Below are 144,179 nucleotides of genomic sequence, written 5' to 3' on the forward strand. Positions count from 1 at the left end.
TACTTGCCCAGAGAGTTTAGACACGTGATTGTTGTTATTGTTTACATCCCCCCTCAAGCGAACGCGGAGATAGCGAGTGACATCATCCATTCCGCGGTTGCTAAGTTACAAACACAGCACCCTGAGGCGCTTGTTCTAATCGCTGGAGACTTTAACCATGTCACGCTGGACAAAACATTACCTGCCTTCTCCCAGTATGTGGATTGTAACACCCGGGGAAATAGGACTATCGACCTACTGTATGCAAACGTTAAAGACGCATACAGCGCCACCTCGCTGCCTGCGCTTGCGAAAGCAGATCATAACCTGGTTCTGCTTCAGGCTCACTACAAACCAAGAGTGAGGGCGCTACCTACAACTACACGCTCATTCAGGAAGTGGTCCCCTGAGGCAGAGCAGGCTCTGAGAGACTGCTTGGGAACTACGGACTGGGATATCCTGCAGAGATCAAATAGTGAGAACCTGAGGAGGTTGTTGACTGCACTACTGATTACATCAACTTCTGTATGGACATTGTAGTTCCAGTAAGAACAGTACACTGCTATGCTAATAACAAGCCATGGATTACAAGTGACATCAAGGGCCTTTTAAACCAGAAGAAAAGGGCTTTTAAAGGCGGTGATCAGCATGAGCTCAAGTGCGTGCAGAAGGAACTCTGAATCTAGCTCAGAGCGGCGAAGAACAGTACAGGAGAAAGCTGGAGCAGAAGTTGCAGAATAACAACATGAAGGAAGTGTGGAATGGGATGAAGATCATCACTGGCTGCAGCTCTAAGCGGGTTGCCACCATCGAGAGAGACGTGGAGAGAGCAAACCAAATGAACAACTTCTTTAACAGGTTTGATCACCCTAACCCACTCTCACCTCGGAGTACTGCATCCACATCTATTACATCCTCCAACCATCTTTCTGCTGATACCAGCATAGGAGAGACATCCCCAACCACAATTACAGCAGTGCAGGTGAGCAGAGAGCTGAAGAGACTTTGTGCCACCAAAGCAGCGGGTCCAGATGGAGTATTGCCACGACTGCTGAAGGCCTGTGTGCTGGAACTGGGGAGTCCTCTACAGCGCATCTTCAACCTGAGCCTGGGACAGGGGAGAGTCCCGAGGCTTTGGAAAACATCTTGTATCACACCAGTCCCAAAGGTATCACGTCCTAGTGAGCTGAATGACTTCCGGCCTGTTGCTCTGACGTCACATGTGATGAAGACCATGGAGCCACTACTGCTTCACCACATGAGGCCACAGGTCCGCCGTGCCCTTGACCCTCTGCAGTTCGCATACCAGGAGAAGGTGGGAGCGGAGGATACCATCATCTATATGCTACACTGATCCCTCTCCCACTTGGACAGAGGCAGTGGTGCTGTAAGAATTATGTTTTTAACTTCTCTAGCGCCTTCAACACCATCCAACATCTGCTCCTTAGGGACAAGCTGACAGAGATGGGAGTAGATTCACACCTGGTGGCATGGATCGTGGACTATCTTACAGACAGACCTCAGTATGTGCATATCTCGGGAACTGCAGGTCTGACATTGTGATCAGCAACATAGGAGCGCCGCAGGGGACTACTTTCTCCGGTCCTGTTCAGCCTATATAAATCAGACTTCCAATACAACTCGGAGTCCTGCCACGTGCAAAAGTTTGCTGATGACACTGCTATTGTGGGCTGCATCAGGAATGGGCAGGAGGAGGAGTACAGGAAGCTAATCAAGGACTTTGTTAAATGGTGCGACTCAAACCACTTACACCTGAACACCAGCAAGACCAAGGAACTGGTGGTGGATTTTAGGAGGCCCAGGCCCCTCATGGACCCCGTGATCATCAGAGGAGACTGTGTGCAGAGGGTACAAACCTATAAATACCTGGGAGTGCAGCTGGATGATAAATTGGACTGGACTGCCAATACTGATGCTCTGTGTAAGAAAGGTCAGAGTCGACTATACTTCCTTAGAAGGTTGGCATCCTTCAACATCTGCAATAAGATGCTGCAGATGTTCTACCAGATGGTTGTGGCAAGTGCCCTCTTCTACAAGGTGGTGTGCTGGGGAGGCAGCATAAAGAAGAGGGACGCCTCACGCCTGGACAAACTGGTGAGGAAGACAGGCACTATTGTAGGCACGGAGCTGGACAGTCTGACATCCATGGTAGAGCGACGGGCGCTGAGCAGGCTCCTGTCAATCATGGAGAATCCACTGCATCCATTGAACAGGATCATCTCCAGACAGAGGAGTAGCTTCAGCGACAGACTGCTATCACTGTCCTGCTCCACTGACAGAATGAGGAGATCGTTCTTCCTTCACACTATGCGACTCTTCAGTTCCACCCGGGGGGGGCAATAACGTTAACAATATACAAGATTATTGTCTCCTTTTACCTGCATTTTTATTACTCTTTAATTTAATATTGTTTTTTGTATCAGTATGTTGCTGCTGGATTATGTGAATTTTCCCTTGGGATTAATAAAGTATCTATCTATCTATCTATCTATCTATCTATCTATCTATCTATCTATCTATCTATCTATCTATCTATCTATCTATCTATCTATCTATCTATCTATCTATCTATCTATCTATCTATCTATCTATCTATCTATCTATCTATCTATCTATCTATCTATCTATCTATCTATCTATCTATCTATCTATCTATCTATCTATCTATCCAGAAACAATGGACTCAAGGAATGAAAAGCCCTGGACAGGTTAGCAGTCCATTACTGACCAGATTTACACCCAGGAGTCAATTCACATATGGATGTAGGAGAACATGGAAACTCCACATACAGTAGACAACAATCAGTCATAGAAGTCAAACACCAGAACAAAGATACAGCACTGCTACTCAGTGCACCACCATGTAGCCTAAAAGTCACTATAAAAATAAATCTAAATACCCTTTCTAGGGTAGTGACCTTTTGAGCTCTGGTGATCCTTAGAGATATTGTTCCAAGTAGGATTACACCTAGTTAATTAGTTGTAGGGCAGAAGCCAGACAACACTGACCAAAAACACTGGACAGTGAAGAGTTTGTTTCCAGAACACTTTTGGTTGCATCTTATGGAATTAGGCCTATTGATATCTTTCACAAAATTTTCCATCAGTCTAATTTTTATCTGAACAAATACACATTAAACATATTAAATTATTGAGACATGTTTACCACTTATTTGGTTTTTTTTTTCAAAACAACCCCATCTGCTGCAACAGAGTGATTAAAGGTTTAAACATCACCTTTAAAATTTCCGATCATATACTATTTTATTGTAACCACTTATTTTTTTGATTTGATAGAAAGATCCAAAGGATTTAAAGAGAGGTGTGGATCTCACAAGGATCCTGAGTACTGTTGTCATATCTCTCACTTGCACTCACTACCTCTCTTTCTCACACACACAGAGGTCAGTGTGACATCATGTTAAGCCCTACTGAGCTATATGGGCCACCCACCTACAGGAGTTCAAAGGTGAACACCACAACCATCACACCTAACAGAAAACTAGCTCCCAGCATACCTCTTGTAGACCTTGTTGAATCAAATTTACAGACAACAACAAGCGCCAGTTTCACTAGACATCTAATTTTTTCAAATGCTTTGTGTCCTGAAAATTATTTGATGATTAAGATAGACAGTTTCAAGCTGATCACTAACTTCATTTCAGATTGACTGTATAAAGTAGGATTTTGGAGAAACAATTCTTATTGGATAGATAGATAGATAGATAGATAGATAGATAGATAGATAGATAGATAGATAGATAGATAGATAGATAGATAGATAGATAGATAGATAGATAGATAGATAGATAGATAGATAGATAGATAGATAGATAGATAGATAGATAGATAGATAGACATATCTGAATGTTTTCCATGTGATTTCCTCTGCCCACTAGCAGATCTTTGCATCACTTGTCATTGTAGACCAAAAAAAAAATACTTTCCGTAATCTTGATGTCAATTGTTTGCGGAGACATTTGTCTCAAATATCAAAATCCTTCATCTTCTTAGTTCATATCTTTCACAAAATTTTCCTTCAGTCTAATTTTTACCTGAACAAATACACATTAAACATATTAATTTATTGAGAGAAGTTTACCACTTATTTGTTTTTTTCAAAACAATTCCATCTGCTGCAACAGAGTGATTTTGAAACTTCACTGACAGTAAAGGAGCCAGAATTCAGGCAGAACTGTCTGATTCACTTCTGTGCAACCAAATATCTTAGTAGGGTTAATCAGTCTCTCTTTGTCTCTCTTTAGCGTTCAGCAGTGATGTGCAAAATTGAATTGAATTCACAGTGGAACTCAATGTTTCATTTCACTTTACAGCCAACTTCAAGCTATTCACACAAGAAGAATGGTGCTTAGCTCCTTTCTGGAAGTGCTATTGTGCATTAATTACCCATACATCTCCTTGTCATTTAATATTTAAATAAAGATCTCTAGGAAAAGAAATTTACTGAAAGTATGCATGTTTTCATCTAGGATGAGGTGTTTGCTAGATAGCAGTAAGGGAGGTTGTCAGTGGTTACTTTCTGTGTAGTGAGGTTTCCTTCAAAGAAAGTGCAATAATGTGCACAGTAGTGTGTTTAAGTTTGTCTTTGTGTGGGAAATATCCAGTATTTCATATTTTTTTAAAACGTACAGCACTGTTCTGCGGTGATGTGAACAAAAAGCATACATAGAACTGATTTCACCAATGAGGTATGGATTACATGCTTTACGTAGCCACAGAAACAAATACAGGCAAACTTGGAAGTGCAAACACTTTAGGGGCCATATTCCTTGTTTGCCATTAAAAAAAGTTTAAAACCCATTTCACACATTTCACAATTGCCAAGCTGCCTATGAAAACAATTTTAGTGTCAGTTTTGTGAAACTGCATGGAGATCAAAACCTGCCCATTTCGCTCATCACTACTCTAGAGTTTGCAACAGACTGGATATAGAGACACTCAGTATCATCTAGCTGGAGGACATACAGTTGGAAGTTGTATCATTGGGCAAGAGGACCACCTCAATGTGACATGGCAGAGAAGAAAACAGTTTTGTATGTTTTTGAAAGATTGAATGAAAAAATGTATTTTACAATGATACAATAGTCTACCAAGAAATGCCTTAATACAGAAAGATGGATCTGAATGTGAATGATGACTTATTATTGCTATTGCAATAACTGTGGTAATCCTCTATTGTCTCTGTTATTAAAAAATAGTTTTCGATTACAATGTTGCTGGGTAGTTGTCCTTATTACAAGATCACTTAGGACCAAAGATTAGCAATGTAAAGATGGGTTCTAAACATTAAAGGATCTCAAACTTGGGTGTGGCCTGAATTGGACAGATGGAGCATTTTCTGGACAGACATGGAACACCCAAATGAGAAGTGAGAGTCCCCTCAGTAAAACAAGCACATGTCTCTGTTTAACATGATCTCAGTGCTCACAGCAGAAGACCACTCTGAATGAAGGCTGTCATCAGTTTATATCATGGCAGGAAAAACTGCAGAGAGCCATGAAGATAAAGAGAGAAACCTTCAGTGCAAGATATACAGAAGCATCTCTGGATTTGTTTGAAAACTCTTGAATTGAGGTAGTTGGAGTGGGGCTTTTGTGTTTGAAGAGATTGGTGAGGCCATGGAGAATCATCTTTAGGCAGTCTAGGAGTTTCTGGTAAACCATATGACACCTCAGGAACGGTAGAGGGCAAAGTGCCCATAAAAGAATCCTTAGGAGTTGCTGCGCTCAGAGAAAGCTTACCATCTTGACAATCATCATAATAACTAGGTTAAAAGGGGTAAAAACTTAAAACATGAATAAAACAGCTGAACAGTATCCATCCATTCATTTTTGAAACAATCTCACCCATCCATTCATTTTCTGATGCTTTTTTTGGAAGGTATTGCTTTTTGCTAACAAATCTGTAATCATGAAAATAATGAAAAAGAAATACAACACTGTACTGTGCAGCAAAGGTAGGGGCTGGTAAAGAGAGAGATTAGTGGGATGTCACCACAAAGAGCTCCAGTTACAGTGTTCAGTGTTCTCTGCCCGACTGACTAATGAAGTTCTCCTATTTGTTCACATCAGCAAGGAGATGGCTTTAAAGCCAGATGTTTCAGGGTCACGAGTGATCACCAGTATTTCGCTACAGTGCAAATCTTCAAACTGAGATGCTTCATGGTGCGAGTCCACACTAATGCACTTGTCGATGAGGATGGGATTTATATGATGCTGATGCTACGAAGAAAAAGAGGAGGTTCAGAGACAGAGATAGAGAGAGAGACAGAAAGAGATCAACTGATGTCAACAAGAAGCGATCCACTCGCAGTTTTCAGTAATGGTTTCTGCATGAACGAATATTGGGGTTCTCCTATTAGCTCATGCTACAAGGAGGTCACTTCTGACCCAGAAGTTGTAGGTTTGTGGCTGACCACCAGCGGTTTACCACAGTTCAGATCTTCAAGCTGAGATGATTCATGGTGCGAGTACATGACAATTCAAACACCATGCAAAATCTATGTATATATTGTCACACACGTGCACATGGGAGGCAGCTAAATGGACCAAAAGAAGGTAATTCCACACCGGAGTGGCAAGGTGCATTAAACCTTCCTCTTTTATTTCTGCAGACACAGGAAATTCTGCCTAATTCAGGCCTGATGATGTCACTTCCGGTTCCGGGCCCAACAACATCACTTTCCGGTTTTGGCACCGAGGATGCCACTTCTGGTTCTGGCCCCAAGAATATAACTTCTGGATCCAGGCCTCAATGACATTACTTCCACCTGCCTGCCTTAAATACAACTTCCTCTGTAACTTCTATTCTGTTTTGGACTCAACTCTATACACATCTGTGCAACTTAGTTTGCCTTTTTGCTGCCAGGCTTTAAGTATACAGCTGGCTGCCTCAAACCTTTTTTCTGTGTGTTGAGGCTATTTATTTCACAATATACACAAATTTATTTAAAAAGACAATAATAAATTAATAAATTTTAACACTGATTATATGCTTTGTCTTTAACGTTCCAACCAGATAACTAAGGAATCAAATATTCAGCCAACAAAGTACTACAAGATTAGGAAACAGAGGAAAAGAAAACAAATCTCCCCTTAAAAGTGTGCTTTGAGAAGGTAAACCTCTAAAATTTCAAGATTCTTTACAATAACAAAGACAGAGTCCTCGGTCAAAATTCTATCGGCTTCTCTCTAAATTTAATACAATACACTATACTGCTGTACATACATGCAATCCACTATTGTCTGAGAATTACATATTGTAAACATCTGGCACTATGTCTGTTAGCACCAGGGATGTGCGGTCAGGGGAGGCAAGTGAGGCAGAGCCTCACCTGTCATCATGAAAAGTAAAAAACTAACAGAAAATAAATTTGTCCACGGGTCTGTGCTATAAATTTGTTTTCTATATGAGTCGCATAATTTTGATCAGTTTTATAGCCACATTCACTGCATTTGCACATTGCCTGTTCCAATACAGGGGAGAAACACATGGTGAGGCAGCGAAGAGCCAGGCCTCACCTCAAACAGTGCTTTCCTTCATACACGGGGTTAATACTTGCAATTGGAGCATGCCTGTTGCTGTCTCTCTCTGTATGTCGCCAATATAATGTTTGCATATACGTTTATTATACACCCTGACTTTCCACAGTCTGGCTAATATCTTTAAAGAATGTGTGTGACATATTTAGTGCTGCTGATTGGACATAAAACTGCAGTGAAAAGATACAAGGAGAAGCAGACAGTACTGTGGTGCCCTGAAGGGAGCACATGTGAGCCTAACAGGAGCTCATTATTGCTGCTCTTCTACACAGAGGCTCTCGGTTCCAATAAGTTAGCGATATCATCCATTTATTTTTATTTTCTGTTCCAACTGACTGCCAAAATGGAAGATTGACTTTTAAAACTAAAGGAAAATAAGGTGGACTTTTACAAGAAAGTGACTGAGATTTTCGTGAAGAAGGATAGGTACATAGACTTCATTTACTGCTGTTCTGTCTCCAGATTTCTGTGGTGGCAATCTGTGCCACCACCTGATTAAAGCACCATGCAGTCCCAACATTGATGGATTGAACGTCAGAGGTCCACATGACCATCATCGTCTAATTCTTCCACATGAAGCCTGAAAACCATGAGGACTGATTGAAATCATTTATGTCAGGTAGAATGCTCAGTAGGGTCTGGGTGGTCTTGTGGCCTTGGAACCCCTGCAGATTTTTTTTTTCTCCAGCCCTGTGGAGTTTTTTTTTGTTTGCTTTTCTGCCCTCCCTGGCCATTGGACCTTTCTTTATTCTTTGTTAATTAGTATTGCCTAGTTTTATTTTTAGATTTTTTCTTGTTTCTTTCTTCATCTTGCAAAGCACTTTGAGCTACATCTTTTGTATGAAAATGTGCTATATAAATAAATATTGTTGTTGTTGAGCTGTAGAAACATCTCAACGATGATGAATAGAATGGGTTGCACCTGAGCCAGATTTCAAGGGTCATAGGAAAGGATCTAAATGTTGTGTCAATGGGATATTTCAGTTTTTTATTTTGAATACATTTGCAAAAACTTCTAAAATACTATTTTTGCTTTGTCATTATGGGGCACTGAGTAATGCTTGATGAGGGAAAAAATGAATTTAAATGATTTTGGCATAAGGATGCAACAAAGAAAATGTGAAAAAGTGAAGGGGCCTGAATGTTTTATGAAAGTACTGTATGAAGGGTAAAATGTAGCATAAGCCTTTCCTAGTAACACACAGAAGGAAACAAATCTGGACAAAATAATGCCATATTAGATTTTGCAATACATGTAACTTGCTAGTTCTTTGTCTTCAAAATGAAGAGGCCATAGCCCTGACCCCTCTGCCACTGTGTCAGTCACCAGTACAATGTCTGCCATATTTAGCAGTGGCCATTATTTGTGAAATTGTACATTTGATCTCATTCACCCAGAAACATAATGCAATGTTATAAATATTTTACTGATTTTTTTGTCTATCTATATTATAATTCAGTCAGAAAATATTCAATGTTTTCGAGACGTTCAATTCCTTTGAAAAACCTCCTCATGTCCATTTGAAACTGCAAGCATGAAAATGAATGGGAACGAATGCATACAAAAGTCAGTGGGGAATGTCTAGCCTTACAGCAAATTATGAGCCACAGCTGGAGCGTTTTCATTGAAGCTAATTTTTAAGCATATTGAGGAGAAAATTTATTAAATGTAGTACGGGGTTACAGACAACAGGGTGGTAAAGAAAATCTTGTGAGAATCTGTCCCTTCATTTCAATCCTGCTAGGATCCCCCAGGATTTTAAAACGTTTTCCACTATTATAGTAAAGCTCAGTCGTGGAAAAGCACAGGGGCTAAATGGAGGGCCAGAGGTTGGAAACAATGTGTGTGCTGCAGGGGTGTGAGCTACTAACCCCCCAATCCTACTCCCCCCATTCACCCCAGTGAAAGCATACACTTTTTTTTTTCCTTTTTTAGCAAGTGGTCTACAGTGTTTGTTCAGCAGCCAACACACAATGGAGTAATCCTCCTTCAGGCTTGGGCACAGGCTTATCCACCCCTGTAGCTCATCTCAGATTTCTCCCAGGGGCCACTTCAGTCTGCCCACTCAGTCACCTCCTGCAGGCTTGGGAGTTAATAGGGCTGAAAGTATGTTTTAATTAGATGTCAGGGTTTAATCTCAGGATCACTGCTCAGCTGAAGTTATATAGAAAGTAGAAGGGCCCCATTCGTTTCCTACATGGGTGGGGTCAGCCAGCAGTAGGATTCAAAGAAATGGCAATTTAGATTTTTAATTAAAGAAATTCTCCAGGCATGACACTTTATGAATGGACAGACATGTACTAATCTGAAACATTTGCTCAATATAATTTGTTCAAAATTGAAAAACCAAAAATATCATTTCAGGGCAGTCACTAGTCATCACCATTTCTGTGAAGTGATGTTCTTTTACAGCTCACAACACACTGAAGCAAAATTAACTGCTGAGCCTAATAATGAAATTTAATGCTTTGAATTTTCTAATCTCACATGGGAAATAGTCACTTCATAATCAGGGCAGTGATGAACTCTGGTGAGGACTGACAGCTATTACATATTTTGACTTAGTAAAGTACCAGCGACAGTCTTATTGGATTGTGCTGTAAATTCCACAAAACCCTGTTATAAAGAAAAATGTTATAATTATTGGCTTTTATAGCATAATCAAAGCCCTTTTTATGGATAGTAGGGAGGCGCTTCAATCACCATCGATGTGCGGCACCCACCTGGATGATACAACAGCAGCCATTCTTGTGTCAGTAGGCTCACCACACATTAGCTAATGGGTAGTTAGGGGCTGAGAGAGAAAGTGAGACCATAAGATACAGGGGATTATTAGGGGGCCAGAATGACCAAGCCATGCTAGGCAAAAGATGCTCTGGGGCTTTTATGACCACAGAGAGACAGGACTTCAGTTTTGCATTTTATCTAAAGGATGGCGTCACATTTTACAGCACTGTGTCCCTGTCACTGCACTGGGGCATTGGAATCCACACCCTGACCACTGGGTAAGCACACCTGATGGCCTCCCCAACACCTCTTCCAGAAGCAACCCAAATTTTTCCAAGGTGGTCTTCCTGGCTGGAACCAATCCTGCTTAGCTAAGGTGGGTTACCTCTTCTGAACTGCAGGTAGTATGGACCCTAAAGCCCAATACATTTACTTAAAATACAGAATTTGACAGTACATACAACAACTTATATTCAGTTGTTGTTACTCTGTGTTATTCTTATTTACTTATATTTACTTAGATGATGCTTTTTTCCAAAGTGATTTACAAGCTACATCTTCACAGAGCAACAGCTCATTTAGCTCCTGTAATTAGAGATGTCAAGTCAAGTCCATTTATTTTAGTGCAGGCTCAGAGTGTTGTAACAAGTTCACAGGCAAAATAGATAGCAAATGTTGGCAATTACAAAATTCAAATATATAGAAGTACTTATTGTTTAAAAAAAAACAGCAATCTATTAATACAAAAAGGATCTTAACAACATGTCTATTGATGTTTTTGCTGCGACATGGCCAGTTGACAACGAAGAAGAGGGATTAGAAAACCTCTGATCAGAAGCATCCTTGGAGAAAATAAACCTCTGGAGGGTCCGTGGTGAGTAATAACACAAACAAGAGACAGATGAAGGTATTTGCTCAAAATTTCATAGCATGCCAGTGGCAGGGAATGAATTAGCAGGCTAGTCCTTAAGCACTAAGCCACACTGAGCATTGCACTCTCCCTCCCACGTTCTGCAACTGCCCATCTGGAGGGATTATGACTCTGTTTTACTTTTCAGCGTGTTTATTTTTGTTTCTCCAGTGAAAAAGATGAGATAACAGCAGAAAACTGCAACATCTTATATCGTGGGTCTCCTATCCATCTTATATAATGCCTTTTATATCCATTAAAGGAGCAGAACAGGCATCCCGGCTGGGAAGGAGGATAGTTTCTTACCCGGAAAGGAGGTCAGAGTGGAAGGACAGATGGATTAGCTGTCAGGATGGAAAAACAACTTTGTGCCTGGCCAGTATAATATAGTGGATAGACCAGAAGAAGGTGAAGGTCGGGAGCTGTTCCACCCCTCATATGCCAGGTGGCAGTGGTCCTTGTATGTCGGGACACCTACAAGGGTACTTAGAAACTGGAGTCCAGACGTGTAGCCCTTGTCGGGGTCCCTGGGTACCGATAGAGGGCACTGTCGGGGGAGGACCTCCTGACTTTCTTTATGACCCAGAAAGTGCTTCCAGGGAGACTTGGTATGGTGCCGTAAGCATTCCTGGGTCTGGCCTAAAAGGTAGCCTGCTGGCTCTCTTCAAGGAGTCGGAGTCGGAAGGTAGCAGGCAACACTTAACAAGTGGGCGAGAGAAGGAAGAATTTGTGAATTTATTGTGTATTTTGTCTCATTTTTGAATGGTGCTGCATTTAAATAAATATCTTTTATTTGAACCCAAACGTGTGCTGTGCATTGCTGTGTATAAAGTTTGAGGCTTAGTGGCTCCCCCTGCTGACTGAGGAGGTACGCTCAAGTAAGCAAAACATACATTCTCTGAAAAGATTCTGCAACCCAACAGTTTAGAATAAATCAAAGAAACTGCTTTCACAGCTTGGTAAAAACATATATATATATGAATACTTTTTAAAAAAACACGCTTAAATTAAGTTAAAAAGTGTACTAAAAAGTAAAAAATGTCTCTTATACATCACAGGGGCGCTTTTTGAATGTTTATTGATGAAAAGCACCCACAATTTATTTTACGAGTGATGTATAAGAGACTTACTTTTTACTTTTTAGTACACTTTTTAACTTAATATAAGCGTGGTTTTTAAAAAGTATCTTTCTTTATATATATAATATTTTCAACTTTTTAGTCTTGAGTTTGTTTTAGTATAGTTTTGTAATCAATATTTTAACATTTCCTTTAATATTTCTATCCGTTACTAACGCCATCTATTGGTGAAATCTTGAACTATTCTTCATATGAAAATTTCATTTCTTAATTAACATGGATTAATTGATCAATTAGTGAAACTGGTTATTGATTCATGTATTGTCATCGGAAGTGAGTAAGTGTGCAAAATTCCAAGTCATTTGGACAATAGGAAGTGGGTTAAATATCGATTACAAGATTTGTAGTTAATATAACCGTGGTAATAAAAATGTATTTGTTTTGAAAATTTTCAGGGACATCTACATTTGTATTTACATATATTCACTTAATAGACACTTTTATCCAAAAAGACTTACAAGACAGGTCAACATCATGTATCTGGAGATTGCTTAGGAACAAGTTGCTTTAGACAAAGGTACAAAATTGATTTCTACAAGTGAAAAGCTCAAAACAAAATATAAGCTAATTACAATTGCCAGATATACAGTATATAAAACCTAACAATTATCACTTAGAAATTCACCAAACAAGAGAGTCTTCAAACAATTCTTGAACACATTGATGGAGTCAGCAGTTTGGATGGCAGTGGGCACCACATTCCACCATACATATAAAAGAGTCTGGATTGTGATTTGATACCACGCAGAGGTGGTATCATCAGACGTTGTTCATCAGCAGATCTGTGGGGTTGCGGAGGAGCACAGGACCTCACAAGTGTCTCCATATATACGGGACGGTTTTCTTTGTTTTTTCAGTTCCACATTTTTGGGATTCATGTTAAACATCAAACCTTTGTCCATACACCTGTTGCATGATTACCACAAAATTCAAAATTGACAATTATTGCCAATGATATTATAATTGTGAATATTAACATTACAATGGAATACATGTACTGTATTTTGTACACACATTAGTACAGTAAAACTTCTATTAGGCAGAATACCACTTATAAAATTTGTCAATGTGAAATTGTTAAATGTTGAAAAATGTAAAACGGTTGATCATAACATTAGAAATGTTATAATGAGAATGGGGCATTCCGCTTAACCATCCTATTCATTTCAATTGTCAAAAATAATATCAAGATGAATTCTAAAGGTCACTAAAATCCTACTCTCCACCATTCTGCTTGGTAATTTATTCCATGTGTTGGTAATTTATTACTAACATTTGTGTGAAATCTGGACTAAATAAATGTCCAACCAGGTCCCATGTTATTGTTGAATTTAGCATTTAAAAAAATATTTTGTTTTTTAGTTTTTACAGTAAAGCTAGAGGACTTTTGTTAAATTACAATTATTAAATTACAAAATTATGAAAGAGAATTTAAGTATAACATGTCATGCATGTGTGTCAGAGGAACTCCTTGCAGGGTAATCTAAGGTATGCAATACCCTGCCAGGGCGAGAGGGGGTGCTATTGCTAATGGTATTGCCTCTTTCCTCCCCACAGCACTGAGAAGATGCCCCTTGAGGGAAAGTGACCCTTGCCCATTCCAGCTAGAGAACTCTTAAAACCTGACACATGCAAATGACGTTGTCTCATTTGAACCTGGAGATAACAGAGGGTGGAACTCTGCCAGCCAGACCTGCTCTTAATAGTTAACCTTTTTGAGAAACCAAGAACCCAGGAAGGCTATTTGTGTTTTGTTATATTTTCCACACTTGTGTGCCTGCTTTATTTAAAAGCTGCCAATACGATTAAAAGGGGTGACCCTAGCTGGCACCCTAATAGTTCTCTGGCCTCACCCAGCTCTTAGGGGGCCACCTACAAAACACATGGAAAGTAATACAGGCTCAGATATACCGTACATAAAACATAAAAAATACTGCAAATTATAAGCAATCAAAATGGAAACAAGTACAAACAAAAGAAATATTGTCTAACAAAGACACCTACAAGCATTTGAAACTCAGCAAGAGCAGATAGGACAGGAGCTTACCTATTTAACAGAGCCTTTGAAAATAAATCTTTTACTTTATAAAGATTCTGTGTGGCTCTTTTTGCATCTAGATGGGGTTTTTCATGGTATTTCCCCCTCTAGTGGACATTTTTGGAAGTATTAAGGATTTATGATATTTTTGAGACTCCAAGTTCATAACAAGAGCTACCAAGTGCATCCCAATACACTGACAGGCTAAAGGATCTAAACCTCTTTACTTTTGAGCAAAGAAGGGAGTATTGAAGTTATGATTCTGTTTTCTCTTTAACTTTTCTCTAAGTTCCTTGTGTGGGATATTGAGAATACATATATAAGATGTATTCTATGCTGAAAACAACTGTTAACATATTAAACATTTAATCAAAACACAATTGTTTTTTCGTGGGTGCTGCATTTTGAACTTAGTTATTGTTGCTAGCCATGTTGCTAAGTAGAACAACCAGAGGTCATGACCTGTGACGTTACCATATTAAGGGTTTAAAGGTCAAAGTCACTCACCTCCTGGATATCTGAAATTGTAGACAGAAACTCACAACTCATCACTGGTGTTATGTTTCAGACAGGTTGTGTTCTCTGGCTCCTCTTTTTGTTTCTCTTTTATGTCTACTTAGTTTATTTTAAATTATTTTTCATATTTTTATGAAAAATGTATTATGTATTTTCTGTTAATATTATTATTTTTACTTTCTGTGTTTTAGATGATGTTCTCTTATGATTCTGATGTTCTGTGGGTGTTAACTCAAGAGGTGGGCCCACCATGACATTGCCACCATTAGCCATTGCTGGCTTATATTGCGCTAGGGAAGAGATCTCAGGAGTGGTTCATTGAAGTTTCCTGAAGTCACTTGGAGTATTGTTTTTTTCTTTTGGATTTCTTGGGTTTCTGATTATTTCCTGCTCTTGTTTCTGGATTCTGATTATGGATTGTGTTTTTGGATTTGTTCTCTGTGGCTTGTTTTTTTTAGCAAATCCTCTTTCACTCTTTTGAGCATTTTGCTATACTCTTTTCTCATTTACAAAAATTCTTTGATTTGGATTGTCTGTTCTGCACTCTTAAAAATATTGGTGTCATAGCAGTTCTTCAGAGTTATGCCCCAGTCGAGCTATTTTTGGTTCCCAAAAGAACCATTCACATAAAGATTCCAGAAAGAACCATTATTTATTTATATCTGTAATAGGTTACATAAATAGTCACAAATAGCCAACAACAGATCTATCCATCCATCCATCCATTATCCAACCCCCTATATCCTACTATAGGGTCACGGGGGTCTGCTGGAGCCAATCCCAGGTCACACAGGGTGTTATGCAGGAAATAAACCCTGGGCAGGGCGCCAGCCCACCGCAGACAACAGATTTATAAAATGCCAAATCATTCTTGATTTTAAGAGGACTGTTGCTACCGATAACAAAGACTAAGTTCAAGTTTTCCCGATCTGTTAGTTTCATGCTAGGTCACTTACTATGCTTTAAACATTTCTTTTTTGTGCATATACTAGGTCAGGTCAGGTTGTATGCACTGGTACAGCGTGTTGCCACACCCACCACATGACGAAAGAGTTTGGGATACTGGTTGGCAAGCTCCCAGGCAGACACGCGGTCCAGTCCCAACCCCCAGAAATGAACATCTATCTGCTGCAGCCAGGTGTTACGTGGGCATCTCCTTGACCTGGTACAGCTGCTCTGCTCCTCAACAATGAGGATCCTGTGAACTGGATAACCCTCGTGGAATCGCACCACATGGTTGTAGTGCCGTAACTGACATGCCTTCATAATGCAGGTAATGTGACTCATTTGGGACTCTATAAGCAACTCCTGGGTCTACACAAAGTCAAACCAGTGGTACCCAAGGATTCTCTGAAGAGGCACAGTACTGAAGGAGTCCATTCTCCCTCTCAGGTCACTGGATAGCGTCCATGTCTTACAACTATATAGCAAAACAGGAAGCACCAGAACTCTAAAGACTTGGACCTTCGTTCTTTTCTAGATGACCCCAGATGCACTCCCAATCCGTCTACTGACTTCATAGAAAAAGTCACCAGAGACATGAATGTCACTGCCGAGGTAAGTAAACCTCTCAACAAGGTCAACACCCTCTCCTCAGACAAACACACTGCTGATGGCTGTGCCTAAAAGGTCATTAAAGGCCTGGATCTTGTTTTTTATCCAGGACACTCGCAAGCCCAGAAACTCAGACCTCGCTCAGTCTCTTGAGCACCCCGATCAGAGCCTCCATTGACTCCATAAAGATCACAGCATCACAAGGTTATGATCAGTGAATCTTTCTTCACAAACAGATGCCCCATATATTTGGAACGTCTACAAAGTCCAAAGAACCAACTTCATGTGCAAAGAACCCTTCCCAGGATGAAATGGTTCTTTGTCAAGCAATGGTTTTGTGAGGAGCCACACAACCCAGTAAAATGCCATTAAAGAACAGTTATTTTTATGAGTGTAGCCAAAGATGGTTAATGTTTTCCTTTACTTTGCCAAGCATTTGAGATATTTTGGAACTTTAAAGGCATTTTGAGCATTAAAAGCCAGCTTCCACCTTTTGAGAGCCAGGTTAGAGGTGAGGCTGTTTTGGACAGGCCAGTTGAGATACCGGCTTACACTGGTGGCCTACTTGAAGGCTTGAGAACCTTTTCACTATGAGCCTAATTCTTAACCATTGCAGACAGTACTGATTATTCAGTCTTCTTGGTTTCAGAAAACATGTGTAACATTATTTCAACTATGTTTTTACATCTTTACACTTGTGTAGTGGTTTCGCTGCAAGGAGAGACAGGACTGACTTACAATTTTCAACTTAGCTTTGTTTATCACTTATATTTCATATCTTGATCTCCATTCAAAAATTACAGCTTACTTTTCCTCAGAAAGCATTACAGTGAGGAACTAATCTAGGTCTGCATAATTCCAAAAGATGTCGATAAAGCTGATCTAAACGAAAGTTGGATCACATACTTGAAGGGAGTAATGGCAATTAAGCAGAAGGGCATTTAGGACTGAAGCCTGGAATTCCTTTTTTACATATAAAGTTGTGAGAATCTGATCTCATTTTCTTGGGGGCCTTGCTAAAATCAGCTTATATGTAGTTACATAGTGGAAACCCCCTCAAAATTGAAATTCATGCCCCAGCTAGAGCTGCGGTATGAAAATCTAAGCAGCAGCTCCAACCAGGGTATATTACACAAATGGTTTTCAAATTTGGTGCTATGAAATTATAATTTTTAAACCTTGCCTTGGAATTGTCTCATATAGTTTAAATAAAAATAACACAAAATGCTCTTCAATTGTTACATAAAACCAGTCCCATATCAATGCAGTTACTAACTACTGCTGCAGACCTCTACCTGAGCGGTAAGCAATTAGATGTCAGGTGATATGTGAGGGAACACAAACAATCAATCAATCAATCAATAAATAAGGGAAAAGTGGTTCTTTAAAGGATCATTGGCTACACAATGGCCGAACCAGAGGTTCCATGCTCAGCTATATTTCATTTCCACATCTCCATCTCACATTGCTCCTGCTGTGAGATTGCCCTCATGCCTATGTCTGTTCAATGTTTCACACTGCTCCCATGGGGTCTGAAGTGCCAACTCCCTCTCATTCTCCTTGTCTTTAAGCCAGTTCATGCCAGGGTCAAGACTGACTGGGAACCAAGTGCCAAGACTGATGGATTTGTTGTTGAAGAGAGCATAGCTGAATGTGGTCCTGCTTAACAAACCTGAGATATACTTTCTTTTCCTCCTCCTCTACCAGATGACCACAGATTAATATACTTATATGTTACCAGTGTATGTACAGTATAAAACAGTATATTATAATTTAATTAATTTATTAAGCAGGTTTGATTTAGATGAGAACAGGCCATTCAGCCCAACAAACCCTGACAGTCCTATTCATTTAATTCTTCCAAAATAAAGTCTAGTTTTGAAAATTCCTTAAATTCCTATTGTCCCTCACACTATATGGTAATCCATTCCATGTGACGATGGTTCTCTGTGTAAAGAAAAGCTGCCTAATGTTTGTGTGAAATTTACCTTTAAAAAGTTTCTAACAGTGTCCCATATTGTTGATGAAATCATTTTAAAATAACAGTCTTGATCCACTGGACTAATTCCCTTCATAATTTTAAAAACTTTAACCACGACTCCTCTTAATATCCTGTTTGTTTGAACTGAAAATGCTCAGCTCTTTTAATCTTTCCTCATAATTCATCCCCTGTAGCCCTGGAATCAGCCTAGTTGCTCTTCTCTGGACCTTTTCTAGTGCTGCTATGTCCTTTTTGTAGCCTGGAGACCAAAACTACACCCAGTACTCCAGATGAGGCCTCACCAGTGTGTTATAAAGGTTGAGCAGAACCTCCTGTGACTTGCACTCCACACATCAGGGAGCTGTAAAACCTGACATTCTGTTAGCCTTCTTAATGGCTTCTGAACACTGTCTGGAAGTCGATAGCTTGGAGTCCACTATGACTCCTAAATCCTTCTCATAAGGTGTACTCTCGATTTTCCCTATTGTGTATTCAAACCTAACATTTTTACTTCATATGTGTAATACTTTACATTTACTTACAATATGTATGCAACATTATTACTATTATGAGATTTAAAAATAAATGTGTCCAAAGATATTTGTATGATTACATTTTCAAACCTGTTTAATCAAATTTAGGGTCATGATAAACATGGCACAGTCGCGTCAGCTCAAGGTACAAAGCAGGCAGTAGCCCTGGACTGTGCATCATTCCATCAAAGGGCTTTTGTATAAATATACACTATACATTATATAGTATTTTCCACTTAATATTTTGTTTTCCATAAAACTATATTTTAAAAATCAGATTTGAGAATGTTATGCTTATTTATTAATGTGTACAGAGAAAAGTGCACCATGCAAAAATGAATTGGTTTAAATTGGTATTGGAGTCTAGAACCTACAGTAGATGATAGCAATACTACTTGTGATAATTTACCTGTGGGGAAAATAAAATTGTACAAAATAAGTTTAAGTTTAGACATTTTGACAGCTGATACTATCCATTTTATTATTTATGTATTTATTATTTTATTATTTTAACCCTAAATACAAAGAGGACTGTTTCATTTATGTTAGGTAGAATGCCCAGAGGGGACTGGGCGGTCTAATGGTCTGGAATCCCTACAGATTTAATTTTTTTTCTCCAGCCGTCTGGAGTTTTTTTTTTTGTCCACCCTGGCCATTGGACCTTACTCTTATTCTATGTTAATTAAAGTTGACTTATTTTATTTTCTTACTGTGTCTTTTATTTTTCTATTCTTCATTATGTAAAGCACTTTGAGCTATTTTTTGTATGAAAATGTGCTATATAAATAAATGTTGTTGTTGTTGTTATATGCTAGAATTGTGTTTGCAACTTTTATTTTGCTTTTGAAGGGCTGTAAATGGACTCCGCGAAAGCAATATGCTGCGTGTACCGTACCGGTGCATTATTTATAGAAGCCCTAGTTCTGCACAGGCGGACACATTCGTCCTGGTGACATTAAAGAAAGGGCAATGCAACAGCTCGCCAGTAGAGGCGCTCTTCCATAATGAGTTGCGCGCTTGATGTCACCAAGCAGGCCAGCACTGCGCCAGTCTGTCACTCGCCTTATGCCAATTATCAAGGACGACCGTATTGTGTTGTTTTGTGTTTTTGTTTATTGTACTAATTTTATTTAAGGATTTTATAGAAATGGAGTTTTATTTTAGAAATTGTTATGGTTATGCATCGTCAATGGTCACTCTGCGTCGAAGCTGACATCAGAGCATGTATAAATGAATGGTACGTAATTTTAAACATTTACATTAGTAAGTAGCATTCGAGTTAAAATGTGAAATGAAATGACTCCGGGCCAGGAGGTACGATATGTCAGTATTAAGTCCTGGAAGGTAAATGATTCATTTTAGTTGGCACCTGCAGTTCACGTTCATCGCGGCACAAGGACACCGAGGTTTCCTTGCATCCTGTCTCGACCTTTAGTCCGTCTGTCTGATGCTCAGCACACGAGTCGGAGCGCATCATAGACACAGCATTCGTTTAGAAGCATGACGATGGTGTGAGTTTTGTAAATAGAAATAAATACATAAATAAATCCGTTCACGGCGTGACTCCAGCACTTTGTATAGCGCCCAGTCTTCAGTCGTCGTGATTGAGCATGTATGAGAGAAATCAGAATTAAAGAAAACGAAGCTTTCGAGTTGTGTTTAGCGCACAGTCTTCAAGGCAGAGCGAACACCACCAGGGCTGAGAGTTACCATTACATCAATCATCAATCGATCACTGAACGCAGAAAATCAAAATGAAATGTTGCCTTTAGGTAAACTGTGAAGATTTTTCTTGAAATTAAAGCCGGTCTGCGCAGCGTGCTTACGCTTAAAAATATGTCCATTTAATTTGCTCCTAGTTGAGGCTGCATTTTGGAAAGATGATTACCTAGCGGGAATCAGAGTTTGATACCAGTGCCACCTAGTGTAGTAATGGGCTCACTTGGCTAATCTAGGTATACTTACTGTTAGGCATCTGCTTGGAAATCTCTCCCCTTAATTCGTTTTCTCCAATAATCATTTACACACGCGTTTATTGTTTTTCAAGTTTAGTTTATTCCCACTGAGTCCAGTGGGAAATCAAAGCCATACTGAGAGCACTGAGCTCATAGAAGGAAACAAGTGGCAGGCAGCTGGGTAGGGTGTCACCTGTTTGTTTTGGTGAATCTGCCAAATCTGATTTTTTAGAATCTCCAGCAGCGCATCACTTGCTGTCCTCATTTGGGTTTTATGGAAGTGGTGGTGCCTATGTGGCCAAACAATTAGCACCTGGCAGGAAACCCACCATGTACATCCTATCCCAGAGCACTGCACCCAATTAAAAAATAATATTAGTACAAAACTATTCTATTATTGTGATGCAAATCGTATTATCATTTTTAAGATAAGGCAGCCAAAGGGGACATTAATATTAGGGACGTATTGGTAACTATGCTCCACTCCCACTAACTTTAAGGTTAGTATTTGTGTTTGGGATAGGCCAGTCTAACAATTTAGAATCCAAAAATGAAGTTATTGGGGCAGCAGCCCCACCGATTTGTGTCACGATAATAGAAAAGTACCCAAAACTCTATTTGGAAGAAAGCACAACAACAAAATGCTTAGTATAAAAACACCATGCAGTTTTTACATAAATATATACAAATCAATGCTTTTTTTAATTAACCTCTGAATTTTTAAGAAGATTGCATTTTGGTTTGAGTGTATGATGGGGTAGGTGTTAATTAGTTCTGTATGGTGAATTTAACAACTTTACCGTATATATTATTGAGGCACATGAAAAGCTGGAAGCAGATAATGTGCATTTTGGCGGTTTATATCAATTGCAAGTTTTAAGTTTCCTTTTTAATAAATTGTAATGCTTTTCATTGTGATTGGTTTTTTCCTACCTTATAAACTGTTATGACTATTAGTCACATTATACATTAAAATATACTTTATTACATTTATTTTCAGACCAGTCTGTATCACCCTTGTGTAGAAATGAGTGACCTACCCCAACAATATCTCCAAAACCAGCAACCATACAGCCATGGTGCCTTTTCACCTCCTTTGCAGCCGATGAACTATGCAATTGGACTTAAAGAAGCTGTCCCCTGGGTGCAGAGTTGGCAAGGTGGGCTGACCACACTTTCACCTTCTGGCTACTCAGGTCTGGATATGCACACAGACCTCACTTATGCCACCAGGCCACTCACTGCAAATGGTAAGTTACGGGGTTTTTTTAAAAATCTTTCTCTCTATTATGTAAAACAATCTTGGGACGAGACAAGACTTTTTCAGAGAGATGAGACGTGACATTCTCAGAGAGACACTTTCACGTCCCGCGAGACAAGACTTTTTTGCCTAGAGATTTAACCACGCCTGGGGCTGGAAATAAAAGACAAAGAGTAGATGACAAAGTAGAACATCGTAAAGAATTCAAAAACGTTGGCGTGATACACATGCAGAGCAGGTTAGCGATAATCCATCCATTATCCAACCCACTACATCCTAACTACAGGGTCATGGGGGTCTGCTGGAGCCAATCCCAGCCAACACAGGGTGCAAGGCAGGAAACAAACCCCTGGCAGGGCGCCAGCAGACCCGCACCTACGGGCAGGACAACCGCGACACTTGTCAGGGGCCCGAGCTAGATAGGGGCCTGCCCTTTTTTGAGTTTTTTTTTCTCGAAAGGTCCATTATTAACGCACATATTTGAAACACGAAAGGGGCCCGAACTCTGTCAGCTGCCTGGGGCCCAGAATTTCCTAGGTGCGGGCCTGGCGCCAGCCAGGTTAGAGATAAAGAAAGTACTAAAATTCGAAAGTCTTAAAAAATGATAGTAAAGATCGCATTAGCACAAAGAAACAGAAATTATTACTCGGTGAAATAACGGAACAGCAGAAAGAGATCAAATATATTGTTCATATTTAAACTCCGCTCCTCATGTTCTTCCATATTTCTCTTATCACAGTGTTGTACTGGGGAAAAGATGTGTTGTTACACATGTCAGGTTCAGGATGAGAACTGTACTAATGCATCCCTTCTCGGCCTCAGCCTCACAATGTGTTAGCCATTTAACAATACCATTACTCTAAGACCCTGCGGTGGGTTGGCACCCTGCCCAGGATTGGTTCCTGCCTTGTGCCTTGTGTTGGCTGGGATTGGCTCCAGCAGACCCCCATGACCCTGTATTCGGATTCGGCGGGTTAGAAAATGGATGGCTGGATTACTAAGACCACATTGTCAATGGTTACCAAATGCAACAAAATATAATCTTATCATGTAAAGCAAATATAACAAATAACAAAGTCCTATTTTACTCCACTAATTCACCCATAATCCACAACTTAGTTTTTGCAGTTTTGAAGTCATCAATGACATCCACAAAACTCATTTGACGTGTGAGCTCCCTTTCAGTGGAAAAGATCTCAAAACTGCTTGGCCTTTCTTAGTGTTTTGATGCGTGTAAATAAGTATAAGGGTAAATCAAAAAGTAAAGGCAATTTGAAAATTAGCCAGTAACTGCAATAGATAGAAGCTGATGCAATGCAAAACATTCACAATGACCTATGGGTACTTCTAACATGAACAGTGCAGCCCTCTGCCATTAGTCTAGTCGAAGCCAAGGTCAAATGAACATGGACATCCGCTGTGGGATCACACCACTATTGAATAACATGCCATGGCGAGATGTCTTTGGGCAGAGGGAGTGTAACCTGCTGAAATTCATTGAAGAATGTTGGCTTGTGCAGATCAGTAAGCTGTTTGGGTACCCATCCTGTGCAAACTTTATGCTACTCCAAGTCATCATGCACTACCGTATGTGCAGATCCATAGCTGATATCTAAATGTACAGCAACAGCAGATAATGTAATCCATCGGACGTCTGTGATGTTGTGTGCATTGTGTGCGCGACGTTGATGGTTGAGCAGATCAAGCTTTGTTGTTTACATTCGATCTTCCCAATTTAAACCTTTCTACCCATTCATAAACTTTTTGTTCAGTCATGCTGTTTTCACTTCTGTACTGAGCCAACATCATTTGGTGAATTTCAGCAGGTTTCATTCCCACTGGCCAATGAAATCTCACTGCAACACTCTACTCAAAAATGGTGAGCTCCAGGAGCGGAGCGTCCATTTTCATATGACCTTGACTTCAGCTAGACCAATGGCAGAGTGTTCAAACTGTCCATTAGTGATCACTAACATGTCGTGTTGCTTCAGCTTCTATCCATTACTGTTAACACATAATTTTTAAATCATCTTTACTTTTTTGATTTACCCTCATAATTTCTCATAGATTTCAGACTGCTATCCTTATAAAGACCATTTCCTTAGCCACAGTTGAATAACTGTAACTGTAGCTGCATTTCACAAAGGTTTCCAAATGGTTCAAAATAATTCAAATGCAACTATCAGATAGACATTCTGACACTAGTATGGCTCGTCATACAAAAAATACTCCACAGTCCGAGTGTCTTCATTTTAAAAGATTTTAATTCAAGACCAAGTTTATTGTCATGTGCAGAGTAAGGAAACACGTTTCCCTGCTGTCCACACCAAATGATAAAACCAACATATAAAGATAAACATAAACAATAAGTAGCAGGTAGATAATAAGTAACAGAAGCAGCATAAAGTAAAAAAAAACAGAAGTATAAAGTGTAATGTGCAGGTAGGTGTGTGATGGAGAAGTCAAATACAGTTACAGTTGTGTGAGGTAGATAGAATGAGGTGAACCACGGTTATAAACTCCAGTCAGTTATTTAGGAGTCTAATGGCCTTGGGAAAGAAAGAGTTCTTTAGCCTGGAAGTCCTGCATTTCATACTTCTACGTCTCCTGCCTGAGGGTAGAAGTGTGAACAGTTGGTGCTGGGGTGGGTGGGTTCCCTGAGGATCGAGGCAGTTCTCCTGTGGACTCTGCAGTTGTAGATGCTCTGCAGAGAGGGCAGTGGGTTCCTGGTGATCTTCTCAGCAGTCTTTACCACTTTCTGCAGGCGTTTGTGGTCCATAGCAGTAGTGTTGCCATACCACACGGTGATGCAGCTGGTCAAGATGCTCTCAACAATGCAGCTATAAAAGTTGCTGAGGATCTTAGATGACATACCAAACTTCCTCAGCCTCCTCAGAAAGTACAGCCGCTGTTGAGCCATCTTGACGAGCTGTGTGGTGTTAAGTGTCCAAGTTAAGTCCTCACTGATGTATTTGCCCAGGTATTTAATGCTGCTCACCCTCTCTACTTCAAGCCCTCTCCTTTCTCATGTCCACTATCATGTCCTTTGTCTTGTCTGTTTTGAGGATGAGGATGTTGTCCTCACACCATGATGCCAGACTGTCCACCTCCTTCCTGTAGGCCGCCTCATCCCCATCAGTGATGCGTCCTATCACTGTGGGGTCATCTGCAAAGTTTAGGATGATGTTATCTTTGTGGGAGGCGACACAATCGTGGGTGAGCAGGGTGTAGAGGATGGGGTTGAGGACGCATCTCTGTGGCGTGCCTGTGTTTGTGATAATGGTGGCTGAAATCTTATTACCAATCCTGACAGACTGGGGCCTGCCAGTCAGAACGTCTAGGAGACAGTCACAGAGGGTGGGGTGCAGGCAGACAGTTTATGGGTGAGTTTATGGGGGATAACCGCATTAAAGGCAGAGCTGTAGTCAACAAAGAGCAACCTGATGTAGGAGTCTTTGTTCTCCAGATGGGAGAGGGACTAATGTAGTGCGGCCGTGATGGCATCTGAGGTGGACCTGTTGGGCCAGTAGGCATACTGCAGGGGGTCCAGGGTGTCCAGTATGCTGCCCTGAATGTGGCCCAGCACCACTCTCACCACTTAGTGCATTTCAAAGCAAACAGTTCACACTGAATATAGAGAAAAAAGCTGATAGTACACGCAAAAAAAGAAGAAAAAATAGTATCTTATGATATTCTGCTTTAATATCTAGGTTACATTTCTGAAGGTTTCTATGCACTATTCTATGCAGCAGATGGTCAGAAAATCCATGCCTTTAATGTCTATCTGGCCCTTCATGTTTCTTTCTAGCCATCCAACTTCAATCTATAGGCTATTCTACAGTCACACAGAGTTAAGATTATGAACATTCCATTTTCTATACTGTATAGAGGGTAAAACTGAACCTTCCACTGTCTATTTTAAGCTATATCACAGTTTGAGTCAAAATTATGCTAATAGCACTGCTATGTTTATACTTGTATACAAATTTTGTGGACTATTTATGTGCCACATATGGTACATGTGTTGAATATGATGGCGAACAGGTTGAGACAAACCTGTAAATCATCTTGAATTATGTTTTGTGAATAAATTGTTTTTAGCCATTCAAGTGTTAATATAATTTTAACTCACCCTGTATATTCAAGTTCAACCTAAGTAGACAATGGAAAATTTAGCATTAACATTAGCTTAATGGATTTGGCTCTTACAGTAACTGTGGCAGGCAGTGGGACCCTAGTAGCCGGGAGCTAATTTGTATAATGACCCACTCAGGTCAAGTCATCATGCATTACCATCTTGTGTAGCCATACTCAGTTGTTGCTGTCATTCTTGTCCATATTGTTACAATGAATGTCTGTACAGACTGTACTGGGCCTCTGACAAGCCCAGGGCCCCAGACAAGTGCTCCTTTTTATCCCTCCATTGGTGCCACTGCCAACTGACCAGATTGACTGTCTTCCCCAGTAGGTTTTGGCACACATTGCTTTCTAGAGTTTAGAGGAATTATTATATTACTAACAACATTATCATGTATTCTTGAGCCTTGTCTGAGTCAAGTCAGCAGTTACCAATATAGATGCTGCTACCCTTTGAGAAAATGCTATAAAAACAGGAGACTTCATACCATTACATCACACATTACACATGTTTTTGTGGCCACGTTGGTTTTGTCGTGCTCATGCATTGTTTTTTGAGAGGTTTGAATGGAGGTATATCTGGGTGTGATTGTAATCAAGAGCAAAATCCATCAAGACCCCAAAGCATTCCAGGAGTAATGAGATTATGTAACCAAAAACACAAGGGAAGGGATGACAAAGGGAGAACACACAGACAAAAATACTGAGGAAGACAAACTTGGGTGCACCACTGAACTTTAGTACATCCTAACTATCCATCCATTATCCAACCCCCTATATCCTAACTACAGGGTCACAGGGGTCTGCTGGAGCCAATCCCAGCCAACAGAGGGTAGGAAACAAACCCCAGGCAGGGCGCCAGCCCACTGCAGGGCAAACACACACACCAAGCACACACTAGGGACAATTTAGTATTGCCAATGCACCTAACCTGCATGTCTTTGGACTGTGGGAGGAAACCGGAGTAAACCCACACAGACATGGGGAGAACATGCAAACTCCATGCAGGGAAGACCCGGGAAGTGAACCTGGGTCTCCTAACTGTAAGGCAGCAGCACTACCCACTGTGCCACCGTGCCGCCCCACATCCTAACTAGCAAAATCAAAATAAGTGCCATATTGTTTAACCTTCCAACTCTTTTCGTTTTTCACTTTGATTTCTTTAGTCACTCATCTACCCTGCCAGCTGTTTTTTTTTTTTGCCCAATTCCCACCTGACTACAGGCTTACAAGCAGTGAGCACCTTTTATAGGCCCTTTAACATGTTTTGGAGTTAGGGATGGCTCTAAAATGACCCAGGGTCACTAGACCTTTTCTGGCAGTTATAGAGTAATTGTTTTGAATCCCTTCAAAACTACAGGGCCTATCCCACCCTTCTCTGAAGAAGCTCCTCTGATAAATTAAGAGGAAGCCTAGTCTTACTTCTTACCAGTTATCCTTGTTTTAATTTTCTTGTATTCTATTGCCTGTACAATTACAGGAGTTGCTGCTTATGGTGGTCTCTATTTACAACAACAACAACAACAACATTTATTTATATAGCACATTTTCATACAAACAGTAGCTCAAAGTGCTTTACATATTAAAGAATAGAAAAATGAAAGACACAATTATAAAACAAAATAAATCAACATTAATTAACATCGAATAAGAGTAAGGTTCAATGGCCAGGGGGGACAGAAAAAACAAAAAGACTCCAGACGGCTAGAGAAAAAATAAAAATAATAAATAAAATTTACCCACACTGGCACCTGGTTAAGCAACCCATTTGCTATTATGGTTTGTTTCAAAATTGCCATGGCCTTAACCTGTTCCAACCCAATTTAAAGGGATACTCCAACAAAAAAATGATATATTTTATGTGTTATTTACCTAATGTAGTTTGTAGTGACGACAGAGAAAAATGTTTATTCTCATGTTTTCATGCATAAAGGAAATAACAAGCTTTCTGATATAATAGGCATTGATGGAGGCCAGCGCAGGACAACAGAAAACATTATCAAAAAGTTCATGAAAATATTTCATGATATTCATGTCACATAATCCACATCTCAAGTTCTTCGCTCTTATTCTCACTATGTCCAAAACGTGTATTTTTTACTAAAATAAAATAAAACCTCCTGAAACTGAATGCATTCCGATATGGATGAGCATTTCAATTGTAGACCTGCCTAATGTCATTTCATTTATATTTTAATAAAGTGAGCCGCAACTGGAGTGGCAACTGTACATTTAAACTGCCCTTCTGCTTGTTGAAGCGTCTCAGATGTGCACAAGCCTGAGGCGTATCCTCTTCCACATAATGTTGTCACTCACTTTTCTTTAACTTTTGATCTTTAGTTTTACATGTCTCTCAGTTCCTGTTTTGTGTTAGTTAATATCACATGAAACACAGTGTTAGGAAATGAATAAGCTGTTACAATTCAAATGCTCGGATGCGTTTGAACGCATTCTATTTTCTTTTATGAGCGTTTTATAGAAGTGGTTTATTGAACAATATTTTGGGGTGTTGTGAGCATGTGACTGGATGACTTGACATGTGGGTTACAGGACACCAGTAACATATTTATTTCTTGGAAGTTTTGTTATTGCTCTGTTTGCTGTTGTCTAACGTTGGACCCCTATTATATTAGAAACTTGGCTATCTCCATTCTACATGAAACCCTTAGAATAGAATTTTTTTTGGACATCAATGCAAAGTGTATGGGGAAAGTTACATATAAAAAATACTGTACTATGTTTGGGTGAAGTGTTTTTTAAAAGCTGCTTCAGCCAGACAGAGAAATCCATTACATAAGCTACACATGCAGGGTGTAACACACGTCTGTTTTATTTTTTTATTTTCCACTCAACCACAGATGTTTTTGTTAACAGACAGCCTCTTCAGATTATAATAGATATATTATACATTGTTTATCCTTAATATACTGTATTATTGAATTAATGTTTCTCAATGTGCACATTACAGATGCCACATGTTGACACTGCTGTGTACTGCACTGTCACTTCATTTTAGTTCCAGTTCTGAAGCCTTTCCACCTTACTTTTATCCTCACTTTGGATTTTCACCCTCTCCATCCTAGGACAAGCTGCCTCTCCAATATGGTGTGAGGCAGGCCCTTTGATAGTTGTGATCGCAGTGCTACCAGCTGAGTATAACAATATTTCATATATTCTCAAAGCCTCCTACATTCTCATATGTGACATCTCTCAAGTTCACATCTTGCCCATAAGATAGTTGAGATGATCCCATGTTTGGGTCTTCGATGATAGCTGTCAGAAGTACGGCAAAAAGTCACACAAAAAAAAAAGATTTGGACCAGCCACCCGTATATTGTTCCTGGTTGCAGTTGGATAGATTCAAGGTACAGATTTATACAGGTTGGAGTCCACAACTGAACGACTTTGCTGGCACAAAGATGGCGGCTTTAAGGGAGATTGGAGGAAGTGATGTCAATAGTGGGGCCGGAACCAGAAGTGGTGTCATTGAGGCCAGAACCAGAAGTGACATCGTCAGGGCCAGGCAGAATTTCCCATAACTGGTCTGCAGAGAAGTGAGAGAAAGAGTTAGTGCACACCGCCACCCCTTGGTCTGGCCTGGAATTACTTTCATTCAGGCCTTTTAACAGCCTCCCATGCGCCTGTGTGTGACACCGCATATCTTCAATATCTTCAATTTAAAAATTCATTTGAAAATTCAGAGTAACAAGCCAGGTGCCAAATCTTAACATTAATAATATTAATAATTAAAAAAAAAGAAAAAGTAAAGAAAGCTAAGTGAGAGAGCTTCTGTAAAAGGCTACTGCCTGGCAGTATGTGGAGATGCTCCCGAAGCTATGTGACAAAAGTGACGCCTCATCAGCTGTGCTGTGTGCCATGTTCATTTTCAAATAATAAGAGAAAGTCTGCAGATGGGTAACTAGAATGAGATCAGCACCTTTCCTGGTGAGGATCGCAGCAACAGCATATTGAGCTGGACGGACTTCTTCCTACACCTTCTGGGTAATTCTGAGATGTTCCCAGGTCATTTGAATGATACACATTTTAAAATAAATTTAAAAATGATAAGACATTTTCAATAAATAAATCATAGAATATGAATTTACCAGTAACGGCATACTGAACGATAATGTGCAGTGAATGCACTTGATTTGAGCAATCATAGTTTTCATACTCTTTCTCTGTACATTTTGCATTTGTTTGGTCAGAGGTTGATGTGCTTGCTTCTACCTGAGGAGCTCTTCTTTTCTCCACCCTAGCAGTCCGCTGCTTCTCTTCTTTCGTCGGCACTTTCCACGTTAAAACTGATTAAGTTTGTTTTTGTGGTGCAATTACTTTCTTTAATTTTTCACTCAAGCTGGCACTTAAGTGTTCAATCTGCCTCAAGAATGATTAGCGAAGGTGGTAGGGAATAAGAACGGTGCCCATACGCATGCACCACACGGCCGCCCTGCTGCGCACTGCCGAGAGTTGATTCTACAATAAAATAAAATAAAAATAAAAGAGTAATAAAAATCATCACCCTGAAAGCAGATAGTAAACGTCACATAGTATATGTGTACCACATTTCAAGTCAATAGGTGAAACCGTTGGCGAGCTACAGGTGATTTGAAATCCTGGACAGACAAACGAACAGCCATGGTAGCGTATTATATAGGAAGATAATCCAAGAAGGCAACAAAGTATAAAATGAAGACCACAACAATAGGTTGATGGCCAAATCAGATCAAAACTTGGCTTTTACCAGAAAGCATTAGAAATTAGACCCGGTGCTGGTTTGAGGACTGCTGGTGCTTATTTTCTTTTTTAGGTAATTATGAGCCGTTGCAGGGAACATCTCCAGAGATCCATGACCATAATTATGGAGTAAAGGAAAATATTCTAAATGGAACCAGTTCAGAACAAGGGGTCATCTGCTCCCAGCAGGTAGGAGAATGGGAATGTATTGTGACAAATCCTACAAATATGATGTTTTCCAAGTGAAGTCAGCAGACATAGAAAACTTTAATTGGACTTCTCAAGGTCTGCTTTTCAAACTTGTTAATGCTAATGAATTACGAAAGTTTTGAGCGAAGCTGCTAGACCCTTATAGAGATGAAGAGTCAGTGTGAGGCAATAAATGAGCTGAGCTCTATATAGCCTTAGAAAATAAAGTCTAGTATATAGAACTGTGTTTTTAATGAAAATAAAAAATAAACATTCCAACAGCCTATTTTTAATTATGTGATTCAAAAAGAGCGGCTTTCCAAGTTTAAGAGCATCTTCGGAAGGGGCACAATTCTCATTTTGACCTGAATCAGCTGTGAAGTAAATGTGACTGTCATTGCATTTTTTGTGGTAAACACATATGGCCGCTAATTCATTTCTGTCCTAGGCTTCCCCACACCAGAGCATTAGCTGTGGTCCCACCTCCAAATATGGTCTGGATCCAGACACAATTCCTGATGTGGTAAGTTGAAGTACCTTAATAATAAAGTGGTTCTTGTAGGTGGTATGTTGGTTAAATTAAAAACGGGATAAGGTCTGTCTGATTTGAGAATTGAGTCTTAGATACACTGCAACTTCATTGACTACGACAAAAGTGTAAATATTTGAGGAATGTACTGATGAATGGCAGCAGAAAGTGGAAGAGTTTAAGGTTTATGCGAACACCCAACACGCATAAGATGGATCAATTTAAGAAACTACTAATAAAGTGAAGTTAGTAAGAGAAAGCCAGGTGGTGGTTCTGCAAAATGTAGGTATTTCAAACCCTAAAGTTGTTGGTTCAAATCCTGCTACTGACACTGTGTGACCACAAGCAAGTCGCTTGACCTACCTGTGCTCCAATTGGAAAACCAAAAGAAAAAAAAAAACAATTTTATCATAAATGTTGTAAGTCACCTTGGATAAAGGCATGAGCAAAATAAGTAAATGTAATGTAATGTAATTTTGGCACTGTGAATAGAATGCCAAGAAGAATTATTTCAGGATTGAATCTGGAAATTATATCTGAATGGCTGAAGAATTCATTTAAGCCAGTTTCCCAGCCAGACAGGCGGTAGCAGCCATAGGCAGCTGGATTAGTTAGAGTCCTTGTGGTGTCTGTCAGGGTTTGTAGCTCCTATTGACCGCTCAAGTGGTAGTTTTATCAGGGGAGACAAGAGGGTGCTTCATAGAGGTGGCCCTGCTACTTTCATAGGGCTATGGATGACCAGGAGGTACTTCCTCATTAAATAGGTGTGCCACCAGAAATAATGCTGGCTCAGGCCTTAACACAGGGGAGCTTGAAGTTAGGAGCAAAAGGAGACCAGGGCTCCACAGTGGACAAGGAGAAGGATGAGGAGGAGGAAGGGGACCAGACATTTGGAAACAGGTTTAGAGAAAAGGTTTTAGGCATGTGCAGGTGGCATAAAAGGCATTGCAGATAATGCCAGAAAGGGCACTATATCTGTACAATCAGGCCCAAAGGGACACAGAGTTTATTGTTTTGAATTGTGTTTCCCCATTTGTATTATGTGATCCTCTTTCTTCTTCTTGCAGAACCTGTTTTCCCAATAAATTGTTAGTTTTTGGACCATGTCCAATGCTCAGAAGTACTCTGTGGAAAAGTCATTCCACTCTCAGAGTAGACGCAAAGCCACAACAATGACACAATTACCACAACAGCAACCAATCACAACATTGCACACTGGGAAAATTCTAAAGGACAAGAAATTTTTTTTTGCCATTATATAAAAAGGGTGATTGGGCAGATCCAAGCAACTATAGGCCAGTAGCTTAACATGCATCACAGGTAAACTAATGGGAGGAATTATTAAGAAAACATTTTGTCCTTTTTTGAAGTCACATCTTTTGAATATATTACTGTGAAGCTGGTTTCCTCCCCTCCTGTGCTACTGTTGTTAGTTTATCACCTTCCCAAATCTGTAGTGAATTATCTGTCTGAATTTAATTAACTTCTCACTGTAACCTCATCTCTTCGCCCTCCTGTAATTGTACTTGGTGACATTAATATCCATGTTGATATCAACTGCTCTCTCACAGCTGAGTTCATCTCAACTTTGAAATGTTTTAACTTGACACAGCATGTTGATTCCCCAACTCATACTCGTGGTCATATTCTTGATCTGCTTTTTTCAAATGGCTTGAATAATGTGTCTGTCTCATGTTCACTCTCTCATATTTCTGATCATAAGCTCATCGAATGTAACTTTAGCATCATTACCACTACTTCTGTTGAGAAAAAGTCTGTCTCATATTGCTACATTAGGTCTGTTAATTCTGATTTGTTTGCTGCTTCCCTTCTGTCTTCGTCTCTTTCTGGTCTGCATAGTCTTTCCTCTCCTGACAGTAAAGTTTCTCTTGATCAAATCTATCACAGTTTCCCCTCTACAACTCAATCACTCACTCATTCTGATCTGCGATCTCCATCATCAAGACTCACTTGTTTCTCGCCTGTTGACTCTCTTGCCATCTTTGAACTTATTAATAAGTCTAATTCCTCCTCCTGTCTTCTTGATCCTGCTTCCACTACTCTGCTTAAAACATGCTTATCCATAATTAGTACTCCTGTTGCCTCATTGCATGTTTCATTTCAGATTCTGTCCCTACTGCCCTCAAAACTGCTGCAGTTACCCCAATCCTTCAAACACCCGACTTGGATCTTACTTCTCTCTCCAGTTACAGGCCTATATCTAATCTCCCTTTTTGGCTAAGGTGATGGAACACATGGTTGCTACACTACTCCACGCCTTTCTTCTAGACAATACACTGTATGAGCCTTTTCAGTCTGGTTTTTGTACACAACATAGCACTGAGACAGCTCTTTTCCGTGTAGTTAATGATCTTCGCCGGTCTGCAGATTGCCGCCTCCTGCAGCACCACTGTCCCTGAAAATCAGCCGCTGCACTAGACTAGCCTGCAAGCATCACTGTTGGCCTCTGTGTGCTTGCGTGCAGCCAGTTCAAGAGCAGTTGGCTCTGTGATTTATGGAATTTCATCAATGGTGTCAGTTGTACCTTGTACAGTACATATAATAATATGTAGTTTTTTTTTATAGTTTTTACAGTTCATTGGCAGTGTGAAAAATTATCAGCGTTGCAGTATTTGTGATGCTCTTTGTATGAAGAAAATATGCGTTCCATTAAAATTGAACTTTTTCTTGGTGAATTGTGACAGTTCCTTAACAAGCGCAGCAAAAAAGTATTTGGCATCCACAGATGCATTAACCCCCTAGTATGTGGCAGTTTAAGGGTTAATATTCTCCTCCTTCTTGACTTAAGGTACAGCATTTGACACTGTTAATCATGAAGTCCTCCTCTCACGTCTCTCCACTGTAGGGATCCCTGGCTTAGCCCTTCAAAAGTTCACATCATCTCTTCCTAATAGGAAACAGTCTGTCACACTCAGCAGATACAAGTCCTTCACCTCACCTGTGTCGCATGGTGTCCCTCAGGGTTCAGTCCTTGGGCTATTACTCTTTCTACTTTATATCCTTCCTTTGGGTCAGATTATTTGCAGACATGGCCTTAACTTCCACTGCTATGCAAATGATATACAGTTATATCTTAGTACACACTCCTCTACTAGGGCTGGGCGATAAGGCAAAAAAAAAAAATCTAGGTTTTTTCATAAAGTTTCACCGATTCTCGATTTCGATTTTTTTTATTGTGTAACTAGTCAACTTAAAACATTACAACAACATGACTTAAGTAACATTCTCTTTATAAGTAACTTAAAAAACCATCTGGTTAAGGAACATTGTATTTTTAATGGCCATGCCATACATAAATTGGTCAACAAGGTGTAAATAAATGTAAAACAAATTCACAAGTTAAATATCTTTGCAGAAGATTTGAATGAAATATGAAAGTAAATATTGTGCAATTTGAATTAAACATTAAATACTTCTGAATATATAGTAAGAAAATAACCATTTTCACCAATGTAAACATTACATCAGTCAACTCAAAAAGTTATGCAAATTTTCAACAGTAAACAAAAACAAACAAAAAAAAAATTTTGAAATAGCAGTTCATTGTACTTTGACAGAAATATTGTAAAGAGCTTTCTCCTTCATAACTGCAGAATATGAATCTATAACCAACAAACTCATGTTAAGTGATTGGCACTGTTATTACAAAAGCAAAACAATAATAATCATCATCATTTCAGCTATTAATGAAATAACATCTGAATAACTGCGATTTTAATGCTTGCATTATTAATCATACTTACCAATGGCATTGTAAAGACGATGTCCAAAGCACTGAAGATGGGTCCAGTCGTTCATCTTCACTGCTTTGATCATGTTCGTTCCACTGTCAGTGGTCACGCACACCTGTCGATCCTCCACAAGCTTCCAAGACGCCAGCGCATCTTTAAGCCCATGACCAATTATTTCCCCAGTATGATCGTCAGGAAAATAACATATCTGAAGGCAAAAACTTCGCAGTTTCCATTCTGCGTCAACATAATGGGCTGTAAGGCTCATGTAAGGCTGAAGAGTACGACTATTCCACAGGTCAGTCGTCGTAGAAAAAAAAGATGCCCTTTCAAGCTGCTCCGCTACTTTTTCACGTGTTTCAGTGTACATTCGGGGAATAGCTACGTCTTTGAAATATTTGCGGCTCGGCAACTTGTATCTTGGATCAGCAGTGTGTAGCATTTTTATGAACCCTGGCTTTTCGATGGTGTATATGGGAACCATGTCCTTAGCGATATGAAACGCCACAGCATCTGTCATTTCTTTCCATCGGGGCGCCTTTTTGTCGTATGGAACGGAATTGGAAAATGATACCGCTAATGACATCTGGCGTTTTGCAATTTTAGGTGGACTTTTTGCACTTGGATTTGGCTTGTTTTCATCTCTTAACTTTGAGCGTTCTTCCCATTCAGCTTGGTGCCTTTGTCGCAAATGTTGGAATAAATTAGTGGTGCTGCCACTGCCGGTTGAAACTGACTTTCTGCATATTTTGCATTTGACAAAAGTTTGTTCGACGTCTGAACTCTCGAATCCGAACCATTTCCAAACCACAGAGGAAACGTTACTACCTTTCTTTGGCACAAGGTCATCCTGACGTGAAGAGCCGTCCATCTCTATGATATTATTTCTGTAGCCTATTACGTTCCTTCATAGAGCACTGTACTCACAGGTGAGAGGTTAATTAGGCGCGCCATCATGTGTTCGGAGTCGGACAAGCCTCTTAATTATTCTGCCATAGGTGCAATTACAATGTATCTAATTTTTATTAAAAAAATAATTAAAAATAAATAAATAAAAAAATCGCTATACCTCGATTTAATAAAAAAAAATAAATCGTCTTAAAACGTAAATTCGAATTAATCGAAAAAATCGAAAAAATCGCCCAGCCCTATCCTCTACACACTCACCTCCCAGCACACTCACTGACTGTATCACTGATCTTAAGCTATGGATGGAAAATAACTTTCTCAAACTTAATGCCAATAAAACTGAAGTGTTACTGGTAGGCCCAAACTCCCTACTTTCTAAGGCATCCAACTTCTCTGTTTCTATTGATGGTACACTTGTCAAACCTGCTCCTGTTGTCAGAGATCTTGGTGTTTTATTTGATCCATCACTTAACTTTGAGCTACACATTTGGTCTCTTTCCAAAATTTCTTTCTATCATCTCCATAACATTGCCTGCCGCCGTCCATTTTTGTCCTTTAATAATGCTCAAACTTTGGTTCATTGTTTCATAATGTCTTGTATTGATTATTGTAATTCCCTCTTCATCAGCCTCCCAGCAAAATCTATGCTATGGACTGGGTTATCATCTTTATGCAGATGATACTCAACGCTACTTCAATGTTAAAAGTAGAACTTCATCAGAGCTTTCTCAACTCACAACTTCCTTAGTGAAATTAAAGCCTGGATGGAGCAGAACTCTTTAAAATTAAATTGCAACAAAACTGAACTCCTGCAAATTGGGACTAAAATGCAACTCAATAAAATGAGCTCCTTCCCAGTCCATCTTGGCAATGATCTCATGAGACCTGCCTCTACTGCAAAGAATCTTGGTGTCATTTTGATTCCTGTTTCTCTTATTCTGCCCACATAAATCACATTAAGAAACTTTCTTACTTTCACTTCCATAACATATCCCGTGTTCGCTCCTTCCTCTCCTTTTCTAATGCTGAGAAACTTGTCCATGCTTTTATCGCATCCCGCATCGATTATTGTAATTCCCTACTGGCAGGTGCCCCTTCTAATCTTATATCGCAGCTCCAGCTTATTCAAAACTCAGCTGCAAGATTCCTCAGTTGAACCAGCAGCAGTGAGCACATCACACCCATCCTGCTCCGTCTTCACTGGCTCCCTGTGTCTTACAGAATCGAAAATAAAATCCTACAAATAACCTACAAAGCCTTAAATAACCTCCGACCAAACTCCATCACTATGTGCTTGCCCGCCCACTAAGGTCCTCTGATTCTGGCAATCTTGTTGTGCCCCACACTAATCTACACTCCATGGGTGACAGGGCCTTCAGCTATATAGCGCTCAGACTCTGGAATGACCTACCGAAATTAATCAGATGAGCTGACTCCATGACTTCCTTTAAAAAAACATTTCAAAACTCATCTGTTCAGGAAGGCTTTTAGCTCTACTTGACTTCATTCCCATTCTCTCAGTTTACCTCCATGTCAAGATGCTCATGTAACCTGTATGTGTGTGCTAGACCATCAATTATGTTGTCTGTTAGGCTTTCTCTGAATTTACTGTCTTAATCTTCTTTATTTATTTATTTATTTGGTTTGTACAATGCTATATACTGTATACCCTGCCGTTCTTTCTTATATTCTGTAAGTGTCTTGCGCATGGGAAAGGCGCTATATAAATAAAATATATTATTATTATTATTATTATTATTATTATTATTATTATTATTATTATTATTATTATGCAGAAGCTACAGTACATTCAGAACTCTACAGCCAGAGTCCTCACCCACACAAAGCGTTCTGCTCACATCTCCCCTGTTCTCTCCCAACTTCACTGATTACCGGTTCCATCAAGGATTAAATTCAAGGTTCTACTTCTCACCTTCAAAGCCCTACATATTCTTGCCCCTCTCTGCCTCACTCGGCTTCTAGCTCCATACACTCCTTATCACTCTCTCAGGTTCTCAAGCAGTAATCTCTTTACTGTCCCACACACCAGACTCTCCACCCTGGGAGGCAGGTCCTTCAGTGTTACGGCCCCTCAACTCTGAAACTCTGTTCCTCAGTCTCTCTGAGATTACTCCTCTTTCTCCACCTTCCGGTTGAGCGACCGGAGCGACTGGCGTGACTGATCGCCGCTGCTCTCCGGCAACGTTTTAACGTTTTTTCTTTTTTAACTTTTTTGTGATTAACTTACAATCTAATGGACTAGGCAGCTGTTTTCATTTTCATTTCGGGCAGATTTATTCGTTGAGTTTTATTTTTCAGTCATTTAAAGCTAGACTGATTTCTAGCTTGACTGCTGATTTGGCTGTGTATGGACTATTTTTTGGCCTATCCCTGCTTTGAGACTTACAGTACCTGGCTTTGTTCTCCAGACATCCGAGTTGTCTGTGTCTTTGCTTAACCTGTGGACCGGTAGGATATTTATTTGGTTTATTTGTTTGATCCCTCCTGTCGCTCGCTGTCCAACCTGCGATGGGCCTGCTTCAGTACTCAGCTGCCGAGCTACTCCGACTCCATTTTCACCTGTCCGAGCCTCCGCTGACTGGCCTATATCTCTACCCAGACATCATATTCCTCCCCCGTTGAAGATACATCCACCGCGGGTCCTGCCGGAGTATTCAAGCTGACAGTTCGGAAATAATAAAGTCCATCTGGTCCAGTTCTCGATGTCGTCCACGTAATTTAGGCAGAGTCGCTGACCACAGTGTGTGAGTCAGCCTAGCCCGGTCAGCTAACATCGTTGCTAAACGCGATAACGCCGTTGTAAACTTCGGTCTCCTGAACGAGCAAGGGGCCTTTCAACCACGATCTCCTCACTGATCGTAGGTTTGACTTTTTCTGTCTAACTGAGACATGGCAACAACCCCATGGCTTTTCCCAACTTAACAAATCCACTCCCCTGGGGTTTGTTTACATCTGTCAACCCTGTGGCTCTGGCCGAGGTTGAGGTCTTGCATTAAGGTTTTATGTGAAATGGAAAGTCCTGCCGTTGTCTGTTCCTGCCTTCAGTTCTTTTGAATCTCTTGTATGTCAATTAATGGACCTATTTCTGCTATTATTGCAACTGTTTACCTCCCCGCTAAACCAAATAATGACTTTCTGAACGACTTTGCTGTTTTCCTTACACACTTATCTACTGTTTCATCAAACATAATACTTCTGGGGGATTTCAATATACATATGAATAATATCAATGTCCCTATTACTAGTGACTTTACATCCTGCCTTGAGAGTTTTGGGTTCCAGCAGCATACTGATGTTGCCACTCATTCCAAAGGACATACAGTGTTTTGGACTTGATTTGCTGTTCTGGAGTTACCCCTTTTGATTGTACTGTGGATGAACTCCCCATAACTGATCACTTTCTTATTTCATTCAGCGTTAAACTTGCACTTTCCAACACTAAGCTTTCCTGTCTCATATCTTTCTGTAATATTAAGAATATTAACTTAGACTCTCTTTCCTCTAGTATTGATTCCCTTATGGACATTGATAATTTATCGACTCCTGAAGAACTGGTCTCACACTATAACACTGGACTTAATGGTATTCTTAACTCTGTTGCTCCATTAAAAACTAGATCTGTTTCTTTCTCCTTTTCTGCTCTCTGGTTCACGCCTGAACTTCAGCTTTTGAAAGCCAAAGGCTGGCAACTTCAACGGTTATATAAAAAAACGGGACTCTTTGTTCACAAAGAGATGTACAAAAACTATATACTTTATTACAAGGACTGTATTACCCAAACTAAATCTAACTATTATACTCTCAGTATTACTTCCAATGAAGAAAACACCAAGTCATTGTTTTCACTACTTAACAATATCACACAACCCCCGGATTCTTTACCTTTACTCAACTGAATTTTGGAATTCCCTTATGTCCTTTTTTAATGAAAAAATCCAGAAGATTCATCAGTCTCTCGGTACGGATTCCTCCAGTACTTCATTTGAATTTCACCCACTAACTCCCTCATTTTCCTCTTTTCAGCTTCCTACTTTCTCAGAAATCTCATATCTTGTCTGTAAGTCTAAGCCATCCACCTGTCAACTGGACCCTCCCTACAGTTCTGGTCAAAGCCTGCCTCCCTCTCTGTCCCCTTATCTCTGCTATAATCCACTCTTCTCTCGCTACTGGTACTGTTCCTTCATCGTTTAAAACTGCTGCAATAACCCCAATACTGAAAAAATCAGGTGCCAACCTGACTAATTTCAGTAATTTTCATCCTATTTCTAATCTACCCTTCATTTCCAAAATTCTTGATAGAATAGCGGCTATTCAACTTCATTCTCATTTATCTCAAAATAATCTGTATGAACAGTTCTAGTCTGGTTTTCATCCCCTCCACAGTACAGAAACGGCACTTATAAAATTACTAATGACCTCCTTATGATAGCTGATTCTGGTTTAATTACTATTTTCATCCTTCTTGATCTGAGTGCAGCCTTTGACACTATTTGTCATACTACTCTTCTCAATAGATTATCTTCGATTGGCATTACCAACACTCCACTAGACTGGTTCAGATCCTACCTCTCAGGCCGCACTCAGCTTAAAACTTCCACATCCCAACCCACCGCTGTTACTTCAGGCGTGCCACAAGGCTCTGTCCTGGGCCCCTCCTTTTCATTATTTACCTCCTACCCCTTGGCAATATCTTTTGTAAATATAACATTAGCTTCCACTGTTATGCTGATGACACCCAGCTCTATCTCACTAGCAAACCTACTGCTTCCTTTCCACCCTCCTCACTTACTGATTGCATAGCAGAAATCAAATCCTGGTTTTTTTTCAAATTTTCTTAAATTAAATAGTGACAAAACTGAGGTTCTCTTCATTGGTACAAAATCAACATTATCCAAAACTGATCATTTTTCATTGATAATTCCTCTGTTTCCCCTTCCCCACAGGTTAAGACTCTGGGTGTCATCCTTGACAGTACTTTATCCTTTCAGTCCCACATCAATAACATCTCCCGGTCTGCATATTTTCACTTATGTAACATTAATTGTATTCACATCTCCCTCACTCCCCACACCACTGATATCCTTGTTCATAGCCTTGTCACTTCTCGTCTGGATTATTGCAATTCCCCTTTCTTTGGTCTTTCTCACAAATCTCTTTATAAGATTCAACTGGTCCAGAATTCAGCTGCCCACATCATTACTAGAACCCCCTCTATTCACCATATCACTCCCGTTTTGCACCAGCTTCATTGGCTTTCAGTTAAGTTCCTCATTCAATTCAAAATTCTCCTACTAACTTTTAAGGCTATCCATAACCTTGCCCCTCCATATCTGTCTGACCTCCTCCATGTTGCCATTCTGTCCACTTGACTGTCCCCTTCGTCTGTCTTACAGCTATGGGGAGCACAGCATTCAGCTTCTCTGCTCCCCAGCTCTGGAACTCACTACCACCTGAGCTTAGAATAATTGAATCATTTTCACTTTTCAAATCTAAACTTTAAACTCATTTGTTTAAAACTGCTTTTTCTCTTTGATTACAATTGCTCTGTCTGATTTTAACTTTTGTATTTTACTTTTGTGTATAATCTGTGTTTTGTCTATTGTTTGGTGTCCTTGAGTGTTTAGAAAGGTGTCTATAAATAAATAAAATGTATTATTATTTATTATTATTAAATCTCCTCCTTTTTCTGTGTGATCTCTCTCTTTTTTCCCTCCCCCTCTGTATGTAAAGTGACCTTGAATTTGCTTACGGCGCTCTATAAAGGAAACTTATTATTATTAGTATTATTAAAAAGACTGAGCAGCAAATGGCAAGAACAGGAGTGTTAGTGAAACATCAACATAGGTTCAAAAGGGGAATAGGTCCTGTTTTACTTACATGTCAGAATTCTATGAGGAGGCAACAAAAAGATGAGATCAGAGTGGTGCATATGATATTATTTAGCTTGAATTTTAGAAAGCATTTTGTAAGATAGCGCATGAGAGGTTCTGAATGAACCTAAAAGAAGTGGGAGTTCATGGTGCTGTTTGTAGATGGATGCAGAATTGGCTAAAACATAAGATGCAGAGGATGATGCTGTAAGGAACCTTATCAGAATCGGGTGATGTTAAGAGTGGTGTCCCTCAGGGGTCAGTGCTAGGGCCTCTGCTCTTTTCTCTTGTATAGAATGGATCACTTGATCCTAATCAGGCTGGCTCCAACAGGAACCACTCTACTGAGGCAGCTCCATTGACTGTTATCGACGAGCCACAGATATCATGAGTTATCAAAATGTCATCAGTGCCGATCCTTTAAGACTTCCCTTTAACCTTGTCATCACCAGGACTGCTTTCAGATGGTTTGAGTCATACATCTTGGGCAGTTCCCACCTTGTGTCCTGATGAGAAGTGATGTCAAGGGTGCATCAGACATGCATAGAGGCAGCCCAAGGATCAATGCCGGTTCCCCTACTCTTGTCTTTCTGCACCACCTCACTGGGCTTATCATCCATTGGTTTCTCATATCAGTGCTTTGCTGATGATGCACAGCTATACCTTTTGTTCTTTCCTGAGGACAACTTGGTATTGGCTTGAGTATTTTCATGTCTTACTAATATTTCAATCTGAATGAAGGACCACCAACTACAGCGCAACCTGGCAAAGACAAAGCTTCTTGTTATCCTGGCCAGACTGTTTGTTTACATCCCCATCTCTGTACAGTGTGGCTCATTGTCACCAACACCTGCCAACTTAGTACAAAACCTTTTTGGAGGAGATTGATGAGCACCCACCTTTCTCTTAGCACATTTCAACTGTCTCTCATTCATGCACATTCATTCAGTATAACATTTGCTGACTCAGACTTTATCTGACTGAGTGTACAGCACAACGTCTGGTCAAGGCTATTGTCTTGTCATGTATGGATTACTGCAAATCACTACTAGCAAGAGGACCTGCATGTCTTATGAAGCCACTGGGTATGGTCCAAAATTCAGCAGCCCATTTTGCATTCAACCAGCCAAGATGGATGCCTGTCACTCCTCACTTCAGATTGCTAAACTGATTCCCTATAGCAGCACATATTAAGTTCAGATCCTTGATGCTTGCCCACAGAGTAGTCAATAGGTCAGGACCCATGTGTATGGAAACACTGGTGAGGTGCTGTGCATCTTCTTGCCCACTCTGGTCTGCCAGTGAACAGCATCTGGCAATGCACTTCATGTGTGGTATCAAATCTCAATCCATACTCTTCATTTGTAGCTCCTAGTTTGTAGAACAGGCTGCCCACCTACATCTGAACTGCTGACTCCCTAAATGTGTTAAGAAGTGATTGAAAACCTTACTGTTCCGTGAAATTTCTTTCAAATCTCTCTCTATATAAAATTCAATGTCTGTCTGTCTGTATGTCTGTCTGCTTTTCACGAGAGAACTACTTAACTGATTTAGATCTGGATTTTTTCAGTTATAATTTGCTTGAACATTTCGGTTGATTTTGCAATTTCTCTCATTGCGCTAAGTATTATAGTTCGGTTGTGGCACCAGTTTATTCAGACGAATCTGAGAGACAGGCTGCGGGCCGAGAAGAGGTGGAGGCAGGACCTCAGGAGAAGGAAGCTGGGAGATGCCATCCTCACTCACACTCTAGCCTTCATTCGAGTTGCTGTACCTCTCGCCACATGTTGGAACGTACCCTGCCTCCACTTAGTTAGCGATACAATACAATACAATTATTTTTTGTACAGCAAAAATCACACAAGAAGTACTGCAATGGGCTTTAACAGGCCCTACCACTTGACAGCCCCCCAGCCTTGACTCTTTAAGAAGATGAGAAAAAACTCCCAAAAAAGACACTTGTAGGGAAAAAATGGAAGAAACCTTGGGAAAGGCAATTCAAAGAGAGACCTATTTCTAGGTAGGTTGGGCGTGCAGTGGGTGTCAAAAACAAGGGGGTCAATACAATGCACAGAACAGAACAAATCCTCAATACAGTTTAAAAATAAAAATTTTAGAAGTACAGAGTAGAATTTAACAGTAGATGATATCACATGATATGATTTGGATTTGTTTAGAGTCCAGGAGACCTCATTCATCAAGCTGCCTCCCCCATTTGTCTATTCCAAGGCTGAAATAGTGCTGATCCAATAAAAGGACCCCTCTTTTCCACGATTCCTGCAATCCTCCATCAGGGATGACTTTACCTTAGGCAGGCAAAACAACTTGGGAGGTGGGCCGTGGCACCAAGTGCCGCATTTGAGTACCGAGAAGAGAAACAGAATAGGTGAGGGTTAGTATCAAATTATAACTATCATGTTACTTATGTTTTAGTGCTAATGACTGACAACAGAGATGCAGTCTGTACAGTTAATCAGCAGCTCTAGTCAGGATATGCTAAACTGAAGTAGTGAGTCTTCAGCCGGGATTTAAAAGCTGAGACCGAAGGGGCATCTCTTATTGTAGCAGGCAGACCATTCCACAGTTTAGGGGCCCTGTAGCTAAAACCTCAACCTCCCACTGTTATTTTATTAATTTATATTGAGATCTTAATGTGTGCTCTGGTTTGTAAGTCATGATAAGTTCAGACAAGTAAGCCGGGCCTTGGCCATTTAATGCTTTATATGTTAACTGGAGGATTTTGAAATCTCCCCCTAAACTTAACCGGGAGCCAGTGTAAGGATTTAAGAACTGGAGTTATGTGTTCGTATTTTCTTGTTCTTGTAATAATTCTTGCAGCAGCATTTTGGATTAACTGGAGGCTGTATAAAGAACAGTTTGAACATCAAGTGAACACCGCATTGCAGTAGTCAATCCTACAGATACCTGTTTGTTCAGCAGACATTATCATCTACAGCAGGTATGTCAAACACGCGGCCTGCAACAGAAATCTGTGCAGCCCGCATGACAGATCCTAGTTAGCACTGAACTTGTACAAAATGATTACTATCGTTTGTGATCGAATCATTTCTGCCTTCTGACAAAAGCGCGTTTTCCCATGGCATTACAGTACCGGAAACGTCATCTGCTAGTATAGCCACAAGCCTTGACCAAAGTTAATGAGCCGCAACATCACAACTGAAGTGCTTGGCTGAAGCAGCAGGGGCGGCTTTAGGCATGTGCAAACTGTGCACCTGCACAGGGCCGCCACGCCAATATATATTGAATATAAAACAGAAAGAGAAAATAACAACATAGCTGACGGCAATGTGGCCGAAAAACATTGCGTTTCTTGTTAATTAGTATGCTGTATTTACTAATGTCGCTAGAGGCGGAGCAGTAAGCTATATAGTATTATAACGTTCTGCCATAATGAGAATATCATGGGCCGCCACTTGGTTTTCAAGTTACGGACACGCGCATATAGCAGCGTGTCATGAGCACGAGACGGCTATGCAGTGTCCGCAACGGACATGGCCATCCGCTGTGCATAAGATACCATATTGACATTGGTGGGCGAAGGGTCCACCGATTCTTTTTCTGCCCACGGCCGCCACGAGCCTAGAGCTGCCCCTGCTAGGTTACACTACTGGCTGGGCTACTGAGACTGGCCACTGAGCAGAACTGACCATCGTGACTAGTAATAGCTCTCATATTTTCACTTTTTTTGCTCTAGTTTTATGTAATTTTGTGCTAGTATCGTAATGAACAGTTAGTGCAGACTACAGCTGAAGATCTGAAGTGGACGCGAGAAATTGGTGAGTTGTTTATTAAAATATTTTTGTGATTTTGAGTTTGTAAAATTAGTGTAGGTCAGGTGGCTTTTTGTATATCGGCTTATTTTACAATATAAACTTTGAAGTAAACTTAGTAAAGTAAAATTTGATTTTTGGAGGATTTGTTTTCCAACTTGAATTACTGAGCAATGAATTCAGTGAGCGTTTTCGTGATTTCAGTTCACATGAACAGGACTTTGTGCTGTTCTCTTCCAACGTTGAGAATCCGCCTGAGAACATCCAAATGGAATTAACTGAACTGCAGTCAGATTCTATTCTGAAGGCAAAATACAACGAAGTTCGTGTGTCAGGCTTGTATGCTTACCTGCCACCCTTGTATGTGCAGATCCATAAGCTGGCATTGAGAGTACTGTCTATGTTTGGAAGCACTTACAGTACCTTTGTAAGCAATTGGTTTCGTTAATGAAAGCTACCAAAACCCCACATCGCACAAGACTTACTGTCGAGCACCTTTCATCCCTCATAAAAGTTGTAGCTGCACAAGATTTCAAATCTGATATTGACAAACTGGTTACTAACAAGAGATGCCAAGAGTTGGGACAAAAGAAATAAATCTCACACTGGAAGACACTACAGTATATAAGCAATGAATATAATATAATAATATAAGGATCTAGCTAAGAGGCTAAGACTCTAATTGTACGCTGTTGTACGGAGAGTCTATGGAAATAAATTGCTTTTCTTTAAACTTTAAACTTTAAGTGTTACATTTTTTAAAGTTTTCAGTATTGGAAAGAAAGCTACAGTAACTTTGTATAATAGTATTTGTTACAGTGCGGCCCACTGACGCACATATGGCAGTCGAAGCGGCCCACCAATGGTAGTGAGTTTGACATGCCTGATCTACAGATTGATACGCCGGGTAGACACACGCTCAGTCTCATCCGGGTTCCTATTTAAAGGGCTGCCTCCCTTCAGTCGAGAGCAGAAGTCGGGTGGAAGAGAGACGGAGCTGGAGAGAGAAGACTGGAGGCGGCCAGGAAGGCACAAAGGACTGTGAGGCCTGGATTGAGGGGGATCAGTGCTGGAGGAACTGGGGTTTGTGTGGACGTAAATAACTTGTAAATATTGTAAATAAACGTGTGTTGGGTGCAAAAGCGATGTCCATCTGTCTGTGTCCGGGCCAGCGTTCACAATGGTCATAAAAGATCCCTGGAAATCTTTTGAAAAAGTTGTGTTTTTCCCAATTTCCTGGCTAAATTGCTCGTCATGGCCTCATTCACTCCAGTCCCCTAATCATACTGTCTTTAATTGACCGTCTCTCTCTCTCTCTCACCACCTAATAACTAATGTGTGATGAGCGTACTGGTGCAATAATGGCTGCTGTCACATCATTCAGGTGGGTTCTACACACTAGTGCTGGTTAAAGTGGTTCCCCTTTAACTATGTAGTAAGAAAAGCACTGTATAAATATAACTAATTTTTATTATTACTATTAGGTGATGAAAAGTTATCATATGCATCAATCATTGATCAGGTCCTAATCTTAGTTTAATTTTTATGTGTAATATATGTGATACATTGTTATAACATAAATATTGTGGTAACTGCTATATTTTTATTTATTTGTACAAAATTTACATTTGACAGCTATGTTCTTTGTTGATGTGTTTTTAATGTTACATTGTCTTTCTTTAAAAAACTTGCTGACAAGCTGATTTCCCTCTGAGGACTACCAACTTAAATTCATTTGAATTGCATTGAGTGCTTTAAAAACTAATTGTATTACATATAGGGACAATTTAGCCAACATAACAAACAGGAGGAACTGAACACTCTCCTTTTATGGGGAAAATTTACATTTATTTATTTATTCAAAGCTACTTGCAACATTTGAGGTGTAATTGGTTACATTTCTTTTCATTTTTTATAATTGGAGTACAGGTAGGTCAAGTGACTTGCTCAGGGTCACACAGTGCCAGGATTTGAAACCACATCCTCAAAGTCTGAAGTCCAAAGCCTTAACCACTGGGCCACACTGCCTGCCTCTTGGCAGAGAATGTTTCATTGTAATGTTTATATGAGCTTCCCTGTTGCTGTGCTCTTTATAATTTCTTGATCTCTTTTCCTCCTGTAGGTTCAGGTGTTGGAAAATGACCAAGCAAATTGGACAACACAGGTGTTCCTGACCAAAGACAGGGGTGCGCTGCCTCCTCTCTCTAGTACAGACTGCACCATTGAGGACGGAGGTACTTAAAAAAAAAAAACGGATCGCCTGAAAATCTCTGAAAGTGCCAGTTGGTGGTGCTAACCGTCTGTTTAAGGGGGTTGTCACAGCTGACAGTAGGAAAAGCATTGTTGTGCACATCTAATAAGCTCTACCCACTCTTCATCTTAAATTCCATTTCCTCCTCCTGTTTTCCAGGCTTTTCCAAACATATATATGATTACATTTTGCCTGAAGAAGGGGCCTGAGTTGCCTCGAAAGCTTTCATATTGTAATCTTTTTAGTTAGCCAATAAAATCTGTCCTTTTGCTTGATATCTCACTACATTGACTTGCTATTAAAGTCTCAGATCTCTTAATTATTTCTTTTTTCCTTAATTAGCAACCAAACAATAATTGGATACAAAACGAGCCAACACGTGACTAGATAATCTACATCCATAATATAATATCAGAAAATTAAGAAAAATTAAGATGTCCGTAATGTTGATCTGACCAAAATATTTTGACTGTGCTTTTAGAAAAAAGAAAATCAACAGTTTTTGTAAAAGCCTGGTGTGGCAGAATGAGAACAGCAACAAGCTATGCAATTAAATCCCGGATTGAATTAACTTCTGATTAAGAAACTGGTTGCACTGAAATTCATTGGATTTGAGGCCATGACATAGCTGGTCAAATGTTGGCTTCACATCTCATTTTTGTTTGGCTGCCACTTAAGGATAAAAAGAAGCAATTCAGTCTTAAACAATTATGCAATTAAAACAAAAATAAAGTGAAAATAAGTCAATTAACAGCAGAAATATGGTCACTGATTAAGAATGTAAGAACACAGCAGGAAGGAAAACCTGTAGTTACTGCAGCCCTCCAGTACTGGAACTGGACAGCCCAGTTTAGATAAATCTTAAAATGTTTGTTCTTCTCTGATTGAAATAGTACAAGTAACATAGAATACAGCCCTGTGGTGGGCTGGCGCCCTGTCCGGGGTTTGTTTCCTGCCTTGTGCCCTGTGTTGGCAGGGTTTGGCTCCAGCAGACCCTGTAGTTAGGATATAGCGGGTTGGATAATGGATGAATGGATGGAACATAGAATACATCTATGGATGGTATTTCTTTTTACTAGGCTAGGGATCTGCACTGGCATTCAGAAGGTTGCCAGTTTGAATCCCGTAAATGCCAATAGGGACTCTGCCCTGTTGGGCCCTTGAGCAAGGCCCTTAACCTGCAATTGCTGAGCGCTTTGAGTAATGAGAAAAGCGCTATATAAATGCAAAGAATTATTATTATTACTTTTCCTTTGCATGTTTCTCTCTTTGATTCTTTTACCTATTGGAGGCATAATTACCCACATCAATGTACTGTTCCTTTCATTTATTTCCCAGGTAATGCCAGTCCCCGCTTCATGCGCGTCTCAACATACACCTTTCCCAGCACCCCTGAAGCAGCCAGAATGGCTCATCTGCCGTTGGCTGCCATAATAAAGCCCTTTTCAAGAGTGCCCTTTGGTGAGGTAAGCAGAGACAAAGTTTGCAGTTCAGTTTCACATTCTGTCATTTTATAAATGAAGGACCTGAGCACCTGTTTGTATTTTTACTACATCACTGCTAGTTATGAATACTCTCAGGTGGTCTGCGGAATTTTCTAGCAAAGGCTGGCACATTGTGTTTCATTTTAGATTTATACCCAAATATTACATGTAAAGCATTCTGAAATTGTAAGGGTGTTTTAATGTACCACTTATTTTAAAAAAGCAAAATAATGTGATTTATATACAAATACAAGCATAACAAATTAAATTGTATTTTAAAAGGAACACTGAAAAGGGTGCCATTGCAGAGCATAATAGTCAAATACCCATATCCGCCTTAATAAAAGGATAAGTGCCTGTGTGTCCATCCATCACAAACTTTAATAGTAGAACTCATTGCAGTTGTCATTACAACAGATGGTGCATCAGAAACATTTATACTGCTTTTATGAACCCCATACCAAATGGCATATAACAGAGACATGCACTACAAACATTAATGCTGAGCTGTACGTTGATTAAGTAGATTTCAACCTGTCTTGAATGAGTAACACAACTAGCTTACTCATATTAGCCTAATTTAAAGTCACCAAATAACTTAACATGCAGATGTTTGTAGGCTGGGAGGAAACTGAGATTCCCAGGGAAAATCCACTCAGGTACAGGGAACGCATACAAACACCGCAGAGACAATGACCTGACCAAAATTCAGACCATTCACCCTGTGGAGTGTGGCAACAGCTCTGAACATTGCATCATCACGCTATCCCAGACGTTATTTTGTTGTCTATCTATTTAAAAAAGAAAGAACCTTTCATGCCTCTTATTTCCCTTTAATCCTAGATCAAAGGTTAACCTCTCATTTGTCTTTACAAAGATCTGGCGACTATATAATAGTATTAGTTTGTGACCCTAAAGAGAGGGCAGTCATTTATTTATTTTATAAGATTTTGGGTGAGCTAACAGCTTAGATTGCTCTTTCTATCTCTGTCGTTCAGAAATTCCCTCTTTCCTTAACAGGAGTTTCTGTGACTTCACCTGCTATCTGAGGGATTAGCAGTACAACACGCTCTATAATAAAATATTAAAAGTAGAGTGGATGGCTGGGTGGTTGTGTTTTTTTTTTTTTGCCAAGACTACTGGACTACAAAGTCGCTGGGTGGACTGAATGTTTGCTTATTTGGGTACCTGATGTCCCTTATGTCCTTGGATATTGTTCTGTTAAAATACTGAGATGAAAACAGTGCTATATCATATACATAGTAGTGCCCTACTGGGAATTGACTGCTTAATCATTTCCAAAGTGTTGCACAAGGTACAACTCAACATCTCACATTCAGTTTTTTTCAACATTGAAATGCAATGTGCTACATTAAAGTAGTAGTAATAATAATAATAATAATAATAATAATACATTTTATATATATAGCACCTAGAGCTTCTTGACCAGACATAAGGCTTGTTTACATCTCTCTGACTGACCCTGGCAGCTTGACTACAAATCCAGATTGTATGGAAAACTCATCAAAATCTTCAAAAGACTTTGTTGGACAGTTATCTTATCAAAAGATCTTAACTATACATTGTTCTCCTCTCCTTCTAAAATTCTGCAGCTAAATGAATCTTAGGCTGGAGAGATCTGTTAATTTTTTTACATCTAATATGTCTCACTTAAAGGTTTTCCAGTGTTGTTCTTTGTCCTGGTGTGTATATAAACACAGGGAACTCCAGTCTCTGTATTACATTTTGCCTGAAGAAGGCGCCTGAGTTGCCTTAAAAGCTTGCATATTGTAATCTTTTCAGTTAGCCAATAAAAGGTGTCATTTTTGATTGACTTCTCACTTACTTGATCTTAAAAAATCTTTATTTTTCCCATATTAAATTCCATTTAGAGTAAGTAATTTATACCTATATTACACTCTGCAAATTACTGAAACATAGATCATTGCCAGCTGTAGATTAGTGCAATATTTTTAACTAGCCAACCCGCGGCATACCATACGGCGCATAATCAGGCCGGTTTTTTAATGATTTTTAAGCACGGGGAGAAAAGTAACATTTGAAAAATTGGTAATGTAATAAATCGGCAAGAAAAGCAACATTGTAACAATGCACGGAACGAACCAACACACAATCGTCCGTGACTGAAAACTGGAGGACCGCCATCGCTCATGTGCCCACCTCCAACTCGTCACTTGAGTCGTTGTCGTCTTTACACAGTCCAGATGCACCTGTGACTCACGTAGACTTTTCGTTGCTCTGTGCGGTTTTGGCTGCTTTTCTATATATAATCCACCAAGACACCCGACCACGGTAGTAGCGAGGTGGGAGGGGGGTGTGCACAAAGGGTAGGGACGCAACCAGTGGGAGCGTATGAGGCACACTTAGTGGGAATTCCACGGTTTGCAGCCTGAATGGGGTTCAACGGCTTACCCACGCCTCTCTACGCCGGGTAGACACACGCTCAGTCTCATGCATAATTACTTATTGAACGCTAAACACTTCTGGAAAGACACGGTTGACTAAAACGGGTTGGTGTGAGAATACAACAGTAAGCGAATGAAAAGATGGAACTCTGGAGAGAGCATAATACAACACAATAGTGAACCCGCGGCATAACAATCACCGTATAATTATTTATTGATGGTTGAACACTTCTGGAAAGACACAGTTATCTAAAAAGGGAGGGTTTGAGGATACAACAGAAAGTGAATGAAAAGACGGAGCTCTGGAGAGAGCAACATATAATTGTCCGTGAGAGAAGAAGGCGCATGTTTGTTGCGGATGCAAATTTCTGTATGTAGCGTTTAAAACAGTTTGCTATGGTGCACGCGGTCGTGCGTCGGAACTGAAAACTCGTTTTTTAAAGACTGCTTACTTCATTGTGTTTTAACCTCAGTTGTAAAGGAATGTTTTAAGGATCCTATGGGATACCCCTCGCAAACCGTTTTACACGCTGCATATGGTGACTCACCTCCGTGAGAAACATGCCACTATGAACAGTCAATGTGGCTCGGAGGTACATGAGGCCTCTACGACAGACGAATATAAATGACGCCGTTCTTTCTGTGTCGTCGCGTCCGAGTTGGTGGGCGTGGCTCTGCGAGTTGTCGTCGTATCCAATGGTCTTGGAGTTGGTGGGCGTGGCTCCTCCTGCGTCGCCATAGGTGTCTTACTTGTCGGCTTAGTGAATCCACGCCCCTTCCGCGTGCTTTCCATGGGTGTCTTGCCTTTCCATGGGTGTCTTGCCTTAGTGAATTATATATATAGATTATCAGTCACATCAGTTCTAATCAAAACAGACATGAGATATGACCAATCGGATGTCCTGTTATTGTGAAGTTCATGCCTCTGACAAAGTAGCTTCCTTTTTGCAGTGTGGCGAACACTCACCCAGGGGATACTCCAAGTGTTAAATATGGCCCACGGGCAAAGAATGACCTGCTCAGTGTCCCATTATAAGAAAGAAGATATTTAAATTATGCTTTTGTAACGTATAGTCTAGCTGTCAATGACACAGTTAGAAACATTTCTGACTGGTTTTGATTTAAATTTGAGGTTGATGGTTTACACTGATGATTGTACACTAATAAAGCTGCCTACAGTATATAATTTGAGTAGCAATGTGGACTTAATGCTATGGAGATGTCATATGCATGGCAAGTGGTATTCCAGGTGAAGGCAGTATGTGTCCAGTCTAACACCTGCATTATAGCAGAAAAATTTAAAAATTAATTACAGGAATAAATCCTTACTTAAATCACCACCTCAATCCCGTTTTAGTTCTAGAAGGATCTGGTAATTCTAATGTTATCTAAGTAGAAGTCATTCCACAACCTAGGTGATTCCTCTGTGTAAGAAGTTTTACCTTCCTGTTTCTTCTGTTTCTCCATGTGAGTTTGGTTGCATAGTGGTTCTGGATTCAAAATACTGCTTGAGCAATGTTTGCATGTTCCCCCGTTGTTCACTCTGAGTTTTCTCTGGGGTATCCTTTTCGTCCGTGCCCCATACACACGTTAGGTTAATTGCCAGTGTTTTCCCTTTACTCCAAATAGAATGGCTCTCCATCCAGGGTTGGTTCCTAAGTAGTGCTTGGTCTTGCTTAGATAAGCTTCCAGTAACCCTGAAATAGACAAATCAACTTTGGATGGACAGATGGAAGGATGGATCAATGGATGGATGTCATCACTCCACTGTAGTCTCTTCCATTCCTTTAACTGAGAGGATTGCGATAAGTTCCAGCACCAGATCACTTCCTTTCCTTGTATTATCAGAAGCTCTATCCTCTTTTAGGTATCTAAAACATTTGCAAGTTGACTTCAGTAGTATCTGTACTGCCCTCCACCAGGATCTGCTATAGTTACGCTGGGTCTTAAGAGGTCTGCCACAGACCCATACTATGAAGTCACTCATTTCATTTTTTCCATCATGAAGGCGCATATACTTGACATTTTGTTTTAGATTCTCTTTCTGTCCTCCGCAGGCACCTCCTGCATTGCTGGACTCCAGAGAATGGGGGCCTGTGTGCTGCAGTAATTGTGGAGCTGTCATCTGCCCATTCTTTGAGTTTCAAGATTGTGGCCAGAGATTCAGATGCCCCTTTTGCACCTCTATCATCGAAGGTCAGTATGAAGTTGATATTTTTAAAAGTTTTGCTAATGGAAAGGAAGAGCAAATTAGAAAATTGTGCTTGGGAAAAATAAGTGTAAAAATGGATCAATATCTTTTATATGTTTAAGGTGAAATGGCAGTGAATCAAGAAATGTCTGAAAAAGCAAAAGGCAAATACAAGGAACATTCTCATATGCTTGTGCAGCCGGTGGACAGCATAAATATTTTTTGTTAATAGCAGGCAGGCTGGCTCTTGTAAATTTATTCAGGATTGTTTATTTTATATACAGTAACACCTTTCAGGTAATGCACAGGGGAAAAAAGGTCGGTGACCCCTGAATTAGACTATGTAGACATTGTTTCCATGTTCATAAAACAAATTCTCTGAACATTCATATATGAGCTTAAACTTAAAACTCCAGTATTACAGGGTTGTACAAGAAGGCTTATTGAAATAACAAAAAAATAAATAAAAATAAATAAAACAGGTAGTTATACTGGCATTGTTGTTTTGGGGGTGTGAAGTGATGTTGCTGTTAATTTTTATTGTTTAGAAAGTTTAAGTGTGTTTTTTTTATTTAGAAACCATATGTATTTTCACATCAATTTATATTCAGATAAGCCCTTTACTACAAATGGTAACATATAAATAAAAATATATAAAAGGCTACAAGTAAGAACATAAGAAATGTGACAAATGAGAGGAGATCATTCAATCCATCAGGCTTGTTTGTTTAGCTAATAGCTACAGTAAGCTGTCCCAGTAAATCATTCAGATGTGGAACTGGCCCCGGACACAGACAGACGGACATCATTTGTTCCTTCCAACACACGTTTATTCACACAAACTATTTACAATATTTACAGAGTCCAGTGCACAAACCCAGTGCTTCCAGCACCAATTCCCCAAAAGTAAGGCCTCTCACACAGTGCCTAGTGCCCTTCTTCTGGCCTCCTCCAGTCCTCTCTCCAGCTCCGTCCTCTTCCACCCGACTTCCGCTCTCGACAGTTAGGGAGGCGGCCCCTTTTATAGCACCCTGGATGGGCTCCAGCTGCTTCCCGGCATTCCTCCCCGGACACGCCCCCGTGTGGCGGAAGTGCCGGCTGCGCTCCCGGAAGCCCTCCTGGTGTCCCCAGTCTCCTTTCCCCCAGCACTTACGGGTGTGGCAGAAGTGCTGGGCTCCAGTGTTCTTCAGGCACCGGGGCGCCGCCTGGCGGTGGCCACGAGCCCCTACAGGGTTGGGCTTCCAAGCCCCCTACCCGAGGCCACCAACAAAACCAGGGCGGTCGCCCCCTCGTGGTCGGGAGGAGGCACCAGCCCTCCTCCGGTCCCTTCGGGCGTCCCGGCTGGGCTGCACCCTCAGCCGCATGCCACACAGATTAAAAGGTTGTTAAGGTTTCTGCTTCAACTCCATGTCTCCTTAGTTTGTTCCAAGTTCCTACAACTGTTTGCTTAAGGAAATACTTCCTGGCTTCAGTTTGAAATGCTCTTCCCCTTAACTTGCACTGATATCCTCGAGTATGTGATTCACCCTTAAACTGAAAGAATGTTTCTAGATCTACTTTATTATTACTTTTTTAATTTTTTTTTTATTTTTTTTATTTATTTATTAATTTTATTACAATCAATACATAGCAATCAAGTTTAAAAAAAAAAAAAGAATTATGTTAAGAACAGATCGATCCCCACCCCTGAGAGAGAGAGCAAGCCAAACGGTGTAAAATTTAAGGCTTGTAAAAATACCTAAATTAATAAATTCTCTGTGCTTTATAAACTCATTTTAAAATATTACTGATTAGATCCTGCCATGTTTTGAAAAAGGTCTGTACGGATCCTCTAACTGAGTATTTGATTTTTTCCAATTTTAAATAGTATAACATATCAGTTTTCCACTGACTTAAAAGAGGAGAGTTTGGGTTCTTCCAGTTTATCAGAATAAGTCTGCGTGCCAACAGTGTAGTGAATGCAATCACAATTTGTTTGTCTTTCTCCACTTTAAGACCCTCTGGAAGAACCCCAAACACAGCTGTTAATGGGTTAGGAGGGATTGTGAGTCCAAGGCTGTCTTAGAGGTAATTAAAAATGTTTGTCAAGAATAATGTTAATTTGGTGCAGGCCCAGAACATGTGACCCAGTGAGGCTGGGGCTTGGTTGCAACGTTCGCAGGTTGGATCATGCCCTGGAAACATTTTGGAGAGTTTTAGTCGAGACAGATGTGCTCGATGTATAATTTTAAGTTGTATAATTGTATGCTTTGCACATATGGAGCTCAAGTGAATTCTCTGCATTGCTACTTTCCACTCCTTTTCTGATATATTAATTGAGAGGTCTAAAAAAAAAAAATGCTTTATTATTACTTTTGAGGATTTTAAATAAAATATTAACTGCTTGTAAAACAGAAGCATAATAAAAGTAGAATCAAACATTTTGAAAAACCGTGGATGTGGATGATGAGGCCAATGACAAAGAAGAGGAGTTAGTTACATGAACATAGTAAAAGCCTTGGGGTAATTGTATTTGAATTGTGTCTGTAAATTTCTTGTAGATGGTCCTTTAACGACAAATTTTTTAAATCAATGATTTCCAATAGCTCCAGGTTATCATTTAGTTTGAAACCGAATTGAGTCCAAGCTTTAGACATTACATTTGGCTTCAAAGTAATATCCATCTTCAGTGTCACTTGTTTTTTCACATTAACTATGCAACGTCTTTTTTTCCCCAAGGCAGTTATAAAAAAACAATGTAATTGTAACTTACACAAAAACTGTCCAATAAATGCAGAGAATAATTGAATCCAATTAAATAAATTGTGTGTACAACTTTATTTGACCTGATTGGTCCATGCAGATAGTGTGGGTGTCGCCTATGTGTAGTTTAGTGATGTTTTTATATTGTTTGAAATGAACACTTTAGTCATTGATGCCTCATTACATTTTATTATTGCAGCGTGCTCACTTTCATTGTTCAAATTTTGCCATTAAAAAGCCTAGTAGGTCAGATGTAAGATGAATAAGTGATGTGAATGAAAGTGACACTTTAGATGGTTTCTCAAAAGTGCCCCCGGTGAAGATAAAATATCCTGCAACAGGCTGAAAGATTGTGGGGGTCTTACACAGCAGTGGCTTTTAAGTTCAGTTTTGGGGACTCCTTGTTGCTGCAGGTTTTTGTTACGTCCAGTTTCACAAACAGTGAGTCATTTTTACTTTTAATTGGTCTGATTATTTAATTAGCTGTCTTTTCTAAATGCAAAATAAAAGAAGAAATAAAGTGTGTTAGTGTTACATTTAAAATTTATAAGAGTTTTAGAATTATTTGTCTTTTGCCATGAGAGTGTCATATCCATAATTTCACCTTAACCCGTTTATCTAGTAGTCAGGTGTCAGGCTTTGATTTCACAGACAGGCTAAGCCAGGATTCACCGCACACGTCATTTATAATTAACCTACTCAAAGACAGCAAACAGCCATCACGAAGGGAAGCACAAACAACTCTCTACTCACTCATTATAAAACTAAATTATAAATGTTCTTATCTCTCAAAATGTGCCAAAAGCTAATGCAAAATAATGGAGTTGCATTTACTCCATACGAACATACGAAGTTTGACAGATGGAAGGAGACCATTCAGTCCATCAAGCCCGTTTGTTTAGCTCATAGCTACGCTGTTCCAATATTTAATCCAGATCCTTCTTAAAGGTTGTCCAGGTTTCTGCTTCAACTGCATGTCTTCATACTTTGTTCCAGATTCCCACAACTTTGTGTGAAGTTGGATTCAGTTTTAAATCGTTTACCCAGTACTATGGTGTTGTACCGTGTTAGCCATTATGGATGTAGTGAGAAGTCAAGCAAAATGACACCTTTTATTGGCTAACTAAAAAGATTACAACATGAAAGCTTTTGTGGCAACTCAAGACCCTTCTTCAGGCAAGATTACCCAAAGATGGGGCCTGAGTTGCCTCGAAAGCTTGCATACTGTAATCTTTTTAGTTAGCCAATAAAAGGAGTAATTTTAATGCATTTCCTGTGATGCCCTTAAGAACATGATTTCTCCTGGATCAACTTCATTAATGCCTTTGAGGATTTTAAATATCTGGATTAGGTCCCCATGCGGTCTCCTCTGCTTGAGACTAAACTGGTGTAATTCTTTGAGTGTGTCAGAATCGGACATGTCCATAAGTCCTGGGATGCACTTTGTTGCTCTCCTCTGCACAGCCTCAAGTGCTGCTATATCTTTCTTGTACCATGAGGACCAGAACCGGACACAATACTCCAGATACAGTCTTACTAGTGTATTATATGGTTTGAGCATAAAATCTCTTTACTTAAATCCAACAGTGTTTATGATATAACCTAACATACAACGTGGATGTATAAAGTTTGGACATCCAATGTGCCTAGTGCTCAGGATGAATGTCTTCTTGCTTTACTCAGTGAGATGTTCATTCTTTCTGGTTGTGTCTCTGGCTGCAATGGCTGTTGTGGGACATAGACAGTTGATTTGCTCAGATGTTTATGTCTTTTTCACTCTTCCTTGCAGCATTGAGCCAATGGGGTGTCAAAAATTAAGGGCCTCTGACCTCTTGACCAATTCCATCCAGGTTCTAGCTTTCTTCTTAATTTTTTCATTAATCAATGTTTTAGCCATGACAGTAATCTCAAAGAAGCTACCTTGAGATTTTACACTTTCAGCCCTTAATAAACTCAAATGCCCTTCTTTACTGGTCCTAGCCAGGCTTGCAGCAAGCCAAGCAGTTCACTGTGAACTTTGTTATGTTTTTTTTGTAATACGTTCTTTTTCAGTATTATACTGTGTATACAGTGAGGCATAATATATTGGAAATATACAGTACCTCTGCATATTCCATTTTAGCTCATTTTGTTCAAAATAAATTTGGTAAGTTTTGATTTAAGTTGAAGAGAAGGTAACAACCAGGGAATTAATAAACTAAAGTTATTGTGAAAATGGCATTGAATAAGCAGGAAAGAGTCCAAATGCCAAGGGATCTAGTAGCAACATGTGAACAAAACAGACACATAAACCAAATCTCAAAGTCCGAATATACATCCAGAGTCTTCTCTGAACTGCCCTTTAGCTTACTTATTTGGATAAGAACATTTAGAGAAATTTGAGAAAGACATTCAATACATGGATGCCAAGATCAGTGCACCACCATCTTTTATAGATGGGGCATAATCACACAATTTGCTTCAGGACTGGCAATGGGAGGAGACAGCCATAAAATGGTGGTGACCATTCTACAAACAGAAAACAAAAAGCCATTGACAGAATAAAGATAAATTAATATAAACCATACATAAGCAAAATATAAGTATACACAAAATCCAAAACTGAGAACAAGAGGTTTCAAAAGCGTAATTACAACAAGAGTAACAGTGCACAAAAATACATCCGGCATGTTTCTTGGAATTGAAGTGCAAGTGATGCCTCCTTGTGTGTTCTTACTTTAGATAAGGAAATATCTGGAGCCAGTTTGTCTGTTTCATTCTGTTTTCTGCTGGTCCTGAGTGTTACTGGAAAGCGGTATTAGATGTCAGTTACGTTGGATTTCATGTAGACTTGGTCTAGGATGCTTGGTAGGTGAACCATTCTACAACAGAATACCACTGCTTCATTAGATGCTAAATAGTGTCATCTGCTGGTCACTGTACTGGAATCAGAAAAATCAAGATTGTAACTATTGGGACTAAAGGGACTGTGATAAAATGTTAAATTAGTAGTAAAAATAGAAACATAAAATTTACTTTTCAAAAAAGACATAAAGCAAATACTCTCCAGTTATTCTCTGAGTGTCTTAACTTTCTCTTTGGTATTTCTGTAGTTCCATGGCAGTATTACAAACATCTGGACAAAAGTGGAAAACGTGTGGATGCACAGATTCGGCCAGAGCTCTGTCGTGGGTCCTATGAGTTCTTGGTATCCCCTTCTGAGAGACAGTTGAACTCATTTTCTGGGGTAATGTATCTCAAAGAAACCAAGTGACGAAGATGGGAAAATGTTATTCTGCATAGTTATAACCAAGTTCCTGCTGAACCCAAGCATAAATTTTATTGGCAAATTTGGTTTAAGAAAGTCATAAATTCATATTCTTTTTTGGAAGTACAATTGTGGAACATAGCAAATTGAACTGGAGGCACTGAGTGGGGAGCCAAAGAGAAGACTGGTGGAGGTGAAGGTCCCACTTACTATGTGGATGCAGAGGCCCACAGCCAGTCATACTGTTGGAATGCCATATTTATTATGCTCAGGAAACCTCAGTTACCACTTTCAATGGCTTCATATTTGTATCTTAAACTTTGAAAATTCTTTGTCATGAAGCTCTCACCTGCCCAATTAGGTCACTGCATTGGGTACTTTTGAGCACATGTTTTGGTAATGCACCTTGGCACTTTTTGGTAGAAGTCGCATCTGCCCTCTACCAGGTCTTACTGAATTTAAATGCCATGTGCTCCCCATTTGCTGATTTCCAGGCACTTCTGAGTTATCCCTTTAACCTCCTTTAAAATATATTGTTTATCTGCTGATTAACGGACAACACATTTTTAGGGTTTTTTTGAGCTTCAAGTCCCCAGAACAGTTCATACTGTGGCACTAATAGACTTTACAACCTGGCTTATCTGTTAGGATTAACAATGCCTCCATTACAACATTTTTTGTCTGCTTGTAGATATTTTAAATTAAGGAATGAGTGACAAGTTTTTAAAAATTGTATTCTTTTTTGTTATTCATTGCCATGTCTGATGTGATCCTTTTGATTTACCTGTCTTTGTATTTTGACTGGTCTGAAGTTATTTCTGTTATCTTCTTGCACAGCAGGATAAGGATATTTGGGATTTTTGGAGAATGAACAGGTTGGCTGTGAGACTGTAATAGTTTCGTCTTGATTTACCTGTTCATGTATTGTTTTGATAGCCAAAAGGTTGTCTTTATATTTGAATAATTGTTGTTTATAAAAAATAGAAATATTTTCAAAGATTAATAGTTTTCATATTTATATTATATCTTTTAATAAATTCATATTGATAAAAAGAATTACAAACAACTATGCTGTATCACAAAGTAGTTGAAAGAGAATAATTGCATCTAATTAAAATGCCTTCCTTCCCTAATATATGTGTGTTTTTTTTTTTGGACAGAATATTGGCACACCTGCTTTTATTTTTATGATTGATGTTTCACTAAAGCCAATCAGAGATGGGACGGTCTACCGAATATGCCAGGAGCTCAGGTCAATACTGGATATGTTACCGAGGTACTATTGCTTTGGAAACTTAGGTGTCCATATCTGTGTTCAATGTATTGAACAGTAAATGGTGTCCCTTCTATACCTGATCCAATGCAAAAGGTTTAATTGTTTGTGGGAACTTTAGAAGTAACACCTTGTAGTGTTAGAAGATCAGCTACGTCAAAAGAGCTAAAAGCAATCTAGTCAAACTAGGGCCCTAAGCAAAATCTTCTTCTTGGGTACCCAACTTACCTTTCCCTAAATCCATTGATTTAGTGTCTTTTATAACGAACAGTTTTAATTTGAACAATATCTCTCTATTACCGTATATAAAAAAATCCTGCTATGAGACGAGACTTTTTTGAAGACATTTTTTCAAGTCCTGTGAGACGAGACTTTTGACATGAGATTGTTTCGAGTCACACCCTCCTCTCAACCATATTCAAACATGCACACGGTCCACTCACATCTCATTCATGTGAATGGTTTTGACAGACACATTTCCTGCTCTCTTAGCTCATATACATTTTTACGTTTTCCTCATAATAAGTTCCCAATTAATGAAGACGATTTATGTCCAAATCTTACTGATGAATTTCATCCCGAAGGGATATCAATAGAAAAAATGAGTACACGGGCAATCCTAGCACCAAGAAACTATGAAGTCAAATGAATTAACATGAAAATTGTTGATCGGTTACATGGAAAATTGGTTAAATGCGTATCAATAGACAATGCTGAAACAGTTGGTGGTGATCATGTGGAAGATGAAAACATCAGCTTACAATGCTCCAAAGAATAACTACAACCGTTAACACCATACAGTCGTCCACCGCCCGAATCACTGTTGAAAGAAGGATGTATCCAAGAATGTAATGTAGTACATCTTCTGTGGATAACATTAGACAACAAATGAGATCTTGATATGCCATTCATATTGAAATGTTAACAATTTCCCATTAGAATAACTTTTGAACAAGACAATTTACAAATCTCAGAGACAAACATTTGAAAAAAATAGTTTATTTGTTAGAGAGAAAGAAACGAAATTCTCTCACGGGCAGTTATATGTTGCGTTGTCACGATGTAAGTCCAAACACAGAATCAAAATTCAATGCAATATTGACAAAAATTTAATTAAAAAAAATGTTTTACAATAAATGTGTAAGTTTAAAAAATATTTGCATGTTAATTTCAAAGCCAAAAAGAACGAAATCGTATAGCGCAAAGAAAAACTTGAACACAACATGAAACATAATTTACTTTAAAATTATTTCGTTGTACTATTTTTTTAATATGGTTAATTACTCCCTGTAATGTAAAAAAGTTACTTCCATTATGCATATGTAACAATTCCATTGAAAATAACAATCTATTTAAATTGTACACTTGCATCCCCATACGCGAGCGGCAGAACCGCAAATTGGTTAGCTTGTAGCGCCGGCCCAGGGGTTGGCATGCAAAGCGAGCAGGGGGTAAAGCCCCCTAGTAAATAATAAACAGGCAAAGATGCACACATCACAAATGTGACTAATTTTTTAGCGAACGAGAGAACTACTTAACGGATTTAGAGCAGGTTTTTTTCTATGAACATTTTTTTGCCTGAATATTCCGGTTAATTTTGTGACTTCTCTCATCATGCTAAGAATCATAGTTTGCTTCCAGGATCGATATATTTGCTCTAATCTGTGACAGAGGCTGCATGCCGAGGGGAGGGGGAAGTGTGACATCAGTAGTAGGGACCTGGGCAGGGCCCTCCTCACTGTCCTGTTTCACTATTACATGGGCGGAGCCAAGGGGCATGTCTAGTTAGTAATGATAATAATAATGGTCAACGGTATTGATGTGCTGTTTACATTTGTTACATAGTAATACTACTATGATTTCTAATAATAAATAAATACTAATAGTAAAAATAATAGTAATAAAATAACAACAACTACTACTACTACTAAACATGCTTAATAAAGTTGTTTATTGCAGCATGTACAGGGTGTTATAGAAGACACTAGTTGGCTGGCACCTCGGCCGGGGTGGATGGTTCCTTACTCGGCCAGGAAGCTGTGATAAAGGAAGGAAATAGATGGATGGACATCCCAACCCGGTTGGTTAGTGGTACATTTTGAGGCCATTATAAGGAATGGACAGAGGTAGACTGCTGTGTGTCACCCTAGTATACTGGGTGGTGTTATCACTCTGGTATGACTCCTGTTTGGGCACCCACAGGTCTGTATGGAAGTAGCAGCTTTGCTGGTCAGCCCTGTTGGGGTTCTCAGGTGCTGCTAGGGGGAGCTACAGGGGCCAGTGGACCCTGGAGTGCTTCCAGCTGTTGCACCAGAGGTATTAAGGTTGGAATGTAGCCATTCTGCCTCATCTGAGGGCAGAGTCTGAAGGAGGAGGACCAGGCTTGCTCAAAGGCGAGTGGAGGTGGAAAAGGAAAGAAATGGAATTGTGACTGATTTACCAAGTGATAAAAACCTGTAAAAGGTATTTTTGTTTAATACAAATATCTTTCCTTGAACCTGTGACATGGTTGTGTCTGGGTGTTTTCGGTACAGGTGCGCCCCCTACAGGTTGCAAGTGTCAAAATGAAGCTGAATATTTTGATATAAAAAAAACATGAGAATGCATCACCTACACTATTACAGTGTATATATCTAAACTTCATTTTGTCCTTCTAATGACAGCAGATAGCAATAAGACATTGATAAAATAAATAAGGTTAACCACCAATAAAATTAACCAACAGCTGAAGTTAATCTGAGCTGATTGTTCTTTTTGTATGTCAGAGATGCTCAAATGGTGCTTTTCTACAGTTCCACTAATTATGAACTAATAAATAAGAAGAGCCTGTGTGTTGGTGAAATTTACAAACATATTCAATGCAACATCCCTCATATGCCAGCTAATGTTAACAGCCTTGAAAAACGTGTAGAGGTTTTGTCAGCTAAGCACTGTAATATCAGATAATATCTGTTAAACACTCTATATCAAAATTATTACTTATAATATTATTGTTACTCCAGTAAACTGCTAACTTTAGTTTAGTGCCACTTGATGTAACATTAGCTATCTTACTGGAAGTTGACAATTTTAGATTTCTAAAACACACTTGTAAATGTAGCACAAGCTGCTTCTTCATGCTTTCATTTTTTTCTTTTCTGTGCTTCTGACTGGTATTGACATGAAGCCGTCTCTCTGCTCATTACTGGAAAATTATCACAACAGGTGACTTGTCATTGATGTTAATTTGAAAATTCATAAAGCAGTAATAACATCATTAGGCATGTTCCCATTGGTCATTTGATCACGGGTCCCACGAGCAGTGCATGATGTGTTTATAGGGAGAGGCGGCTCTGACTAAAACTGAAAAGAGTGGCAACGTGTCATTGTCACACATTAGCTAAAATGAATGATAAGTAACTCAGGGAAGTTCCTCCAGTTACATCTTTATCAGAATTATCACCTAAGTAGGGTGTGATAAAAAAAGTAGGTGGCACTATATAGTTACATCTTAACCCCAGTACCAAGTCCAGTAACAGATGGAATTGGCAGAAGAAGTGCTTTCCCGGTTGCAGTTTAGCAATAGCACTAATCTAAACTATACTGAAAATAAAATAAACTCCTTCTAGTTGGCCTTCAAACAGAGTAGTAACGTCAGTAGTCGATAAAAAGACAGAGAAAAACATGTTTACAAGATGGACATACCAATACATACTGAAAACTCCTTCCAGTTTTACTGTAATCACAGTAATCCTACACAGGCTGAGTGTAACAGCCACTAACCCTGTTTAATTGTGAAGGTTGGATAAAGGTAAAAGAAAGTGTACATGCAGGTGCAAAAATACAGCTTCGCTCTGTAAAAAAATAAGTCGCTTCTGAATCTGACCACCGTCTTCCTCAGATGCAGGTCGTGAATGAATACCCACTTCTGGCAACTTCTTAATTTTTATAGTGCCGGATGGGGCAGCGCTTTGTTATAGGAAGCAGAAACTAAGTTGCCTGTCATCCAGTCGGCAAGTCTCTGAAGTGTGATTGAAAAGGAGATAATGTTAATGACAGCACCCCTCCTCTACTTGGGGTGGAATTGCCAGCCTTTTCAGAGATTTTAAGATGTCGCCTGAGCATTCATGCTTGACATCAACTATGAATGATAACAGCAGAAGAAATCATTCCTAGCTACATGATGACCAGACTGGTAAATCAAGCCAAAAAAAATACGGATAGAAGATCCTCTCATGTATACTCTTACAGGACTACTTAGTACTTACGTACTTCCTTAGAAGGTTGGCGTACTTCAACATCTGCAATAAGATGCTGCAGATGTTCTATCAGACAGTTGTGGCGAGCACCCTCTTCAATGCGGTGGTGTGCTGGGGAGGCAACATAAAGAAGAGGGACGCCTCACGCCTGGACTAACTGGTGAGGAAGGCAGGCTCTATTGTATGCACGGAGCTGGACAGTTTGACATCCGTGGCAGAGCGACGGGCGCTGAGCAGGCCCCTCTCAGTCATGGAGAATCCACTGCATCCACTAAACAGGATCATCTCCAGACAAAGGAGCAGCTTCAGCGACAGACTGCTGTCACCGTCCTGCTCCACTGACAGACTGAGGAGATTGTTCCTCCTCCACAATATGCGACTCTTCAATTCCTCCCCCATGTAAATGTTAACACTATACAAGATTATAGACTGTTATACCTGCCTTGCATTCTCCACCTTGCATTTTTTAACTTGCACTCCTTTTTTATTGCTCTTTAATTAATATTGTTTTTATCAGTATGCTGCTGTTGGAGTATGTGAATTTCCCCTTAACGATTAATATCTATCTATCTATCTATCTATCTATCTATCTATCTATCTATCTATCTATCTATCTATCTATCTATCTATCTATCTATCTATCTATCTATCTATCTATCTATCTATCTATCTAAGCTCAGCTATATATAAATAAATTACAACATTGGAACTATCTAGATGAGAACAGGCCATTCAGCTCAACAAAAAACATCAAGTCGAGTTCTGAGAGTCCCTAAAGTCCTACTGTCTATCACACTACTTGATAGCTTATTCCGAATGGCTATAGTTCTATGTGTAAAGAAAAACTTCCTAATGTTTGTGTAAACTTTACCTTTAAAATTTTCCAACTGTCCCCCTTGATGAACTCATTTTAAAATAACAGTCTTGATCCACTGTACTCATTCCCTTCATAAATTTTAAACATTTCAGTCATGTCGCCTCTTAATCTTCTTTTACTTAAACTAAAAAGGCTCAGCTCTCTTAATCTTTCTTCATAATTCAAACCCTGTAGCCCTGGAATCAGCCTAGTTGCTCTTCTCTGGACTTTTTCTAATGCTTCTATGTCCTTTTAGTAGCCTGGAGACCAAAACTGCACACAGTACTCCAGATGAGGCCTCACCAGTGTGTTATAAAGCTTGAGCAGAGCCTTGTACTTGTACTCCACACATCAGGGCGCTATATAATCTAACGTTTTGTTAGAATTCTTAATGGTATCTAAGTAATGCATATTCTCGATTTTCAGACATTCCATTGTGTATTCAAGTCCTAACCTTTTTACTTCCTATGTGTAATACTTTACATTTACTGACATTAAATTTAATCTGCTACAAACCTGTATGATGACCAAGTGCTTCTGTAATGATTTAATGGATTCCAGATTATTTGCCAATCCACCTATCTTGGTATGTATGGCAAACTTAACAAGTTTTTTACTTATATTCCTATCCAAATCATTTATATTGTGTCACGTGAGTCTCTGTCTTGCACCCCAAAAACAAGGATGAGTCTCAGTCCTTTAGCAAAATCAGCTTTATTCAATTTGAAAAAGGAACAGCGCAGTTATTTATTTTAGCAGGATCTACCACTCTCCTATACATAGACACCGCAAATGGGCAGGGTCAGGGCTAAGTCATTGGCCAGGTTATACTGTTTCCTTCATTTATAATGTTCTTTCCATCACACATTGGCGACAGGTGCTTATAGCATGATCTCGATCTGCTCGTTGTTGTTTCTGCGGTGCTATGCTGTTGTGCTGCAAACCTGCAGTTGCCTCGCCGACAAACAAGCAGTCTTCCACAGATGCGGCAATCGCTCTTTGGTGTGTCGTCCCGCTTTCCCATTTTCCAGTCCTTCACAATCTCCCCAGTGCCCAGTGACTTTCTAAAAATATGTGTCAAGGGTTTCTATATGTAGTTTCTAGCCTCCTTAAGAACTTGAGGGTAAATATTACCTGGTCCTGGTGATTTGCTTGATTTCAGCCTATTTAATCTGAGTAGTCCTTCCCCTTCTACAATTTCTAAATAACTCATAACCTCCTTAGTAGTCTAATTTACCACTGGGAGGTTATCTACTTCCTCACTTGTGATGACCTCTTTGTGATGTAACTTTTAGTTCCTGTTTACTATTCCTGATGCACTTCACCTCCTCCTTGACTGTTCTTTTACTACTAAAATACTGAAAGAATCTCTTTGGTTTGTCTTTCGCCTTATCTGCTATATTACTCTCCAACTGTCTTTTAGCCTCCTTAATATCCTTCTTAATGGTTGTCCTCATATTCTCATATGCCTAAGGCCGTGTTTATACTTCATGCAACGCGATGCATGCTCCAGCGGACACTCCTGGTACGCAAGCATTTTACTGTTTATACTTGCGTGTGTACTTTACGTAAATCTGTACGAATCTAGCAGGTGGCAGTGCGAGATATTATCACGGTGAGAACAGGTTCGGCTTCTCTGTGTTGTGCATTGCCTGGAACACCCATTAAATTCCAATGACACCTTACCGCAATATCTCTGAAAAGGATGTTTAATGATTAAATCCATCAATCCAGGGGTGTGTCCATTCCAGCAAGCATTGGGCATGAGGCAGAAACAATCCCTGGACGTGGCCTCAGCTCATCGCAAGGTGAATACAAGCACACACATATCTGGAGTCATTTTAGCGGCACCAAATCCCCAAATCTGCATATCTTTGGAAGAAAACTGGAGCACACTGTGGAAACCCAGCAGGGAATACCAGCGGTATGACTCCCTGTGAGACAACAGTGTTACCACTCAGCCAACGTGTCACCACTTTAATCACAAAATACACGTTTTCACCATGTCCTTCATTTTTTTTTCTCAGTGGCTCAAATACAGCGCTGTACATTATGTTGCTGTTGTGAAGTTGCAAAAAAAAAAAGACGGCATAAGAGATGGTATGTGAGACTTTTAAAATGTATTGTGTCATTACGATCAGGAATATGCGACGCTTGAATATAAAAGCACCACGACTTTATCTCTATGTCGGCATTTTGCTTCACCACATCGAGCCATTCATCAAACATCGACGCGCACACATCGATCTCATAGGATCCGCAAAGCGGCTTTCTGTCCCATGTAGATAGTAAACAGAGACTCTGACATCACCTTCCGACTTTTATTACACTGCGCCCCCCGACTTTTTGCTGGTACTGCAATTTGCGCATGCGTCACGTTAATTTCAGATAACCTGCTCAGAGGACGCGTCAAATGAATGCAGGGAATGGGTGGTAGCCATGATGCGCGTGTGTACGCGTTCTGAGCGTAAAGTATAAACGAGCCCTTACGATTCACTTTGAAGTTATTAGTCTTTTTCCTCTGCAGCTTTTTTTTAACTATTTATTAACCCACTGCATAGTTTTTTTGAAATATGCTATTAATTTCAAATTTAGGCTTGTACCTGTCCTGCATTTCATGTAAAACATTCTTAAACCTCTTCTACTGCTCCTCGACTGTCTCCACACTTAAAAGCTTATCCCAATCTATCCTCCTTAGACTTTGCCCCATCTGCTCCAAATATGCCTTACCTAAGTTAAACTTTATAATTTTAGTCTTTGCATCTGCACTCTTGAAAAACACTGAGAACCTCTAACCCCTCAATTCTCCAATTCCTCAATTATTACAAAATACTAAATCCACACAGGCTGCTATAATACCATGATTATGCTCTGCTACATACAACTCCAACTCACTTGCCTTATTTTTGATACTTCTAACATTAAAACAAGCTGTTTTTAATATGTTATACCTTTTAAATGTAAACTTTGGGTTATAATTTACATTACTATGCCTTTTTTATTTTTATACTGTTGTTTGTTTCTCCATGTATAGTTACTGTACATTATACTGTATGTATAGTAGAACAATGTTCATGAGAACAGGCCATTAAGCCCAACAGGTTAACTAATCACCTAGGCTCTCCAAAACAACATCTAGTGGAGTTTTGAAGGTCCCTAAAGTCATACTCTTTACCACGCTGCCTGCTAATTTATTGGGAGTGCCTATGGTTCTTTGTGTGAAAAGGAAAAAAACTTTCTAACATTGAATTTTACCCTTAACAAGTTTTCAATTGTGCCCCCCTACTCTCAATTAAGAATAGAGGAGTTAGAGGAACCTCCTCCCAGTTCCACCTCATGTAGATAATGTCAGCTGGTGCCTTGGTAACAAAAGAAAAGAAATCCAGTCCAGTGACACCACAGCGATCTTTCCCTCCTGTTTTCATATATTAATATTGTATCATGTGATCACATGTCCATTCATCCATCAATTTATAGAATCACTAAATTAATTTTTAGGGATTCAAGGAGTCAAATATCCCAGCACCATCTGGTACACAGTAAGGAAACAGAAACCAATCATACAAAGGGCATCAGTTAATTGCAGGGTAGACTCAGGCTGAACCAATTTAAAGTCTAATCTGATGCACACATGTTTAGGATGTGAGAGGAAGAGGTAAAGAATTGTGTCCAAGTCAGATTGAGATACAGTATGAGTGCAGCGTGCAGTGCAACTGTTAGCCATTTGTAGTTCCTGATTACTTATCTTACTCAAAGCTACCATTGCTAATATGGCATTCTCTCCTGATTAGGTAAACAGTGGAGCACTAAAGCAAGAAGGGTCCTCATGTGATATGTATGTGGTTTTGAAAATGCTGAGGTGGCAATTGAAATAATTGAAATAACAAAAAATTGAAACCTGCCCAAAAGTCAAACTTTGTCTACCAGATATGTCATGGATTCTGTTTTCATGATTCCCCTAAGGGATGCTGGAACGGAAGATTCTGCAGTGAGGGTGGGGTTTGTGACCTATGACAGAGCTCTTCACTTGTACAGCCTCAACCCCAGCCAATGCCAGCCACACATGCTGGTGATCAGTGATCTGGAAGACCTGGAGCTGCCCCTGGTGGAAGGGTTGCTGGTACATGTCGACAAATGTCGAGATGCTATTGACAGGTAGGCCCCTCTCAGATACAGTTTCTCTGCCATGTAAAATATCTCTCTGACTTTAAGTGATTCGTAGTTTATTTGCCACGAGAAAAAAATTGAAAAAACTGATTGATCTAGTTCCTTTAGGCACCTAGAACAGAATTTTCCAATTGTAAAAAAAAAGGGGATAATTTCACTATGAATGTAAGTTTTTTTTTGTACTTTTTTTAGTCTCCTGGATAAAATCCCTGAAATATTTGTGGGGACGGAGGAATCCGAAGTAGTCTTGGAGCCTGTTATACAGGCTGGCTTACTGATGCTGAAGGTAGGAACACACTTGTCAGGACTGACCTCCTCAACCATCTGCTTTGGTACCACTGTTAAATAAGACATATTTTAAAAGTGAATCTTTATCCTTCTCCTATGATGTAAACAAAGAAACAGCATTTATTTGAAATAGCACCTTTTTATGGAAAGGCTATAGGTTTGTATTACAGCAAATTCTTAATCAGTGAACTTAAATGAACAGTAAACTTAAGTGAACAGTAGTAGTAGTAATAGTAGTAGTACTGTCACATATTTAGACATTAGAATTCTTGTTTGCATGTCTGACTAACCTGCAATACTTCACCAGTATCCAACAAGAATGTATAGTTAATACAGTGCTGATAGATAGATAGATAGATAGATAGATAGATAGATAGATAGATAGATAGATAGATAGATAGATAGATAGATAGATAGACACACACACACTATGGTCTGAACACACACCAGAATGAATAAAAAGGAAAAAAAAATAAAAGAAAGCATATTTCTAACTTTTTAGTCACAGTCACAGTGAGGCATTTTGTGGCCATATTGCCATTGATTTAAAGAAGCCCCAATAGCATTTCTTCAACACCTTGGAAGTTTTAACATTCTATTATTATAGATTAACCAAAAATGATAAAACACTAAATAACTGATTGCACAAGTATTCACTCCCTTCAAGACAGTATTTAGCAGGTGCTCCTTTGACAGTCATGAAAGCCTCGAGTCTGTTTGCAGAGGTCTCTATCAGTATCTGTCTCTTTCACACTGCACTTTTCCTCATTCTTCTTTACATAACTGCTGAAACTGTGTCAGGTTGCATGATGAACATGTCCAGCCACAAATGTTCAATTAAATTGAGATCTGGACTCTGACTCAGTCACTTCAGGATATTAACCTTGTTGTTTTAATTATTTTTTGTGTATTATTAAATTAAGAGAAGAGCAGTGACATCTGTTGAGCGTGAGGCAAATTGCAGATGATTACGTGAGACAAAGAATGATGCATAGCGGCACTCACATATTGCTGGGCCTGGAACCTTCATCTTGGGAGGACCAGACGTTTCTACATGTTTCCTAGTTTCTTAATGATTTTACTGGACTCCAAAGCGCATTTTCTTGTCTCCATCTCCTCACATGTGCTTTTCAATCCCCTTTTCATGGGGATTTTCCCTTCATTCTGTAGGTTAGCCCTCCATAGTGACTGACCACAAGTGGACCTTTCAGATAAGGTGCATCAATTGGAACTTTGTGACAGTACTGACAGGTGATCTCCATTGAACTAATTCTGTTACTTTTCAAACCAAAAGGCCGCCCAACTGATCATTTAGGTGTGTCATATTAAAGGGGTGGCTACTTCATATCAGATATTTGATCAGATATTTTGTAGTTTATATTTGTAATTACCGGGTGCTCCGGTTTCCTCCCACATTCCAAAGACATGCAGGTTAGGTGGATTGGCGATTCTAAATTGGCCCTAGTGTGTGCTTGGTGTGTGGGTGTGTTTGTGTGTGTCCTGCAGTGGGTTGGCACCCTGCCCAGGACTGGTTCCTGCCTTGTGCCCTGTGTTGGCTGGGATTGACTCCAGCAGACCCCCGTGACCCTGTATTTGGATTCAGTGGGTTAGAAAATGGATGGATGGATGGATGGATATTTGTAATTAATTTAGATTACTTTGCAGATAGCTGTTTTGCCTTTGACATTAAAGAGTCTTTTTCTGTTAATCAATGACAAAAATGCCAAATTAAATCCACAGAGAATTAATTAAGAAGGATTAACAATAAAATGTGAGAACTTCCAAGGAGTGAATACTTTTTTTAGGTGTTGTACCTAATTTCACTTTATTTAATAGAACACCCAAATTAGCCTACTTGATGTACTCCTTACTTTTCTTATAGTAAAAATCTAATGTCAACTTATATTCAAGAACAAAAACAGAAAAGAAGGTTAGAGACCAAATGTTTCAGCTACTTTTTCCAGTATGGGAATAACCTTTACTTTTTTTGTATATTACAAATTCACACTTATGTGTCCCTTCACAAAGTTTCATTTATATTTTTTGTTAGAAATCAATATTGTAATTAAAGGAAGAAACTTTCCTCCTAACAGGACAAATCAGTAATCAGGCAGGAGAAAAGCTGTTCATTGTATCTTTTAATTACTCCTCGGCAAAATGCCTTAGATGGAGCATTCTTCAAAAGCAGTCTGTTACAGCAGGGTCAGAATGAGCAGAGAATAAAAGCAGAAGCTCATACTTAATAATAGCTGAATTTACATAACAGTGCCGATTTGATTGGTTAAAAGACATCAGGTGTTTAGCATAGAGCACAACCAGCCTAAATTAAAGTCTTTCTCCATTGTGTCCTTGTTCTTCAATATCTCATAGTTCAGATAGTACCTTTAAAATTTCAGTGCATGTGACAACTGTCCAGTTTTATTGTTTAGAGCACATCTGCTGATCTCCTAATCATACATTTAGTGTATTACATCAACCTGCTCCTGGTACGTTCTTGTCTTTGTTGTTCACTTGACCTTTCTCTGGTTTCCTGATATGCCTGAACATATTTCTGACATGTATTAGCCCTTTTTGCTATTTCTTTAAGATGAATTCTGTTACCCTAAAATTATTCTTCCACAATTTCCAAATATATCATACCATTAATAATAAAATATAGTTCTTGCATTAAAATAAGCTGGTATTTTTACCTTTTATTGTAAACTGCTAAAGTGTAGTGAATTGTCATGGAATCACATCATGAATGCATCTCAGATTTGCACTGTGGTGAACTGCTGGTAGTAGGTCGTGAACCCGCCTGACTCAGAAGTGATCTCTTTGCAGTGTGAGTGAATAGGAGTCAAGTGTGTAGAGACCATTGTTAAACACTGTGAGTGCAGCACTTCTTGGTGACGTCATCTGAGTTCTCTCTCTGGCACCCCCCGTTTACCTGCACGGCGTCACCGCTATGCAGCACCCATCGACAGTGCAAATCCTATTCTTGTAGCCAAGCAAAATGCCATGTACTCAGATGACAGATTATCTCAGTTCAAAGACTTCCACTGTGCAAAATAACATCAGGACCAGAATACAGTAATCCCTCGCTATATCGCACTTTGACTTTCGCGGTTTCACTCTATCGCGGATTTTAAATCTAAGCACATCTAAATATATATCACAGATTTTTCGCTGGTTCGCGGATTTCTGCAGACAGTGCGTCTTTTAATTTATGCTACACGCTTCCTCAGTTTGTTTGCCCTGTTGATTTCATACAAGGGACGCTATTGGCGGATGGCTTAGAAGCTACCCAATCAGAGCATGTATTACATATTAACTAAAACTCCTCAATGCTATAAGATATGCATCCCGCGCGGAGCTTGATTGTTTGCTTGTCTCTGCCTCTATCTCACCCTCTCTGACATTCTCTGCGCCTGACGGAGGGGCTGTTTGCACAGGGGCTGTTTGCTTAAAAGATACTGACGCTCCTCTAAAAAAATGCCGCTTTATTGCGGTGCTCGGCATATTTAAAAGCACAAAAGCACACGTATTGATTTTTTGATTGTTGCTTTAATCTCGCTCTCTCTCTCTGACGTTCTCTCGCCTGACGAAGGAGATGTGAGCAGAGGGGCTGTTTGCACAGAGGCTGTTTGCTTAGAAGATACTAACGCCGAGGCAAACTTAAAAGCACAAGTATTGATTTTTTTGATTGTTTGCTTTTCTTTGCGAGCGCTCTCTCTCTCTCTCTCTCTCTCTGAAATTCTCTGCTCCTGAAGAGAAGAAGATCTATTTGCATTCTTTTAATTGTGAGAAAGAACTGTCATCTCTGTCTTGTCATGGAGGACAGTTTAAACTTTTGACTAAAGGGTGTTATTTCATGTCTAGAGGGCTCTAATAATGTTAACAGTGTGGGAGAGTTTATAAGGGCTTAAAATATATAAAAATGACTACACAAACATATGGTTTCTACTTCGAGGATTTTCGTCTATCGGGGGGTTCTGGAACGCAACCCCCGCGATCGAGGAGGGATTACTGTAGATCCTTGTGGTACACCACACACAATATCGTAGATCCTCAAACTATAACCATCAAAAATAACAACAATTTCTTTTCCTGTTGTTTAGGACTGACAACTAGTTTAAGACACTACCAGAGATGCCCACCCATCGTCTAGGGTGGTTTATGAGAATGTTGTGGTCTATGGTGTCAAATGCTGCACTCAGGTCAAAGAAAACATGAATAGATATGTTACCTCTGCTGCAGTGGGCTGGTGCCCTGCCCGGGGTTTGTTTCCTGCCTTGTGCCCTGTGTTGGCTGGGATTGGTTCCAGCAGACCCCCGTGACCCTGTAGTGACCCTGTAGTTAGGATATAGCGGGGTGGATAATGGATGGATGGATGGATGTTACCTCTGTCAGATTTAACTCTCAAATCATTTACTATTTTAACCTGAAAGAAACTTATCAAAAATAAAAAGTTTCTTCAAGTAATCATCTAATTTCTGAAAAACTGCTTCTTTTCTAGAGTTTCATTTAAAAAAGCCAGGTTAGAAATAGGCCTAAAGTTGTCAATGACAGAGCAGTTTATGGTAGATTATTTTCTTTGAGAAGTGGTTTAAAAATTGCATTCTTTAGAGAATCTGGGAAGTCCCTCGTATCTAATGATCAATTAACCATGTCACGTAAATGGTTAGTTAACACATCGGACACTTCTTTGAGAAAGCCTGTTGGGACTGGGCCAAGATCACAAGCAGAGGGTTTATATGAGGATTCAGGTAAACCTGTTTTAGTGAAGAAATTTGATTAACTGACATAATCCCACTGAGGTTTAACAGAATTAACACTGGTGTATTATAGTACATCCAATATACTTTATTTTGTAATTAAGAAAGGCAGCAAAAGCTTCACAAATTTTGCTTGACGTTTTCAGGAGTCTTTACATGGATTGAGCTGGTTGAAATTAAAACTCTGGGATTTTTGTTTATAATTTTAGAAAAAAAGGCTGCCTCTCAAGACGGACTGATTAATTGTATTCACTTATAGGTGCCTTCACTATTTCATAGTCGACTGCTAGTTTGGTTTTCTACCATTTAAGCTTGGATTTGTGGCAGAATATTAGTAAACCTACAAATCTCTGTGGCATCAAAATAACATTTTTGCTCTTTAGCTCTAGTCACCAATGTTACTGTGTCAAATAAAATGCAGAAATGGTCAGATATACTAAAATCCATGACTTACCTCATGTCAATATTTAGTCCTTTTGAAATGACTAAATCCAGTATGTGTCCTCCCTAATGTGTTGTCTGACTGACATGCTGGTGAATATAAAAAGAGTGCAGTAAGTTAATACATTTTCTTGCTTTCAGGTCCCACACACTACTTGAATACCTAAGGCAAGATACTCAAAAGATGAGAAAGTAGCAAAACGAGTATCCAACAACCTCATGCTTTACATTTCAAAGATTTAGCTACTAGAAAGACCCAATGCCTGGCTAGATAGATGGATTTGTTCACTCATTTGTTAGCACTGCTACGGAAATATATCTATATAAATATTTACTGGATGTTTTTATTTACAATCACACACTGGATAATTAGAATACACTATGCACAGAAATTAGAATGTGCAATATGATTAAGCACTAATTGTAATTAAGCACTTGTTTTATTATGTGATTCTGTACCTTATAAGACGTTCTTATTCTTAAAGTATATTGCAATCTCACCTGCATTGTTTAAGCACTATTAATCATTGAATTGCACTGAGCCTTAGATAGTTAATACATTGGAATGCACTGATATGCACCATGTTTTACATGTAACCACTCCAGCAATGTAAAATAAAAGTCAATGTTAAAGACTTGGCGGAAGATCAGCAATAAGGAGGCATGGCTGAAAAGAATACCAGATAAAGAGGGCAAATTGCCACACAGGACTATTAATAATATTAAAATGAATAATGAACATGAAAGGGCGTCAGTTAATGAAGAGGGTATGACTGAAGGGCGATCGCACAAAGGTGTTGAAGTGCCATTAGGTGCTACCCATTGGCATAGCATATCAGGAGTGTCAAGGTATCCTGTCTATGTTAAGCTATGTATAAAAATGTCTTCACGCTCAGGAGCAGCAGCTTTCTCCGTTAACAGAGCATGGTTGCTTATCTACAGTAAACTGAAACCGAAAGGCGTTTGGACTCTACTTGATTTCATGGGTGTGTTTATTATTGGTTTGAGATTTTATTCTACTACACTGCCAGCCTTAACCTTTACCTCCTTCTCATTTTTAGAATTCAGGATGCTCAGGTAAACTCTTCATTTTTCACACAACTCAACCAACAGGAGATAAGCTGATTGACAAAATGGATGCCAGTATTTTCAGTGTCATGAAAGAAAAGGTACAGTTTTACTTTTGCTGATTTTATCTTCATAAGTTGTAGAAGGAAGATGCGTGGATTTTATAAACCCACATTCCAAAGATGTAAAAGTTAATGGAGTATTCTAAAATTGGCCCCATAGGAGTGAGCCTAGTGTGTATGGACTTGTGTCCTCACTAGGGTGGGTTCCTGTTGTGAGGCCTGTGTTGCTGTGATTAGCACACATTTCCACCAACCTTTACCTGGATGCATGGGTTAGACAATCATTGGATAGGATTGTCCTCTTGGGTGTAAAGTAGTGAAGTACTTTGATGTGTCAAACATGGGAAAATATGTTGGTACCCTTATAGCTCATTGTAAAAGTGATGTATGCCTCCTGAAAAGTGATTCAATGAAAAGCGGTTGTTCCCTGTATACTTACAGTTGTGCTTGAAGGTTTGTGAACCCTTTAGAATTTTCTATATTTCTGAATAAATATGACCTAAAACATCATCAGATTTTCACTCAAGTCCTAAAAGTAGATAAAGAGAAACCAGTTAAACAAATGAGACAAAAATATGATACTTGGTCATTTATTTATTAAGGAAAATGATCGAATATTGCATTTGTGAGTGCCAACAGTATGTGAACCTTTGCTTTCAGCATCTGGTGTGACCCCCTTTGGCAGCAATAACTGCAACTAAACGTTTCCAGTAACTTTTGATCATTCATGCACACCGGCTTGGAGGAATTTTAGCCCCCAGCTTCAACTCTGGGATGTTGGTGGGTTTCCTCACATTAACTGCTATCTTCAGGTCCTTCCACAATTTTGATTGGATTAAGGTCAGGACTTTGACTTGGCTATTCCAAAACATTAACTTTATTCTTCTTTAACAATTCTTTGGTAGAACGACTTGTGTGCTTAGGGCCGTTGTCTTGCTGCATGACCCACCTTCTCTTGAGATTCAGTTCATGGACAGATGTCCTGACATTTTCCTTTAGAATTCTCTGATACAATTCAGAATTCATTGTTCCACCAATGAAGGTAAGCCGTCCTGGCCCAGATGCAGCAAAACAGGCCCAAACCATGATACTACCGCCACCATGTTTCACAGATGGGATAAGGTTCTTATGCTGGAATGCAGTGTTTTCCTTTCTCCAAACATAACGCTTTTAATTTAACCGATCCACAAAACATTCTTCCAAAACCCTTCTGGTTTGTCTACGTGATCTTTAGCAAACTGCAGACGAACAGCAAATTTTTTTTGGAGAGCAGTGGCTTTCTCCTTGCAACCCTGCCATGCACACTATTGTTGTTCAGTGTTCTCCTGATGGTAGACTCATGAACATTAGCCAATGTGAGAGAGGCCTTCAGTTGCTTAGAAGTTACCCTGGGGTCCTTTGTGACCTTGCCAACTATTACACACCTTGCTCTTGGAGTGATCTTTGTTGGTCGACCACTCCTGGGGAGGGTAACAATGGTCTTGAATTTCCTCCATTTGTACACAATCTGTCTGACTGTGGATTGGTGGAGTCCAAACTCTTTAGAGATGGTTTTGTAACCTTTTCCAACCTGATGAGCATCAACAACTTTTTTTCTGAGGTCCTCAGAAATCTCCTTTGTTCATGTCATGATACACTTCCACAAACATGTGTCGTGGAGAGCAGACTTTGACAGATCCCTGTTCTTTAAATAACACAGGGTGCCCACTCACACCTGATTGTCATCCCATTGATTGAAAACACCCGACTCGAATTTCACCTTCAAACTAACTGCTAATCCTAGATGTTCACATATTTTTGGCACTCACAAATATGTAATATTCGATCATTTTCCTCAATAAATAAATGACCATGTATAGTATTTTTGTCTCATTTGTTTAACTGGTTTCTCTTTATCTACTTTTAGGACTTGAGTGAAAATCTGATGATGTTTTAGGTCATATTTATGCATATTTATGGGGTACCCCTACAAAAGATCATAAATAATTGGATTAGAGTGATTTTTTAAACTAGCTATTTTCTTTAGTTAGTATCACACATGTCTCCAATCGTGCTATCAGTCATTCAACCTATTTAAATTGAGAAAAGTAGTTACTCTGTTGTTTGTTATCATCGCGTGTCCCACACTGAAAATGGATGAGAGAAAGCAAAGGAGAGACTTGTCTGAGGAGATCAGAAGATGAATTATACAGTAGACAAGCATGTTAAAGGCAAAGGCTGTAAGACCATCTTCAAGCAGCTTGATGTTCCCCTGACAACAGTTGCAAATATTATTAAGAGGTTTAAGGTCCATGAGACTATAGCCAACTTCCTTGATGTGACCAGAAGAGGAAAACTGATGCCAAAACAGGGAGGATAGTGAGAACAGCAGACAAAAAGCCAAGCACAACTTCCAAAGAGATACAAGCTGAATTCCAAGTTCAAGGTCCATCAGTGTCTGATCGCACCATCCATTGGTTTTTGAGTGACAGTGAGCTCAATAGAAGAAGTCTGAGGAGGACTCCACTGTTGAAAGAAAAAGTCAGACTGGAATTTGCTAAAATGCATATTGACAAGCCACAATGTTTCTGGGAAAATGTGCTTTGTACAGATGAGACAAAACTGCAGCTATTGGCAAGTCACATCAGCTGTATGTCCACAGACAAAAATAATCAAGCTTTCAAAAATCAAAACACCACACCTACGTTGAAACATAGAGGATTCTCAGTTTTGTTTTGTGGCTGCTTTGCTGCATTGGACATGGGGTGCCTTGAGTCTTTGCAGGGAACAATCAAATCTCAAGACTATCAAGACATTCTGGAGCGAAACATAATGTCCAGTGTCAGAAAGCTCTGTCTTAGTTGTAGGTTATGGAACCTCCACAGGATAATGACCTAAAAATACAGCTAAAAGCACCCAAGAATGTCTAAGATCAAAACATTGGGCTATTCTGAAATGGTATTCTCTAAGCCCTAATTTGAATCCCAACGAACATCTATGAAATGAACTGAAACATGCAGTCTGGAGAAGGCAACCTTCAAACCTGACACAGCTAGAGCACTTTGCTCGGGAAAAGTGGGCCAAACTACCTGTGGACGGGTGCAGAAGTCTCATTGAGAGCTCCAGGAATTGTTAATTTGCAGTGATTTCCTCTAAAGGTTGTGCTACAGAATATTAGGTTAAGGGTTCCATCATTTTCACCCATGCCATATTCATTTGTGATTTTTTTAAAATATTCTGTGGAATCAAAACTCTAAAGCTTAGTCTAATTTTTCTTAAGTATGGAATAAACAATGATGGGTGCTAATTAGATTAGTCACTTTTAAATTATTTCTGGGACAACTGTGGGTTCTTCTTTTTTTGTGAAGGGGTACCAATACATCATTCAGTATGTACATTAATCAGTTTCCTGTTATGTTAACTGGCACCCCAAAACTGGCTCACTGTCAATGTCTGCATATGTTGGTGTGAGCGTGTCCTGTGACGGTCTGGCTCCCCATTTCTGCCCTGCTCTCTTTACCCTTTTATTGGGTAAAATGAGCTCAGGAGATACCTCAATGAAAATGGTCTTTATCTATAGTTATCTGAGCCTTCTTCTCACAGACACATTATTCTTTATTGTTGCAGTCTTTGTTTCAGCCACAAGATGCCTGCCTCCCCTTGGTGCAGAGGTCTGTAGCTCAGGGCTGTGGCTTGGACTTCTTTCTCTTTTCACATGACATGATAGGCATGGCCACACTAGGACATGCCTCGCTGCTTACTGGGGGGAGCCTCTACATGTACAGCTCATTGGTGGTAAGTCTTCTATATGTTCTACATGCCTGAGAAAATTAACATATGGAGGTTGTTGCTTATTAGGAGTGTTTTTGTGATGGTTCATAGTGGCACAGTTTCAGAACTCTGAGATCACATTCCAGTTAAGTGTGTGAAGTTTTCATCTTCATCCCCATGTCTGTGTGAGTGTTTCTACAATAATACTAAAGTTTTTTCCCCACATCCAAAAGACATGAAATGTATTTGGTTAACTGACCATCTTCACCTGGGCTTCATTCGGGAATTTGGCTGTGTCTCTGTGTGAACTTTGTTCCTTTTAAGGGACTGTTTCTGATTTTAACCCAGTGCTGCTAGGATAGACTCCAGCCCACTATGGCCCAGTAGCAGAGGGAATGAGGCTGAAAATCGATAGGCAGATTCTCTTCATGGGTTCTAATGAGAACAAGTTAAAAATAAAAGACAATTTGAATGTACAATCTGTTGTTGTGCCTGTGCTGACTTGACAAACTAACTAAGCTTTCTGTTTTCAATATAGGATGAAGGTGAACAATTTCAAATGGATCTCAGACACAATGTTCAGAGACATATTGGATTCAATGGCACACTGAAAGTGTTTGTTAGCAAAGGTATCAACAAGTAGACAGATTTGCTGGTTCTGATATGAGAATCTTTGTGATGGGTGTTGGTGGTTTTGATGTGAGAACCTTTGGGATGGGTGTTGGTGGTCCTCCACAGTTCTAATTCAAAGTGGTAGTTTGTAGGGTATGGACGCTGTCATGGGAGCAGCTGAAGCTACTGAATGTGATTTTTCGGAAGCTTTGAGAGGTTTGCCGGACTCACCTATAAATCTACTTAAAGTGTGGCCTGGAGAACCCAAAGTTCAGACAATAGATCTACTCTGGATAATTGCTATATTGATGCAAAAGACACAAAATTAAAATATATATTAATTGTTTAAATGCTAATGTAAAAAAAACAAAAAAGTCATGTTAAAAATGTAAATAATGTCCTTTGTAAAAGCATATGCAAGAAGCAAATTAAGTATGTAAGTAACAGAGTCTAACAATTCCAAAACAGAACAGAAGACCTGGTCATCTTATCCATGTCCCAGACCTTCTCTTATAGGGGAAAATAGCCACTGTATGGTGACATTCTGACACCTGTGGAAACACCCACTCTGTCATATTGAGGTCACAGTATCATGACCATCTATGTAAACAATGGATGATCAGCAGTCCAAACAAACAACTTGACATAATCAACAGAAACATCTGTAGTGCCCACTACAGTAAACTAGTAATGGTGAATGATAGGGCATTTTGGTACTCTGCAGAAGTAAGCTCTAAATTTACTAAAGTAGATGATCAAGATGCTTTAGGTCAGTGTTTCTCAACCTTTCTTCTCCCATGAAAATGTCTTTGCAACCTTCCAAGGAAGGGGGTTTCCCTTGGTGATTTGAGCACAATCATTAGAGCGGTCCCCCATGGTGAATTGAGTGTGACCTTCAGAGCCAATGTGGGTTATCCAACTTGGTAAATCAAGCATGATCGTCATATATCTTGGGGGAGGGCATCCTTTGGTGAATTAAGCTTGACCATCACAGTGCAACAGGCATTCCTGTTGGTGATTTAAGTGCGAACATCACACTGGTGGAAAGTCGAGCAGTATCAGCAGAACAGAGACCCAATGAGTAACCCACTTGTGACTCACTGTGTCCCTACTTTGAACAACAGCAACCTGCAAACCACTCAAAAGTGGGTCACAAATTAGTGGTTGAGAAACACTGCTTTAGATGGTCCCCTGTGTCAAAATGTAAACATTTTGTGGGAAACTTTGGTGCGCCTTTATGTGTCTCACTTATTCCCTAGAATGGTAGCCTGACTATTGCTAATAGGCAGAAGGAGTTTGGTGGTTCTCTAAATTGAGCTCTAAAGCTTCTGAGAGCGATAGACAAGGCCGGGTTTGGTTAATTAATAGGACATTTTAGGAATCATGGACCAGATTAGAAACTTACAGAAGCTGTTTGCCAGTGCTCTTTTATTTTTTTTTCTAAACTTTACCTTATTTTTTTTTCATTATGTTTTAAATAAGAAAGATTCTGAAAATATAGTTATTGTGTGTGTAAAACTTTGTTGTGACTTTGAATTTTTTATCATCTTAGGTGCACATAATGGAAAAGTCTATATCTTCCTGTTTGTTCCATGCAGGAATTAGACCAGGCTACTTAGAGTGCAGTTCCTTGGGCTATAGTCGAGATTGTGGATAAAAGGGATCTGGATCATTGTTTACAGAGTGGCATTTTAGATAAAGGATAGACAAGAAATGGTGATCTATCAATATTATGAACTTTAAGGAAGTTTATGACAAACCACCACCACCCATCTTATTGTATTGTTTGCTGACTTTTGATACTTATAATTTTTCAGGTCTAAAAGTGTCAGCCTGCTTTGGCTCACTTCAGAGCAGTTCTAATCCAGGGGAATACAAATTGGCTACAGTGGACGCTGATAATACGTTTGTTGTTGAGTTCACACATACCGGCCAAGTAGATGAAGACAGAGGTGTGGCCATTCAGGTAAGAATAACAGAGCAGTGTATCACTGATATAGAAAGTCTATGCTGAAGGGTGTCTGTTATTGAATAATTGAGATTAATTGAATAATAGAGACTGTCTTTGTTTTGGGCTCCACAGTGTGTTTTATCCTACACTTCAGCCAGTGGCCAGAGGAGGATGCGTGTTCACAACATGACCCTAAACTGCTCCTCCCACTTGGTGGAAACATTTAGGAACAGCCAGGCCGAAACCCTGCTTACTTATTTTTGCAAGAAAGGTGTGTATCTACAGATGTGTAGAAAGGACAATGTACGAATCCCTTAACAATGTACAATAATAAGCTGTCCATTCTGAGATACTGAAATCAAGTACATTTAGGTAAATAATTAAAATGGTGTTTTGTTATTTAATCTGTAGCCTACTGTGAATTGCTGACTACTCCAGCTAAGACCCTAAGGGACAGTCTGGTTATAGAGTTGACAGAGATGTTGGCATGCTATCGAAAGCACTGCTCTTCTACGAAGGTTTCACCTGGACAGGTGAGTCTGTTTCTGTTCACAGGCTGATAAGCTTAATCTGCATCACAGTTACATTTATGGAAGCAATTGTTGAGGAAAATATCAAGCATCACATGCAAGAAACCGTTTGAACCGTCATGGGTTTAGATGAGGAAAGACTGTGTTCCACCAGTAAACTGGAATTATATGAGGAAGCAACAGAAACGTACCATCTGAGAGGTGCATATGATATTATTTATCTTGATTTCTGCAATACTTTTGATAAGGTCTTATATGAGAGGTTATGGATCAAACTCAAAGAAGTGTGAATTCAGTGCACTACGGATGCAAAATTGGCTTAAACATTGAGCATAAAAACTTATGGTAAGAGGAACTTCTTCAAATTTAGGTGATATTAAAAGTGGTGTTCCTCGGGGGCCAGTACTAGGGCTGTTTTTAATATACACAAATGATCTGAATAAGAAGATCAGTAACAAGCTGGTCACGATAGCAGATGATATTAAATTAATGGGAAGGGGAAGATAATGTAGAATCTGCTAAACCTCTACAGAGAGTCTTGGGCTGATCTGTGGCAGATAAAATTTAATGCAGGTAATTGTGTTAATTACACATGCAGTCATTTGAAAATATCAGTACACAACATGGAAATAGTTGATATTTTCAACATATTTGAACAGACAATCATTACATCATCTTGCGAACAGTGCTTACAGATAAAGGTGATATACAGTGCTTGAACAAATGACATATAAAATTGACATGGTGTGTTCATTCTCATACTTTAAATTAACAAAAATATAGATTTTGAACATGGAAAAAGAAAGTACACCCCTACATTTATTACCACTTTAAATCCATAAACTTAGAATCAGGTTTCCCAGATTAAGTGCCAATGAATAGAACCTCCTTAACTCTTTGAGGGCTGAATCCATCCATTTTCTAACCCGCTGAATCCGAATACAGGGTCACGGGGGTCTGCTGGAGCCAGTCCCAGCCAACACAGGGCACAAGGCAGGAACCAATCCTGGGCAGGGTGCCAACCCACCGCAAGACATGAGGGCTGAATATTTTTTCCAAAAAACAATGGTTTCACTCCGAAATCAACATAAAATGTCTGTTGCTGCATGCTGTGGCTGCCAGTTTGCCAAGTATGTGCGGCAGTCTTGCTGCCAGGCTGTCTTTGCATGGCTGGGACAGCAGCAGCGGTCACGGTCACAGTGCATTACAATCTGGTTTCTACCTCTATTCATTGTTAAGTGGCAGTCCTCCCTGATGAACATTGTTAGTACCACGACTAGCTGGGGACCAATCAGCTGAAGCTGGAACCTCACATTCGTTTTTGATCACTTGTATCAAAATCACAGTCCAACAAGTCTTAGTCCAGTTCAGAGATAATAGGCAAAACGTCATCCACGGAGTATTTTGTTTTATGCATTCGCTTTGATCTCTCACCAGATGTCAGTGCCATTTTTGCCTTTGTGTGAGCCTTGCTACTCATGAGAGTGCAGGGAATCTCGGTCAAAGCAATGATTCTAACGTTCCTTCTAGCAACGAGCATCCAACAAAAATGCAACGGTTGGTCTTGTCACAGTTTACAGTTGATCACCATCATCAGCTCCTCCTTTTGATAAAAGTCGACATCAGCCCTGAAAGAGTTAAGGAGTATGCGGGTTTAAGCCACAAATATCTTGGGTCTGGTGTTCTCTTTGCTACTGACATGTGTGGTGTCATCGTCCCAAAATGAAAAGAGATCTCTAAGGCCCTCAGAAAGAAGGTTGTGGATGCCTAGGAGTCTGGCAAGGGATTTTAAAAAATGATCAAATTATTTGAAATCAATCATGCCGCACATTTGGAAAATCATCCACACGTGGTGCAGATTTCATTTTTCCAGGACTAGCTGGCCAAGCAAACTTAGAGCAAGAATTGACTCATTGGATACTAAAAGAAGTCTCCAAGAACCCAAAAATTTCATCAAGGGAGCTGCAGGTAACTCTTGTATCTATAATCAGAGATTGCACAGTTTTGACCTCTATGTAAGGCGTGAAAAGGAAATGTCTTTGCTGTTCAAAAAGAACATTAAAGTGAGACTACAGTTTGTCATTGAAGACCAGGCCTTCTGCAACAATTTTCTCTGAACAAATGAATCAAATATAGAGTTGTCTGGCCACAGTAACAGTAGGCATGTTTGACGCAAATTGAGTATAGCATCTTAAGAGAAGTACCTCATACTAACTGTGAAGCATGGTGGTGGACATGTTACAGTTTGGGGTTGCTTTGCTACCTCAGGATTTGGGCAGTTTGCAGTCATTGAGTCAACTTTGAATCGTGCATCATATCAACATGTGCTTGAGCAGAATGTGAGACCATCTGTCTTAAAGTTGAAGTTGAACCAAACATGGACCTTTGAACATGACAATGATCGGATGTACACTGGCAAATACAACAAAAAGTGACTCAAAAAGAACAAATGGAGGGGTATGGACTGGCTTAGTCAAAGCCCAGATTTGAATCTCATTGAAATGTTATGGAGGGATTTGAAAGTGGTAGCGCACGCAAGGAAACACACAATCATCCTGCAACTGCAGGAATTTTGCACTTTACAATGTCAGAGACTGGTGGGCACATATGTAAAATACCCATTTGTACTAAAGGGGACAATACCAGCCAAGGGTGGACTTACTTATTTCCAAGTAGACTATTACATCTTTTTGTTGAAAAAATGTGTGAATCCCAGCATATCAGTTTTATCTGTAGGCACTGTTTGCATGAAGATCTGTTACTTGCCTTATCAAATATATCAAAAAAGGCAGTGGTTTCCATGAGGTGTACTTACTTTTTTACTGTAGAAGGTCAAAATGTTACACAATAAGAAAACTGAAACTTGAAAGTTTAACTTGGACCTTGGAGCTATCAACATCCTGACAGTATATTGAAGCCATCAGGAAAGCTAACAGGGTGTTAGTTTAAATATCTCGACGTTTAGAGTACGAGTCATATGAGATTGTGCTGAAGTTATAGAACACACTGGTAAGCCTTCACCCTTTCAGGTTTGGTCTCTGCGTTACAAAAAGACGTAGCAGCACTAGAAAAATTGCAGAGTCTAGGCTGATTGCAAGACTTCTATGTTTGAGTTATGAAGATAGGTAGAAGGAATTGAACCTGTTCAGTTTAAGCAAATGCAAATTAAGAGATGGCATGATTGAAATGTTTTTATTACAAACGGAATTAGTATGGCTGATCCCAGTTGTTACTTTAAAATTTTCAAAAAGAATATGGGATACAGATGGAAACTAAGGGAAGATTTCACACTAAAATGTATGTCAATAAACAAGTCAAGATAAAATGTTGGGTTTAAGATCTATGTAACACCGTGATTCTGTCACTTACAGCTGGTGATGCCCCAGTTTCTAAAGATTCTACCTGTTTATTTGAATTGCCTGCGGAAAAGTGAAGTACTGCTGCCAAGTGGGCATAATTCAGTGAATGAGAGGGCATACATGCGTTGCTGGGGGTTAACAATGGATACAAAAGAAACCTCACGCTACTTCTACCCTCGCATTGTGCAACTGGTAAGACATTTTTTCCCAAAAAGAGGTAAAAAGTGTAACTGCTGTTTCTTGATTTCATCAGTGCTTTCATTACAATCATTTTTTCTTGGCTCAATGTGTGACTAACGAAAATGTTTTTTATATCTGAGTAAACTAAACTAAACTGGTGTACTGGTTCAGGATAGCTTAGAGTCTTGGCATCCTTTAGACCAGGGGTTCTCAACGTCAGTCCTGCGCGCCCAATGCGGCTTCAGGTTTTTGTTCCGTCCAGATCAGTGACAAAAACTGATAACACTGATCTCAATTAATTAGCTGGTATTTTATTCCTCTTCTCTTTTTCTATATTAAGAAAGCACCGCCGCATGATTTTTACATTCATAAGACATTTAGAAATATTTCCATTTTTGTTAGAGATTTAAATGCTTAACCCCCTTTTGTTAATTTCATTATATGTTGCCCTTTCTCTGTGCAGTTTGCTTTCATTATTGTATCTTAATAATGACAAGCAGCAGAGCAGACAGCCAGGCAAACAACACTGAATCAAAGGCTGCAACTACTTTAGCATTTGACCCACTAATTAGAAAATAATGAATTAATTAAACAATAAAAACACCTGGCAAAAAATAGAATGAAAATCAAAATGAAAATATTGTTAAAATATATATATATATATATATATATATATATATATATATATATATATATATATATATATATATATACACAGTGGAACCTCGGTTTGCGAGTAACTTGGTTTACGAGTGTTTTGCAAGACTCGCTAAATTTTTTAATAAATTTTGACTTGATAAGCGAGCGATGTCTTGCAATATGAGTAGTATGGATGGATACACTTTGTTTGCTGAGCGTCATGTGATCACAACTGAGCAGATTGTTCTCTCTCTCTCCTTATCTCTTTCTCTCTCTCTCTCTCCTTCTCTCTCTCTCTCTCTTCTCTTGAGGGCAATCGTCTCCTATTCTCCATCTGAGTCTGCGTGCTTCACTCATATAGTCAACAGCTGTACGAGCGTATACTGTTTACTACAGCATTGTGAGTGTGTGTGTGTGCGCGCGCACGTGTGTGCTGTGACGTTTGAGTCCCCGTCTTGCGCTCTAAAACACGAAGCTGAGTCTCAGTACTTTAACAACACCAACTTTATTCAGCTTGAAAAAGCAACAGCACAGTTATTTATTGTAGTGGGATCTTTATAATGTTCCTTGTATCAGCCACCGACGGCAGGCGCTTACAGCATGTCTGCGATCTTTTTGGATACGCTTATACGGCGAGGCTGGGAGGCTGCGATTGCTTTGGGACACTCTTCCGCGTGTCGTCCTGTTGGGTGGAATCCCACAAGAGTTTAGAAACTCACTCACACCAGCCATGATTCTTTTTTAAAGGTTAAGTGCAGGTTAACTTGTTTTATGTATTTTTACTTTATATTTTGTACTAGCAAAATACCCGCGCTTCGCAGCGGAGAAGTAGTGTGTTAAAGAAGCAATGAAAAGAAAAGGAAACATTTTGAAAATAACGTAACCTGATTGTCAATGTAATTGTTTTGTCACTGTTGTGAGTGATGAGTGTTGTTGTCATATATATATGTATATATATATATATATATATTGTGGCAGTAGGGGGCAGTAGTGCACCCTTGAACCCTCAGGTATGACTCCAAACACCAGGTAAAAGTCCACAACCTTTTATTTATTTTCCACAGTGCACCAAGCACCTTCCACACTACTCACAAATCACTATCCACACAATAACCTCTCCTCCTCGCCCAGACACTTTGCTCCTCTCCCACCCAGCACAGCTCAGTGTCTGGACTGAGGCACCGTCCTTTATAGCCCCTGACCGGAGGTGTTCCTGTCCCAGCAGTCCACAGTTCCCTATTCCTTCCGGGTCAGGGCAATCAGTCTTTACTTCACCCGGAGCACGCCATTCCTTCCCGTCACGTGACTGTGACGTACTCCCGGGTCATAGGGCACAACAGATCCCACAAGTCCTCCCACAGCGACTCCTGGTGGTCCCCAAGGTATCCAGCAGGGCTGTGTATAAACACTACAAAGTCCATAAGGCCCTGCTGGACCTCGGGGCACGATCCTGGTGTCGGGAGAGCTCCTCCTGTCGGCCTGGGGGTGCGGACCGGCCTGGGAAGCCGGCAGTCTTCCACAATATATATATATATATATATATTTACACACATAAACATATATATATATATATATATATATACATATCTATACATATACACATATATACATTCATATATATCTACATATATACACACACATATATACACACATATACATACATACACACACATATATACACACAAATACATACACTCACCTAAAGGATTATTAGGAACACCATACTAATACGGTGTTTGACCCCCTTTCACCTTCAGAACTGCCTTAATTCTACGTGGCATTGATTCAACAAGGTGCTGAAAGCATTCTTTAGAAATGTGGCCCATATTGATAGGATAGCATCTTGCAGTTGATGGAGATTTGTGGGATGCTCATCCAGGGCACAAAGCTCCTGTTCCACCACATCCCAAAGATGCTCTATTGGGTTGAGATCTGGTGACTGTGGGGGCCATTTTAGTACAGTGAACTCATTGTCATGTTCAAGAAACCAGTTTGAAATGATTCGAGCTTTGTGACATGGTGCATTATCCTGCTGGAAGTAGCCATCAGAGGATGGGTACATGGTGGTCATGAAGGCATGGACATGGTCAGAAACAATGCTCAGGTAGCCCGTGGCATTTAAACAATGCCCAATTGGCACTAAGGGGCCTAAAGTGTGCCAAGAAAACATCCCCCACACCATTACACCACCACCAGCAGCCTGCACAGTGGTAACAAGGCATGATGGATCCATGTTCTCATTCTATTTACACCAAATTCTGACTCTACCATTTGAATGTCTCAACAGAAATTGAGACTCATCAGACCAGGCAACATTTTTCCAGTCTTCAACTGTCCAATTTTGGTGAGCTCGTGCAAATTGTAGCCTCTTTTTACTATTTGTAGTGGAGATGAGTGGTACCCGGTGGGGTCTTCTGCTGTTGTAGCCCATCCGCCTCAAGGTTGTGCGTGTTGTGGCTTCACAAATGCTTTGCTGCATACCTCGGTTGTAACGAGTGGTTATTTCAGTCAAAGTTGCTCTTCTATCAGCTTGAATCAGTCAGCCCATTCTCCCCTGATCTCTAGCATCAACAAGGCATTTTCGCCCACAGGACTGCCGCATACTGGATGTTTTTCCCTTTTCACACCATTCTTTGTGAACCCTAGAAATGGTTGTGTGTGAAAATCCCAGTATCTGAACAGATTGTGAAATACTCAGACCGGCCCGTCTGGCACCAACAACCATGCCACACTCAAAATTGCTTAAATTCCCTTTCTTTCCCATTCTGACATTCAGTTTGGAGTTCAGGAGATTGTCTTGACCAGGACCACACCCCTAAATGCATTGAAGCAACTGCCATGTGATTGGTTGATTAGATAATTGCATTAATGAGAAATTGAACAGGTGTTCCTAATAATCCTTTAGGTGAGTGTATATATATATATATATACATACATACACACACACATATATAAACATATATATACATATACATACATATCTACATATATACACACACAGCTATTTCGTATCAGTGCAATACGCTGTTTGTTAAAACGGTTGACTCCCGCTCTTACGTGCAATAACAAATCAAATCATTCAGTTGTCTTTGCTCATATGTCATTTTAGAGCTGGACGCCTGGCACTTTTTTTGGCCACAAGTTCGTTTCTGTTTGGTGTGAGGTTCTGTGTTGTGGAGATTCTCAGGATGGATTGCAGGTGCTCATCAGTGAGGCGACTCCTGTGTGCTGTTTTGTTAGTCTTTATCACTGAGAAGAGCTTCTCACACAGATATGTGCTACCAAACATGCACAAGGTTCGAGCCGCATGTAGACGGACTTTTTTTGTTCTTCAAAGTCACCAAAGCGCCGTGCAAACTCAGTGCGCAATAACTCTAGCTTCGCAATAACTTGCAGCATCATAAGGTAGACTTGATTAACGCGGTTAGTGTTCGGCAAGGCAGCTGAAGCGCTGCATTATGGGATCTGTAGTTTATTGTGTTACCAGCGCTTCATATACCGGGCTTTAATAACAATAATACAGTATATAAAATGATCTCGGGCGGATATAATTACGCGCCGGGCGGATGTGGCCCTGCCCTTGAGTTTGACACATATGGACTAAATAGAACTTGAAAAGATATATTTTTCAAATGTGATCGCGCAATTCAGATAGAGTTGACGCAAGACTACAGCCTGCATGCCTCAATGAGTCATCCTCCCTCGCTCTTACTTTTTACCGTTCATCTAATGAATACACTGAGTATGGCTTTACCAAAACAATCATTGATGGCGAATAAAGTATCCATTATTCGAGTATGTAGAGCGGGATATATATATACATATATATATACCCGCGTATCGCAGCGGAGAAGTAGTGTGTAAAAAGGTAGAAAAGAAAAGGGAACATTTTAAAAATAACGTAACATGACTGTCAATATACAGTATTTGTTTTGTGAGTGTTACTGAGTGTTGCTGTCATCAAGGATTTGATTATCATTATTTCTTTCAATCAGGTTCGTATTTGTAGGATGTGTTGTGTTCAAGTTACATTCCGTGTTTGTCAATCGTTGTAAAGATGACAGGTTTCATTCATCGATTCGTTTCTTACTGCATCAATAAACAGCTCGTCATCTTCTTTATCTGAGACCTGACACACTGCATGCACGGGTTTTTTTTACACTGTCTTTCTTTAGCGGGACATTGACTTTTTCCAACGTGTGCTTTGTTTCCACAGTAGCTGCATTTATGAATATGCTTATCAGACGCTTTTTTGCTGCCTTTTCAATTGTGTAATTCGGTTTTTGTTCAGCGCTCTTTGGAACTGTTGCTTTTTATCTGTGCACTGCGTCAGTTCACGTGAGCCACTCGGTGTACTTGCATCGAAGGTTCCCAGCTGTGCTGGTGCCATCTCGTGCTATGTCCATAGCTTTATTTAATGTTACCTTAGTCCTGGCACTTAAAACTTTCTCTCGCAGTTTCGCTGAGTTTGTGTCAAACACCACCCTGACCATCTCATCTTCCTCTCCATAAGCACAGTCCTTCACCCGTGAATATTTACCCGTGGCAGTTTGCTATTGGATTGCCGCTGACGGACGGCCTTATATGGGCAGGCACTAAATTACAAACGCCAGCGGCAGCCTGTCTATGAACTTAATTTAAAGTGTAGGTTTACATCGTGCTTTGTTTCCGAAGTAGCAGAACTCATGAATATGGTTGTATATGTCACTCGCTCGCTTCTTATTGTTTCGCTGCCTTCTCAATTATATAATGCATGTTTTCTTGAGCGCTTTTTTGAGGTCTTCCTGGTTTTCTATGTACTGCGTAATTACGTGGGAGGCGTGATGATGTCACACAAACCTCCGCCCACGGCGTTGAAGCTCATCTCCATTACAGTAAATGGAGAAAAACTGCTTCCAGTTATGACCATTACGCGTAGAATTTCGATATAAAACCTGCCCAACTTTTGTAAGGAAGCTGTAAGGAATGAACCTGCCAAATTTCAGCCTTCCACCTACACGGGAAGTTGGAGAATTAGTGATGAGTCAGTGAGTGAGTGAGGGCTTTGTCTTTTATTAGTATAGATTAATCATTTTTATATGAATAGTTTTGGGTTGTGGAACGAATCATCCGAGTTTCCATTATTTCTTATGGGGAAATTCACTTTGATATACGAGTGCTTTGGACTGTGAGCACATTTCCACATTATGCTCGCAAACCGAAGTTCCACTGTGTATATATATTATATGTATATATATTATATATATATATGTATATATATACTGTGGCATCCGGCCGGGATGCCCAGGAGGACCGGAGGAGGGCTTGTACCTCCTCCAGACCGCGAGGGGGCGACCGCCCTGGTTATGTTGGGGGCCACGGGTAAAGAAGACAGGGGACACCCGGAGGGCTTCTGGGTGCGCAGCCGGCACTTCCGCCACACTGGGGCGTGTCTGCGGAAGAGTGCCGGGAAGCAGCTGAGCCCATCCAGGTTCCTATTTAAGGGGCCGCCTCCCTTCAGTCGAGAGCGGAAGTCGGGTGGAAGAGAGACGGAGCTGGAGAGAGGACTGGAGGTGGCCAGGAGAAGGAAAGGCACAAAGGACTGTGAGGCCTGGACATTGGGGGAATGGTGCAAGAGGCACTGGGGAGTGCACTGTAAATATTGTAAATAAAGGGTGTGTTGGCTGAACATAAGATGTCCGTCTGTCTGTGTCCGGGATATATATATATATATATACACACATTATTCCCATTTACCAAACTTAGTTTTCTAATTTCTACTTTTTTCCCAAAACACAGCAGTCCAATTAAAAACAGAAGCTGGTTGGAACAAAAACTTGCAGCCACAGGGGGTCCCTCAGGACTGACATTGAGAACCCTGATTTAGACTCTTGTGCAAATAATTAACCTGCACTGTACATGAAGAGGGTGGCACAGTGAGGCACTGCGCTTTTACAGCCTACTTATTCAAAGAAATCCAGCTTCTACAATGCCATTCATTCTGTTATTCAGGTTAGAGAAAGCAGGATATTGGTCTCTGAGAAGCCAAGTTAACCCACATAGATCTCTCTGCAAACAACACCAGCTATGGGTTACAGTTGCAGATTTCGTAGTCTACATATGTCCATTGCACTCTGTTAGGCTGTGCATGTGTGTGCCCACCAGTCTTTGTTTTGCACATGCATGCAGCAGTCACAGGTAGAAAATGATGGAAACGTCCAAAACAGTAAACTTCCTGAGGCAAATGCTTGGGTGATCACATTATTCCTTCTTCTAATTCAAATAATCTGTCTCGATATTTCAGAACTTGATAAATTTATGCTGAACGTATGGTGGTAAGTTCAGCAGCACAATCTTGGGAACAGTGCTGGGTGTAACTTGTTAAAAAGTAACATGCGTTATGTAGTCCTATGTGGACATTGAAAGTCAAAGAACAACAGAAGGCGGACACCAATTAAAAGTAAAAAGCAATTTCTTTATTCTTGGTGGCAGAGAGGCTTGCAGCACCTGCTTGCTCAAGTTGCTACAGGCAGAAAAACCTGCTAGCAGGAATCAGAGACTTCCTTCAATACTCAAGTTTGTTGACAAGAAGAAAAAAAAAGAAACGCAGCAGTTCATTTTGAGGTCACATAGAGTTTGCAAGTAGCTTAAGATGACACATTAGATCAATACAGGAGAAGTACACGGTAGTCTTTAGATAAGAGGAACTGTCTGCACATCCAAAATTCCAGGTTCCCTATTCAACTTAGGCTATGCGATTGAGCTATGGCTAGTTTCACAGAGACAGCCCTTTGCAAAACATGTACTTCCTTATTCTTCTGCACCATCAGGGTTACAACACTTCAACGGCAGTTACAATTTAAGAATCTTTTTTCAGCTTATAAAATTATTAATGTTATACTGTTGGTTAATGCACAACACATAATAATTGATTATACAACGTCAAAAGCTACCTTAAAAGTTAGTTTAGTACATTTGTCTTACTAGAATACACTCTTACAGCTTAGCGTCTGTATTGGGTTACATTTTGTTCGATTGGCTTAACACATTCTTATTTAATACATAAGTGTCACGCTTCTTATAGTTCTATTAGCATCATACTTTTATTATTTGGAAAGACTGAAACACCTTAATTGTAAATATTCTTTCTCACCTATTACTTTTTAAAGTAACAAGTAACCTGATGTTATACTTATTTTATCGAAGTAAAAATGCTTACATTATTAATATCCCAGCACTACTTACGTGTATGACACTCCTCTTCAGGACTCAGTCACACAGTCAAGCAGAAGAGTGCGCTGTGTGCAATCCAGTAACCGAAACCTTTAAATAAAGTGTCAGTTTAGTTTTGATTCAGCTTTTGATTTGTCAAAACAGTGTGGTCTGGTGATGCTATGGTGAATGTTCATATCGCAAATGATCAGTGACTCAGGTTGGGGTTGTGAAAAGAGGATGGATGTTATTGGCTTTACAACTCATGAAGGACTATACATATTTATTAAACACAACAAAATCATCATGTTCTGATCAATTTCTTCAAGGTTAATGTATCGGCTTAGGATTTAATGACAAATGCTGGCCAGTCAATAATGCAAGTTTTCATACACATTACATTTTATAATAAGTAACTATATAACATGTTTTGTTGCTTCTTTTTGTAAGTAATGTAACTAAGTTACTTTTAAAAGTAATGGTCTTCACACTGCGTGGGAGGCACCAGCTCCATGCTTATTTTAAGATTCATTTTATTTGAATGCGTTTTTTGTGACATCAGAACAATTTGCCAAAATAGAAATTCCATAAATGGACTTTCACATGTTAACAAGTGTTTTGAACAAATGACATACAGTATAAGTCAGGTTTCTGCCTTAACCCGGGTTATTTAGCTTGTCCTGGTTTAGTGTGGGCAGCACGGTGGCGCAGTGGGTAGCACTGCTGCCTCACAGTTAGGAGACCTGGGTCCTCCCTGTCTGGAGTCTGCGTGGGTTTCCTCCCAGTGCTCCGGTTTCCTCCCACAGTCCAAAGATATGCAGGTTAGGTGCATTGGAGATCCTAAATTGTCCCTAGTGTGTGCTTGGTGTGTGTGTGTGTGCCCTGCGGTGGGCTGGCACCCTGCCCGGGGTTTGTTTCCTGCCTTGCACCTTGTGCTGGCTGAGAATGGCTACAGCAGACCCCCATGACCCTGTAGTTAGGATAAAGCGGGTTGGATAATGGATGGATGGAGTAGGTCTGCACCATGGATCTTCTTTAAGTTGTTACCTCTTTGATCAGGTTATGGATTTGTTGAGTCAATGGATGAGAGACTAAGCCCCCTGGTGCAGGCTTTGTGCTGATGACATTGTGTTGTGTAGCACAAGCAAAGAGAAACTGGAGAGGAAATTTGAAGAGTGAAGAAGGGCTTTGGAAGATAGAAGGATGAACATAAATAAGAAGACAGAATATCTGAGGTTTAATGATGATCAGGATTCAGATGTTAGCCTGCAGGGAAAGACATTGAAAAGAGTGTATAGCCCAAGATGGAAAATTAGATACAGAGATAACCCATACAGTGCAGTGTGGATGGAACAACTGAAAGAAGGTATCAGGAGTATTCTGTGATTGAAGAATTATGGCAAAAGTTAAAGATAAGGCTTTTAAGACAGTAGTGAGATCAGCAATGATGTATGGAGTTGAGATACGGACAGTAAAGGGAGCACAGGAGAAGAAGTTAGATGTGGCAGAAATGAGAATGTTGAGGTAGATGCGTGGAGTTACAAAAAATAATAATTTAATTTATTGTGTTTTTCTTGTTGGCCTTCAAACCAGGCCAGCAGAGCATAAGTAAAGAGAGACGCAATTCATCTATACTAATAAAAGGCAAAGCCCTCACTGACTCACTGACTGACTGACTCACTCATCACTAATTCTCCAACTTCCCGTGTAGGTAGAAGGCTAAAATTTGGCAGGCTCATTCCTTACAGCTTACTTACAAAAGCTGGGCAGGTTTCATTTCGAAATTCTACACATAATGGTCATAATTAAATCCTAATTATGTACATATATACGTCCATAGCCTGCAGCTCGGTCGCCGTGTGCCCACCTATGCTTCTGCGTGTGAGTTGATGGCGGCCGCTGAATTGTTTGGTTGTCGCTTTCAAGTGTACCGAAATGGCCAAATATTTTACACCTTTGGAGAACCGCCAATGCCTCTTACACATCTTAGATTCATAGGTGATGATTTGAGTAGTGGACACTTTGATGTTTATGAATATTTAAACTCTCAAAAGCTGGATGTGAAGTTATCGATGAAACCGGTTGTATGCTTACAACGCTTGACAGATGCCGAATGTCACTTTAACACAAGTCCTGCAAATACTAACGTAATTGAAAAAAACTATGAAACTCAAACCGATTATGACAGCAGCAATCCAAGCTGTGAGAAAACAGTAAAAAGGAGGCGTGTCAGACGTCGTGGTACATTTTCTGATGCAGCTAGACGAAAAGAACTTCATGACGCTGCCGCCAAATACTCGCAGGCAAATCCACAAGTTCATAGACACGCTGCCGGTAAATATTCGCAGGCAAATCCACAAGTTAATATCGGGAATGCCTGTTAAACATCTTAGATTCACGAGTACCGATTTGGGTATTTAATACTTTGATGAATGAAACCTGTTATCTTTACAACGGTTGACATACACGGAATGTAACTTGAACACAACCCGTCCTCCAAATACGAACCTGATTGAAAGAAATAATGATAATCAAATCCTTGATGACAGCAACACTCTTAACAGAGACAAAACAATTACATTGACAATCATTTTACATTATTTTTAAAATGTTTCCTTTTCTTTTTCATAACTTCTTTAACACACTACGGGTATTTTGCTAGTTATCTATAAATAAGCGTGACATAATGGTAGGACTCACATTATAAAGACTTTACTTCCTTGAACAGTAGAGGTACTGCTGCCCCTTTTTGCAGATGACGTCTGTTTTTTCCTTTAAAGTCAGTTTTGATTCTATGGTTGTCACCAGATATTTATCTTTGCTGATTGTTTCTTCTGGGTGAATTGGTGTTTCTGCTGACATCACTTATAAGTCCCTTAGTCTTTATAACATTTAAGTGTAGAAAAGCTTCATCACACTACTTATTAAAATCATCTACCACTGGACCATGATTACATTCTAATCACATAAGTTTACAATCACTGAGTCATCAGCAAATTTTAAGATGATGCTGTTTTCCAATTTGCTGCAACAACCATTAGTGTAGAGGATACAGAAGGGAAGCCTGTGGATAAGGACAGCATTTCAGACAGACGACCATTGACTCTCACTCTCAGTCCTGGCTGTTAAAAAGTCAATCAGTCATCCTAAAATATTTAAGTCCAAATTAAAATCAACTATATAACTAAATGCTAAGGACTGTGTGTCCAGTCCTTCCATCCAATCTGATTGGTCTTTGTGACACAATCAAAAGAGAAAGTGCGAGAGTGAGACCCATGAGGAGGAGTAAAGACATAGGAGCCACAATGAGAGAGTCGTCTTCAAAATCGGGAACCATAAAAGTGGACAGGAGGTGAGGGAGGCACCTCCAAATGTTAGATTAGTGTCTTTAAGGGCATGCAATCGACAGAGCGACAGCCAATCAAAAGAGGTTCAGACACACGTGGATACAGAGGAAAGGCACTGAAGGTACGTGTAGATAGCAAATATTTTAAAATGTATTCTATTACCTGTCTTTATACAAGAAGGCAGGGCTGGATTGTATTAAAAGCTGATGAGAAGTCCACAAACAGGAGCCTCATATGAGTCTCCGTGCCCTCCAAGTGGTTATAGAACAGATGAAGCAAAGTGACATCTCTCTATTAGACTGGGAGGCAAACTGAAACGGATCTAATTAGCTCTTGAGTTTTCTCAGTCACCTTTCACTTTCTGGGTTTTTCAAATGATTTCATAACCAGTGATGTCAGAGACACTGGTCCAAAGTCATTTAAGTTTTTAGGGTTTTCATTTTCAGTTGCTGTAATTACTGTAGCCTGTTCAATAGCTTTGGGACCTTTTGCTGTTCTAATGATAACCAGAAAATTAGGTACAAATGGGGCTGAGCTGCTCTGCACATGATATCAAGAGACAAAGTCTGGTCTAGGACTTTTATTTATTTTTATTTTTCTAAAAATGGTCTCTACATCCTTTTGAACAAAAAAAAATCCTTCTGTTATCTGAAACCACCCTCTTCAAGCTTTGCCACTTGCTCAGTAAAGTCAAACTACTCAGACCTTAAGCAGTATTCATTAAACCCATTAGCTAAATCAGCCTTAATAACATGGTTATTGTTTTTTAGGCTAAGGTTTTAATGACTGACCGCGTTAAGTTCAAATTTCTGTTAAATGTCCTTATAATCAAGTTTAGCTTTTTTTAATACCAAATTTTAATTCTGTCTGTGCCTCGTGTCTCAATCTACAGGCACTTTTCTTTTTATACAATAACTCTCCATTGCACCCGTCAAAGACAAGTAATAGAACAAGTTAAAAATAATTGGTATCTCTTTTTCTGAATGTACCTTCAGCACCTTTCCTCTGTACTTGCGTGTGTCTAAACGTCTCTCCACCAGCTCTCCATCTCTTGAGCACGTTCCCGTAAAGTCTGCTTGTCTGACTCTCATCGTTTTTGAGTTGCCTCTCTCGCCTTTAACCAGTTTTATACTTTCAGTCTTTGAAGGCGACCTTGTCAGTGTGAATCTTACGTTTTTCCTAATATGTCTTCACCAGCATTCACTCTCGTCAGTGTGTTAACATAAAGCCTGCTTCTTAGATTCTGTCATTATTTTTGAGGCATTGTTTTATACTTCAGAGTGTTGCCTTCAAAGACAGGACTCTATACATGCCTCATGCGACTTTACTCCTCTTCGTGCGTCGCACACTCACACTTCTGCTTTCGATCACGTCACCAAAGCCAAACTGACCAATCAGATTGCTGAGAGGGACTGGACACATACACCTTAGTGTTTTATTATATAGTAGACAATATTATAGATATGTTGTAATCTTGGCATCAGTTATTCGTGGAAACTAAAAAAAATTAAAATTCTTTTCCTTCCTTGCCCATAGCTTAAACAAAATATTTTCTACACTCCAAATTTTATATGAAGACGAGGTAAAAATATCTTTGGTGGGTCGACAAATGGTTTATGTGATTTTTGTCCTCCAGAAGCAAATGCTCAAGGAGTGGCCAGTTCTTTTTAATGTAATGAGAATCTTCAGTCCCATTTGCAGTACTTGGTGTATATGAACTGTATTTCTAGTAGCAGCAACATTTCTTTTAGATCACCAAGATGTTCCAGTTAAACTGGTGCTGTATATGTATACTTATAATATAAGAATAAATCACAAAAATAGATGTTTGCAATAATGTTAAATAAATGTTTAATAAATGTTTTTAATAAATGTTTGTAAGAGAAATTTTGTGATCAGAAGGCTAAAATGCATAAGATACACCCAAAAGCCTTCAGGAAGCAAAATCTTCATTGTCCAGTGTTGTCAGTCTGTGTAAGTTATTAGGGGTTCCCAGACTTGCTCAATATAATGAACTTTTTTTTTCCAAATTGAACTTGATGGACTGAGTTTTTAAACATGGCATTAATTCATTCTTTGTCTGTAGTACTAGGGTGTTGACATCTTGCCTGAAGAAGGGGCCTGAGTTGCCTCGAAAGCTTGCATATTGTAATCTTTTTAGTTAGCCAATAAAAGTTGTCATTTTGCTTGGCTTTTCTCTACATTCATTCTTTGTCTAAATCTACTTGATCAAGTAAAAGGCCTGTGTGAAGCTAAAGTCTTTCTTGGTAGAACTGGACACAAGGTAGGAAAACATCCTTAAAGATCATCGAGATACCCACACTCATACGAAGAATCACAGCAGGCTTCACTTGAGATCAGTTAAGGACAAGCAAGTAAAAGCATCTATAGTACATGAGTGAAATTGTAAACCTGCAGCACAGTAAGGCATTTAACATCCACCATAATCAAGAAGCAATGCATTACAAACTTAAAATGTGCTGTAATAAAACATCTTAATAAAATGACAAGTGTCCATGTATCTGTGAGTTTGTCAGGAGCTATATTTCTGTTATATGCCATTCGGTATAGGATTTTGTAAAAGCAGTGCTAATGTTTGTGGTACACCATCTGATGGAAAGGAAAATGGAAAGATTTTATTAGTACATGTATTACAAAATATATTCCAATAGAAGGTGCACTGTAAACACTGAATATGCAGAGGTCAACGTTAATTACTTAGATTTGAACTCATCTTAGACAGGTAACACAGCTAGTGCAATACAAAGTGACTCCAGAATCTAGCAATTCAATTTATTAAGTCTACCAATATTAGAAGATGTTCTACAACTCTCACACGAGAAGTTTATCGGCCGAATGAATTTGTAATCACCAAGCAACGTAACCTGCACTCCCTGGGAATGACGATGAAAAGTGAGAGGTACAGAAAGAACATCAAGACTCCATGCGGTCAGTGAACTGACTAGTAACTGATCTCTGGTCTATGAAGCAGTGAGGCAGCAGCACTAACTACTTTGCCTTTGTCAAATGCACACTAACAAATGCAGTTTCTTCTTTTTAGTCTGCAGTAAGTGAAGGGAAGCCGTTATCAGCAGTGCGGTGCTCAGCGAGGAGCCTCTCCCCACATGGCGTCTATTTAGCAGACAACACTCAAGCTCTGTTCCTGTGGGTGGGGAAAGCCGCACCTCCGGAGTTAGCCCAGTCTATTTTCAACATGCCTTCATTCAACAATGTACAGTCTGGGAAGGTATGAAGCAAAGGCTAAATGCATTGTGGTTTTATGGAGTTGCATCCCTGTCATGTTGTGCTTTTCTGCATGTGTTGTAAAAAGTGATTCTGGATGACGTTTAGCATGAAATGTGCTAATTAAAGACCGAATAAGATGAAGCTTTGTGATGCACAAAGATAATTATTCCCCATGTTAAAGTTAGTAGTGCAAATACCAATTCTAGTGAAATGCATTCTGAGTGTCCGAAAAGCAACTTTTGAAACTGAAGCAGATATTTAAAAGGAACTCATGACCACTTATGTCTAAGCAGCATCCAGTCACCTCAGGTGGAGAATATTCCTTTAGTTTAATATGCATGCTTTACATTATGTATCTTCTTTGATAAAATGCTATGTGATTGTGAATTCTGGGAAAGGTGCCACACCAAATAAGCTTTGATTGATTGCATTTCCGCAGTGTGTCCTTCCCAACCTGAATAATTCCATTTCACAGACTGTAAGAGATGAGATTGAGAGGCTTCGTCATCAACGATCACGAGACATGCAGGTACTGTAATGTTTTATTTTGTGTGACTGCCACCTTGTACATAACAGATCTGATATTCTTGTATAGCAATGTATTAGTAACCTCAAAGATCAAGCGTGGCTGAGTTAACCACAAAGTTCCTGGCTGAATTTCTATCATGAAAGGACCAATCCATTTCAAAAGAACCAGAGACATTATCAGTTAAAGGATAGGTTTGTTTTTTTTTCATTATTATTATTATTATATTTATTATTATTTCTTCACAAGCATTTTATATATTGTGAAAGGCGCTATATAGGTGCCCGACCCGGCACAAACAGACAGGGAGGCATGCGTAAAAATATAACAAAGATTTATTGTCTTCACCTGTGGGGCACGTCTTCCCCGTGTCCCACAGGCACAGCACAGTCCCACAAAGCACAAAACGACAACAAAAGGCACACTATTCTTCTTCCACCACTACTCCCAGGCAACTTCATCCTCCTCCTCCCGACTCTGGCTCCTTGAGTGGTGGCTGCTGGACCCTTTTATAGTCCACCCGGAAGTGCTCCAGGTGGCTGATTGCTGAGTTCCGGCTTCACTTCCGGGTGTGGCGAAAAGACTGCCCACAAGGACTCAGGAGTCCCAGCTGCAGCACCCCCTGGCGGCGCTTGCAGAACCCAACAGGGCTGGACCCAACTCCAATTTCCACAGAGCCCTGCGGGAAACCAAGGTACCGCTCCAACCCAGGGGGGCTGCCATCTAGCGTCCAGGGGGAGGTATTGCACAGTCCATGGCTGCTCCCCCTGAATATATATAGTGAAGGGGCGTCCCAGCCAGGCATGCACCCCAGCCGTTCGCCACAATATGCATTTGCCACACAAAATTGTATTCAAAAGTTAAATGCTTTCTATAAATTAAAAAAATATCTTGCCCGCACTGGTGCTTTACATTGTCGTCAATGGGGCATGAATGAAAAGCCTAAAAACTTACAAAATATGTCCATTTGTCAAGCCAAGACGGTTCTCGAGTATTGATCCATGCTTTCTGTGTTTCCGATGTGTGTTTGTGAAATAATCCTTTTTCTCATGGTAAAGATATATTTTCTATTCACTTTCAGTTCTCACATAAACACAGAAGTAAATCAAACCAAAACCAGCCACGTGGCATGAAAAGCTCACAGTGCTTTGGTCTTTCAAGAGGAAACCACCCACCAAGGGCGTGAAAGGTTGTTGTGCAACGTGATGGTCTGGATTGGCTCCATATCCTCTGGCAGCTTGAACCCAGAGCTGTCGATAGTCATGAGCCATGACAAATGAGGACACAAGCAGTCAGCAAGACTGAGTATGGTGAAAAGTGCGTCAGTGCTTTTATTTACAATATATAGTGTTCTAATAGTGCAGCGATCCATCAATAAATAAATAAATAAGTAAATAAACCATAAAAACAGGAGCTCTTCCATGAAAGTTAAAAATCACAATAAAATCTCGTAAAAAATGTGCAGAAATCAGGCTTCTTTCTCTTTTTTTTCTTATCATTCCCAAGCCCAGCGCATCTTCCACTATCCTCTCCTCAACTCCCCCTAGTCCGGTCTTGCAGATGGTTTTTAAATTTAATGGAAGGACACCTGTTCTTATGGATTATTTAACTATTTATTAATTGATGGAGCACAGCACGTCTGGAACACTGGTTGTTTTAAATAAAGACACGGAAGCACAGCCTTGCTGACTGTTTCTGTTCTCATTTGCCATGGCTCATCTCTCTTCATGACCATCGATGGCTCTGGGTTGAAGCTGCCGAAGAACATCCAATCCAGACAGCCACACTGCGCAACAACCATTCACACCACTGATGCCTGACTTCCTCCTAAAAGGCCAAATCATCATAAGCTTTCCATGCCACACAGTTAGTTTTGTTTTAATTTTTTTCCATGTTTATGTGAGAACTCACATGAGTGACTAGGAAACGTATTTTTATCATGAGAAAAACAGTACCAGGAATATGCAATAAAATGGTTATTTCCCTATCAATTTTAGTGTCCCAAACTTGTGTCAGAAACATGGAAAATGTGGACCAATACTCGACAGATGTCTTGTAAAATTGACATGTTTGGTACGTTTTTAGGCTTTTCTTCCGTGTCCAATACCCTCCGTTGTAATGTGCCATGTTCAAGCAAGGTTTTAATTTTTTTAAATTTATCGAAAACACTGAACTATACAACACCATTTTGTATGGCAAATGCTCCTACACCATAACTTTGACTTGAAAAATACCAAACTTATCCTTTAAGTGTTCCCCAGATTTTATCAGAATATGTTTGCTCAAGCTTACCAGCACAAGCCATTGCTTTCCAGTATCAGTAGTGCTAACATATGACTATTATGGACAAGATAAAATCTGGAAGATCCAAAGGGTACTATTTTAAGAGAAAAACTGGTCAGGAGATGTTACGAGGGTAGAGGCAAGACAAAATAATATTGAAAAAAGGGCAAAGGTCTATAGCTAAAAAGAAGACTGAAGTATCAAACCAAAAACGTTAATCAAAACTCATAGTCAACATTACAGGAATCACAAGCAAAAATGAATAAAAAGGATATAAAATGGCAGCACAGTGACATCAAAAAAAAGAACATTTAAATTAAACAACAATGAGGAGTGTCATATAAATTAGAGAACAAACAGAAAGCAAATAGAAAGTCCCAAAACTGAATTTGCAACAATGACAGTCCCAGATAGAGAGAGGAAAACCTGAAAGTTATCAGGAGCGTCTTTGTGTTTTTTTAATTTATTGGGCCTTTTGAAAGTATTCAGACCCCTTCACTGTTTTCTCAATTTATTATGTTGCAGCTTTGTAAATTATTTAAATTCATTTTTTCCCCGCATCAAGCAACACTTGATACCCCAGAATGACAAAATGAAAACAGTATTTTAGAATTTTTTGCAAATTTTTTAAAAATAAAAAAAAACTAATATTCCATTGACAAAAACATTCAGACCCTTTCTTCAGTACTTCGGCAGTGGTTACAGCCTGGAGTCTTGCTGGGTATGCCAAGACAAGCTTAGTACACCAGGGATTTGGGATTTTCTGCCGTTCTGATCTGCAGATCCACTCACACCCTGTCAGGTTTGATGGAGACCGTCACTGGACAGCTATTTTTGAAGTCTCTCCAGAGATGTTCGATTGGGTTCAAGTTCAGGTGGCCGGGCAACTCAAAAGACATTCCCAGAGTTGTCCATAAGCAACTCCTGTCAGATTGGATGGAGTCCACTGGTGGACAGCTCTAGTCAGTCCTCTCTAGAGATGTTCGATTGGGTTTGACTCTGGGTCAATCCAGAACATTCACAGCTTTCTCTAAACCACTCTTGATTTGTCTTTGTTTTTTGCTTAGGGGTTTTTGTTCTGTTGAAAGGTGAACCTTCAGCCCACTCTGTGGTCCAGAGCACTCTAGAGCAGGTTTTCATTAAGGGTATCTCTGTGCTTTGCTCCATTTAGCTTTCCTTCCACCCTGTCTATTCTAGCAGTTCCTGCTGCTTGAAAACAACCCCATTGCATGATAGCACCACCATCATGCTTCACCATCGGAGTTGTATTGCACAGCTGTAACAGGGCCTAGTTTCGTCCAGACATGACACTAATTTTGTTCTCACAGTCTGAGAGTCCTTTAGGTGCCCTTATGAAATCTACAAATGGGCTTCCCTGTGTCTTTTACTGAGGAGAGACTTCTTTCTGGCTCGGCTCAAATGGTGGAGTGTTGCAGTGATGATTGTCCAACTAGAAGTTTCAGTCATCTCTGATCAGGTTCACTGGAGCATAGTGTAATCTGGATGCCGTATAGCACCCGACCCGGCACAGACTGACACAGAGGCATGTACAAAATGAATACAGGCTTTATTATTCTTCAACTGTGGGACACGTCTTCCCTGTGGCACACAGCCCAACACAGTCCCAAAGCACAATTACAACACCACCAAAACACTCTTCTCCTTTTCCACCACTCCTCCTCTAGCTTAGTCCTCCTCTTCCCGACTCTGGCTCTCAAGTGGTGTTGGCTGGGCCTTTTTATAGCCCACCCGGAAGCGTTCCAGGTGTTTGACCACCTGGTCCTAATTGCACTTCCGGGTGGGGCTGAAGACTCATCCAGCCGGGCTGTTGACTCCATGGAGCTGGGACCCAGCTGTCCATCACAATAGTCAGGGTGACCATTAAATTCTGGGAAATGTAATTGCTTTTACTTCACTACTGGCACGTAGACTTATCTTGCTCAACTGGAAGAATCCAAACTCTCCTCTTTTAAGTCAGTGGGTAACTGATGTTTTATATTATTTGAAATTGGAAAAAATCAAATTCTCACTTAGAGGATCTGTGCAGAACTTTTTCAAAACTTGGCAGGATCTAATCAATAACATTTTAGAATAAGCTTTTAAAGCACTGAGGAAGCAGATTCTCTCCCCATTTTCTTTTCTTTTCTTTTTCTTCTCCATTAATCTAAATAGGGTGGTCCAGATCTAATTATACAATTTTTATTACACTATAACTTATTAAGTTTTTTACATAGAAAATCACCCGAAAAAATCCCGGACCATCGAGAAGTGTGCGAACTGATGACATGAAGAATTGTCTTCGTGCCGAACTGGAATCAGCCCCGCATAAATCAAACTCATCCAGGTGATCTGGATCTGCATAATTAGATCTGCACCACCCTGTATTCACTTATTAATTTATCTATTTACTTATTTTTACTAGATTTAAATTTTATTCTGCTGCCCATGCTCTCTTTCTCAGGGGTGGGGGTTGATTTGTTTTCAATCCTATTCTTGTAAAACTGATTGATTTGTATGGAATGTTGTGTGATTTCAATAAAATCAATAAAATTAAAAAAATAAATAAATAAACTCTGGGTCACCCCTCTTCTTCCATTTAAATATTATTAAGGCAACTGTGGTCTTGGGAAACTTCAGAGTGGCAGGAATTTATTTGTAGCCTTCTCCAGATTTTTACCTCAACACAATCCTGTAAGCTATGCAGCTTGGTTTTTTGCTCTAATTGGCACTATCAACTGTGGGACCTTCCATTGACATGTGTGTGCTTTTCCTAGTCACGTGCAATCAATTGAATTGACTACAGGTAGACTCCTGAAGAGGCAGAAACATCTCAATGATAATAAATAAAAAGGGATGTGCCTGAGCCAGCATTTAAATGTCCTAACGAAGGGTCTGAAGGCTTGAGTCAATGTGATATTTCAGGGTTTTTTAAAAAGATCCTTTTTTCGCTTTGTCATCATTGAGTATTGAGTGCTGCTTGACAAGAGAAAGAACATTTTAAATGACTTTAACACAGGGCTGCAACATAGCAAAATGTGAAAAAAGCGAAGGAGTCTGAATACTTTCTGAATGCACTGTAAATGAAAATAACGTTTGCTTTTGAGCAGTAGTGGTCGAGCATTTCATTTACTCTGTTTTGCTACATTTTTCCATACTGAAGTTCTTCCTAAAGGTAATATGTGTATTGTAGTGCACTCTACAATAAAAATGTTCAATTACGTGATACCATACTGACTACAACAAAGTTTGTCACATTTATATTTTGAAAGTTCAATTTGAGAAAATGCCTGCAAAGAATATTTCAACAGTGGGTGGTGATTCATTTTCTTGTGAAGGAGGACATGGCTACTAGTCATACAACACTTCAATGGGCACATGGAAATGACCGCTTGAATGCTACCAGTGTCAGTAGAAGGGTAACGAACTTTCAGGATGGGAGACCAGACATTGCTAATCAGACCTGTAGATGTTTCTCACAAACTAACGCTGTTCATCAGAGAGAATCATTCAGAGAATTGGCAGCGGAGAATGGAAGAGGGCTCTGTGTGGTCCGGCAGTTTACTTGTGGCATGGCTGAGCGGACTTCTACTGCAGGAGGATCTTTACATTTCTGGAATGGATCTAAAAATGCTTCAGTAGGGATGAGGAGAAAAAAGAAAAGCATGCAGACTTCATGTAGTTTGTCAGTTTTGAATCATCAAATTAGTATGCACATTAGTTTTTGTGTGACCATAGGAACAAGACATATAAAACTCTGAAAGAGAACCAAAAACGCTTCAGCTCACTGAAGTGTGACTGCCTTATTTTCACACAGCTAGCCTTGCAAGACAACTTCCATCCATCCATTATCCAGCCTGCTAAATCCTAAATACAGGGTCACGGGTGTCTGCTGGAGCCAGTCCCAGCCAACACAGGGTGCAAGGCGGGAAACAAACCCCGGGCAGGGCACCAGCCCACCCCAGAGCACACACACCAAGCACAATTTAGGATTGCTAATACACCTAACCTGCATGTCTTTGGACTGTGGGAGGAAACCCACGCAGACACAGGGAGAACATGCAAACTCCATGCAGGGAGGACCCGAGAAGTGAACCCGGGTCTCTTAACTGCGAGACAGCAGCTCTACCCACTGCGCCACCATGCCGCCTGCAAGACAACTTATGCAAACGTTTTGCTTTTTTTATGAAAACTATCAAGCTACTCTCAAACTTGTGCACTTCTTCGCTCAAGTATTGTACAATTAGCTTATTCATATACATGCTTATACATTGGGACATTCCAAGCAGTTGACTCTGTAGTTTCTTTGTCCAGTTATAAACCAAACTGATAATACCCAAAAATCCTAGTAGTCATAGGTATTGACCTGCAATAATGTCAAATCAACTTTGAAAAATATCAACTCCGCATTTTGCTCACACATTGCCTTAACACGGCAATTCATCATCACATCAAACGGGGTAAAATGAGACAATACGTGAACCTGAGTTTGTGCTCTTGTTGTATTGTCACTTATAAGAGGCTTTGGATGAAGCGGTCGCTACATAAATCCCTATGATTTAGTGAGACATATTAAGGTTTAAAAGAATGCTCCACCAAAAAATTATATGTTTCTATGTTACTTAACCCATCCATCCATTATCCAACCCGCTATAGCCTAACACAGGGTCACAGGGGTCTGCCGTAGCCAATACAGGGCACAAGGCAGGAAACAAACCCCGTGCTGGGCCAGCCCACCGCAGGGCACACACACACACACACCAAGCACACACTAGAGAGAATTTAGGATCGCTAATGCACATAACCTGCATGTCTTTGGACTGTGGGAGGAAACTCACGCAGACACGGGGTGAACATGCAAACTCCACGCAGGGAGGACCAGGGAAGCAAACCCAGGTCTCCTTACTGCAAGGCAGCAGCGCTGCCCACTGCGCCATCATGCCGTCCATTTACCCCATGTAGTTTTTTTGTAAAAATAAAAGAAGTGTCCAACTGCAGTCATGTCAGTTATAGGCCTCGGACAGATCTGAGCACATCAGACGCTATGAGGTCCATAAATTGATGCACCCTTCTGGAACCATTCCCCCGGTTTTCCTGCACTCAAATGCGTATTCAGCATTTATTACATTTCTAAACTATTGAGGTCTTTCAGTTCTGCATCCGAAGCACTAGTTTTAGTTTCATATATTAGAAAAAAATTGAACAAAATTTCTCAACATCTTGTATTTTATAGTATACGATTTATATCTGTGTTTGCCATGTCTCATTTATGAGACTGCAATTTTTAATACGTCACTCAACAGAGTAGTGGCTTTGTGGCTAAGGATCTACACTGGCGGTCAGAAGGCTGATCCCATATAAAATGGGAAATGCTAAGGAAGAAGACGAAGAAGAATAAATTATATGCTGCACTCAGCTACGATTAACACTACATATTCTTATAGACTCTGCATCAAATAAATCCTATAATTTATGTAAACAATCAAAATATGCAATACTACGCTCTGGACGTTTAGGAGCTCTTTAGAGTACTGTCTTTGTGGTTCTCTCTGTGTTATATCATTAGTACTGTATTATTTACTGGTGTACAAAATGTTTATATTTATATTAACGAGTTTATGCTCCAGAGGAATGAAGCACTTGCCCTCGGAAGCACGACGAGGTGTAAAGTAGTCGTTTGAGTCGCCCAGCTAAGACCTTCTCTGTTAGCCGAGTGGCTATGCGCACCCATTATGGCTCGCGACCTCACATCAAGTACAAAGAGAAGTTTATAACATTAGCACGACAGTTTATCCTGGTGAAGCTTTTTTTTTTAAATATAATAAATATTTTTTGCACACATGTTCAGTTTGCCACCATTACTATAATAGTACATTTAGCACAAAAGTGTACAGCAAACACGGGGGTGGGGGCGTGGAAAGTGGGTGGAGTCAAAAGAGATGTGGCTGACAGGGGCGTCATCTTACGGGCCTCAGGTCGCTGGATCTGTCCAAGGCCTAAAACTGTCCTGACTGCAGCTGGACTCTATTGAAATAAAATGTAGTCTGATGTTTTCATGCAAAAATCTCATAGAACTATGGTGACAAACGCTGGACAACAGCAAACAATATAAAAACTGTCCATGAAAAACATCTTGCATAATAATAATCTTCCATAAAATCTTGCAAAAATTGCCTTGCATAATCTAAGTGTAAATTTGTCCAGTCACATACTTATAATAGTGCTAACTAAACCACTTCTAGAAAACTTTTATTTTTAACTTAAATAGAATGCATTCGAACGCGGCCGAACACTTAAATTGAAGATCTGCCTCCCCCCTCATTCATTGGTTGCAAGCCCACTAACAGCCTATTCATAGGCTAAAATCGCATTTCACAGGGTAGCAACAATACAAAGTTCACAGAGAAATGTACACAACTAAATATTAAAATTTAAAGAAAAGTGAATGAAAACATGGCGGCACGGTGGCGCAGTGGTAGCGCTGCTGCCTCGCAGTTAGGAGACCCGGGTTCGCTTCCCGGGTCCTCCCTGCGTGGAGTTTGCATGTTCTCCCCATGTCTGCGTGGGTTTCCTCCGGGCGCTCCGGTTTCCTCCCACAATCCAAAGACATGCAGGTTAGGTGGATTGGCGATTCTAAATTGGCCCTAGTGTTTGTATGTGTCCTGCGGTGGGTTGGCACCCTGCCCTGGATTGGTTCCTGCCTTGTGCCCTGTGTTGGCTGGGATTGGCTCCAGCAGACCCCCCGTGACCCTGTATTTGGATTCAGCGGTTAGAAAATGGATGGATGGATGAATGAAAACATTATCAGGTAGAGAATAAGCCTCACACTTGTTCATATCGGAGATACTTCAACAAGCAGAAGGTCAGTTCACCCGTGCAGTTTCACTGACTGCCGCTGAATAATCCCAAACTACGCCGGATGTGGATATGAATATAAATATAATGACAGGAGGCAGGTCTACAATACAAATGCTTGGGTGTTTTCCAGAGTTGTTTATTCAACAATATGTAAGCAAAATTACACGCTTTTGTGATGTTGTGAGCATATAACTGGAGGATTATGGGATTTAAGTAATGTGACATTTTTTCATGAACGGTTATTGTTTGCCATTGTCCAGTTTTGGTTGCCACAGAATAAGTGCCTATCAGAAAATTTATCGTCTCCTTTCTGCATGGAAATGATTGAAAAAAAATTCTCGACCATCACTATAAATTACATAAGGTGGAATATTCCTTTAAAAATTCCAGTATACCTGTCAGATTTATTAGTGAGATCTTTCATTTCAACCAAACCATGTATCAATACTGCTGCTTCAAAAATAGGTGACGCAACAAAACATCTTCTGAAAATCCCTTCTTTACTTTTTTTATTTTTCTGTTTCAGCTGCTGCTGGTAAAACAAGATGAAGAATCTGAGAATCGTTTTAAGCACCTCTTAGTAGAAGACAAAAGTCCCAATGGCGGAGCATCCTACCCTGATTTTCTGTATCATGTTCATGTATCTGCCTTGCAACTGCTCAAATAAACCTCACAAAGCTAAATCTGTGCAATTGTGTTTTTGTTCCCAAATGTAAATCTAGAATACGCTATCAAATATTCAGTCACAATGAAGGTGCACCCACACAGTACAAACACATTTAGATCAGCACTTGCGTACCTGACAGGGCCCTGTGTATGCCCAATGATAGAATGGTGCCCTCTTAAGGACTGCTTTCTAATTTTCTACCAATGCTATCAAAATAGGTTTTGACCGTCCACCCCTCTGCACTGAATTACCTGGACGTGATGGTGGATGGACTGTCCAAATTAATGTCAGTAATAGATTGGAAAGCTGCATGGTCATTTAATAGTAGGAAGATCCTGCTTCTGCAGCTTTGCATTTAAGACAACAGTTTTGAACCGAAAGCATAAAATGTATGTTCTTTGTCTTGTTTTTTCTTTTCTGAACCTGCTTATTCCACATGGAATGACAGAGAGTTACAGCCTGTCTCTGTAGTACTGGTTACAAGGCAGGAAACGTAGCCTGGGTGGCACATTCACACTATTTAATACAAAGTGATTTTACATTCATCATATACTGTATGTTCATATAGCTTGGGATTGTGGCCTGCAGAGGGAGCAGCAGCTCCCCAGACTCGACACAGGCAGACAAGTTTTGTCTGTGGGAAACGCTTCCTAAATTGTTTCCAACATTCTCAACACAGTACAATAATTAGGCACACAAAGCACTTCTTTGTCTCTGACCTACTCTCTCTGTCTCTTTCTGCCTCCACTCCTCCATCAAGCTTCATCTGTCCCTACTGACTCTAGTTCCGGGAGCAGTGGCGGTGGTCTTCTTTTATCCAATACTCAGGAGCACTTCCGGATGCGGTGGAAGCCCGGCCAAGTAGGGCTCCACAGTCCCTGTAGCACCCTAGCCGGCACACATGAATCTCAACAGGACTGTGCCAAACTCCAACTCCCATGAAGCTCTGTAGAAATTGGAGGCACTGCTGCAACTCAGGAGGGCTACCATCTAGCATTCTGGGTCAGGTAATGCCCTCTTACTCTTTTCTCCTCTGCTCCTTCCTTTATGAAGGTGTCCTTACTAGGTAACAGTTCTGTTCTTTGAATTTTGAGTAAATGCAATGTTCTTCAAAATTAATTAACAGAAGGTGTTATAGTATTAATATGACCAGCCAACAATAAACCATCCTGATGAAGTTTAACTCATTATAGTCTAGTGCAGTGATAGAGCCTGGCAGACCATCAGCATAAGACAGAAGCAGGATTCATCTCTGGTTAGCCAGACTGCTCAAGTCCAGCAGAAGTTTGAAAGGTGGTAGATCATGGTGGTCAACTTCAGATGTCACAATGGACCACGTAAACAGAGATCTACTCCTGTGAGCCAAGTGTCCATACATGGTCCATGGAGGACACTGTGATAGCCCTTTCACAAGTAATGTTGTGGTCTCATGCATGCGCTGCAGATCCTCCAGTGTTGCTGTTACTTTGGGCCTTCCTGGTTCATCCTGAAAGCTGCAAACATTTTCCAGGTCTTACAGGCCAACTTATACCACAGTCCATGTGACCAAACAGCCTCAAAATGACCGACTTACTCAAGTCATTACAAGATTTGTTCAATTGCTGTACAAGCACTAAGATGTTCTAGGTGTACTGTAATAAGAGGACAAGCTTGTTCATCATTCCTGCCATAATTAGGTGATGCCCTCTAGCCAAGATGACATGAACAGTATATATATATATATATATATATATATATATATATATATATATATATATATATATATAAAAATTACTCAGACTCCTCCCTTTTTTACACATTTTGTCCTGCAGCAGAAATGCTTTACAATTATTTAAATTCAATTTTCCCTCATCAAGCAACACTCAATACCAGAATGACAAAATGAAAATGTGAGTTTTAGAAATTTTTTTCAAATTAAAATGAGAAACTGAAACATTATATTGACATAAATATTCAGTACTTAGTTGAAACTCTTTGGCAACGATAACGAGTTGGAGTCTTCCTGGGTTTGACTTGAAATGCTTCACACTTCTCAATTGTTGGATTTTCTCTCATTCTTCTATGCTTTCTCTCTCAAACTCTGTCAGGTTGGACAGAGATCATCAGTGGACAACTGGGCTCTTGCTGGGCAACTCCAGGACAATCAGAGTTGTCCTTAAGCAACTCCTTTGTTGCCTTTGCTTTGTGTCATTAAACTGTTGGAAGGTGAACTTTCAGGCAAAATTACTCTGAAACAAGTTTTCATTAAGGAGATCCCGGTACTTTGCTCCATTAGGTGGCTACTAGTGCCTACTGCTGAAAAACAACCCCATGGGCATAATACTGCCACTATCACGTTCCACTGTTGAAATTTTACCACAAGTTTACCACACAAGTAATGAGCAGTGCCTGGTTTCCTCCAGACATGACACTTAGAATGAAGGGCATAAAGTTCAATCTTTGTTTCAATATTGTCACAGCCAGAGTCATTTAGGTATCTTTTTGCAAACTCCAAGTGGGCTTTAATGTGTCTTTTACTGAGGGACTTCCATCTGACCACTTTTCCATAAAACCCAGATCAGTGGAGTGCTGTAGTGATGGCTGCCCTGGAAGTTTTCCCCATCTCCACATAGGTTCTCTGGAGTTCACCCAGAGTGACTATTAGGGTTTTAGTCACCTCTCTTACCAAAATCCTTCTGCCCATTACGCCAGGCAGCCAGCTCTTCCATTATGGAGGCAACTCTGATCATTGCAACATTCAATGTGGCAGACATTTTTTTGTAGCCTTCTCCACACAATCCTGTCTGTAAGCCCTGCAGGCAGTTCCTTCAATCTCATGGCTTGGTTTAGCCACAACTGTAGGGCAAGTGTGTGCCTATCCTAATTATGTCCAGCCAATTGAATTGACCACAGCTGGACTCCAAACAAGGTGTGGAAACATCTCATTGATGATCAATAGAATGGCATGACCTTGAGCCAGATTTCAAGTGCCACAGCAAAGGGTCTGTATACTTAGTTTATTACTTTTAATAATTTCAGTTTATTAATTTTAATAAATTTGCAAAAATGTCTAAAATCTTGTTTTCGCTTTGTCATTCTGGTATATGGAGTATTGCTTGATGAAGGAAAAATATTAATTAAAACCATTTTAAATGCAAGACTGGAAAATAAAAACTGCCAAAAGTAAAGAAGTCTGAATGCACTGTACTCATGACCTTAAAACCAGATCATTCTTATACTTTGCCTCTTTTCTTCTCTTTGTCAGCTGTTTTCATGTAAACTACAGCCTTGCTTCCACATGTCTCTATTTTATGAATCACACTTATTTAAAGCCTGCGAGATTAAAGGAATGGAGAGAGGCCTATCTAAGCAACAACCGCACTAGCCCAGGCCATTCCAAGGGACGAGTACAAATACCTTATCAAACAAGCTCATGCACAGTGGGCCAGGAGTGGCCAGGCTATTTACAGTGCATCTGGAAAGTATTCACAGCGCATCACTTTTTCACATTTTGTTATGTTACAGCCTTATTCCAAAATGGATTAAATTCATTTTTTCCCTCAGAATTCTACACACAACACCCCATAATGGCAATGTGAAAAAAGTTTACTTGAGGTTTTTACAAATTTATTAAAAATAAAAAAAACTGAGAAATCACATGTATATTAAGTATTCACAGCCTTTGCTCAATACTTTGTTGATGCACCTTTGGCAGCAATTACAGCCTCAAGACTTTTTGAATATGATGCCACAAGCTTGCCACACCTATCCTTGGCCAATTTTGCCCCCATTCCTCTTTGCAGCACCTCTCCACCTCCATGTTCGATGGGAAGCATCGGTGCAAAGCCATTTTAACATCTCTCCAGAGATGTTCAATCGGATTCAAGTCTGGGCTCTGGCTGGGCAACTCAAGGACATTTCACAGAGTTGTCCTGAAGCCACTCCTTTGATATCTTGGCTGTGTGGTTAGGGTCATTGTCCTGCTGAAAGATGAACTGTCGCCCCAGTCCGAGTTCAAGAGCGTTCTGGAGCAGGATCATCCAGGATGTCTCTGTACATTGCTGCAGTCATCTTTCCCTTTATCCTGACTAGTCTCCCAGTTCCTGCCGCTGAAAAACATCCCCACAGCATGATGCTGCCACCACCATGCTTCACTGTAGGGATGGTATTGGCCTGGTGATGAGCGGTGCCTGGTTTCCTCCAAATGTGACGCCCTGGCATTAACACCAAAGACTTCAATCTTTGTCTCATCAGACCAGAGAATTTTGTTTCTCATGGTCTTGGAGTCCTTCAGGTGCCTTTTGGCAAACTCCAGGCGGGCTGCCATGTGCCTTTTACTAAGGAGTGGCTTCCGTCTGGCCACTCTACCATACAGGCCTGATTGGTGGATTGCTGAGAAGATGGTTGTCCTTCTGGAAGGTTCTCCTCTCTCCACAGAAGACCTCTGGAGCTCTGACAGAGTGACCATCGGGTTCTTGGTCACCTCCCTGACTAAGACCCTTCTCCCCCGATCGCTCAGTTTAGATGGCCGGCCAGCTCTAGGAAGAGTCCTGGTGGTTTCGAACTTCTTCCATTTACGGATGATGGAGGCCACTGTGCTCATTGGGACCTTCAAAGCAGCAGAAATTTTTCTGTAACCTTTCCCAGATTTGTGCCTCGAGACAATGCTGTCTCGGAGGTCTACAGACAATTCCTTTGACTTCATGCTTGGTTTGTGCTCTGACATGAACTGTCAACTGTGGGACTTTATATAGACAGGTGTATGCCTTTCCAAATCATGTCCAATCAACTGAATTTACCACAGGTGGACTCCTGTAAGCTGCAGAAACATCTCAAGGATGATCAGGGGAAACAGGATGCACCGGAGCTCAATTTTGAGCTTCATGGCAAAGGCTGTGAATACTTATGTATATGTGCTTTCTCCATTTTTTTATGGATGGATGGATGGATAAATTTGCAAAAATCTCAAGTAAACTTTTTTCACGTTGTCATTATGGGGTGTTGTGTGTAGAATTCTGAGGAAAACAATGAATTTAATCCATTTTGGAATAAGGCTGTAACATAACAAAATGTGGAAAAAGTGATGCACTGTGAATACTTTCCGGATGCACTGTATGCTACATGTCTCCAAGATGGTAGAGGGGACAGCTCTTTCCACACACACAAAAAAAAAAAAAACATATGAACATACACATTAGACAAAGACAATGCCCAATAAAGGATTTCACATTAGAATTTGTAAGCAGTGAGGTACCAGTGCTAATTAATGTACCACCTTGTCATCCTACTTCTCCTTTATCCATTCATTGAAACCCTTTCTTTAACTTAAAAGGTTACCGGAAGACAGAATATATTCAGTCAGCAACAGGCACAAGGTAAGAACTAACACTGGATTGGACACCATTCAAAAATCACAATCACACACAAATTAATTTAATTTAGGGCCAATTTAGAGTTACAAATCAATCTAAACTCAACTTTGAGATGTGTCAGGAAAAATTAACAGGGACAAGGAGAGACCACACAAGCTGCACACAGTGATCGTACAGAGAGTCCATTCCAACTGCCTCCATGTCATCATATTTTTCAGTCAAATGTATTTGCCTTTTCATCCAATCTGCATTACTGCAATCTTGCTTGAAATTTACAAATATGGATATGGGACATTGTGTTTAACAGCGAGTTAACAATTACTTATTTTGTAAATTCAGATACACAAGGCACATAAATTAGTGTTGTATAGAAATGTTCCCATCAGAAAAAGCCAGAATCCTGCCATAGATAGGAATCAAGCACAGTCACACACAGGGGTAATTTAAAACCACAGAAAGAAACCCAAGTCAACAGAGGAATTCATCAACAAATGAAACATGCTAACTCTACCTTAAAAGTACCTCTGGGGACCAAATGTGGTGTGACCTGGTAATACACTACCAATATAACTTTCAGCAAAAAGAAAAAGGAACGTATGACTGGCGGTAATTAAACAAATATATATTTTCAGAATACCACAGGAGTAAAATATTCTAAAAGCACTCACGGGATGATTAACACTGGTTACTCTCCTCTCAAAATAAGCAGTATATTCAGATCTAGACAGACACTTAGACTTTTCTTGGTTCAAAAAATAACTCTGAAATGAATGTGAGACAGGTAAGAGTACATGCTAAAATAACTATTTAAATAATTCACAATAAAGCCTAAATGTACTAAACTTGAACTAATGAAAAGCATGCAGTCAGGTCCATAAATATATTTGGGTAATGACACAATTTGGCAATGGATTTGAAACAAAGCATTCATTACATGACTGAAGTGTATACTTTCAGATTTAATTTAAGGGGTTTAACAAAAATGTTATATGAACCGTTTAGAAATGACAACAAATTTTCTGCATAGCCTCCCACCCCATTTCCAGGGGCTCAAAAGTATTTGGACATTTGACTTATAAGCTGTTCCATAGCCAGGTGAGAGCATTTCCCTCATTATTTTATTAATTATTAAGAAGGTAAAAGGTCTGGAATTGATTTCAAATGTGGAATTTCCTGGACACTGTCACTGTGAGCTCTCAATATGAGAAAGAGTTTTCCATGCAAGTAAAAACAGTCTATCATTAGGCTGAGAAAACAAAAACAAAGCCTTTAGAGAGAGCAAAAATACCAAGAGTGGTCAAATCAACCATTCGGTACAGTCTTATAAAGAAGGAACACACTGGTGAGTTCAGCAACACCAGAAGGTCTGGAAAACCACAGAAGATAACTGTGCTGGATGAGTGCAGACTTCGCTCCTTGGTGAAGGACTCATCCACAACATTTAGCCAACTCAAGAAATCCCTCCAAGAGGTAGACCTATCATTGCCAAAGTCTACAATCAAGAGAAAAGACTTCATGAAAATAAAGACAGAGGATTTACCACAAAGTGCAAACCATTGGTAAACTTCAAGTGTAAGAAGGACAGATTAGACTTTACCAGAAAACATTTTTTAAAAGCCTGTCCAGTTCTGGAACAGTTTCCTTTGGACAAAAAAAACCCACAATCAACATTTACCAGAATGCTGGAAAAAGAAGAGTATGAAGAAGAGAAAAAAAACGGGTCATGATCTGACGAATATGATATCATCTGTGAAACATGGTGGAGGCAGTTTTATGGCATGATCATGCATGGCTGCAAATGGAAGCCAGTCACTGGTGTTTACTGAGGATATGATTTTTGGATGAAGTAGCAGGATGATTTCTGAAGTGTATAGGACTATACTGTCTGCTCAGATTCAGCGAAATGCTTCAAAACCAATAGGACAACACTTCAGAGTACAGATAATAAGTCAAAACATACTATCACAGCAAACCAAGTGCTTTTCAATGCCAAGTAGAGAAATATTCTTCAAAAGCCAAGTCAATCAACTGACCTCAACCCAACTGGAAATGCACTTCATTTGCTGAAGACAAAACTGATGGTAGAAAGTCCAACAAACGAGCAACAACTGAAGACAGTTGTAGTAAAGGCCTGGCAAAGTATTACTACGGTGGAATCCCATCCGGGAGAAGGCCATGGGTTCCAGACTTCAGGCAGACATTGACTGTAAAGCATTTTTAACCAAATATTGAAAATGATCATTATATTTATGGTTATGTTAGTTTGTTCAAATACTTCTGAGACCCTGAAAAGGGGGAGCATGCATAAATATGTCTGTCTTTTTTAAATATCTCATACAATATTTTTGTTAAACCCCTTGAATTAAAACTCCAACTCTAATCAAATCTTGATTGCTTTGGTTCAAATCCATTGTGGACGTGTACAGAGCCAAAATTATGAAAATCGTCTCTTTCCAAATACTTATGAACCTGACTGTACAGTCACACAGTGCATAATGGATATAAAAAGTCTACACACCACACTAATGAAAGTAGGCTTCTGTACGATTTATTTTTTCATTAAACAGTTTCTGATTTGTTTTCACTTTCTATGTATAGATTGCAATTTTGCAATACAGGTGGAATAAGTTCTGGCAGGATTTATCTTTATTTATTTATTTTTTTATTACATAAAATTTGCAATTTTAATAGAGGTGTGTAAATCTTTTATACCCACTGTATGTTAAGAGGTGAAAACACATTGTGGTCAGGTGTGGGGAATGATAATTAAAAACTGAACTGTGTCGAAATAAGGCCCATGAGCCTTTCTGCCACCCACTGTTTTTGCAGCATTAAAGCAGTGTTTTGAAAAAGTATGATTTTGTAGTTTATTTTTAATCACAATGCTGCTAATACAGCCATTTTTCTTTTCAGTGCTGGATTTAACACTTTGACATCACAATCAACAGTTCACAAGCTTCACTACATTTCATGACACTTTTTCATTCATCTTAAGAGTTTTGTTTATAGGTACTTATAAACTACCTTGTCCTGCAAAGTCTGCACCTCCATTTTGACAGGGCACTTATAAAAGTGTGATAGCAAAGTCTCAGTATAACCTATTAAAAAGTAGTACTTCTGAGGAGACAGATTTTGAAGAAAAAAAGCACAAATGATGATAACATTGCCTCGACGCTTAATGACGATTTCATTGGCTAGGCAGTTATGGAAGGTGCCAAAGATAAATTTGCGAATGAAGACATCCTCAATAATCCTTTCTGCAGCTCCATGCTCATTATCAAGGTTACCTGGCATAAAAAAAATACATTAATAAGAAAACAGTAATGGTCATACTTCATTTTTATACTGAATACAATATCTAGCAGTTAAAAAGACACACATTCAATGGACAGGCACATTGGTTAGATGGTCAGGCAATGTGGCATTGCGGTAAAGGCTTTGTACTTCAAGCCCTGAGGCTGTGGTATCAAACCCCACTACTGACATTGTGTGACCATGAGTAAGTCACTTCACCTGCCTGCACTCCAATTGGAAAAACAAAAGAAATGTATCTCAAATGTTGTAAGCTGCCTTAATTAGCGCATCAGCAAAATTACTAAATAATAATGACAAAAGTTAATTAGATACCTTTAACAACAAACAAATATAAGCAAAATATTTCAGTCCTACACATTAATATGAACATCACACATTACATGCTGCACCAAAATGTCAAAACATACCATGTCTAACAAAATACGCTCCATAAAATGTATTTCTAATGTGTTAACTATGTGATCTAGTCACTTCACATTGAGCAGATAAATGAACATGTGAAAATGCCTGACTTGTATAACGGCACATACTCACTTGTATTTTGGGTCAGCCAGCCTTTGCGATGACCAATATAATGTGGTGGAAGAGCTTGCTCATAAGTCACAGGTTTATTTCCCTTCCCAACTCGAACTCTACCTGCTTGATTCTGAAAGCACATTCTTTAATTACAAAAGAATTCCAGGCACTTAAATAAAGCATAATTCATTCAAATAAAACAGAAACATGAAACTTTTAACACCAACTCATCTTCTGAGTGTTATTAATAGAAGATGTTCACTATTTTTATCAAATGGATTACACTAATCCTGGTAACTTTATAATCACTTGCTGCCAATGTAATAAAGACTGGGTTAAACAGTAGTTAGCGTTGCTGCCACACAAAACCAGAATCATGAATGCTAATTCTTGCCATTTTTGCCCAATTTTTTACTCAGGTCTTCGAGTTTCCCAGCCACATTCCAAAATGCATATGTGTGACTTTAACTGGGGTTTCTCAATTGTGTGCATAAATAGGCCCTGTGATAGACTGGTATCATGCATAGACTGAGTCTTTGCCTTGTATCCAGTACTTCCTGAAGAGAAATAAGCCCAATACCCTGACAATAGTGGCTATTGCCAATGTTGTCCAGGGTGTCAACTGGTATTGAATTAGTTGTTTTTATTTTTTTAATATTTATAGATAAACGTGTTTTTACTCAAACTTTATTTATTACCAAAACACATAACTTTACTACTAATAGTAACCTATAGAATATGCAGAAATACAATGTACTTTTATGGTTTAAAAAACTTTGCTACATTTTTAGTTTAGACAAAGTGCAAATTTATATTGGTAACACTTTAGTTCAGGTACTGCAAAAATGCACCTATTAATCATTTACTTTTATGTAACAAGACCTTAATAAATACACCTTTTGGTCTTCATAACAAAAAACACACACACACCAGAAGATAGCTAAGTCATCTCTGTGCAGTTTGGCATATTGACATGATGGTAAAATTACTTTTTATTATGAAGGACTCACAGCCTTTACACCCAATATGTAGTATCTACAGAAAAGTGTCTTAGTTAAGCCACTGCAGACCACTCCAAAGAGAAGTATTCTCAGCAGGTCACATTGCAGAGATAAGTAAACACTTTACCAATGCTCTGTAAGTGTTATGAAGAACAGTGCAGTGTCTTTTTTCCTAAGGCAACTGTTCCAAAAACAATGTAAAGTGTAATTAGGAGCAGAAACTGTCCAGTCCTTGCTTGAAAAAATGTGAAATCAACTTTCAATGATTTGTAAAGCTTGTGGAGGGTGGACACACTTGTTTTATCCTCAATGGTCCATCCTGGTAATGTTGGTAATGTGGTATTTATTGTTGTAGTTTTCGTCATATCTACTCGATTCTGAAATTAACATTTTACTTGCTACTGTTACAATACAGTAGACCCCCGCAAAGACGCGGTTCAGGGGTTTTTCCTTAGAACCTAACTAATAATTGCTAGCGGAAACCACAAATATCCTCCGCAATTTTCTATGCCTTTTTTCGTGGCAATGCTGCACTGTAAAGAGAACAGGAAGCAACTGTAGAGGAAAACGCGGCTTGGGATGGTGACAGTAGCCAATCTGAGAGCGTACTCTACTAGAATTTGAAACTGTAACTCCCAGTAGTCCCTGCAGTGGCTCCGATTGGTCTTCTGCTGAGGGTGCAGGGGCTCTTGAGGTCAAAGGACGTCAGCACGGCCAGTGACCAAAAGAGTAAAAAAGTTATTGTAATTTGTGTTTCAAGTTCCTGTCTCTCTGCCTGCCTTCTGTTGGGTTACCTGTACTTATTCATTTTGTCCTGGATCATTTTGTTTCGAGGACTGTTAAGTGGATTCATTGCTATCCTGCGAAGAAAGAAGCGCTCCTGAACCCGTCTTCACCATTTCAGGAACTACCGGTAGGACTATCAGATGCAGATGCAGATCTCTGGAGTATCTATTTTCATCACTACATTTCATCCGTTGCCGTTTTCATGGACTTTACAACAAAGCACCAACAAAACACACACAGTATTTAATGTAAAATCGCCGTAAGGGGAATAGGGGTGGTATTGTTGTTTTTATTGCATTCTTTATTTGCTGTTTGATTATCGGTTTGCTTCGTTTTTGTCTCTGTTTGTGAGTGCGTGTGTGCGGGTAGGGTCAAGGCTGGGTGCGTCCCTGGAATCTCCACCATAAAAATAAATAAATCACCATCTTCTCGATGGTGTGAATCTCAGCAGCACCAGAGCGCTACAGCGTTATTCATTTCTCCTTGCTGCTGATTGACTGCTGCCCTGTGATGCATCTCCAGCCGAGTGTTCTCACATTTTCCGTTTTGATCTTCTTAATCCTTAAACCGCCGTACATTCATTGAGCAGCCGGCTCATGACCATTGCCACCCCCTGCAGCACTGCAGCCTCACTGTCTCTGGGAATGTGCCGCTCCACTAGACTAGCCTGCCAGCGTTAGCGTTTACCTCTGTGTGCTTGCATACAGCCAGTTCAAGCACAGTTGGCTCGGTGATTTACTCAATTTCATCATCTTATACATATTGTTCCAGTAGTTTTTTTAAGTAGTTTTTACAGTTCATTAGTAGTGTGTAAAATGATCAGTGTTGCAGTAATTGTGATGCTCATGAAAAAAATGTGTTCCATTAAAATTTCACCTTTTCTTTGTGAATTGTGACATTTACTTAAAAAGTGCAGCAAAAAAGTATTTGGTGTCCAGGGATGCATTAACCTCCAAGTATGTGTCAGTTTAAGGGTTAAAGCCCCAAGATGCCGCCAAAATGCCCTGCACCTTCTAAGGCTTCTGGCAATGAAAACGTGATTGCATGAATTACAGTACTTATAGCAATAACATCAGAATTTTACATTCTAGCACTGCGGGTGACATATCAGTACAGTACTATACACAGTATGCGGGTTTACCTTTACATTCTTTTTTAGGTAATGTAATAAACTGAGGTTGAAATGAAATTATGACTTTATCACTCTACCTTTTTCCCTATTTCACTGATCACTCCTACCACTTTCTTTTATGTGGAGCTGTTCCCTGGACACTTTTTATCAGTATGCTGCTGCTGGAGTATGTGAATTTCCCCTTGGGATTAATAAAGTATCTATCTAAAGTGTTTTAGGGGCATATTAAAGGTTTAAACTATAAAAATAGGCATGTTTTAACTACATCCATAATTCTCGGTTTTTCACAATTCACAGGTGCTCTAGGAACGTAACCCCCGTGAATTTTGAGGGTGTACTGTGTATTGTTCCAATGCAGGGTGCTGTGATTGCTCTAAATCATCATTAAAATTTTGTCATTAAAAATCCAAAAAGTAGTGGTTAAGGCTTTGTACTTCAAACCCTAAGGTTGTGGGTTCAAATCTCCCCACTGACACTGTGTGACCATGAGCAAGTCTATTGACCTGCCTGTGTACCAATTGGAAAACCAAAAGAAATGCAACCAATTGTATCATTAATGTTGTAAGCTGTCCTAGATAAAGGTGTCAGCCAAATAAGTAAACATAAATGAAATAATCTGTTGTTGACAAACATTTCTTTTTGCCCTACACAAACTAGATGTTTTAAATGATATGCCAAACTTATGGTATAAAATCTTTTGTGAGGTTATAAAGAATTCACCCTAAGCGTATGTAAACTTCTGACTTCAACGGTATATATAATGTACACACACATCTTAACTTTGTAATTGTTACAATCTTTTATTCGTAAAAAAATCAACTGATATTGAATGTCTTCAAATACCCAGAACTGCTGCTGCTCTTTTTTTCCTCTTAACACCATTTTCTCTTATCAAGTGCTGTAAAACTCTGCATTATTTGAAAAGATATTGCATTTTCATAAATCTATATATTACGTGTATAAGTGTTCAATTTTCAGACAGATGCGTATATATTGGGTGAGCTACATTCAGGCAAGTGTCTTTTTTCTGGCTATGACAACAACACATAGGAATAATAAAAAGCACAAAATAAGAGAAGAAAGCTCCAGAATGAGGAAAGAAAGAGAACTGTGTGGAGTCAGTAAGAGTAAGTTGCTGGACAGATGCTGAAGGGAAATTTACGGTTGCCAGTAATGAGCTTAAGGACACCTGATAAAAGCACACAGTGAAGCCTCTGAAGTGGGAAGCAATTATTGGATTACTGGAGTTGACTCCGACTATATGTAAATTATGATAAAAGTATGTTAAAATTTCCGATTTCACATACTCTAGTTCAAATAAACTTTTTCTTCTAGCCTTTTTAATAAAAATACCCTCATTTTTATTTCTTTTTTTTTTTTTTTAAGTTTCATCTTTTGTTACAACAGCATTTCTATAGCCTTCAAACCCAAACTTGAACAGGTTAGAGTACTAAAGGTAACCTGATGATTATTGTCAGCAATGATAAAAAGTTTTACATCTGGTATGCTGTGTTCTATCAGTCAACATAAGCCATGTTTCCACTAACCTCCTTAACATGCATTTTGAAATTATGAAACAAAAAACTGGTTATGGAAACATGTGAATTGCAAAGAAAAAAAAAATACTCAAAAAACTTTACACGCTCACTTGAGGCAATTTTTCAGGTAATGTGGCAAAGTAATAATTCGAAAAACTGCAATGCAAACACTTTTTTCATATTTAGGTTACATGACATGATCTAAATTTTCAAATACCTGTACAAATATGATGTAGTGAATACAGCAGCATCATGAGCACTATGGGACGACTCAGTACAAATGCCCCCTGACCATTTATCTGTCATCACCAACCACCTGCAGAACAACAGATGTACAGCCTTTCCTGTTAACATAATCCTGATACCCTTCATTTGATGCACAAATGGGGATATATGTGAGCCATTGATTGCACTGTACATCTGAGGTATTTGGTGCGCCTCATAATTGCACTGTGAACTCTGCTGTGTCTCTTCCACATCAGGTACAGTGATATGTCACCTCATTAGTTTGTAGCATATGGCCTGATACACCCCATATACGGTGGTTTTGCTCACAACTAAAGTCTCGGCAAAACAACCCTGTGCTCCGCACAGGTAGCCAGTTTATAAATTGTGATTGCTATGAGCTTTTTGGTCAGGACTGGCTCCCTCATGTATGTTATGGCAGGAGACACTAGAGGGCCTATTGCGCTGCATAATTCCATTAATGTTGAGCTGCTCATCCTAAAAGTTTGTTCCCAGAGCTCATCAGCAAAATCACTATGGACGATTTCTGAAAGTCCTTAATACATGGCCGATGCCAAGTATAGGGAGTTTGCCTTCCTTTTATTGTATTCACTTGCTCTTGTTGCCTCAAAATAAAGGTGGTGACCTGTAGACACAATTGAAATAACAAAACCAACACACATCATATCAATTGCCATTTTTAATTTCACTAATGGAAACATAACTCGTATTTGTGTTTTGTGGACTTTTCAGAGGTGTCGCTTACATTTGGTACATAACTGAAAAGGAAATGCAGCTTAAATACGTTGCCAATCACAAGTTTGGAGTCACCCGGAACTTCTCATATTTTTGAGAGAAATTCATACCTTTGTATCTAGATACCATTAAATTGATTTAAAAAAAATATAGCCAAAGCATTACTAGAGTGTATGTAATGATCATTAGTGCTTGAAATGACTGATTTTTAATTTTTTACTCACAAATGGCTGCAAGCACCATTTTCAGCAGCAATTCTTTCACCATTCTAAATGGTAAAATCCATTAGCTTATCCAAAACTAGTTATGTTTACATCTTTCTAATTGCATTAGTTCTGCTGAACCCTGCTATTCATCTACACTTGTGTTGCAAGGGACTGGCATTCCTAAAGTTCAGTCCTAGGTTCAAAAAAGGCCAAAATGAAACAGTCTTCTCAATGAACAAGACATTCTGTTGTTTTCATGGTGTCACACATGTGCGCATGGGAGGCAGCTAAATGGACCAAAAGAAGGTAATTCCACACCAGGCCATGGGGTTAGCAGGGTGCAGTAAACCTTCATCTTTTATCTCTGCATACTGGACATGGGGAAATTCTGCCTGATTCAGGGCAGAGGACGTCACTTTCGGTAACCCCTCAACCCAGAGAGGATGGCACTTCCGATTCATACCCCATGAGGATTTCATTGAGGCCTGGAACTGACATCACCTCCACCTGCCTGCCTTAAATACAAGACAACTTCCTCTGCAACTTCAGTTCTATTTTGGACTCAACTCTGTACACATCTGTGCAACTTATTTTTCCTTTTTGCAGCCAGGTTTCAAGTATACGGGTGGGTGCTCCAAACCTTTCTTTGTATGTCAAGACTGTTTATTTTCACAATGGTTATGTCATGTGACAGATTGGCAAGAAACTGAATATTTCATACCAAGCTGTCTTTTACTATCCTGAGAGAAGAGGGTGAACTGGAACTAACTAGGACAGAAAAAGATGGGGAAGTCCTAGATGGGCAACTGCATAAACAGGATATGGACATCAGAATCTGTAACTTGAGAAACAAACACCTTACTTGCCCTAAGCTGACTTTTTTTTAAAAAATCATGTCACCTGCAACAAGGAAAAGACAATTGTGGGATGCTGGCCTTTGAAGCAGAGTTTCAAAGAGAAAGCCCAAATGTGAAATTGCCAAATAAAAACAAAAGGTTAAAATGAGCAATAGAACACATACATTGGACAGAAGAGGACTGGTAAAGCTTATTGTGCTCATCCCACAGTCATCTTTTCACTAATCAGGACAACACTGGTGTTTGGTGGGTATTTGGTGAAGACGACAACCTTGTTTTACCTTGTAACACAAGTGAACAAGGTATCAGGTTTCCGAAGTGCAAATGCAGTTACAAAGGTTTCTCTAATAACTAATAAGCATGTAAACATTACTAATTAATGAAAAGCTAGAGGTGTTTACAATTAGGACACAGAGGGAACTGTTGCTGAATATGGGGCTTTACAGCCACATGTGAATAACTAATTAAAAAGCAGTCATTTTGAGATGTAATTGTCGTTATACACACGTCACTTCAATTGTATCTTGATAAAAAAAAAAGGTATCAATTTCAATCAAAAACATGAAAATGTTGGTGTGACCCCAAGTCTGACTAATACTGTATATTGACGTAAGTTACAGTATGTACAGTAAAGAATCACCCCTTCAAAATATTCACATTTTTTTTGCTTTGCAGCCTAAAATGAAAGCAAGCACAAAAATATTTCTCCAGCTGTATTTATTTAATGCAACTTATAACAGCCAAGTGAAAGACATAATAGCAACAGTTCAGTGTGTGCCTTCATTTCAGGCTGCAAATCAACAAAATGTAAATATTTTGAAGGGGGTGATACTTTTCTATATGGACTGTAAATTACAAAAAGAGGAGTCGTAGTCAGTAGTATAATAAATTGTGGAGATGACGTCAAAAGTTTTGTGTACTGACTCCAGAGAGCTTATAGCGAGAAAATAGGGAATAAAGTTGGAAATTTGCAAAAGACGCAGCCTCAGAAACACGGAAAAGTTTGGAAACTGGAGCCAAACTGTAATTAAATGCAAAGTGTGCTAACATATGAACAGAATAACTAAGATCCCATTTACAACTAAAGTATGTCTTTCTACAAGAGGTTTCAATAAAATATTTGAAAACAAAAAAGACAAAGGTCACAGAAAAAAAAATGATTTAATGTGGTCTGCAAGGCATTTTATCTCAGAAAAAAAGATAATCAGTTTTACAAATGACTGAAGTGGTAGAATAAGAGCATGAAAAAGTGAATTAAATTGCAACCTTCATGAAAATTTAAATAGCAGATTGGTTGGAGTGAAAATGGTGGTATGAGACCTCAAAGTTTGCTGGTTATTTGTTGGCTTGCTTTGCATTTCATGAGTGTTTGGCCATCGTTAAAAAATGAAACAATTATTACTGAAGTCAAATAAAATCAGGGCAAAACAAGTCTGTTAAAATGGCAGCATCATTGGGTTAACTGATTAAAGTTGTGGCTGCAGTCCTCCAGGAACTTAGTTTGACAACCGTGGTGTACATACAGGATACCCATAACGTCCAAACTGGACCTCTTACAAAGTAAGGACACATTAATGTTATTATTATGTACTATTATTATTACCTTTAAACAAACTGTGGTGGTATGAAGGCTACGAGTTCCAGACGTAAGCAGCTGCAGACCATTCACTCCGTCAAGTAAACCCTGCCAATTTAAATTTAAAGACTGTAAGAACACTACCAAATTCAAAACGGAAACAAGGGCGCCATAAAATTTCATAGTAATCTGCATGTTCAGTGAAATGAGCTCAATTAGTTACAGAATACAGTATTTGCATTTGTATACAGCTTAACATTTAGCATCCTTACAAATACACAAGTCGTATATGCTACGTAATGCCATTCGGTTCAGTGGCACTGCGAAATTAGAATTTACAGTACTTATATTTAGAAATCAGTAAAGAGATATCGATCATGTTAATTGAAACTTTTACCTTTAGGGAGGTACGGATCCCTGAAGACAGCAATATCGCCATTTCTACCGAAGGAATGTTTTTCAAAGGTTTACTATACTGTAAATACAACAGAACACATCCCTTAAAGCTCAGCGTCTAACTGCTGTTACACTGCAAAGGCGTTAACACATAGGTGTCTGTAGCAGCATCCACACACTATGAGTAACATGCCGTCCTTGACTTGTGCAACGTAGAAATCATTCCTTCCATCCATTTCACTTCCGGTTTACGAGGGCACGCAATTCAGATCCCGCCAGATTTCAAATGTAGGGACTGTCTCACCATAGAAATACAGTATATAGATAGACGCCGCATTCACTGTGTTTCCCAGTCGACACGATACGTCAGCGCGTCAGACATACTGCCAGTTGCAAAAGTGCCACTAATACAGGTAGAATTGGAAACCGGGTTTTCTGATGAAAAAACAATAACGTTAAAAACAGTATCGTTTACATACAGGTGCTGGTCATAAAATTAGAATATCATGACAAAGTTGATTTATTTCAGTAATTCCATTCAAAAAGTGAAACTTGTATATTAGATTCATTCATTACACACAGACTGATGTATTTCAAATGTTTATTTCTTTTCATTTTGATGATTATAACTGACAACTAATGAAAGTCCCAAATTCAGTATCTCGGAAAATTAGAATATCAATTAAGACCAATGCAAAAAAAGGATTTTTAGAAATGTTGGCCAACTGAAAGGTATGAACGAAAAGTATGAGCATGTACAGCACTCAGTATTTGGTTGGGGCTCCTTTGGCCTGGACTACTGCAGCAATGCGGCGTGGCATGGAGTCGATCAGTCTGTGGCACTGCTCAGGTGTTATGAGAGCCCATGTTGCTCTGATAGTGGCCTTCAGCTCTTCTGAATTGTTGGGTCTGGCGTATTGCATCTTCCTCTTCACAATACCCCATAGATTTTCTATGGGGTTAAGGTCAGGCGAGTTTGCTGGCCAATCAAGAACAGGGATACCATGGTCCTTAAACCAGGTACTGGTAGTTTTGGCACTTTGTGCAGGTGCCAGGTCCTGTTGGAAAATGAAATCTGCATCTCCATAAAGTTTGTCAGCAGCAGGAAGCATGAAGTGCTCTAAAACTTCCTGGTAGACGGCTGCGTTGACCTTGGACCTCAGAAAACACAATGGACCAACACCAGCAGATGACATGGCACCCCAAACCATCACTGACTGTGGAAACTTTACACTGGACCTCAAGCAACGTGGATTCTGTGCCTCTCCTCTCTTCCTCCAGACTCTGGGACCTTGATTTCCAAAGGAAATGCAAAATTTACTTTCATCAGAGAACATAACTTTGGACCACTCAGCAGCAGTTTTGTGTTTAGCCCAGGAGAGACGCTTCTGATGCTGTCTCTTGTTCAAGAGTGGCTTGACACAAGGAATGCGACAGCTGAAACCCATGTCTTGCATACGTCTGTGTGTGGTGGTTCTTGAAGCACTGACTCCAGCTGCAGTCCACTCTTTGTGAATCTCCCCCACAGTTTTGAATGGGTTTTTTTCACAATCCTCTCCAGGGTGCGGTTATCCCTATTGCTTGTACACTTTTTTCTACCACATCTTGTCCTTCCCTTCGCCTCTCTATTAATGTGCTTGGACACAGAGCTCTGTGAACAGCCAGCCTCTTTAGCAATGACCTTTTGTGTCTTGCCCTCCTTGTGCAAGGTGTCAATGGTCGTCTTTTGGACAACTGTCAAGTCAGCAGTCTTCCCCATGATTGTGTAGCCTACAGAACTAGACTGAGAGACCATTTAAAGGCTTTTGCAGGTGTTTTGAGTTAATTAGCTGATTAGAGTGTGGCACCAGGTGTCTTCAATATTGAACCTTTTCACAATATTCTAATTTTCCGAGATACTGAATTTGGGACTTTCATTAGTTGTCAGTTATAATCATCAAAATTAAAAGAAATAAACATTTGAAATACATCAGTCTGTGTGTAATGAATGAATCTAATATACAAGTTTCACTTTTTGAATGGAATTACTGAAATAAATCAACTTTGTCATGATATTCTAATTTTATGACCAGCACCTGTATAACAGATTTTGGCGAATCATTTAAATGCAATTATTTATATCCATTTATACACTAATAATGGCAATTATTGAGACAAAAACCTGTCCAATGTCTGAAAGTCAAAATAGTAAGACTGCAGTCTGGTCTTTCTTTTAACAGTGAAATGATACACTCAATGACAAAAATAAACAATTTTATTGTATACAAATTGGTTTAATTTTTGAAAACATTTCACGTATTCCTCTCTCAATCAAGGAGCTCCAAGTGGTCTTGACTGAAACGATAGGTGCAGATGTATCACTGACACTGAAGCAGTTCTGGAATCATCATCATCAGGGTGTCAATGTTGACGATGAACCCCACAACAGATAGGTACCTTCAAAACAAAATGTTTTGTCAATATTATCACTGTAAACCAAGATACTTCAAGACCGCGCAATATAAGACAACTAGAAAAAATAAAACAGAACTGGCCAAGGTTGAAAACATGAGCATAGCCATACATATGGCATACTGTAGGTGTCATGATGCCATACTGCCATTATGACACCTCAAAGAACTGGAAAAAAAAACAAAAATACAGCAGACTGCAACAACATTAGAAACAGAGAACCGAGCATCATATGAACTTATGATGCAGCATGCAGGAAAAGAAAACAGAGTAGGATTAGTAATGTAATGAAAGTCAAAAGTTTAGACAATTACACTTAATGGGGCTGTTTTTATGACTAAAAATATGATATAACACAGATGGGGCTATGGAGTAAGCAAAATAAGTGTACACAAAGCTAAAGGAAAGGAATTCCTTCCAGCAGTCCTGAAATAGTTCCCATATGTGTTGAGTACTTGTTGGCTGTTTTGAAACATACTTTGTTTTTCTTCAGTTATAAAAAACTAGCCAACCCGCGGCGTAGCATACGCCGCATAATCAGGCCGCTTTTATATGATTTTTAAGCACAGAGGAAAAAATAAACATTTGAAAAATCCGTAATTTAATAAACCACCAAGAAAAGTTGTCCGTGACTGAAAACCGGAGGAGCGCCGTTGCGCTTTCTCCTTCCAAAGCGAAGGACAGGGTTGAACGGCGCCGTTCAGTACGCACTGCCCGCTTATGTGCCCGCCCCCAACTCCCTACCTGAGTCGCTTTCGTCTGTGCACAGTCCACACGCACCTGTGAGTCACGTTGACTGTTAATTTTCCAAACACCGCCTCAGTCGGTTTCCACGTTGAGTTTTCATTGTTCTTTGCGGTTCTGGGTGCTTTTTTATATATAATCCACCAAGTCACCCGACCATGGGGGCCTTTACAAAGGGCAGGAACGTAATCAGTGCGAGCGTATGACCTGCACGTACTGGGAATTTCTCGTTCATGGGGAACAATTGCAAGCCACGGTCTCCATCACGAATGGGGTTCAACGGCTTACCCACGGCGGGTAGACACACGTTGATCCATTCAGTGTAGCGCGCGTGCAGTACCGGACATACAAGTGCGTCACAGACCCGTTAATGCTCAATCTCACGTGCCTGAAAGCCACTTGTCCCTCTAAGAATTTGGACGCCGACTGCTTATTTGTTTGTATTAAAAGTGGTAACCCCACCTGTGACTCACGTAGACTTTTCATTGCTTTGTGCGGTTTTGGCTGCCTTTCTATATATAATCCACCAAGACACCCGACCACGGTGGGAGGGCGGTGTGTACAAAGTGCAGGAGCATCGAAGAAGACGCATGTTTGTCGCGGATGCGAATTGCTGTATGTAGCGTGTAAAACAGTTTGCTATGTGCAACAGTTTCGTCAATGACATTTCTCCAAAAAAACCCGACTGACAGAAACAAACAGTTACCTGAAGCAGGAATTTCTATAACATTGAAAGAAGTGTTGTTTCCATGAAATACATTTGAAGCGGCAGCAATGGAGGGCAAAAGAATAGTCAACGTGGCTCACAGCTGGGTTTGGACCGCAGCACAGACCAAAGCGAGTGAGTATGTGTTTGATTTGGCGGGCAGTGGTCTGAGGTGCGTTCCTGAGCGCGTGGGAGGAGGGGTAGAGTTTGTGGGCGGGGCTTCGTTGTTCCTTTCGCATGGTTTTCATGGTGGACGCGGTTGGTGTCGAAACCGAAAAGAATAATGAAAAGTCAACGTGGCTTAGACGTGCATGTGGACTCCTAGCACAGACGGAAGGGGCTAACTGGGTGGTCGGTGAGTTTTTGCGTCCGGGCACATGGGCAGGCAGTGTGAATGTCTAGAGAGCGAGGGTAGATGCGGGCCGGTGAAAAAGGAGTGTTGGTGGGCAGGAAAAGTCTTCCGTGTTCCTGCAGGAGCATCTAAGAAGACGCATGTTTGTCACGGATGGGAATTGCTGTATGTAGCGTGTAAAACAGTTTGCTATGGTGCAAGCGGTCATGCGTTGTAACCAAAAACTCGTAGACTGCTTACTTCATTGTGTTTTAACCTCAGTTGTAAATGATTGTCTTAAAGATCCCATGAGATACCCCTCGCAAACCGTTTCATACGCTGCATATGGCGATTCACCTCCGCGAGAAACATGCCTCTATGAACAGTCAACCTAGCTCGGAGGTGCATGACATGAACATGGCAGTAACCTGACCTGCACCGCATGTGGCCTCCACGACAGACGAATATAAATGACGCCACTTTTTCTGTGTCCTCGCGTCCGACTTGGTGGGCGTGGCCCTGCGAGTTGTCATCATATCCAATGGGCTTGGAGTTGGTGGGCGTGGCTCCTTCCTGCGTGCGCCATAGGTGCCTCACTTGTCGGCGACTTAGTGAATCCACGCCCCTTCCGGTGTGCTTTTCATGGTTGTCTTGCCTTAGTGAATTATATATATAGATAAATAAACATGAAATGCACGCCTGGTACTGGCTGGTACTGTATCAACATAAATGAAAGCATCCATAACCATCTCTGCTATATTATTTGAATATTTATAGAGGTGTTTTGGTCAAAATAATAATTTTGTCCATTTCTCCCAGCCTTGAAATAACATCATATGAACTTGATGTCATGAACTTATAAACTCATCGTGAAAACAAAAGCTTCACTATTTCCTAAAACCTCTTTGATCGATGAAGGGGTGTGCCATCTTTCATCACCAAACTCATCAAGTAGTTCCTGCCTCTCAACAAAAACTCTACTCTCTCTGCCCAATTCAAAGAACTCAGTGGAGTTTTGAACCCTTTGGTATGGGGATTGCAACTGTTCATGATGTCAAAGAGCCTGTCAATCATCTAAAAGCAAATATATGCATTATAACAAGAATCTGAATCATCAGCATAAATAACATGTTTCCATTTATCATTAGCTACTGTAAATACTAAAATATAGCATCAATGTTTTTCACTATTTGCTTCATGGTTATTAAACTTTGCATGTAACATTACCTCAATGAATTCAGCTGTTGCTTCACAGTGTTGAAACTGTGAATAGCCGAGATCCATCAATGTGCGCAGAGCTACTGTTTGTCACAAGCAGCTGGGGGCCAGACCCAGCCGGGACGCCTGGAAGGACCGGGAGGTGGCATGTATGTCCTTCGGGCCCCGAGGGAGCAACCGCCCTGGATCTGGAAAGGACCACAGAGAGGAACAAAGAGGCTCAAGCCCATTGGGGCCCATGGCCACCGCCAGGGGGCGCCCCAAGCCTCTAAAAGCCCGGAGAATGTGTACTTCCACCACACCCGGGAAGATGGAGGATAATCCTTCCAGGGATGCATGGAGTGCTTCCGGGTTCAAGGGCAGCACTTCCGCCACACCAGGAAGTGCTGCCGGAAGAACATTGTCAGGCACCTGGAGTACATCCAGGTGGAAATAAAAGGGGCCGCCTCCCTACAATCGGGGAGCTAGAGTCAGGGGTGGGAGCAGGACGAGGCTCCCGTGGAGAGAGGAAAGGCAGTCCACGGACATTTAAAGAAAAGTCCAGACTAGGGGTGATTGGTGCTGGTAGCACAGTGTAGAAAATAAATGTGTGCTTTTAAAAAGATGTGGTCTCAGTCTGATGGTGTCCGGGCATGTCTCACATGTCACAGTGTGACTCCTTCACCTTCATTTTCTTTAAATCAAAATTCACATGCTTGTCTGTGATTTTGTTGGCAGCATGCAGTCCTTCTTTTGCTTGGACATCATTCAGATGAACAACGTATGTCCAATTGATCTGGCCAGTGGTGCTACTTATTGGGCTGTAGGCCTGCAACATATTTCGTGCCAACTTCAAAACGTGGCATGGATCCATCATCACAAACACCTTCGCACCACTCACTGGATGTGCAAAAAAAGTTTTTAACGGTTCACCAGGGTTGACCTTTAGCTGGCATCCAAGCTGGTTACACGTGCTGACATTGGAGGCATGTTCATTGTCACACACGTGTGATTAGGAGGCAGTCAAAAAGCTCAAAGGTGAGTAAAATATCGCAAGATGACGGGTTGTCACATGGTGCTTACCTAAACCTCTTCTCACAACAGGAAAACCAAAGACAATTAATCGCCTCTATTTCCAGGTTTAAAAATGGCCACCATGACATCATTTCCGGTAACTCCATATGGCATCACATCCGGCTCTTTCCATGGACATCACTTCCGGCTCCGCCCCATGACGTCACTTCCGGCTCCTGAATTCAACCTCATTTCCTGCCAACCATTTCCTGTACCCATAATCCACTACTCTATATAAACGCCATTTTTGCAATTGTACTTTGTCATCTGTTACTGAATAAGTACTTTTGATCGCATTCTCTTTTGACTTTTTGACTTTTGACTCTTTTGACTTCCGGTTTGAGTAAACGCTGGTGGGACTGGTCGCTGCTGCTCGCCGGTAACTAGAATATTGATTTTGCTAGACTAGTGATTTTGATGCTTCAGCCTAACCTCCGTTTCGTTTGAAACTTACCGATTTATTCTCTGGACGTCTGAGCTGCCTGCGGCCTCCTCGCCTACAATGTGGACTGGTAGGATTTTTGCTTGGTTAATGTTTGTTTGTTTGGAGTCTTCTGTCGCTCGCTATCCAACCTGCGACTGGCCTCCTCCAGTACCCAGCTGTCGGTGCTATATTTCGTTATACTTCTCCCTCGTCGGAGATACATCCATCGTGGGTCCCGCCGGAGATTCCGAACGGACGCCTCGAAAGGAATTAACTCTTTTTGGTCTGATTTTCGGCACCCTCCACATAACACAGATAGGAACACTGACCATAGCGTGTTGGCCAGCTTAGCTCGGTCGACTAACACCACTGTCAAATACGACAGCAACATTGTCAGCTTTGGTCTATTGAACATCCGCTCACTTACGAGCAAGGGACATCTCATTCAGGATCTCCTCATTGACCGTAAGTTTGACTTTCTCTGTTTAACTGAGACTTGGCAGCAACCTCAAGACTTTTCACAACTTAATGAATGCACCCCCCTGGGGTTTGTTTACACTTGTCCACCCCATGCATCTGACCGTGGAGGAGGTGTCGCGATAATTTATTACTCCTGCTGTTAGCTCTTTTGAATCGACTGTGTGTCAACTGTCTGGGCCAGTTCCAACCATCATTGCAACTGTCTACCGTCCTCCCAAGTCTAACAACAATTTTTTGAACGATCTTGCTACCTTCCTTACCAATCTATCTGTAATTACTCCAAATATAATTCTGCTGGGGGATTTTAATATACATCTGGACAATATCAATATCCCTCTCATTAGAGACTTTTTATCTTGCCTGGAGAGTTTTGGATACCAGCAGCACACTGATGTTCCTACCCATTGTAAAGGACATATCTTGGACCTGATTTGCTGCTCTGGTGTTGTTCCTTTTGATCTTACAGCAGATGAACTCACTATAACCGACCACTTTCTCCTCTCATTCAACGCTAAACTTACCTTTTCTGTTCCTAAGCTTCCACGTCTCATAGCCTTTCGTAACATTAAGAATATCAACTTGAATTTGCTGTCTTCTAGAATTGATTCGCAAATGGACTTTTATAATTTATCCTCTCCCATAGAACTGGTCTCATATTATGACACTTGTCTTAATGGTATTCTTAATTCTCTGGCTCCGCTAAAAACCAGATCTGTTTCTTTTTCCTTTTCTGCCCCCTGGTTTACGCCTGAACTTCGGCTTCTGAAAGGCAGGCAACTTGAAAGGTTGTTTAAAAAAAACAGACTCTTTGTCCACAAAGAGATGTATAAAAATCATCTACTCTATTACAAGGATTGTATAGCTCAAACCAAATCTAATTATTACACTCAGTTAATTACTAGTAATACAGGTAACACCAAGTCTTTGTTTTCTTTACTTAATAATGTTACACAACCTCCAGACTCTTTACCATCTCACCTTTACTCAACTGCCTTCTGTAATTCTCTTATGTCTTTTTCAATGAGAAAATCCAAAAGATACATCAGCACCTTGGTCCAGATCCTTTCTGTATTTCTTCTGAACTACACTCACCTATTCACTCTTTCTCTTCTTTCCAGCTTCCCACTTCCTCTGAAATCTCAGATCTCATCTGCAAATCCAAGTCATCTACTTGTCAGCTGGACCCCCTGCCTACAGTTTTGGTTAAAGCCTGCCTTCCCTCTCTAGTCCCTCTTATTTCTGCCATCATTCACTCTTCTCTTACTACTGGTATTATTCCCTCATCTTTCAAAACTGCTGCTATAACCCCAATATTAAAAACCTGGTTGTGATCCTACTAATTTCAATAATTTTCACCCCATTTCTAACTTGCCCTTTATCTCCAAAATTCTTGAAAAATAGTAGCTATCCAACTTCACACCCACTTGTCTCACAATAATCTATATGAGAAGTTCCAGTCTGGTTTTTCCCCCTTCATAGTACAGAAACAGCACTTGTTAAAATTACTAATGACCTCCTTATGGCTGCTGATTCTGGTCTAATCACTATTCTCATCCTTCTTGATCTGAGTGCGGCCTTTGATACTATTTGTCATACCACTCTCCTTAATAGATTATCTTTGATTGGCATTACTCACACTCCACTTGATTGGTTTAGATCTTACCTTCAGGCCGCACTCAGTTCATACAGCTTAAAACTTTCACATCCCAACCCACCGCTGTTACTTCTGGTGTGCCCCAAGGCTCTGTCCTGGGGCCTCTTCTTTATTATTTACCTTCTTCCCTTGGCAATATTTTTCGCAAATATAACATTAATTTTCACTGTTATGCTGATGACACCCAGCTCTACCTTGCTGGTAAACCCACCTCCTCTTTTCCACCACCCTCACTTATTGACTGCATTTCTGAAATTAAATCCTGGTTCTCTTCAAATTTTCTTAAATTAAACAGTGACAAAACTGAGGTTCTCCTCATTGGTTCAAAATCATCATTATCCAAAACCAATAATCTTTCTTTTATTATTGATAACTCTGTTGTTTCCCCATCATCTCAGGTCAAGAGTCTGGGTGTCATCCTCGACAGTACTCTATCTTTCCAATGTCACATTAATAACATCACCCGGTCTGCTTACTTCCACTTACGTAATATTAATCGCATTCGCCCTCCCTCACTCCTCATACTACTGCCATTCTTGTTCATAGTCTTGTCACTTCTCGGCTGGACTACTGCAATTCACTCCTCTTTGGTCTCCCTAATAAATCTCTTCACAAGCTTCAGTTAGTCCAGAATTCTGCAGCACGTATCATCACTGGAATCCCATCTTTTCACCATATTACTCGGTCTTGCAGCAGCTTCATTGGCTCCGATCAAGTTTCGTATTGATTTTAAGATTCTGCTACTAACTTTTAAGGCCATCCATAACCTCGCACCTCCATATCTGTCTGACCTTCTACATGTTGCCATTCCATCCCGTAACCTTAGATCCTCTTCCTCCACCCATCTGACCGTTCCTCCCGCCGTCTAACCACCATGGGGAGCAGAGCTTTCAGCCGTTCTGCTCCCAAGCACTGGAACTCATTACCTGCGGATCTCCGAAATATCAAATCATATTCATCTTTCAAATGTAAACTTAAAACACATTTGTTTAAAATGGCTTTTCTTCCTCCTCCTAATTATAGTGGTTTTGTTTGGTTTTAATTTTTAGATTTTCTGATGTTTTAAGTTGTTTATAATTGTGTCTTTTATTTATTTATTTATTGTTTGTTCGGTGTCCTTGAGTTCTCTGAAAGGCGCCTTGTATAAATAAAATGTATTATTATTATTATTATTATTATTATTATTATTATTATTATTATTATTATTTTGCATCCTTTTTGCTTCCTTTGTCCGCAGGACAATATACGGGGATGGTCCCCAAAACTTTATTTTTGTGGATTTTCTTCTTTATATGGTTATTATTCCACACCATCCATTGTAACAGACACCACTGTTATCCCCTGTTCATGCAGTTCCTCCAATGCATGAACAAGTAGCACCTTCTGTGTCTCTGGGAACAGGGAGTTGATCAGGTAGTATGCATTGGAGCCTTCCAATGGCCTTGTCGGCCAACCACCATAAAAACAAGAGCCTCTGTGGCCACATCTGTTTCATTCACTCCATCCCCCTTATCCACAAAGCCAGACATTTTTTTGGTATATGGATCATATTGGAAATGTTTCTTGATGGCCATGGCATTCAATAGAAGACTCACGCGTCCATATTTAGCCGGGTTTTTTTCTTGTCTTCGTCTCATCATATCCAACATCATCATGCTGAGTCCAGGGTTGGCATCTACAGAACTCGTCCACCTTGGTATAATGAAAAAATCTAATTTAATCCAAATGCCCAATTAAGGATTATTTGGACCAATTAATAATCACTGTGGCTGATAACCATAAGCAACAATTTGATCACGATGATGGGGATTTACTTAAAAGGCTTCTATTTATTATGCATCATTATTTATTTATGGTATTGATTAACTACACGAATTTTTACCTAGTTCATGTCATGATTAAGGGATATAAATAAAAGCTTAGAAAGAACACTTCAAATGGATGATTACCTTTGCAATGTATGTGGATGTGGGAGATTTAAAATGGAGAGACTCTCTCAGATAACTGTAAGCTTTGGAACCATTTAGGTGGAGGCTGAGGGCAAACTCTTTCTGGTCTTTTTTAAGCTCATGGCTCTGTATTGACAGGAGATGCACTGGAAGATCTAAAATTCAGTTAGCACAGACAAATTAGAAAGTTGCCTTGAAGTAATAATTAGGATGTCTTAAGGAATTTTACACTTAACTACATACCATTTTCTCAATATTTTGTATTGTATTTCTATTTTACTGGAGTATAAATCCAGCCTCTTTTTCAGATCTTCATTAATGAGGTTCTTCTCCCTCAAATCTTGCAGAAAACCATGCACGGTGTTCTTTGCTCTCCTTTCTCGATCCTTAGCATTTCTCTTCTCTCTTTCCATGCTCTCTACCCTAGATAAGGTTTCATTGAGTCTAGCCCTTATATTTTCAAGAGATGTAGGCAGTGCGTAGAAGTGGTCCTAGTAGACACAAGGAGTCAAGTTTATATCACACCAGTCAATTCATAGTTAGTACAATGTGCTGTCTGCTGGTCTGTATTTGTAATCATATCACCACTCAGTTCTACTGTGAGCACTGCATGCGTGCGTGTATCTGATTCAACAGCAGCATGTTTCAATGTATATGCATGTGTATGCATTATTTTATCTGAAAGCATGATGGGGGGTAGGGGATTGTTTTAAAAGAGGTTTGAAAAGGACCTTAATACTCACAACACTGGGATCAGACAGAGCTTCAGTCTCTCGGACAGGCAAAGAACAGTCTACTGACAGGCTCTCCTGTGCCATCACTGAAGTCAGTGTGGTCCTGTTTACCACTGGCTAATGTGAAAAAAAAATAAAATGCTTAAAAACATGAAAAGAGTTAGGTGTGTCACAACATAATGCTATGGAATACATCACTGATTCCTTTAAAAAAGTGACTTTTCACTGACTCTCTAATCCTTATAGCCTAAATACACACCTACCCTTTGGAGATGAGTTGGAAACCTGAACACAGAGGGAAGAGCTCCATCTCTGATTATAACAGTCTGACCTGTCCTGTCAAAATCCTCCTGTCTGAAGTGCTCACTGCAGAGCCTGGATGAGTCATTGGCGCTGAAACCTTCCTGTCTAAAGGCTACTTCCCACTGCTTCCTGAGGTGGATTTCTTTGGGAAACCTTCAAAGTTTGAGAAATGTTAACAGCTAACAACAATCTACATAGTTAGTGACTAAATACGTTTAGCCAAAACATTGTTTGGAGGCTCACTTGAGCACATGAATGCATAGCTTTGCTAGCGTGAGGCATCTTTATCCATTACTTCACTCCACAGCAGTGCCACTCGCAATATGGCGGCGATGTTGACTTACAATGCTGCTGGTCATGCGGCGTCTAGTAATTCTATGTCTATGGTAGGGACTGTCACTACCCAATCAAGGGAGGGGCTCCTGATCTCAGGGCCCAGCCCCCGTTTCCTTTAGTTTTACTTTCTGACATGCATATATGAGTGCATAAAAACCAAAGGGGTACCCCATAACTGATTTTCTATCATTCATTTCATAGTTGTAGGACTAACGGCATTCTCAGAGGGAAGGTGAAGCCCCTAATAAATGTTAAAGCTAGCGAAGCCGCCAGGCGATACCACTAATTTTGAAATCGATACTGATTAAGTATTTTATGCATCACTATTTCTAATACCAATACTGATGCTGAGTATTTCTTATGAGCGTAGAATTTCTTTTTCAAATGATAATGACAGTATTTTACAATGGCTATTATTAATTGGTATAGATAATCCTTTATTTAAATTAACATCACAACACAAGAACAAGGTCAGCATAACGTATCACAAAATAAGTCAACTCAAGTCAAGTTGAGGAGCATGCACTGGTATAGTGCGTTGTTGCACCCACTACATGACGAAACAACTCGGGATCCTGGTTGGCAACCCCAGGCAGACAGGCGGTCCTGTCCCACCCTCTGGAAATGACCTTCTATCTGCCACAGCCAGGTGTTACGTGGGCAACCCCTTGGTCTGGTCCAGCCACTTGGGTCCCCAACAATGAGAATCTTATGAACTGGATCACCCTTGGGGAAATGCGGCACATGACCGTAGTGTCGTAACTGACCCTCCCTCACAATGCAGGTAATGTGCCTCATTTGGGACTCCATGAGCAACCACTCATTCGACACAAAGTCAAACCAGCAGCACCCAAAGATTTTCCGGAGAGACACAATACTAAAGGAGTCCAGTCTTCGTCTCAAGTCACTGGATAGAGTCCATGTCTCGCAACCATATAGCAAGACAGGAAGCACCAGGACTCTATAGACTTGGACCTTTGTCCTTTTGCATAGATATCGGGAGTGCCAAACACCCTTTTCCAGAAACCTCATGACCCCCCATGCTCTCCCAATCCGTCTACTGACTTCATAGGAAGAGACACCAGAGACATGAATGTCACTGCCAAGGTAAGTAAACCTCTCGACAAGGTCGACACTCTCTCCGCAGACAGACACACTGCTGTAATGGCTGTGCCCAAGAGGTCATTAAAGGCCTGGGTTTTGGTTTTTATCCAGGACACTCGCAAGCCCAGACATTTAGACTCTTTGCTCAGTCTCTTGAGCGCTCTGATCAGAGCCTCCATTCAGTCCGCAAAGATCACAGCATCGTCAGTAAAGTCAAGATCCGTGAATCTTTCTTCAACAACAGATGCCCCACAGCCGCTGGAGCCCATGACCTTGCCCAACACTCAGTCCAAACATG

General features: G+C 39.9%; 2 protein-coding genes across 2 annotated transcripts; one reads left to right on the forward strand and one right to left on the reverse strand.

Moving 5' to 3' along the window:
- The first annotated feature begins 19,978 nt into the window (after positions 1-19,978).
- On the forward strand, positions 19,979-112,755 carry si:dkey-13n15.2 (protein transport protein Sec24C). The gene is made up of 21 exons (XM_039768422.1): positions 19,979-20,198; positions 21,917-22,166; positions 31,125-31,240; positions 31,689-31,763; positions 48,235-48,346; positions 49,702-49,829; positions 54,331-54,469; positions 60,299-60,432; positions 61,614-61,729; positions 70,784-70,975; positions 71,180-71,273; positions 77,535-77,642; positions 81,210-81,377; positions 81,892-81,982; positions 83,783-83,931; positions 84,049-84,187; positions 84,328-84,449; positions 87,818-87,997; positions 102,224-102,409; positions 102,848-102,937; positions 112,599-112,755. Exons 1-21 carry the CDS (start codon positions 20,196-20,198, stop codon positions 112,737-112,739), a joined length of 2,733 nt encoding a protein of 910 aa, XP_039624356.1. The 5' UTR covers positions 19,979-20,195; the 3' UTR covers positions 112,740-112,755.
- Positions 112,756-120,943: 8,188 nt separating this feature from the next.
- mrps24 (mitochondrial ribosomal protein S24) lies at positions 120,944-130,614 on the reverse strand. Its single transcript, XM_039768423.1, has 4 exons — positions 130,396-130,614; positions 130,026-130,106; positions 121,940-122,051; positions 120,944-121,377 (listed from the first exon to the last, which is right to left on the reverse strand). The coding sequence occupies exons 1-4, from the start codon at positions 130,435-130,437 to the stop codon at positions 121,094-121,096; spliced, it is 519 nt and encodes a 172-aa protein (XP_039624357.1). The 5' UTR covers positions 130,438-130,614; the 3' UTR covers positions 120,944-121,093.
- Between the last annotated feature and the right edge of the window lie 13,565 nt (positions 130,615-144,179).

Source organism: Polypterus senegalus, chromosome 11, assembly GCF_016835505.1.
Source record: "Polypterus senegalus isolate Bchr_013 chromosome 11, ASM1683550v1, whole genome shotgun sequence".
In the NCBI taxonomy this organism is placed as follows: Eukaryota; Metazoa; Chordata; class Cladistia; order Polypteriformes; family Polypteridae; genus Polypterus; species Polypterus senegalus.

Bases quoted from the DNA above. Each gene is read 5' to 3' on its own strand.
- si:dkey-13n15.2 (XM_039768422.1), top strand. The intron at 22,167-31,124 runs GTAAGTTACGGG...TTTCTTTTTTAG, and splicing joins CAGGCCACTCACTGCAAATG to GTAATTATGAGCCGTTGCAG. The intron at 61,730-70,783 runs GTACTATTGCTT...GATTCCCCTAAG, and splicing joins ATACTGGATATGTTACCGAG to GGATGCTGGAACGGAAGATT.
- mrps24 (XM_039768423.1), bottom strand. From the start codon at position 130,437: ATGGCGATATTGCTGTCTTCAGGGATCCGTACCTCCCTAAAG. The intron at 130,107-130,395 runs GTAAAAGTTTCA...TTAAATTGGCAG, and splicing joins GGATCCGTACCTCCCTAAAG to GGTTTACTTGACGGAGTGAA. The intron at 121,378-121,939 runs GTGAGTATGTGC...TTTTTATGCCAG, and splicing joins CTGGCTGACCCAAAATACAA to GTAACCTTGATAATGAGCAT.